Source organism: Hippopotamus amphibius, chromosome 1, assembly GCF_030028045.1.
Source record: "Hippopotamus amphibius kiboko isolate mHipAmp2 chromosome 1, mHipAmp2.hap2, whole genome shotgun sequence".
In the NCBI taxonomy this organism is placed as follows: Eukaryota; Metazoa; Chordata; class Mammalia; order Artiodactyla; family Hippopotamidae; genus Hippopotamus; species Hippopotamus amphibius.
In genome coordinates this window covers 18,607,165-18,748,553 of record NC_080186.1, presented here as the reverse complement: position 1 = coordinate 18,748,553, position 141,389 = coordinate 18,607,165, and the positions used below count along the sequence as shown (strand labels likewise).

The window sequence follows — 141,389 nt, the reverse complement described above, 5'->3', positions numbered from 1 at the left end:
CTGTATTTGCTTTGCCAAACTGGAAAGCTTTTCTGAAATACAGCAGCCTCGGAGGCCCAGGGCTGTTTGCCAAGGGAGCGGGGCCAGGGAAGGCGGGGAAAGTGGAGGGCAGGGCTCTGTGTTGCCCCAGAGGCCCACCTCGGCTGCCTGCTCCTGGAAGGATCTTCCAGGGAGCAAGAAAGGGCCAGACAGAGAGAAAAACGTGGAGAGAGCACTGGACCAGGAGGCAGGAGGCAGGTGACCTGCCTGGTTCCATTTCTAAGCTGATGATTCCCAAGTGTATACCTCCCCGGACCCCCGCCGCAGTCTGGGTCCATACGAACACCTGTCCACTCACTGGGCCACTTGGATGTTTCATTAGCATCTCAAACCTAACATGTTCCCAAACCAAACTCTGGTCCTCATCCCATCCCTGCTCGTGGCCCAGGCTCTGCAGCCCAGGAAGGGTGTTCAGGGCAAAAGTCCAGGAGTCATTCTTCTTTCCCTCATGCCCCACATCCTATCCATCAGCACCTCCTGTAGGTCTGCTGTCAAAATGTGCCCCACATCTGACCTAACTTCTTGCCACCCCCACCACCCGGGTCCGAATCGCCAATCATTTCTAATGTGCTAGCCCATCCCCTCTTGCCCTTCCGCAATCCATCGGCACAAGGTGGCCAGAGTGGTATTTTAAGACTATAAATCAGTTTGTATGACTCCACTGCTCAGAGCTTCCCACTGGCTTCCCATCACGCTAGAAATAAAAGCCACTCTTCTCACCACGACCTCAAGATCCTGTCTGATCTGGTCCCTGCTCACCTCTCCTTCTGCCTCAACACCCACCTCCCTCCTGCGTCACCCCTGCTCACTGCGCTAAGCACATGGGCCTGCTGTCTGTGTCTTCTATGTTGTCTCCTCTCCCTGGAATGCTCTCCCTCCAGAACTTCCCATGGCTCCCTCCTTCCCATAATTTATATCTCCTCTACTCAGGAAGACCCTCTACCACCACCATGGTCAATCACTCCCTGTCCCTTTTTTTCTGTAAAAGAAAAATTTATAAAACCTCTCATATTCTGAAGTTATCAGGTTTATTTATTGTCTTTCCCCTGTGCAATATCAGCAACTTGAGATCCATGACTGAGTCTCTCTTGTTCCCTGCCGTGTCCTCAGCCCTGAGGCACAGCAGGTGCTCAGGGTACGTTTGCTCACTAGGGAATGGAGAAGCAGGGGTCACACAGGGCTGTTGTGGGCACTCCCTGCAGCCTGGTTCTGTCATGAGGAAAACGAGGCACCTGAGCATCTCCTGCAAGGCCCCTTCTCCTCTAACACTGGCTGTGACTCTGTTCAGAACCATAAATGGCCAGATGGAAGATCAGCAATAGATACAAAAGAAAAATGATAAAGATGTAATCTTCTGTAGATAGTAAAAGAAGGATTGGGAATCCCAGGAGAGCCAAGGTGTGAGAAGCATCGGTGGGAGAGCTGGGTTTAAGTCCCACATCAGGGCCATTTACCTGCTGAGGGATCTTAGCCAAAGCAGTTTGCTCTTCAAAACCTCAGTTTCCTCCTCCATAAAATGGCTACAATACTCCAAACCCTGCTTACTTTGCAAGGTCATAGGGAGGGTCAAACAAGAATGCATTATATGGGTTAGGGTTTTATGAACAAGTACGTAGTAAAACAAACAAACAAGCAAACAAACAAAAAAATCAAATCTTTACTGAATGTCTGGGAGCCAGACATTGTGCTGGGGCCTGGGGGTGCCATGGGGAGTGGCCCTGGCCTTCAAAGAGGAGGATAATCACATAGACAGATGTGCACTCACCAATAGTGAGGAATGTGCTGAAGTGGGAGAGGGGTGTCCTCTGAGACCCTAGTCTGGGGATGCATCAAGAAGAGCTTCCCTGAGGAAGTGCCATTTGGGCTGGGAGATGAAGGATAACAGGAGTTAAATAGGTGAAAGGGTGAAATGAGGGCTGGAAAGGGTGTTCCAGGCAGAGGATATAGCTCGTGCAAAGGCCCTGAGGTGGGAAGGAACACAGAGAATGCAGAGCACTCAAAGAGAACCCGAGTGGCTGCAGAGACTGACGGAAACATGCACCAGAAGGAGCTGGTGGGGTGGACTGGGGCCAGATCCTGCAGGGCCTTGTAGGGTGTGGGAAGGATTCTGTCTTTAACCCAAGGGCAATGTGACTTCAAAGGGGCTTTTGGGGGGGAGGTGGCAGGGACTCTGGGGACTTCCATGGTGGTCCAGTGGTTAAGAATCCATCTTGCAATGCAGGGGACACCAGTTCGATCCCTGGTCAGGGAACTAAGATCCCACATGCCGCAGCTAAGCCTGCACACTGCAACTACTGAGCCCGTGCACCACAACTAGAGAGAAGCCTGTACACCACAACAAAAGATCCCGAGTGCTGCAACTAAGACATGACTCAGCCAAAAAGTAAATATATAAATAGATATTTGTTAAAATTTTTTTAATTGTAAGAAGAAAGAAAGGGAAGAAGGGAGGGAAGGAAGGAAGGAAGGAAGGAAGGAAGGAAGGAAGGAAGGAAGGAAGGAAGGAAGGAAGGAAGGAAGAAAAAAGAAAGAAAGAAAGAAAAAAGAAAGAGAGAGAAAGAGAGAAAGAAAGAGAAAGAGAGAAAGAAAGAAAGAGGAAGAGAGAAAGAAAGAAAGAAAGAAAGAAAGAAAGAAAGAAAGAAAGAAAGAAAGAAAGAAAAAGAAAGAGAAAGAAAGAAAGAAAGGTAGGTAGGAAGAAAGAAAGGAAGAAGGAAGGAAGGAGAGAAAGAAAGAGAAAGAAAAAGAAAGAAAGAAAGAAAGAAAGAAAGAAAGAAAGAAAGAAAGAAAGAAAGAAAGAAGGAAAGAAAGGAAGGAAGGAAGGAAAGAAAGATAGATAGGAAGGAAAGAAAGATAGATAGGAAGGAAAGAAAGAAAGAAAGGAAGGAAGGAAAGAAAGAAAAAGAAAGAAAAGAGAGAAAGAAAGAAAGAAAGAAAGAAAGAAAGAAAGAAAGAGAAAGAAAGAAAGAAAGAAAGAAAGAAAGAAAGAAAGAAAGAAAGAAAGAAAGAAAGAAAGAAAGAAAGAAAAAGAAAGAAAGAAAAAGAAAGAAAGAAAGAGAGAAAGGAAGGAAGGAAGAAAGAAAAAAAGAAAGAAAGAAAGAGAGAAAGGAAGGAAGAAAGGAAAAGAAAGAAAGAAAGGCAGCTCTGGCTATTGTGAAGAGAAAAACTGGAGGGTAGCAGGGTGAATGTGGGAAGACAGTTGAGAGGCTCTGCACACATCCCAGCAAATGCTGATGACGCTGAGACAAGGGGCAGGAACTTGCACGTGCTGTGTTCAGGAGAGTAGTTTCTGAGGGGCCATTGGCGATCAGAGAAAAATAGTAAATGAATAGACACCTCAGTGAAGTAGCTCTGCTTTGACAAATCAACCCTACAGAAATGTTGGAGCAAAAGTTCAAAGATAGATCGGGTGTACAAGATATTCATTGTATCACTATTAAAAATAGTAAAAATTAGAAGCAACCCAAAGGGACACTAACAGAGGGCTTGTTAAATAACTTGGACACAACCATGCAAAATGGTACTATATAGCTGTAAAAAGAGTGGATTAAGTTCATCTATAATGATGGAGAAAAATAGACACAATACATTGCTAGGTGAGGAAAAACACAGGTTACAGAACAGCATATATAGTATCAACCCATCTATTTTTTTTTATACTCCATTTACAGTTATACAATATTGGCTATATTTTGTGTTGTACAATACGTGTACATCATATACATTCTTGTACAATACATGTAAAATACATCCTTGAGCCTACCTTGTACCCAATAGTTTATACTTCCCACTTCCCCACCCTTACATCCTCCCCACACTGGTAACCACTAGTTTATTCTCCATAGCTGTGAGTCTGCTTCTATTTTCTTATATTCACTAGTTTGTTGTATTTTTTAGATCTCACATATAAGTGATATCATACAGTATTTGTCTTGCTCTGTCTGACTTATTTCACTTAGCATAATGCCCTCCATCCATCCATGCTGCTACAAATTCAAGCCATCAAATTTTTTTTCTTTACAATATATTCTTTTTCATTGAGGTATATTTGATTTACAATATTGTATTAGTTTCAGGTGTACAATACAGTGATTCAGAATTTTTATGGATTTAAAATTTCATTTAAAGTTATTGTAAAATATTGGCTGTATTCCCTGTGGTATACAATATATCCTTGTAGCTTATTTATTTATACATAGTAAATTGTACCTCTTAATCCCCTACCCGTATGTTGTCCCCCCACCCTTCCCTCTCCCCACTGGTATCACTAAGTTTGTTCTATATCTATGAGTCAGTTTCTGTTTTATTATATTCATTAATATGTTTTATGTTTTAGATTCCACATATAAGTGATAACATATAGTATTTGTCTTTTTCTGACTTAATTCACTAAGTGTAATGCCCTCCAGGTTCATCCATGTTGTTGCATTCTTTTTTTTTTTTTTTTCAGGCTCTTTATTGGAATATAATTGCTTTACACTCTTGTACCAGTTTTTGAGGTACACCAAAGTGAATCAGCTGTATTTATACACATATCCCCATATCCCCTCCCTCCCTCGACTCCCCCCCACCCTCCCCATACCGGCCCTCTAAGATATCATCCATCATCGAGTTGATCTTCCTTTGTCATACAGCAACTTCCCACTAGCTATCTATTTTACAGTTGATAGTGTATATATGTCTATGCTACTCTCTCACTTTGTCCCAGCTTCCCCTTAGCCCCCCGCCCCCCCAACCTCGTGTCCTCCAGTCCATTCTCTGCATCTGCATCCTTATTCTTGTCCTGTCACTGGGTTCATCAGTACCTTTTTTTTTTTTTTTAGATTCCGTATATATGAGTTAGCATACAATATTTGTTTTTCTCTTTCTGGCTTACTTCACTCTGTATGACAGACTCTAGGTCTACCCACCTCATTACATATAGCTCCATTTCATTCCTTTTTATGGCTGAGTAATATTCCATTGTATATATATACCACATCTTCTTTATCCATTCATTTGCTGAAGGCCATCAATTTTTTAAGTTTATATCTTCCTCGTGTTTCTGTTCACAGAAAGGCTGGAAGATTGCACCCCATTAAGCCACCGGCAATCTCTGAAGTAAAGATACAGAGGGAGATTTTCACCCTGTTTGAATTATTTTTTACAATGGGTATGTATTTTTAAGAAAAATAGGTGTTTCTTTTAAAATATTAGACGCTATAAGTGAAATGGCTTCATCCATCACTACCCCACTATCACCTCTATCCCACTGTCACTACCTCCTCCACCACCATCGCCATGACCACCAGCACCAGCACCACCATCAGCACCACCACCATTGCCACCACTACCACCACCACTGCCACCACTACCATTACCACCATCACCATCACCATCACCACCACCACTGCTGCCACCAATACCACCACCACCGCTGCCACCACTACCATCACCACCGCCATCCTCACTACCACCACCACCACCACCATCACCACCACCACCATCACTGCCACCATCACCATTGCCACCACCACCATCACCATCGCCACCACCATCACCATCACCACTACCACCATCACCACCACTACCATCACCACCACCATCCTCACCACCACCACCACCATCACTGCCACCACCACCATCACCACCACCACCATTACCACCACCATCATCACCACCATCACCACCACCACCATCACCATCATCACCACCATCACCATCACCACCACTACCATCACCACTGCCACCATCACCATCACCACCACCACCACTGCCACCATCACCACCACTACCATCACCATCACCACCACCATCATCACCATCACCACCACTACCATCACCATCACCACCACCATCGTCACCATCACCACCACCATCACCACTATCACCACTTTCATCACCTGCCCCAACCCCTTCGCCCAAGAAGCAGACAGTTCAACACAGTGCTTCTGAGCACAGATTTTAGAGCAGCACTGCCCAATAGAAATATAATAGGAGTCACATATATAATTTTAAATTTTCGAGCAGTCACATCAAGAAGTAACAAGAAAAGGAAAATAATTTGTGATTTATTTTATCTAACTCAGTATGTCTAAAATACCATTTCTCTGTGTAATCAGTGCAAAAAAATATTGTGATATTTTGCATCCTTTGTGTCATACCATGCCTTCAAAACCTGATGTGCATTAGATGCTTACAGCACATCTCAGTTCAGACTAAACATATTTCCAGGCCTCAATAGCCACATGTAGCTGGAGGCTCCCCTACTGGACAGCACAGCCCTACAGCCACACTGTCTAGGTTTGTATCCCAGCTTCAACACATACTGGCTGTGTGTCTGTGGGCAGGTTACTGAACCACTCTGGACTCACTTTTCCCAACTGTAAATTGGGAATAAGAGCAGAGGAGCTGTCGTGAAGATTAGATGAATTAACATCCAAATGATGTTTACGCTGGTACCAGGCACATAAGCAGTGCTGTATTGTATTAGCTGTTGTTAATCTTCCAGGAACCGGGAGAAAGTTCAGAGACTCTGGCTCCACAAGTGGGAACCACTGGCGAGAGCAAGATACATAAAGGCTGGTATAGCCAGAGGCACTTTACACTTCTTGGAGGAGAAGGGAGTTTAATCAGATCTTGCAGCTTAGGTAGCATTTTACTGGGAGAAGGAAAGTGGAGAGGGCTTCGTGGCGAGGAGAGAGGAGCCTGGTCAGGATAGACACAGGCAAGGGTCTGGTTAAGAGAGAGGATATTGGCTGAGGAGCAGAGGGAGGAATTGGGCAGTGCTTGACAATACGGGCAGGGCCAAAAAGCAGGCTGAGGGAGCCCGGCAATCACGGCTCCAGCACTCCCATAGGACAGATGGGAACCCCAAGGCTAGAGAGGAAAAGTGACTTATCCAGGGAGACTTGCAGGCCCAGCCAGGGCTCAGCCACACGTGCTGCCTGTCGTGCACTTCCTGGAGCACCCAGGCCATCCACACCTCTGCCTCTGAAGCCGGGTGACACCTCAAGTCAACTGAGTTGGGCAGGTGTTGCTTCTCTTCTCAGCCATGCAGAATAAAACCCTGTGGCTCCCAGGGCTCCCATCCCAAGGTCTCAACACCCAGTGAATTGAAACAATTCTCTCTTGCCAGACTTAACAGTGACTGCACCTCTTCTCAGGGGGGGTGAATAAACTGGCCTCCAGGCTGCAAAGACCCCTGGACTGTCGAGGGGCAGGAGTGTATGCCAAGGATTCAGTCACCTCCATCCTCTGGTCAGTAATCGGCCAGGCCTCATCTGGACAGGGATAAGCATGCAGGGCCCATTAGCCGGGAGCATGCTGTGTGTACCACTCCTCTGAGGATCGCCTCCAACTGTTTGCTCCTGGAAGTGGGTGGCAAGCCTGGCCAGCCCAGCCTCCATCTCCAGGTGGCTGGCCTTGAGGTGGTGCTGCTCTGGACAGGAGACCCAGGCCTCCCCTGGACTGACTGGTGGGCAGTGGGCTCATTCACAGTGGCCTAGGCCATTCCTACCGAGAAGGTACTGGCCAAGGCCGCCCAGGGGGCAGAGGCCCAGGGGGCAGAGGTGGTTCCTGGTTGGTGCAGCCCTCTGCAAAAGTCATCCATGAAGAGTGTTACCTGCTTTTGTCCTTTGAAATCATCTGTTTCCAGTTTTCTATTCTGTGCATGTTCTTTCCAGAAACCTCACATAGGCATAGCCATTTTTAAAATAGTTTTTGTTGATGAAATAATAAAACAAATATTTGTTATAAACAACACAAATAATTTTATTAATTTTAATTTCTTTTTAATTTGATTATGATTTACCCTTTCAGATGGTCTATGAATATTTTTTTAATGGTTAGGTTATTTTATTTTTTTAATATGTATTTATTTGACTACGTCGGGTCTTAGCTGCGGCATGTGGAATCTTCATTGTGGCACGCAGGATCTTTCATTGCGGCTTGTGGGCTTCTCTAGTTGTAGCGCGCAGGCTTCTCTCTACTTGTGGCGTGGCGGCTCCAGAGTGTGGGGGCTCAGTTGCAGCGCGCGGGCTTAGCTGCTCTGTGGCATGAGGGATCCCATTCCCCTGACCAGGGATTGAACCCGCATCCCCTGCATTGGACAGTGGATTCTTTTTTTTTCTTTTTTTTAAATTTTATTTATTTATTTATTTATTTGTTGGCTGTGTTGGGTCTTCATTGCTGCACTCAGGCTTTCTTTTAGTTGTGGTCTGGGGGGAGGCTACTCTTTGTTGTGGTGCATGCGCTCCTCATTGCCGTGGCTTCTCTTTTTGTGGAGCACGGGCTCTAGGCCTGTGGGCTTCAGTAGTTGCAGCACATGGGCTCAATAGTTGTGGCTCACAGGCTCTAAAGCGCAGGCTCAATAGTTGTGGCACACAGGCTTAGTTGCCCCACTGTATGTGGGATCTTCCTGGAGCTTGGCTCAAATCCGTGTCCCCTGCATTGGCAGGTGGATTCTTAACCACTTTGCCACCAGGGGAGCCCCTGGAAGGTGGATTCTTAACCACTGGACCACCAGGGAACTCCCTGGTCTATGAGTCTTTAAAGGGCTCTCTTAACTCACCATAATGATTCAGCTCTGATAGAGATCAAACCAACAGCTCTATATATGTAACTGACCACCTTGAGAAAGATCCAAGTTCTTGTTGGGCAGCCAGCACAAGACAGAATATTGCTGAGTTCTAATTGGATAAAGACCTAGAGATCTGGCTATTGACAAGTTCCAATTGGGCAATAGCTAAGGATTAGGTAATTGTTGATTGGTTGATAAGGAGACATCGGGACATTGCTAACTTTAATTGGATGACCTGGACAGGAACAGTCCATTGCTAAATTCTGATTGGCTGAATGTACTTCTGTCCAGATATTCCAGTATGAGTTGATGAAGCACCTGCACAGGGTGGCATATTGCAGAAACCAATCGGACGGTGATTTAAAGCTGCTCACACTTACATTTCTCGTGATATGTTCCAGTTTCATTGTTCTAATTAACATCTGACAGTGTCTAGAAAAATGGATTTTGTATTGCCTTCCTCAAAGGAAGGCTGAAAATAGTCCACAGTTTTGTTCATAATAAACACCACTGCCTTTATTGATAAAGGCTCCCGTTAACGGGGCACTGACCATTAGGACAGGGGCTGTACTTGACATGCGTTATCTCATTTAATCCTCATAACAACTCTATGAATGAGCAATATGGTTATCCCCATTTTACAGATGAGGAAACTGAGGTTCAGAGGGGGTGAGAGGCTTACGCAAAGGCACATGGCTAGTAAGAATCAGAGCTGGGATCTATACTCCAAGTCCATGTTCTGATCTTTACCCTAGGCTGTTTCTCAGTTTGCAGAGGAAACCAAAACGAGCAGTAGCAGTGTTCTCCCTCCTCCCAGTGGGCAGGAATGATGCCTGTTGTGGTCCAGTCAGGGCCTATACTCACAGTGAGCAAATCCACAAAGTTGTCAAAATAGTGAAACACTTCCAATGTAGCTGGTAAACAGCTGCTGTCCCCAGCCCCCCAAGGGCCTCTCACCACCCTCCTCAACATGCCAGAGATCCTAGCTCCTACCCTCAAATCTTCCACGTCTCCCCACAATCCAAAGAGTAAAGGGCTGATGCTTAGTCCACCCAGGGATCTCCATAGGTATATTGAGATCTCCAGTAAATGGTCAGTGCTGTGTAGGTTGATAAATATTTTGAATATCACTCCGGGTAATGCAGAATCCACAGCTCAGGAGACTGTCATGAATTAACCCACCAAATGACTCAGATATGCCTTTTTGCTCCCAGAATAATATCCCTCTCACCAGTTGTTTTGAGAATTTGCTGAGATCGATCACATCAAGGCTTAGCACAGAGCCTGACGTAGACTAAGCCCTCAGTCTGTGGAAGTATGTTGTATTGTTGATACAAGTGATTGCTCAGCTGGGTCTGCCCTTTCTAGAATATTCAATATCCCAGCATTTCCCAAAGGGTGCTCAGCAGCACTCAAGGCCCGTGAGATGCTCCACTATAAAAAAAATTCTAAGGTCAAGTAAATTTGGGAAACTGCAGATACTTGGAGATTCACAATGTGCATTAACTGTGAAAGGATCTGAGAAGCGCTGCAGTATAGAAATTGGATTAGCATTGTTTAACCCCTAAATCTCTGGGTCCCAAATCTATCTAACCACAGGACTCTCTTGTTCCGGTGGAAGCGTCAGGTGTGTGGGTTAACATCAATGGGCATCGTCCAAAATTCACTTTGGAAACAGTTACTGCTCCTGGCCAAAAACAAGATAGGACGATCAAGTAATGGTAGATAATAGACGTACTTGTGTGCCTGTATATGTGTGTGTTTCACCTGCAAACTGGTTCTGAGGGTCATTTTCAAAGAGGGAGCCAACATTTGTGCATGAGATGGAAGGCGGGCCAAGCCTCCTGAGATGTGTAAGCTCCTGGCTGGACTGTGAGCTTACACCATGCTCGTCTTAGTCTCACCTCCTTCCCTCACAGAAGATGCAAAATCAGGCCCAGGCAGTGTGAGGTGGTGTCAATCCAGGAAGGCTTCCTGGAGGAAGGGAGTGTTGAGTCAGCTCTTTAGGAGGGGTGAGGCCTGGATGGGCAGGGAGGAGGGTGGAGGTGAAAATGCACTGCTCTTGAACACTTGGCACCTTCCACGCCATGCGGAGCCCTGTCAAAGCCCAGCTGTTGGCATTCTGCCCTGGCTTCCAGCCCTCCTTCCTTCCCCTGCTCCCCTCCCAGGTCTCCTGAGTCAGCTCTGGGCTTCCTGCTAAGGGGGTGGAATCAGACCCCTTCCTGCTCCGGGAAGGAAGGGTTCGCTTCAGGACTCCAGGGTCCCCTCCTCCCCTCCTCTGGGGCAGGGACAATGCAAAGCCCAAAAGGAATGGCTCTGTGTGTCATCTTCTCCACCAGAGAAGCATGACATTGGCCCTGGGGTCAAACCCGAGGCTCAACCCTCTCACCACGATCTTTTCCCCAAGGGAAAGTACAGGCTGAGGAGGGAGCCACCGGAGTGGGACCCCGACCCCGGTTGGGGGTAGGACCAGAGAGGACTTGGGCCTCACCCGAGGCCCCAGAGCTGGCCTGGGAGTGAGAGGCGAGCAGGGAGTGGCCGGGGTGGGAGAGGCCCGCTGAGCACAGGCGCCGGCAGGGCTCCTCCAGCCCAAGCCCAGGGGAGCGGTCTGGATCCCTCCCTCCCTCCCTTTCGGCTGACAGGGCAGGGCCAGCGAGCTAGCGTGCAGGGACCTGGAACCGAAACTCAGCAGACAGTACGCACCCCAGGGACCCTAGCCCAGGCAGAACCCCAGCAAGCCCCAAACTACCCTGGAGCCAGCCCTGCCCTGGGCCGTGCTTCCCAGAAAGGGGGCTAAGGCAGAAAACAGAGCCCTGGCAGAGGGTCAGGGCTCTGGGGCCAGCCAGAGGGACACACTCTCTGAGCATCTGTTAGGTTTCAGGCCCTGAGCTTGGTCCCGGGAAAACAGTGGGGACGCAAACCAGGCCTGACTTCTTACGGGCTGTGTGGCCTTGGCCAAGTCACTAAACCTCTCTGAGCCTCAGTTGCATCAACTCTAACAAGGGGTCCCTAACCTCCCCGCAACCGGCTGCCAGGGTTGCTGAGAAGTTTAACTGACCTAAACCTTATGCTGTAAGGTATGTGACACCCTGCAAAGAGCAGGTGCACCATAGAGGTGCCGTGTTGACTGGCCCATATCTGCCCTCAACCTGTCTCTACCTGGGAATCCCAGTGCTCTCTGGGTGCCCCCAGCAGGACATGCCCTACTCCTCCCTGGTCCTCAGTTCCCTCCCCTCTGAAATAGGGTTGCTGCGCTTGTGCTACTTCCTAAGATCAAATGAGAAAGACCTTGAACCCATTAAAAAGGCCTCCCCTGAGGCAGAGAAGGAACAGCATAAGCAATGATTTTCAAACTACAGGTTACAACTTATCTTGAGCCTAATGTAGCAGCTGAGACCAGGGTTTGGGGGTTTTCTTAGTGGACTAGAAAAAACAATATTGAGAGCATCTCGCATAGTACAGATATGTTTTTAGCTCATGAAATCTGTATTCCACTTAAATTTTGATATCACGTGTGTTTACTGAGTTAGGATGTAAAGTGTCTGTCTTACTGTGGGTGAGGAAGCATTGGAAAGCTACTGGGGATGATTGAGAACACGGGTCTGGAAATAGATGAACCTGGGTTTGAAGCTTGACACTGCCCTTTACCCACGGAATGACATTGGGCAAGTTACTCTCTGTGCCTCAGTTTCCTCACCTGTAAGGGGGTGGGGAATAAAAAATAACCTGGACCTTTTTAAAAAGGACTGTTGGGAAAATTAAATGAAGTGCTTAGAATGGCCTGGCACACGGCTCAGTGAATATCAGCGATTGCAGTCAGCCTCAGGATGAAGAGATGAAGTAAGGCCTCGGAGGAGGTGGACTCTATAAGTGGGGAAGGCGTCTGCAGCCCCCTCTCCCCTGGGGACAGTCTTTCTAGCCCTACTCTCCCATTGCTCAGATGAGAAGACTGAGGCCCTGAACCGGGGAGATGGTGAGCTGGAATCTCGCCTCCTGCCTCCCAGGCCAGGACTCTGCCTGTCTCGTAACTGCCTCTTAAGGTCGAAAGAGCACTTGACTCTGACTTTCCGATCTGTAAAATGGGGACACTAAATAATCAACCTCACAGGGTGAACTAAATGAAATTCCACATGCAAAGCACTTCCACAGCGCCTGACACAGAGTTAGTCTCAGAAAAGTGTTAGCTATTTTCACTCACCATATAGTGCTCAATTTTTTTTAAAGTCTGGTTCTAAAACAATATCTACAGTAAGAGTTCATTGTGTAAAAGAAAGAAAAAGGAAAGGTGTGTGGTCTGTGTGTAATCCCCAGAAATCCATCGTTTCTACATAATGGAATGACCCATATACACTTGCTTTTTGTTTGTTGTATCTAAAATGTCTAGTTCCTAATTTTTCTAACAGCTAATGTGTTCTCTTTTTTTGTGAAGGCATAAAAAAATTATTTTTATTCACCTATAGAATAACAACTACCCACCTCAGCGGACTCATGTGGCATGCCGCCTTCTACCGAAAACCACCAGGTATGTCATCATGGTTTGGGGACCAGAGCCCCGAGAAGCAGCCCACTGTTTTTTTTTCTCGTTTGTTTGTCATGACAGCTGATGACCTGCTGGTGGCATTCTGTGTAACAAGCACATGCCAAAGATTGCAGATTTCATATACAGGAGGGAGGGAAGGAGGCAGGAAGGGCGGGGAGGCAGCAGAGACAGGCTGCAGTTCATCTGGCCATAAGTCCTGGCATCTCCTGTGCAAACTGGGGTTGCTAGTGGAGAGCGATAAAGGTTGGGGACAGATACTCTCCAGGCCTTGGATGCCAAACCGAGGAGGGGACCCATGGGAGGGGGTGGTGTGCAGTGAAGCAGGAGGGGTGGGAAAAAAGCAGTGGGGGTTCAGAGGCTGCTTCCCAGCTAAGTGGCCCTCTTCCAGGGCCTTCGCATGAGGTCATCTTACTCTAAGCAGCTGTGTGTGTGTGTGTCTGTATGTGTGTGTGTCTGTGTCTGTGCATGTGTTGAGGGTGCTGAAGGCAGCCGGGAGGAGGTGATATTTGGCCAAGAAAGGGATACGGAGTCTGAGGAGGAGTCCATTTTGGCCACCGAGTGTGGGGAAAGGTGGACCCAAGATGGACCCTTTAAAACAGCCCTGTGCTTCAGTGAGGCTGTGGTTTGGAGGGTTAGCACAGGCATCCAGAAATTACCCCCTGCCCAGCACCCTTGGGGGCCGTCCTTCCAGTCGAGCACATTTGCTCTGCACTGCCATGACCCACTGGAGTCCCCCCCCCAGGGCCGTGCCCCTTGAGGCCTGGCACAGGGTCTTCCTCCATCTCGGGCTGGCCCAGCGCCGAGCACGTGGCCTGGCAAGTCACAGGTGCTCAACACAAGCCGAGTGAGAGCCTGAGTCTGAAGATGAATGCAGTCTGGGTGGCGAGTGACTCACTCATGCCTGAGGCTGGGGAGACCCGGGTTCTGGTTTCTCCTTGAGCTCGCCCATGACCCGAGCCTGGGCAGTTCGTGGAACACATGTCTGGATTCTGTTCCCTCTGCACAGTGGGGTTAGCAAAACCCACCTCCATCTCTTTTCTGCTTGGAAAAGGAGGAAAATGGTTCCTACAGAGCTGAGGGGAAGAGAGAGGACACAGGACACATTCCAAATGGACACAACATGCAAAGGGAAGGCCACGGGGCCTGGTCACCTTGGGCAGCAGCTGGGAGGTCGGACAGTTAAGACAGGCTGGCTGGGGCCTGGGATGCCAGGTTCAGCATCCTTGGCTTGAGTCCATAAGCAGGAAGAAGTCAGGAACGGTATCTGAGAAAATAGGACCAGACCTAACAGTCTGAGACACTGTTATTTGGGAGGAACCAAGAGCTCGGTTTATTGTACCAGGAAAAGGGGGTCTTGGTAGCTGCCAGGAAAGTCCTCGAAGGACACTCCTCCAGAGAAAATTTCTCCCCATTTCCTGAATCTCTGCGGGCATTAGAGAAGTAAATGTCAACAGTGCCTCCTGCTGGAAAGCCCCAACATTGCAACATCTCTGTCCTGGAGGTCAGAAACAGCAAGGAAGGGAGGTGTGTTCTAGAATGTTCGAGCTAGAATAATATAGGTCAACAACTATTACTGCTGCTGCTGCTCTTCTAGGTTAAAAGCTGATTGTGTCCCAGGTGCTGTGCAAGTACGTCTCTTGTATTATCTCATTTAACCTTCACAACAAACCTATGAAATTGGAACTACTATTCACCCTATTTTTCAAATGAAGAAACTGAGGCAGAAAGGATAAATTATTTTTTCTGAGGTCTCAAGTTAGTTTGTAGCAAGATTAGTTTTCCAGCCTAGGTCTCTCTGGCTCAAAAACCAATGGTTGGGGGTTCCCTGGTGGCTCAGTGGTTAAGAACCCACCTTCCAGTGCTGGGGACATGGGTTCAAGCCCTGGCCCAAGAAGATGCTGCAGAGCAACTAAGCCCATCAGCCACAACTACTGAGCCTGTGCTCTAGAGCCTGTGAGCCACAACTACTGAAGCCCGCATGCCTAGAGCCCATGCTCCGCAACAAGAGAAGCCACTGCAATAAGCCTGTGCACCACAACAAAGAGTAGCCCCCACTTGCTGCAACTAGAGAAAGCCCATGTGCAGCAACCCAACACAACCAAAAATAAAAAATAATAAATAACTAAATTTAAGTGTAAAAAAAAAAACTATGGTTTTATCTACCATCTCAGGCCCCTACCCCATCAAGTCCAAGGATGATGGAGAGCTTTCCCCTTTGTATTACCTCCACTTGGCTGGTAAAACCCTGGGTTGGGAAGGATTCTGAGTGCCGTGATGAATCAGTGATGTCTGCCGGGATGTTGCAAGGGAAGTGGCAGAGTATATGTCAGGTATGTTTTCACCTCTGATATAGTCTAAACTACTAGGTAGTATGATTTTTTTCAGTATCCCCAAGAAAGGGATCAGGGCTCAATCTTCTGACTTCTATCTTCGCTCATTCACTCAGTGACCTGAAAGGCATCTCAAACTTATCATGTACAAATATGAACACGATGTACACCTCCAAGCCATCCTCCCACCATCTTCCCCATCTAAGTACCCGGCATCACCGGTCTCTGTTTGCTCAAGCCAGAAGCTCTGGTATCGCCTTTGACCCTCGCTTCTTCTCACACCCCATATCCATTAGCAAATCCCATTGGTTCTACCTTTGAAATACATCCAGAATCCAACTGCTGCTCATCACCTCCACAGCTCCCAGCACCATCATCTTCCCTGGACCAGAGTAGCAGCCACCTAACCAGTCTTGCTACACACGCCCTTACCCTCTATGCTCTAGTCCACGCTACAGAGTCTGTATGCCTTGGTTTTCAAAGTACTTTTAGATGTCACACACACACACACACACACACACACACACAGAGTAAAAAAAGGGCAGGGAATTGTCACTCCCACTTGACAGGTGAGAAAAACTGAGGCTCAGATCAGTGATGTAATTGGCCCAAAGACACACAAGGGAGAAGCTGCAGACCAGGGCTCCTCCCACGATCCTGTACACTGCCTTGGCGCTCCCAGACATGCCCCTCCAACTCCCAGAGCTTCCTATGGGCACATCTGAGGGTAACCCGCCCCAGAGGCTGCAGGAGGTCCAGTAAGGAGGATGTCAAGGAAGTCAAGAGAGATGGCCTTCTCTCTGCCTTGTTGTGCCTCCAGAAAGCTCTTGGTCCAGCACAACGTCTCAGTCAAGGTCACCTTCCTTTGGTCTGTGGTGCCCCCTGGTGCTCACTTTTGTGAAATACAGTTGATTTTCTAAGAAGGCTTTTGGGGGATCAGTGCGCTTGAAGGGTGGAAGGGGTACCTGGGGCTCTTCTGACCACACTCTCAGAGGAGCTCCCTCCCAGTTAGAGTCTTCCATTCCTTAGAGACCAGAGTGTGTGTCCAAATGGGTGAGGGGTGTGCTGCTCCTTTCAAAGCTTGCCCACCACACCTTCTCATGGGAACCCAAATTGGTACAACTTTTCTGAAAGCAGTTGTAAAAAAAAAAATAATCAAGATTTAAAGAAAGGTTTTAAATGACATGTTGATCATATAATGCTAAGTGAAAAATCAGTAGCAAAATGTGTATAAAAATAACTATGTACCCATAAATCAAAGACACACAAGGGCAGCAATGTGTCTCTTTCGGGAGTGGGATTATGTTTTTTTTAATTTTCTTTATAATTTTCTACACTGAGCACATTTTATTTTTCTTTAGTAAAGTTTTACAAAATAAATAAATAAATAAAGCATTTTCTATATGGCATCCTGCCCCTGTTGCCTGCTGCAGGCTGGTCAGAATTCAGTGAGCAATGGGCAAGCTGGAGATCTGTCCACTGGTGGGCACATATATGCATGCTAACCAGAGCTTCTGTACACCGTGCCTTTCCCATGCATTTCAGAGTCCTGGCAAGGAGAGGAGAGGGAGGAAGGGACTCCTTGCGGACCAAGAAATCTTAGATCCCAGGCAGCAAGAGAGGTTGCAGAGAGATCGTGTATATGAACATGTCCTATATCAGAGAGGTAACTGGTATGCTCAAGGTCACATAGCAGATGGTCACAGAGTGGGTCTAGCATTCAGGACACCTAATCCCAATTCCTGGGTTCTTTCCCAACACCAGCAACCTGGAACTTTCAGAAAACTCCCATGCAAATGCAAATTAGCACAACAGTAAGAAAACACTATGGGCAAAAAAATTTACGTTTGACGAGATCAAAGGTTGACAAAGATGCTGGGGAGAGGAGAATCTCATGGATACTACAGTCAGAAAATAGAGCAATTTGCAGTACCTGTTAAATTATGAAATGTACACACCCTGTGACCCAGCAGATCTACATCTCTGTTATCTACCCCAGGGAACACTTGCCCAAGCATGCATGGTGTACAAAGGTGATCATGGAGGCAATTTGTCGTCGTGAAAAATTAAAAACATCCTTAATATCCATCAATTGGAGATCAGTTAAATAAAATACGGCATATCCAGACTGTGAAATACTTGGAGCAGTGAGGGAAAAAAATGGTCTCTACGTACCAACGTGGAAAGTTCTCCGTGAAGTTCTGTTGAGTGAAAAATGCCAGAAGCAGGTTGCAAAATGATCGAGTAGGACAATTTACAGAAAACAATGTACATAGAAACCACACACAAAGACATGCAATACCATATTTTCTTTGGGTTCATGGAAAATCACCCCCAAACTGATCATAAGAGTTACTTTGGGGGGAGGGAGAAGTGGAGGAGAAAGGACAGAGGATTATGTATTAAAAGGAAAACATATTCATCTATTGCGTGTGTAATTAAAAAGTCATTGTTAGAGGACTTCCCTGGCGGTCCAATGGTTAAGACTCTGCACTTCCAATGCAGGGGAAGTGGGTTCCATCCCTGGCTAGGGAACTAAGATCCCACATACTGTGAGGTGCCGCCGAAAAATAAAATACAATGACACATTCTTTATTTGATTTTTTAAAAATTCATTGTTAGGAAGAAAGAGATACGAGAAGGAAAGAATAAAAGGGAGGAAAGGAGAAATTAAGGAAGAGAGGGAGGGCGGGAGGAGACCCCAGGAGGATGTAGCACATAGTAGGCCGGCAACGACAGGCGGACAGGAAAGGGGGCGATGGAAGAAGCGGGTGCTAGCGGAGGCTCAGGCGCCGAGAAGCGCGGACCTGGGGCGGCAGGTGCCTGCCTGGCCGCCTCCACTTTCCCAGAAGGAGCGGGCGAGCCGCTGGGTCTTGGCAGGAACAGCCTCGGTCTCTGCACGTCAGCCGGGCGGCACATCTGGCAACCGCTACAGAGTGCCTGGGGGCTTTCCCAGGCCGGAAAGGAGCGATAAACGCAGGTTTGGAAGGAGCCTGGCTGTTCTTACAGCAAAGGGACGGGGCTCTCTGCTGAGGGCGGTGCTGCCCTCCGTCCACCACTCCCGCCGCGCCCCCCGCCTGGGCCCACCCAATGCGGCAGCTCCACACTAGGAGTGCTTTCACCTCACGGCCAGAATGGTCCAACACCCCCCTCATCCCAAACCAGGGGAGGCAGAGGTCAGAAAGGAAGGAGGAGGGGCCTTGCCAAAGATTAAGGGTTGAGCCGAGATGGGTAACCATGGGCTCTTTCCAGGCTGCCATAAACTCCTGGGTTCAAATCCCAGCTCCACCTCTCTCCACCTGTGTACCCTTAAGAACGCTTACCCCCTCTTTATTTGAGATACAATTTACCTACCATAAAACTCACTCTTTCAAAGTGTACAATGTTTAATATAGTCACAAAGTCTTTGCAACCGTCACCACTAATTTCAGAATATTTTCATCACCTGAAAAAAAACCCATACCCTCTAGCAGTCACTCCCCCATTCTCCTGCCTTCCCCCAGCCCCTGGCAACCTCTAGTACATTTAATGTCTCTATAGATTTGCCTATTATGGACATTTCATATAAATGGGATATACATGTGGAATACAACATATGGCCTTTTGTGTCTGGCTTCTTTCACTTAGCATGTTTTCAAAGTTCACCCATGTTGTAGTACATATCAATATGTAATCCCATTTATTACTGGATAGTATTCTGTTGTATGAATAACCACATTTTGTTCACCCTTTCATCAGCTGATGGAAAGTTGGGCTGCTATGTATAATGCTGTTCTGAACATTCATGTACAGGTTTTGAGTGGCAAGATTTTCAGTTCCCTTGGGTATTTACCTAAGAATGGAATTGCTGAGTCATATCATAACTCGATGATATAACCTTTTGAGGAACCACCAGAATGTGTTCTACAGCAGCTGTACCTTATTATATTTCCATTAGCTCAGCTTCTTAACCTTTCTGAACCTCAGTTTTCCATTAGCAAAGCATCAGTACTGATCTCTACCCTATAGACTGGCTGCAAGAATTAGTTGAGATAAAGTAGCAAAAGCAGTTCGTACATAGTAGGTGCTCAATACGTGGAATTATTAGAATTAGAGAACCTATAAGATCCTGAGCCTGTTCCTTTTGATTCCTTTCAAATCTGACTGAGCATCTACTCCACATAATCCCCATTTACTTACCTACTTCTTGAATTTCCCTTCATTTAAACTTACTGTGGAGCAAAATTCCTACTGCCTGCTCACGCTCGTTCGCTCTCTTTCTCCCTCTCTCTCTCACACACACACACACACACAGCATTTAGTAAAGGACTAAGCCAAGCTAAATGGAAAGGTAAAAATTTTTCCCACCCTGCAACCTGTATGTTAGAGCTGGAATCAGTTACTGTGGTGGTTCTTCAAGTGTGCAACCCGGACTGGCAGCACCTGGGAACTTGCTAAAATGCAAATCCTCAGTCCCCACCCCAGAAACACTGAATCCGGGACTCTAAGGACGATCCCCAGCCATCTGTGATTTAACAAACCCTCCAGCTGATTCCAATGCACATGAAAACTCCCAAATCACAGATGAGAAAACCGAGGCCCAGAGGAAGGATGTAACTTGCTTAAGGCCATAGAGTGATAAAAACTGGAAGCTTTGGAATCATGTGGTGCTGGCTGCAAATTCCAGCTTCCCCATTTCCAGTTGTGTGACCTTTGGCATGCCCTTTAGCCTCCCTTTACTTCAGTATCTGTCTTAGTCAGTTCAGGCTGCTATAACAGAATACCATATATTGGATGGCTTAAACATCATTTATTTCTCACAGTTCTGGAGGGTGGGAAATCCAAGATCAAGGTGTCAGCCAATTCTGTTCCTGCTAAGAGCACTCTTTGTGGTTTGCAGATGGCAGAAGTTTTCTTATATCCCCACATGGTCGAGAGAAAAATGATCTCTCTTGTCTCTTCTTCTAAGGGTGCTAATCCCATTCATGAAGGCTCCACCCTGGTGACCTTACTACCTCCCAAAGTCCCCATCTCAAAATTCCATCACGTTGGGGGTTAGGATTTCAATTATGAATTTTGGGTATAATCATCTGTAAAATGGGAACAGTGCACACCTGCTCCCAGGGTGGCCACTATTCTGCATTAAAGGCCACCTCCAGATTTCCAGGTTGGTGCTTTTACCCCCATGAAACGGGCTGTCACCCCTACACCATCTAATAAGAAGATTCCAGAGACCTTAACATTTGAAAGGTTGAGATGCAAAGGAGGGCTTTGTTTTGTTTTGGAAGGCCTCAAAAGGAAGAGCCAGATGACTGGCGAAAATTACAAGGAGGTGGATCAATTTAAGGGAGAATTTCCTAACTGGAACTGTTCAGAAACAGAATTGGCAGCCCCAAAGCCTGGTGAGAGTTCATCACTGGAGGATTCCAAGGAGCATCTAGATGCCTATCTTTCCAGGGTAGGAAGTTGGTGTGGATGATCTCTGACGTCTCTGCATATTAACCCTCAGGAGCGGTTACGTGCTGTTTGTCTCCTTCACCTCCATTCTTTAGGTAACTGCCCATCCCCCACGCCACGTGGTTGGCGAGGCTGTCAATCAGGGTGTTCCACTCATCCTTCATACCCCCAGGGGAGGGCACACTACCCAGACTACCCAGTTAGACGATCCCATCCTCCCTGACTACATGGATCGGTTCAGGGAATGGCGCGTGACCCAAGTCAAGCCAATCAGAACCTTTTTACGCCACATCCGTCCCAAAGCCACATTCATTCTTGAATTTCCCAATCTGGTGAGCCTGCAGAATTCCTTTCTGGCTTTTAAGCCAGTTTGGGGTTTCTGTCCCTACCACTAATAAAGTCTCCAGTAATACTACCATATAAAAATGGGCTTTCCTGTTCTTGTTTTGGGGGCTGTCTGCCCCCAGCATTGCATTAAAACAGCAAGAGCAAGAAAACCAACAGTCAAAACAACAATAGTTTCAAACAATTTAAAATCTTTAGTCTCTTGGAAAAAAAAAAAAAAAAGCCAAAACAGATTCCAATCCTAATACAAAACAAAAAGTTTTACCATCCATGTTCTCCATCTCTCTTCATCTCATAGTCACGGCAGCTGGCTCCTAAACTTGCTTCTTTCTTCTCCAAATGCCTAAGCCCCAGCTGGCTCTTAGCTTTTTTCTCCTCACCTACCTTTTCCAATGTCTACTAATCCAACCTTGCTGGACCCTTCACCGGCCCAGGAGGGAAAGAAGGAAGCTGTAACTCCTCATACAGTAATGTGGTTTTATACATGTTATTCTCGGGTTCGGTGGAAAAGGTGTGATTGTAAAACCCCATCTATGGAGTGAAGTCATACTTTCAGAAGAGATAGTGCGGTCTTTCAATTTTGAGTCATACGTCAAGTTCAGCTTAGTAAACATTTACAGAGTGACTACCATGTACCAGCTAAGAGCCGGGAATGGGGCTGAGCTGTCTTGGGCATCTGGAAACTTGTCGACTGAGCCCCAGACATTAAAAGTCTGTTACTCACTCATTTTGGAATACCTACTATGTGCCTGGCCCTGAGGATATATCAGGAGGAGAGATATTAAAGGCACAAAAATGATTTCTATGAAATGGTGATTACGTACCACCAAAGGAGACATATGTGGGGCTTGGGAACGAATCAGTGTCAAGGATTAAGGAAGCTTCCCTGAGAAAATGACTCATGAGCTGAGACAGGAAGCAAGAATAGGAGTCGGCTAAAAGACTAGAAGCCTAGGGGACGATAAGCCTGGGAAGGGAATCCTGGGCACAGTGTTTGAAAGGTGAGAGAGAGAGAGAAAGATCAAGAGAGCAAGAGTGAGACCAAGAGAGAGACCGAGAGAGACAGACCGAGAAAGACTGAGAGAGAGAGAGACTCCAGGGGGACTCTCTGTGTGGGTGGAACACCGACAACTGGAGGGAGGTTCAAAAGGCAGGTGGAGGCCCTGTTGTAAAAGCCGTTCTCTCTTGCTCTGGACCAGAGACTTCAACATGAGACCCATATATCACTTCGGGCTTGGGATGTGGTTTGTTCTAAACATGGAAAAGCTCAGTTCTGGTTCTCCCACCCTGTGTGGTGTTGAAGCAGGCTCCTGCAGACTCAGAAGAGCCCACTGTGTGCATTTCTTCCCAACTTGTGTTCAGTGACCTCACGTTGAAATTGACCATGGTGGAGGTATTTATACCATCGAAATTGTCAGATGTTACCAAGCAGTGCTTTCCCCTGCCCTCCAAGATGCAGTTGTTAGACATTTATCAGCACCACTGCTTCCACCAAAGAGGAAGCTGGCACTCCGGCACTGGTGAGAGTTTAATGCTTTGATCTTTGCAAATCAGGAAGTGATCAGGACAGGGGCATTTTATTTTTGTCTGCCCTTAACCATCAAGAGGCTGAGTAGCAGAAGTTTTAAACCCACAGGCTTTGAGGACAACCAGACTAAGGTCCAAATCACAGCCCTGTCACCAACTAGCTGTGTGACCTTGGGCAAGCAATGTTACCTCTCAGAGTTTCTTCTGTTAAAAGAGATATTAATACACACCTCATGGGGTTGTTGTGTGTACTAAATACTATAATATATGTAAACTGTAGTGCCTGCTGCATAACAAGGACTCAAATAAACATTAATGCTATTGAATGCTGTTTTACACAATGAGATCTCAATAGAGATATACCCATTTTATTCCAGAATGGACTTATTATCAGTACTTGAGATACCGGAAAGAAACTGAAGCAGCACACTGAGAGCCTGCCTAGAGGCTAGGTCATGAGGTAACTGGCTGAGATTTTTCTCTTTCATCTTTCTTTCATTTTTCAAGATGACATCTTTTAAGATTTTCAGAAATGCAACTTACCCAGCCTTTGGGGTCACAAAAATGTCCTTTGGTATTGATGCAGCAAGGTATCCAGACACAATACCCTAACTTGAAATTATGGGGTCGGGGGAAGGGAGCAAGGGAGAGCAAGCACTTGGCAGATTTTGTCAAAAAGAACAGGTGCCAGATTCAGATGAACAAGTGTGTGGAGCAGGTGGCAAAGGAAGACCCTTCTGTGCCCCTTGCCAAACCGCTCCCAGTTCAGTGGGATTCCAGGTCTGAAAGAACTGCAGCTGGTCAAATGAAGTCACAGTTTCAGGGGAGATTCAAAGATACTTTGTGTGCTCCCATGTGAGACCTCCCATGTGAGACCTCTTTCATCTTCCTTGGCTTGTCTGGACATGGCCTCTGTGAGCCCCTTTTAAGATGTACTGATTGAGCTGAAAGCCTGATGCAAATCCCAGAAGTATCCTGAAATTTCTGGATGTCTGTACCCAGGGCCAAACACAGGGCAACCAAGTCCTGTGAAAATGCATTCCTGCTCCCCAAAACTGCTGGGGTCCAATCTGAGAGCCAGCATCCAACCAGAGATGAACCCCAGGATTCTCTCTGCAACGTGACTGGTCCTAGATCATGAGCTCAGTCACAATTGACCAACGGTCACCAGGCCCGTCACTGAGACCCAGAGAATGAATGAACAAAGCAGTTACCCAGAGGCAGTATGGCCATAGAGTCAGACAGGCCTGGGGCTGAATCCAGAATCTAGCACTTGCATGAAGTCTCTGGGGTCTCAGAACGGCAGTTTCCTCATCTGAAAGAGGAAGCAATACCTCCTTTGAGAGTTGTGGGAGGACAGAAAACCACATATTTAATAACATATTAATAAAGAAGAGCTATGATTATTTTTAGAATAAAGTAATTTTCTTGTTGGAAAAGCAATACATATTAACTAGAAATTAATTTGTGATTAATTTAATTTAGGATTAATTACTTAAATTTAGAAATTAAACATGAACAGAAGGGAGAAAACTTTTTTTTTAATCCTTATTGGAGTATAATTGCTTTACACTATTGTGTCAGTTTCTGCTGTACAACAAAGTGAAAGAGCCACATTTTTACATATATCCCCATATCCCCTCCCTCATGAGCCTCCCTCCCAACCTCCCTATCCCACCCACTTAAGTCTTCACAAAGCACCAAGCTGGTCTCCCTGTGCTCTGTATTAGCTTTCCACTAGCCATCTATTTTACATTTGGTGGTGTGTATATGTCGATGCTACTCTCTCACTACATCTCAGCTTCCCCTCCCCCCGGTGTCCTCAAATCTCACTATATCCCAGCTTCCCCTCCCCACAGTGTCCTCAGGTCTGCTCTCCACGTCTGCATCTCTATTCCTACCCTGCCACTAGGTTCATCAGTACCATTTTTCTAGATTCTGTAAATATGTGTTAGCATACGGTATTTGTTTTTCTCTTTCTGGCTTACTTCGCTCTGTATGACAGACTCTAGGTCCACCTCACTACAAATACTTCAATTTCATCCCTTTTTATAGCTGAGTAATATTCCTTTGTATATATGTGCCACATCTTCTTTATCCATCCATCTATCGATGGACATTTAGGTTGCTTCCATGTCCTGGCTATTGTAAATAGGGGTGCAATGAACATTGTGGTACATGTATCTTTTTGAATTATGGTTTCCTCTGGGTATATGCCCAGGAGTGGGATTGCTGGATCATACAGTAGTTCTATTTTTAGTTTTTTAAGGAAACTCCATACTGTTCTCCATAGTGGCTGTATCAATTTACATTCCCACCAACAGTGCAGGAGGGTTCCCTTTTCTCAGAAAGGAGAAAAAATTTAAAAAATATCCTCATCACTGGAAGATGACAACCTCTAACATATTGACGTATATCCTTCCAAATCTATCCATGCCTATAGGCACACATTTTTTTAAGGGGCCCATATTTTGGTACTTGCTCTTCTGCTACTGAGTGTGTAATAAACATCCTCGAGTCACTACATATGCCTTGGCAACATCTTTTTTAATGACTGTAGACTATTCTGTGGGGAGGCTGGTTCCATTAATTGATAGCGCTTACTGTTCAGGTGACTGGTAACACGCCACAGGCTTTGGCACCAGAAGGACCAGCTTTCACCGGAACAAGCCCATGAAGCTCTGGAGGCGCTCGTGCCCCGCATGAAGGATGTTGAGAATAACAGGACAGACCCACCGGATTCTCGCGGGGATTAAAGTAGATAATGTGGGAACGTGCTTGGATTTGAACCTGGCACTTAGAACGCTCTCGGATACAGCCAAGGGTGTCTGCGACTGTGTTCTTAAACTGGCCCTGAACTCGTCTGTCCTGTAAAAAGTCCTGTATTGGAATTCCTAACTGTGATTATTAATAATAAACAGTTTTCCTCTTCTCCCCTCCCTCCATACACGGATTTACTGATTCCCCCCACCTCCCACCCCTGGGATCGGGCAGAACAAAACGAAGTAGAGGCACTGGGGAGCTGCTGGAGGGTTTGCGCGGGGCTGCCCCAGGGGAAGCCCCAGAAGAGTCCCAGTCCCTGCCCCGGAGGGGCGGGCCCGCGGCCCGGCCTCCCATTGGCTGCCGGTCGCGTCACCTGTGGTAGGTGGGCCTGGAGGAGGGAGGCGGGAGGCGGGACCTGGTCCCACCCGGGGCCGCGGGAGGGCCGGCATGACGGGGGCCCGGCGGTGGGCCCCGCTGCTCCTGTGCTTGCTGCAGTCCGCTCCAGGTAAGGGCGCGGGGTCGCAGGGGGTGGGCGGGGGGCCGCAGGGCGCTTCATCCGGTCCGCACCCACCTTCGGACCAGAGCTCCGGGGAGGGAGTGCCTTGGGCAGCAGTCTGTGCGCCGCTACCCCTGCGAACGAGCAGAGCCCATCCTCCACCAGTTTTCTTCTTCCGAGGACTAACCAGACCCGGGTCTTTGAAATTCCTTTCCGGGAAGGAGCTGATCCAGTTTCCTAATGCCAGTTCAGCTTCAGGCGAACACGGAAAAAAGAGAGTGGCAGTTCAAAAGGCAGCTGCATTTGTTTATAAAGTGCTTTTTAAGGTTTCCTAAAAGTCCCGTCCGCTGCATTAATACCACACTTGACTCGCTAGTAGGGGAAATCAGACAGAACCCGCTCCCCTTCCTCCCCACTCGGGGTGTCGGAAGTTACACCCAGGCCCAGGGGAAGGAGTGCCAGCTTAGCCGGTGCTGTGTTTTTCTAACAAACCACCTTTTTTTCTGAGCCCTCACTGGTAATTAAGGTGACAGGGTACAAAATACCTTGAGATAGGACCCAGCCACCAAACCCAACCGATCCGGGGAGAAGGACCCCAAGTTGCCCCCAGGATATCTCCCTAGTCTTAGACTAACAATTTAAGAGCTGGAAGGGCCCTTGGACCTCATCTAGCACTAATGTTAAAAGCTAACATTTGTTTGAACAACTTCTTTGTGCTAGGCACCACATTATTCTAGTTCAGCATCACAACCTAACCATCCTACAAGGTAGGTATTATTTTCTCCCTTTTCAGGTGGGGAAATTGAGGTTCAGAGAAAATAAGGGGAATTACCCAAAAAGAAAGGCATTGGGGAGACACACAGAACAGAGAAGACAGGCCGAAGTGAGCATGGCCAGCTTTGACCGTGGGGTGGGCAGCTGGCCCAGGGCAGTCCATCCACCCAGGTCAGCTCAGGGATGCTCCAGCCCCTGGAACCTTTGCATCAGTGTTACTGCAACTGATGAGGGACAGTGTGCCTTTGTGGGGAGGAGAGGAGGAGGTCCTCTGTACCCCCTTTTCACCATCAAACTAAGTAGTTTTGCTGTCTAGACCTAGCTATCCTCATACCCAAGGAATATTTAACGTACATAACACAGACTGTGTTGTGAAGGTTTAGGGTGAAGTGCAGCTGGATCTAGGTTCTAATCCTGGCTCCCACACATACTGGCTGTGTGGTCTGTCTCTGAGTCTAGTGCCTCCATGGAAGGGGAATGATGCCTGCCCCACAAGGTGGTTTGTCCTGAGGATTGAATGAGATTTTGTGTATAAAGTTTCACGCCGGTGCCTGGCACCCTTTGAAGGCTCAATAGGGAATAACGACTCTAGCTGCTATTTCTCTACTGTGGCCAAGCTCAGATTTGAGGCCTGTCCTCAAATAAGAGGCTCATAGACAGATTTTGGCCTCCTGCCAGCCACCTGCTAGAAAGTGCAGAAGCTGGGAGTGCTGTCAGCATCAGCATCCTGATGATCCAGTTCCAGCTGGAGGACACGGGATGCGGTGGAAGCAGGCACCCATATTCAGGTCTAAAAGGCCAGGGGTGTGGAGCGGAACTGAGAGCCATCAACAGAAGGGGCCCCTCCCTTCCTGGTGCCCTTCTGTAACCTGTGTGGATTTCCATCATGGCCCACGTGAGCCTTCAAGGCACTGAATTCTCCATGGGACCATGAGCTCCTAAAAGGCAGGAGTGGAGATGTAGTCCTCCTTGAAGCCCCTGGCACACAGTGATCAGGATATGTCCTTGACCAATAGTGATCCATAGATGTTGGAAGAATAAGACTGAACAGGCCCCATTAGAACCTAGGGGAGGAAGTGTGATCAAGAACTCAGACTTTGGGTTTGGCTAGGCCTGAATTTGAATTCTGTTTCTACAGCTCATTAGCTGAGAGGGCCTCAGTTTCCTCATCTGTAATGTGATGACCATAATTAGTACCTACCTCCTAGGGATGTGGGGCGGACTGAAGGAGAAAATACAGGTAATGTGCTTAGCATAGCACCTGGCACATAGTTAGGACACACGATGCACATTAGCTGCCATGATTCTCATCAGCAGCATCACCACTGCTTCTGAAAGATGTCAGGAAGACTCCCTGGAGGAAGTGACATTTGAATCAAGTCTTTAAAAGATTAGACGGTGAATACTATGCTGTCAAAGACACCTGGGTTCAAAGACACACAAAAGAATACAGTGGTTTCAGGGAGGGTGGGGGGGACTCAAGGGGGGGGAGTCAAGGAAGGGAGGGAATACGGGGATATGTGTATAAAAACAGATGATTGAACCTGGTGTACCCCCCAAAAAATAAAATAAAATAAAATAAAATAAAATAAAATAAAAAAATTAAAAAAAATAAAAAATAAAAAAAAATGAAATGGGGATAAAAAAAAAAAAAGAATACAGTGGTTTGAGAAGGGCAGGAAGGAAGATTGGCTGCAGCTTGGTGAGGTATGTAGGTGAGCAGCCTGGTGAGGTGTGTAGGTGAGCTGTTAGGAAGAGGTTAACGTGATGGCCTGGCCAGGCCAAGCTGGGCGGGGCCTCACATACCCTGATAAGGAGCATGGACTTTATTCTGAGGACAAGGGAAGGGCAGGAACTGGGCAGCTGTGTAATCAGATTCATATTTCAGAAGATGAGGGTTAGCAGTGAGAAGGAAGAGGTGCCAAGGAGGAAAGTAGGGGCCAGTTAGAGGTGATCGGGGAAAGAGTCGCTGGGACAGTGACATCTGAGCAGAGATGAGAAGGAAGCAGAGGAGTGAGCCAGATGGTTCCCCCGGGGGAGAACAGTCTAGGCAGAGGGAACAGTTTGTGAAAAGGCCTAGAGGTGGGAGCGTGCCCTGCATGCTCTAGGAACAGGAGAGGGCCAGCGTGGCTGGAGAGGATGGAGCAAGCAGAGTCATGGGTTGGATTGGGTAGGGTCTTGTGGGTGATCCTAAAGACCCTGGATTTTACCTTGAGTGAAACAGAAGCCATTGGGGGTTTAAAGCAAAAGAGTGACATGATCTGACTTTCATTTTAACCCTTGCTGCTATGTGGAGATTGGATTGACGGGAAAAGGTTGGAAGCAGGGAGACCAGTCAGGCCTTAGGAATAATCCAGGTCATCACAATAGTCATTCATTCACTCAACAGATTTTTATTGTGCACTTACTACATGCCAGGGACCCTTGCATGCAGGCTCTAGGGACATGGCTGAGAACAAGACAGAGCCTCTGCTCCTTGAGACCCTCAGGGCTGTTCCCTCCTCAAGTCCAGAAATGTATTAAGTGGTCCTGCTCTGTGTTGTTTTGCTGGAACCCTCAGGTGCCAGAGTGGGCTTCCTGTCACAGCACAGATAAGCTGCTGAGGTCTAAAGGGGGGAAAGGTCTGCATTGCAGTCAGTCGGTGGCACGCCTATGACTGGAATCCCACCCCACCCCCCGGGCTCCCAGCCTACATCCCGTCCCCTATGCTCCAGCCCCCCCCCCCCCCCCCCCCCCAGATAACGCCTCGTTCTTAAACTCAGCAAGCACCTGACTGCCCGCATTCTTCAGCTCAGAATGGCTTCAGGCTTCATGACCTCTTCCTCCCCCACAGGGAGGCCCCTCCTGGCCCCTCCCCAGAACGTGATGCTGCTCTCCCGGGACTTCAGTGTGTACCTGACGTGGCTCCCGGGGCCTGGCAACGCCCAGAACGTGACCTATTTTGTGGCCTATCAAAGGTGGAGGGGTGCCTCTGGGCTGGTGGGGTGGTGGGGGGAGACCGAGGAGGTGGGCAGGGGCTGGAGGGGCTTGGTTCTCTGTGTCCCGCAGGCGATGGCGTGCAGCAGGTATTGGGAGAGGGCCTTTGACAAAGCTCTGGAGGTGGGGATGATCCTGAATGGAGGACAGTGCCCAGGTGATGGACCTGCCAGGGGCGGGGGTAGATCTTTGAGAAAAGTCAGACCAGGGCACGGGTGGAGCTGTGAGGGCCCAGTGATGGAATTCTTGAGGGCCTGGATGAGGGGCTTGGCATTGCATCAGATGAGGGAGGCAGGTGTACCTCTTGCGGAGCTGTGTTAGGCATCGCTAGATGATCACCCTTTTCCCCACGGAGCCTGCACAGAGTCTTGGGGTCCTTAACTTGGCAGCCCAGGCAGCCACTGCTGAAGCAGGGAAATCTGCAAGTGAAAATAGATTTGCCATCTTCACACATAGGTGGAAATCGTCTGAAGTCCTTTCGTAAGAGAGTAAGCTAATAAAAGCAGATACTCGGGAGGATTAATCTAAAATTGGTGACAAGGAGGAAGCAGGAAGGAGAAGGAACTGCCACATACCCAGGACCCACCCAGTGCCGGGCCGAGTGCTAGGAGCCTTGCATGAGTAAAATTTCCCTTCTTCCTTCCATCATCCTCAGACAGGGCCTGCATTTCCCCTGTGCTAGAGGTGAGGAAACAACTCAGAGGTGCCATGACTTGCCCAAGGAAGCCAGTGATGGAACCAGAAGACAAACCCAAGTCTGTCTGACCCCAAAGCCTGTGTTCTTCCTCTTCTATCACGGCCTCTCCATCTGTAGCATCCAGATGTGAGTGATGGGGTCTGGCTTGGGAAAGGACAGACTGTGAGAGAGCTTTCAAAAGAAAGAACGGTGGAGAACTGTATCAGGAGGCAGAAACTATCAGTACCTAACGTGTCCTGTGTATTTGCTTTGTGTCTGTACTGTGTCCATACATGAAACGTATTTAATCTCACTCCACCCTACGAGGAAGGATTCAGTGACTCTGCTCTACAGTGGAGGGAATTGAAGCACTGAGAGTGTATTTTACTCAAAGCCACACAGCTGGGCATAATGGAAGCAGGATAAATTGATGAAAGAATTGAAAGCCTAACCTCTGGATGTTTATGATATTTTCCTTTCCTTTTACACTTTTGAAACACCTTCAAAGATTCCAAAACCATGATATTCTAATGGTATTATTTTTTCATTTATTAGCTGGAACTATTTTGTAAAGAGATGCTTCCTCTCATGTAGTGTTTGATATTCATTGGTACTATTCATATAGGCAAGATGGAATAAATGCTTGAATTTTTTTTCCTTTAATTTACCAGTTTTCAAGATAGTGAACTGGTTCCCTATCATGTCCCAAAGGTGACTGACTTATTTTTTATTATCATTACGAACTCAAGTAGTTAAACATATTTGATGGTTTCAATTCTTTGCAATTAATGGTACTCATTGAAGCTTGAATTATCTCATCTTTGGCCCATGAAAGTCTCTTCAGGCTGGCTCCAGAGTCCTTTGAACTCAACCCTAGTAAGTCTTGATATCTTTATTGTTTTCTGTTGCGAAAAGATGTTCCAGACTCATTTGCACAATTCCTGACCTAAAATCTGAAATCAGCTATGTCTCCATTTGGTAAGAAATGGTTTTAAAGAACACAGTCTGTGAGGCTGTCTGATCGCTACTGAACTATTGCTTTGAAGTCTTTTCAGTGAACAGAATTAGGGTGAGATATATAATAATCCCATCTCTATTCCTGGCTTCTGCTGAGGTGGCTGAGTAAATCCATGAGTCACACCCGTGATCTCTTTATCATGATTTATCAGCCACAACCTTGGTGTTCTCTCCAGAACATGCTTTCTCATTTTTTGCAATATGCATAGGCTGAGAATTTTCCAAAATTTCAAGTTCTGGTTCCTTTTTGCTTAAGAGTTCCTTCTCTCTCTCTCTCTCCTCTCTCATTTTAGTCTAAACAGTAAGGAGAAACCAGGTTACATCTTTAACACATTACTTAGAAATCTCCTCAGCTGGGACTTCCCTGGCTGTCCAGTGGCTAAGACTCCAAGCTCTCAATGCAGGGGGCATGGGTTCGATCCCTGGTTGGGGAACTGAGATCTTCCATACCACATGGCACAGCCCACAAGAAAAAAGAAAGAAAGAAATCTCCTCAACTAAGTATCCAAGTTCATCACTTTCCACTTCTGATTTTCCATAGAACACTAGGATGTAATTCAGCCAGGTTCTTTGCCACTTTATAACAAGGATCAATTTTCTTCCATTTTCCAATTAGACGTTCCTCCTTTCCATCTGAGTTCACCCCAGAATCACCTTTAACCTCTGTATTCCTACCAACAGTCTTTTCAAGGCAATGGAGGCTTTTTCTCACATGAACCTGAAAACTCTTTCAGCCTCTACCTACTACCCAGCTGCAAAGCCGCTAACACATTTCTAGATATTTGTTACATTAGCATCCCACTTATGGTCCCAAAATCTGTTCATTTCCTAGGGCTGCCATAACAAAATATCACAGACTGGGGGCTTAAACCACAGAAATTTCTCTCTCACAGTTCTGGAGGCTGGAAGTCCAAGATCAAGCTGTCAGCAGGTTTGCTTTCTCCTGAGGCTTCTCTCTGTGTCCTCACCTGGCCTTTTCTCTGCGTGAGAGCAGCCCTGGTGTCCCTTCCTCTTCTCATAAAGGCACTAGTCCTATTGGATTAGGGCCTCACCCTTATGGCTGCATTTAATCTTAATTACCTCTTTAAAAGCCCCATCTTCAAATACAGTTGCATTGGGGCTTTAGGGCTTCAACATATAAATGGGGGGATGCACAATTTAATCAATAATACTGAGAAACTGGATTTCATCAAATTTAAAACTTTTGTTCTTTAAAAGAAGCCCAAAGAAAGTGAAAAAGCCAGCCACTGAGAAAAATATATTCACAGTATATACACTGACAAAGAACTTATATTCAAAATAAAGAACTCCTATATCTCAAAAATAAGACAAATCACCCCCCAAATATTTGAATAGTCACTTCACAAAAGAAGATATATAAATGGCCAATAAGCACATGAAAAGATGTTCAACACCATTAGTCATTGGGGAAATGCTAATTAAGGCTATAGGAAATACTACCACACACTCTCTAGAATGGTTAAAATTAAAAGGTCTGCTGATACTAAGTGTGGACAAGCATGTGGAGTAATTCTCATGCAGATGGCTCTCCATATTGAGGGGTTTTGCAGCCACAGATTCAACCAACCATGGATCAAAAGTTTGTTTTTTTTTTAAATCCAGAAAGAAAAAAAATTCCAGAAAGTTCCAAAAGCCAAACTTGAATTTGCCACACACTAGCAACTATTTACATAGCATTTACATTGTGTTAAGTATCATAAGTAATCTAGAGATAATTTAAAGTACATGGGAGGAGGGACTTTCCTGGTGGTCCAGTGGTAAAGAATCCATCCTGCAATGCAGGGGATGCGGGTTCAATCCTTGGTCAGGGAACTGAGATCCCACATTCTGCAGGGCAACTAAGCCGGTGCGCCAGAACTACTGAGCCCCATGCCTCAGCTAGAGAGAGCCTGTGAGCCACAACTACAGAGCCCACCTGCCCAGGAGACCGCACACTGCAATGAAAGATCCTGCATGCCACAACGAAGATCCTGTGTGCCTCATCTAAGACCTGATGCAGCCAAAAATTAAAAAATATTTAAAGTACATGGGACCATCTGGAGACAGACATGTTGTAGGCAGTTGACCCAGAGAGAATGTGATGGGGCCTGGCTTCTCACACGAGGGCACAGACTAACCAGAGTCCCGGGGCTTCTTCCTGCCACGCTCAGGTCTGTGCTCAGCTATGAGCTCACCTCCGAGTGGTGTGATGATCCCGGCCTCCTCACAGAGCCCTTTTTCCTTCCCCTCCCCAGTCCCATCCCACCAGAGGTCATCCCCACGCTGGGGCATCTCCTGGGCACAGATCCACATACTTTAAGCCATCTCACCTGGGGAGAGTGCATGTCCTGTCCACCTCACCTTGGCGTACTGGTTGCTCACTTTGGTTTAGGATCTGTGTAAGTGTGCATGTTCTGTTGTGCCATCTGTGTACCCCTCAGTCCCTGGAGCACACTCGTGGGCACACGACAGTGGGGACGTCAAGAATGCAATATTTACAGACTGGTGCGTAATTCTTAAACATGAATAAAACTGTTTACAAGGAAAAAAAATAAAGTACATGGGGGGATTGCATACATTATATGCACATACAATGCCCTTTTTTATATAAGGAACCTTAACATCCGCAGATTTCTGTATCTGCGAGGGGGTCCTAGAACCAATCTCCTATGGATACTAACTATATATTGTTATTGGGAACTATAGTGGTACAATCACTTTGGAAAACAGCTTGACAGTTTTTTGTAAAGTTACACATTCAGTTACCAAGTTTCTCAGATTCTACTCCTAGATCTTTATCCAAGAGACGTGAAAACATACAAAGACTTGTACATGAACTTTCATAGCAGCTTAATTCATAATTCACTATTATGGACTGAATTGTGTTCCCCTCCCTTAGTCACTCATATGTTAAAGCTCTAACGCCCATGTGACTGTATTTGGAGATGGAGCCTTTAAAGAGGTAATTAAGATTAAATGTGCTCCTAAGAGTAAGGCCCTGATCCAATAGGACTAGTGCCTTTGTGAGAAGAGGGACACCAGGACTGCTCTCACACAGAGAAGAGGCCAGGTGAGGACACAGAGAAGGTGACCATCTCCTGACAGAGACTTCAGGAGAGAGCAAACCTGCTGACACCTTGATCTTGGGCTTCTAGCCTCCAGAACCGTGAGAGGTTCTGTTGTTTAAGCCTCTTAGTCTGGCATTTTGTCACGGCAGCCCTGGCAGACTAGCGCATCAGGTTTCTTTTCTTCTTGTGGTGAAGGCTTTTGGTGTCCTAGGAAACATTTGCCTGACTCAAGGTCACGAAGATCCTCTTCTGTGCTTTCTTCTAGGAGTTTTATAACTTCAGCATTCACATTTCAGTTCTCTTTTATTTTTAAAACTTTCTCTCTTTTCACTTTCTGAAAAGTGAAAGGCATTATCTGCTGCATTAATTTGCTCATATTTCTTCTAATTTATTCTTCATTTATGAAATATTGTTTTTTATCTGACTCCTGTGTTCTGTTATCTTCTTTCTGAGTTTTTCTCATTCTGTTTTGTGCTGTTCTTCCATGTCTTGTATCATTTTAAAATGTCTTTTATAGCCCATTTTGAAGTAGTAGTTTACAGTTTTGATCTGTTCCTGGATATGTTTTTAGTGTGCATTTTCTGACTCATTCAGTTGATTGCTTAGCTTATTAATTTCTATCCTTTCTTGTTTTCTAAGTATTTAAAACTATGTTTCCCTCTAAGTATTTGCTTAGCTGCATCTCATAAATTTTTATTTTTATTATTTTTGTGATCATTCAGTTTTAGAGATTTACTAACTTCCATCATAATTTCTTTCTTTGATCCATGAGTCTTTTCTTTTCTTTTTTTTTTTTTTTTTTTTTTTTGTCTGTGTTGGGTCTTCACTGCTGCATGCAGGCTTTTTCTAGTTGTGGCGAGCAGAGTCTACTCTTAGTTGCAGTGTGCAGGCTTCTCAGTGCAGTGGCTTCTCTTGTTATGGAGCACAGGCTCTAGGTGAGTGGGCTTCAGTAGTTGCGGCACACGGGCCCTAGAGAGCACGGGCTTCAGTAGTTGTGGCTCTCAGGCTCTAGAATGCAGTCTTGGTAGTTGTGGCACACGGGCTTAGTTGCTCTTTGGCACGTGGCATCTTCCTGGACCGGGGATCAAACCCATGTCCCCTGCATTGGAAGGTGGATTCTTAACCACTGTGCTACCAGGGAGTCATTTTATTTTATTTTATTTTATTTTATATTTTATTTTATTTTCCAATGTGTGATTTTTGTCTCCTGTCTTTTTTTTTTTTTTTTTTTGAAGTATAGTTGATTTACTATACTAAATCATGTGTTAGTTTCAGGTGTACAGCACAGTGGTTCAGTTATACGTATACACATTCTTTTTCAGGTTCTTTTCCATTATAAGTTATTACAAGATATAGAATATAGTTCCCTGTGCCATATAGTAGGTCCTTACTGTTTATCTATTTTATATATGGTAGTGTGTATATACTAATCCCAAACTTCTAATTTGTCCCTCCCCAGTCCCCTTTCCCCTTTGGTAACCATAAATTTGTTTTCTGTGTCTGTGAGTCTATTTCTGTTCTATAAATAAGTTTGTTTGCATCATTTTTTAAGATTCCACATGTAAGCGATATCGTTTGATATTTGTCTGTCTGTCTGACAATTCACTTGGTATGATAATCTCACCCTTGTTCCTGCAGATGGCATTATTTCATTCTTTTTTTATGGCTGAGTAGTATTCCAATATATATATATATATATATGCCACATCTTCTTTATCCATTCATATGTTGATGGACACTTCCATGTCTTGACTATTGTAAATAGTACTGCTATGAACATTGGAGTGCATGTGTCTTTTCAAATTAGAGTTTTGGTCTTTTTCAGATATATGCCCAGGAGTGGGATTACTGGATCATATGGTCACTTTTTTTTAGTTTTTTTAAGGAACCTCCATATTGTTCTCCATAGTGGCTGCACCAATTTACATCCCCATCAACAGTGCAGGAGGGTTCCCTTTGCTCTACACCCTCTCCAGCATTTATTGTTTGTAGATTTTTTGATGATGGCCATTCTGACCGATGTGAGGTGACACCTCACTGTAGTTTTGATTAGCATCTCTCTAATAATTAGCGATGTTGAGCATCTCTTCAAATGCCTGTTGGCCATCTGTATATCTTCTTTGGAGAAATGTCTATGTTGGCCTTCTGCCCATTTTTAATTGGGTCATTTGTTTTTTTGATATTGAGCTGTATGAGCTATTTGTATATTTTGGAAGTTAATCCCTTGTCGGTCACATCGTTTGCAAATATTTGATCCATGCGTCATTTTAAAACATTTTAAAATGTTGACTCTTTAGTTCTCCTTTTGTTCATGATTTTTAATTGGATTATTTGCAGTCAGAGGAAATAGTTTGAGAGATACCTATTCTTCGAAATTTCTTGAGAGTTGCTTTAATTTTGTTAATAGTTTGGATAACATTTTGTTTATGGTTCATGTGTGGCTCAAGCAGTCTCTTGCTTGTTCTGTATATATTCATTAGACCAGCTTTGATCCTTATGTCGCTCATGTTTTTAGCATATATACTAATTATTTTTCTCTATTCAGTTGTTGGTTACTGAGTGAGATGTATTAAAAATTTCTCATTATAATTTGGATTTTCTTTTCCTTTCTGTAGTTTTGTCTATTTCTGCTGAATATAGTTGGGAGCTATTTAATAGGCACACGTAAGTTAGCACTTTATATCTTCCTGATAAGTGGAAACATTCAGTATTGTGTAGTGATTCTTTTCATCTTTACTAATGCTTTGGACTTTGAAGTTTCTGTTTTGTTTCATATTAACATACCTATATCAGTTCCTTTTTCCCTTGAGGTTTACATTGTATAACTTCACCAAGAAAGAAAACAGGGGAATTCTTCCCCCAAATCTGTTCCCTTTGCCTACCCACATCTCAGCCTTTTCTATTCACTTGTTGCTCAGTTTCCAAACTCAGGAATAGTCCTCAATTCTGCTTTTCCTCACGTTCCACATCCAATCCATGTGCAAGACTCACCAACTTTACCTCCAAAATGCATCCTACATCCAGCCTCTTGCCATCTCCACCACCATCCTCTCTTGGACTACTGCTGCTCCTCCTAGCTGGTTTTATAAGAGTGATAGTTTAAAAACATAAATTAGATCACCTCAGTTCCCCTGTTCACAACCTTGCAGTGGCTTCCTATGACACTTGGAATAAAATCCAAACTCCTTACCAAGATGGTGAGACCCTACCTCCCCTGCCACTCCCCTCCACCCTCATCTCCAGTCTGTCCACCCACTCCCTCACTTGTCCACTGGGCTTTGGCCATCCTGGCCTTTTTTTTTCTGAACAGATCAAGCCCCTACCCATCACAACGTCTTTGCTTTTGGAATTCCGTCCCCCAGGCCTTCTCCTGGCTCCTTTCTCAGCATCCCAGGCTCGACTTCAGCACTGTCTTCCTGGCCTTTCCCAAGCCACCTTTGGAGAGCAGTCACCCCACACTACCCTATTATCACTGCACTTACCAGCTTCTGGATTTCTCTTGTTGATATGATAATGGTCTCCCATCCCCTCCCTCCAGAGTATAAGTTCCCGAGGGCAGGACCTCGTTTGTCATGAATTGCTGATTGCCCAAGAATAATGCCCAGCAAGCAGGTGCCTCCTTTGGACCTCAGTGTTCTCAGGAGGTTGGAGTCATGGATCTATGTGTTCCCCTCTGACACCCACACAGCACCCAGCATGGTGCCTGGCACAAAGTAGGGGATCCACAATGCCTGAATGAAAAAACACGTGGAAAATGGTTACTAGCACAACGGCCCTGTAGGGGAGACATGACAGATGAGGAGACTGAGGCTTAGGGGCAGTGGCCTGCGTTAAGGTCCCAGAGCTAGTGAGGGGCAGAGCCCAGGTTCCTATGCCCATCTGTCATTCCAGAGCCCGAGCTCCTAACTGGACTGTTCTCCTTCTGTCTCAGCCGATGGCTGGCTGGCTGGACAGATGCATGGATGGATGGATGATCAGGTGGGACGGAGGGACGAGTGAACACGTGTTCTCTGTTTCCTCACCCCAAGAGGCTGAATCCATGACCCACACTCTCCTGTCTCCTCCCTCAGCTCTGCAACCCCCAGACGGTGGCGGAGAGTGAAAAAGTGTGCAGGAACCAAAGAGCTAGTGTGTTCTCTGATGTGCCTGGAGAAACAAGACCTTTGCAACAAGTTCAAGGGGCGCGTGCAAGCAGTTTCTCCCAGTGCCAGGTCCCCCTGGGTGGAGTCCAAGTCCATGGATTACTTTTTTGAAGGTAGGTGAGGGACCTGTGAGAGGGAGGCTGTCTGCTCAGGAGCTGGGCTCAGTGGTGCTGCTGTCCTAGCCATCTGTCTCCCACTTCCCCAAAGCAGTGGGCAGCTTTCCAGAGCCACCCACCATGGGCCCCGACCCATGTCCAAGCAGCCTGACTTTTTGGCAGGGAGTGAGGGGAGTTCGCCAGTCCCAGCAGTTCAGTTTGTACCTCCTAATAATGAGGTTCATGATCTTCTATTGAGCACAGCCTTGGTCATCAACTACACAAGGCATTTTATATACTTATTCCTATTTTTGTAAATGTTCAATCTCTCTCTTTAGGAAACAATTTTTTAAAATTCTGGTTGCAAAAATAATTTCTGTACACTGTAGAACTTTTGAGGGAAAGGGAAATTAAAATAGAGAGGAAAACATTCCCCATGCTTACAGCCTTCAGAAATCACTGGTGTTACCAATGTAAAATAGATAGCTAGTGGGAAGCAACTGCATAACGCAGGGAGATCAACTTGATGATTGGTGATGACCTAGAGGGGTGGGATAGGGAGGGGAGGTGGGAGGCTCAAGAGGGAGGGGATATAGGGATATATGTATAAATACAGTTGATTCACTTTGTTGTACAGCAGAAACTAGCACGACAGTGTAAAGCAATTATACTCCAATAAAGATCTGGGAAGGAAAAAAAAAAAAAGAAAGAAATCACCAGTGTTAACATTGAGTGAGGAGAGCAGTTTTTATCCCCAATATATTTTATGTCTAATCCTCACAACAGACCTGTGAGGTTCATTTTCATCACTCCATTTTTAAAAAATAAGTAAAGCAACACTCACAGACGTTAAGGAACTTACCAACTAGTAAGTGATGGAGATGGGATGTGAAATGGCTGTTTCTGATCTTGGACTAGGTGCTGGATTGGGTCAAGAGTAAGAGGGGGAGGATAAATACTCAGACAATAGCCTCATGGAGCTGAGATCTGTAACTTATTGCCCAGGCTTCTCAAAATGTTTGCGGACAAAATAGGGCTTGAAGGGAGGGGAGGAAGGGACTGAATGAAGGCAGGAAGGAATGTCAGAGAAGGAAGAAGAGATGATTTGGATGGGAGGAAGCTGGCTGGGTGGATGGACAAAAGGAAGAAAAGGATGGATGGGTAAGAAGAAAAGAAGTATGGAGAGGATGGGGAGGAAGTGATGGATGAGGGGGGAGGAAGAGGCTACATGGATGGGTAAATGCTTACTATGAAGGAGCTAGTATGGATGGAGAGGTGGCAGATTGGAATGAAAGGCAGATGGAGGCATCAGTGGGTAGAGGGGCTGCCTGGGAAGGGAAGGAAGGGTAAAAGGGAAGGAGAGGCAAAGGAGAAAGGAAAAACAGGAAGGAAAGATGTATGGGAAAAAAAAGAATGGATGGCTAGGAACGATGGAGAAGTAGAAAAGTAGGCTGGCTAGATGCAATGAAGGAAGAAAGTATAAATGAATAGGAAGACAGGATGGATAGGAAGGAAGAAATATCAGTTGGAAAGGAAGGAAGACAGGATGCTTAAGAAGGAAGGATAGTTGAGAAGGATGTGTGCAAGGGAAGGAAAAGAAGCATAGTTGGGAAGGATGGATAGATGGATGGAAAGTAAAAGAAAGACGGGAAGGCAGGCAGAAAGGTTGTCTGGCTAGAAGAATGAGGGATGAACCACTGCAGAGGCTGGATGAATAGGAATAAGAATTAGAACAATAGAGGGAAAGATGCACAGAGGAGGTTACTTTTTTTTTTGCCTCCTCCTCCCTGAAGTTCTTCTGATTCTCCTGCAGCCCACCTCAAGCTTGAATGACTCTTCCTGCCTTTTTCTGCCCTCAGCTGTGGCCCTGATCACTTTCTCTCTTAAGTTTCGATAGTTTCCATATTTTGTTCCCCCTAATTTCCTCCAACTCCTTGAGTTCAAGATTTATAGGGGCCTCATCTCCCCATTCCCCTCAGCTCCCTGCCCAGGGCTTAACATATATAAGTGTCCAGTGGATATTTCCTGAACACACAGGTAGTGGCATCTCGTGGAAGCCACATATTTTCCCTGAGCACAAACACAGGGCAGGGATGACCAGTGTGGCCAGAGCTCCTGCTGGGTGGCACTCAGGGAAGGCTGCATGGAAAAAGTGGCATTTCAGCTAGACTTTGAACAATGGTGTATTATTTTCTCTTGTTGCTTTATTCCATGTCACTGCCCCCTACATTTTCAAACCATCAATCAAACCTAGATGACCTTGAACAGACTGTCAATAGAAGTGGACATTAGGGACTCTGCCAGAGAGGGTTCAGAAGGAAGCAAGGAGCATCATAGAGAAAGCCTAAATCTCCTTCACGGATTCTTAAATCATCATGAACAGACTGTTAGTAGAAATATGAATATTAAAGGCACTGCTTCACAGAAGGAAGTGAGGAATATGTTATTGAAAATTTCAGAAAGGTGGATACCCCTTATATACTGGCAAAAAGATTAACAAAATTGTGTCCTGGAGGTGTGTGGAAAGCAGAACTTGTAAATGATGAATCTGGACATTTGTCAAGCAGATTTGATAAATGTTGTGTTGAAGGCATGGCCTGTTCTATTCTTGGTGATCATAGCAAAGTGCAAGGAGGAGAAAGAAACATTGAGGAAAGAGCCTACACAAAAAGGAACCAGGACTTGAAGACTTGGAAAACTCTCAACGTATCCAGATGGCAAAAGATACCAAAATTAAGAAATTTCTTCCAAGAGTATGATATAGAAAAATAGCCAAGTGTATGGTTGTACAATCATTTACCAAAATCTCAGGAAGATCAAAGTGTTTAGTCAAGAAGAAGGCTCTTTGAAGAGATTTAAGGGTACTGACACACAGTTCCTCTCAATCAAATCAAGGGGCCTCCAGAAAGCTGAACTGTTTTCCCTTAGTCAGTTCAGCTAAAGCCAAAGCAGAGAAGGGCTTATCTCAAAAAGATTTGTGGAACTGGCTTCTGTCTAATGGAGTGGATCCCCATGACATCCACAGGCGACCCATGAAATTCTTGGGAATTTTATATCAGCAGAAACACTGCCAGCTTGGACAAAAAGGGACAGAGAGAACATGAAATGAAAGAAGGCTACTGGTCCCCCAATTTCTACTGGAAGGAGGCAGACTGGTAAAACTACAAGGGTGACTCAGAAATTATCCACACTGTGGCTGTAGAATTTATTTTAATTAACTTTTAGAAAAGACAAATACATCATTTTTTGACATAATCTCCTTGCTCTTCAATGCACTTTGTCCATCTGTCAACAAGCTTTCATATTCCCTCATTAAAAAAAGTTTTAGCCTGAGCTACAAGCCAGGAATGCACCACTGTCTTCACTTCTTCATCAGAAGTGAATCCTCATTCTTGTAGAGCTACTTTCAGGCAACCAAACAGGTGAAAGTCCAATGGAGCAAGATCAGGACTCTAGGGAGGATGCTTTGATACCTCAAAACAAAGTTTTTGCTGAGTGTCGACAGTGTGGGCAGAAGTGTGTGGACGTGTACTGTCATGCAAGATCACAACGCCCTGAGATAGCAGTCCTCTTCTTTCATGCAGATCACAAGTGGGGCATCCATTTTTGCTTGCACTGCAGTTACAAATGAACTGATGTAACGCATTCACACCTGCACAGCAGTGACCGTGGAGACAGTAGCCTTGAACGGAAAGCACTGATAAGACAGTGAGGCCAACAGAAGTTTTAATAGGAGTGCAGATAATTTTTGACTCACCCTTTACTTAGTTGCAAATACTTGTTACCTTTCATGAAAAGGAAGGATGATTCAGAGGATGGAACCAAGAGCCCAGAGAGCAGTGCTGAAAGGCAAGGAGAAGTAGTTCCCAGGCCTTAAAACCCAGTACAGTTTGTGTAGCTAGATTTCAAAACTGCTTTGGCCCAGTGACTCCTTTTACCTCCTATTTCTCCCTGTTTGAACAAAAATGTCCATAACTATTATCCACCAGCTTATATTGGGAGCAGAAAGCTTATACTTTATTTTCACTGGTCTACAAAAGGACAGGAATTGTGCTTCAGAAGTCATACTGGATGGATTATACACAGAGTCTCACCTGAACTTGATTTAGATGCTTCAGATGATGAGATTTTGGAATTTGAGTTGATGCTGTAAGGGGATGAAATCTTGGGGGACCTTGGAATGGGGTGAATGTATGTTGCACTTGAGAGGGACATGAATTTCAAGGAGTCAGAGGAAGGCCCATGATAGGCAGAATGACTCCCCCAAAGATGTTCATGCTCTAATCCCTGAACCTCTGAGTTTGTTAGCTGTTACTATTACACGGCAAAAGGGATTTTGAGTTTATGGGTGTTAAAACAGTAAGATTATCTTGGATTATCCAAACGGGTCCAATCTAATCCCATGAGCCCTTAAAAGCAGAGAACTTGCCCCAGCTGGAGGCAGAAGAGGTGTAGAAGAAGGAAAAATCAGAGAGAGTTGAAGTGTGAGAAGGATTCAACATGGTGTTTCTGTTTTGAAGATGAAGGGGCAACATGATTAGAAATGCAGGTGTCAGGACTTCCCTGGTGCTTAAGACTCCATGCTTCAACTTCAGGGGGTGCTGGTTCAATCCCTGGTTGGGGAACAAAGGTCCTACATGCCACATGGTGTGGCCAAAAATTAAAAAAATAAAAACAAAAACACAGGTGCCTTCAGGAGCTGAGAGAGGCTCCCAGCTACCAACAGCATGGAAATCAACCTCAGCCTCACAATCACAAGAAACTGAATTCTGCCAACAACTTGAATGAGTGTGGAGGTGAATTCTCCCTCAGTGGTTCCAGATAAGAGCCCAGGCCAAGTGACACCTTGATTTCCACCCAGAGTTGAGGACCCCATCAAGCCTACCCGGACTGTGACCTACAGAACTGTGAGATAATAAATCTGTGTTGATTTAAGCCACTAGGGTCGTGGTAATGTGTTGTGGCAGCAACAGAAAACTAAATGGGCAGGATGCTGACAGACCAGTGATATGTGAAGGGCACCCAGGTGGATGGCACAACACAAGTAAAGGCAGGTTAACTGTCTCTGGGCTGGGTAAGGAGCAGGCCTGCCTGGAGGCCGGGGGATGAATTTTCTGTGGCCCCCAGAAGGTCCTGATGGGTCCTGTTCTGTTTCTGCTAGTGGAGCCGGCCCCACCTGTCCTAGTATTCAACCGGACAGAGGAGATCCTGAGCATCAGTGCCACGTACCAGCTGCCCCACTGCATGCCCCAACCAAATCTGAACTATGAGGTGGATTTCTGGAAGGAGGGGACCAGGAACAAGGTGAGAAGCCCCTTTCATTACCCCAGGCTGGGTCCCCTTCCTCACTCTCCCACCAAACCCCAGTGCTCTTCACCCTCTGAGCCTACTCCCTGAATGCCTCCTCCAGGAAGCCTTCCCTGCATACCCCTCACTCCTGCAATCACCCCTTGACTCTGCACAGTGTGATTGGCCTGTGGTCCACCTCTGCCTCCCTCCCACTAAAAGGCCAAGTTCATGACACATCCTTCCCTTGCATTTACAGCTAGTAACAACACAGCAGTTTGCTACTTATTTTTTTTTTAATTATGAAAGCTTTCTTTAAAATAAAAATCTGATTGAAGTATGATGGGCTGTGGGAGGCCTACTTGCCAAGCCACCCAATTCATTAGGAAAAAAACTAGAAAATACAGATAAGTTCTAGGAAGAAAACCAAAAGGATCCAGAGATGATCGCAAATAACTCCTTGGTGTATGAGGGTGAGTCAAAAATTTTCCGTACTCTGGCTGTAGAATTTATTTTAATTAACTTTTAGAAAAGGCAAATACACCACTTTTCCACATAATCTCCTTGCTTTTCAATACACTTTGTCCATCTGTCAACAAGCTTTCATTTTCCCTCATTAAAAAATGTTTTAGGCTTTGGGCTTCCTAGGTGGCACAGTGGTTAAGAATCTGCCTGCCAATGCAGGGGACATGGGTTCGATCCCTGCCTTCAGGAAGATCCCACATGCCACAGAGCAACTAAGTCCATGCACCACAACTATTGAGCCTGTGTTCTAGAGCCCGTGAGCCACAACTGTTGAGCCCATGTGCCGCAACTACTGAAGCCCATGCACCTAGAGCCCATGCTCTGCAACAAGAGAATCCACGGCAATGAGGAGCCCACACACCACAACGAAGAATAACCCCCACTCACCGCAACTAAAGAAACCCCGTGCACAGCAACGAAGACCCAATACAGCCAATAAATAAAATAAAATTTGGACTGATACGCTAAGGAAGGTGAAAGTTTCTTAAAGAGAATCATTACTGGTAACAAGACATAGATTCATCACTACGAGCCTGAGAATAAATGGCAGAGTATGGAATGGAAACATCCTCAATCACTGACCAAGAAAAAGTTCAAAAGTCAACTATCAGCTGGAAAATTGATGCTTACCATTTTCTGGGACTCTCAGGGGCCAGTACTAGAACATTATCAGGAAAAACGTTCAACAATCAACAGTGCTGGGCTTCCTAGGTGGCGCAGTGGTTGAAAATCCACCTGCCAATGCAGGGGACATGGGTTCAATCCCTGCTCCAGGAAGATCCCACATGCTGCGGAACAACTAAGCCTGTACGCCACAACTATTGAGCCCACGTGCTGCAACTACTGAAGCCCACGTGCCTAGAGCCCGTGCTCCGCAACAAGAAAAGCCACAGCAATGAGGAGCCCGCACACCACAATGAAGAGTAGCCCCCACTCACCGCAACTAAAAACAAAAAAAAAGCCCGCGCACAGCAAAAAAGACCCAACACAGCCAATTAAATAAAATAAATAAATAAATTTATTAAAAAAAAAAACAATCCACAGTGCTCGTTACAGTGAGATGCTTAGTAAAGAGCTGAAGCCTAAATTTCGGATTAAATGCAGAGAACTGATATCCAAGGGCGCTGTGATCTTGCATGACAATGCACATCTGCACATTTCTGCCCACACTGTCGACACTATGCAAAAACTTCATTTTGAGGTGTTAAAGCATCCTCCCTATGGTCCTGACCTTGCTCCATCAGACTTTCACCTATTTGGTCCCCTGAAAGCAGCCCTACAAGGATGAAGATTCACTTCTGAGGAAGAAGTGAAGACAGCAGTGCATTCGTGGCTTGCAGCTCAGCATAAAACATTTCTTAATGAGGGAATACGAAAGCTTGTTGACAGATGGACAAAGTGTATTAAAAAGCAAGGAGATTATGTCAAAAAGTGATGTATTTGTCTTTTCTAAAAGTTAATTAAAATAAATTTTACAGCCAGAGTGCGGATAATTTTTGACTCACCCTCTTATATCCAATTTCAGACTTGTTTCTGTCTGTGCATGTGTCTGTACATATTTATTTACGGCAGGGGTTGGCAAACTTTTTCTGTAACTGACTAGATAGTAAATATTTTTGGCTTTGCAGGCCATATCATCTGTCACATCTATTCAACACCATCTGTAACACAAAAGAAGCCATAAGTAAATAGGTAAATGAACAGGCATAGGTGTGTTCCAGGAAAACTCTATTTTCAAAAAAGGGTGGGGCTGTAGTCTACGGACCACTGTTCTTGTTCATTCTGTCTTTTACTGAACCAACACGCACACTCCTAACCTCCTGCACACTCTGGATCCCAGAGATGTATTGATAGATCTTCATCTGATGTGGTCCTTGCCTTCAAGAACCTCACAGATATTCTCAACTAGCACTGTCCAGTAGAAACATAATGCAAGCCACAGTGTGTCATTTAAATGTCCCACATTAAATTAAGTAAAAAGAAATAAGTGAATTTAAATTTCATAGTAGATTTTATTTCATCCAATAGAATGTTATCTTCTCAACATGTAGTTAATATAAAAATTACTGAGATGTTTTATGTTCTTTTTTCATGAAAGCTGGTGTGTATTTTATACTTAGAGTACATCTCGGTTGGTACCAGGCACAGTTCAAGTGCTCAGTAGCCACGTGTGGCCAGTGGCTACTGTGTTGGACAGGCAGCCCCAGAGTTTTCTACGTCTGTAATGGCTGAGTGACCACCACCACCACCCCCCACCCTAATTGATTTACACACCCTGAGGGTAGGAAGCCTGAAGTGTCTGCCCCTAGAAGTGAGGACCGGTGGGCCCTGGTGGGGTGTACATAGGAGTGACCTGCAGTGGCAGGGCTGCTTTTGAACCCAGACCATCCCTACCTCGAGACTCAGTAGAAGAGAAACCAGAGAGTGTTGGGACGTGCTCCCTGAATGCTTGAGCCTTAATGCAAGAAGTGATGTGGGAATCACAGCTGTGTCCTGCCTGCCAACCCCACCCCGTCCTGGCTGCACAGAGCCAGTCCCTCCAGCAGGTCTGCCCACCTCTGCTTCTCTCTCCAAACAGACCCGATTTCCAGCCACTCCGCATGGTCAGCCAGTCCAGATTCCTCTCCAGCCAGACACCAGAGGACACCACTGCCTCAGCGCCAGAACCATCTACACCTTTGGCTACCCTAAATATAGCAAGTTCTCCGAGCCCACCTGCTTCTTCCTGGAGGCCCCAGGTGGGTGCAAAGTGGTACAGAAGTGGGGACTTTTCCCTTGGGCCTTAAGATCTTCATAATATGGTGGTTAAGAGCACAAGTCTAGAGACAGGCTCACCTCGATTAAAATCCCAGCTCCGCCCCACTCGCTGTGTGTCTTTGGGCAACTTATATAACCTCTCTGAACCTTACTTTCCACAGTCTGTAGGATGGGTTTATTCTTATGAGGATTAAATAGGATAATGTATGCGAAGCCCTCAGCACAGATGCAGTTGATAGACAGGAGCCCCTGTTTCTGTAGTCATTGTTATTTTTTTCTTCCTAGGATTCAACTGGGCACTCCTGGTGTTGCTACCCCTTCTGCTGCCACTGCTGTTGGTCATTGCCATAGGACATGTGATCTGGAAGAGCTTCAGGGAGAACCCCGGGTTTCAGCTGACAAAAATGCCACAGGCCCTGGTATGGCAAATCTGGGGGTGTGCAACAGAGTGGAAGGGTTGTTGAAGAGTAAGGAAGTGAAGCTAGACTTAGAGGTAATTCAGATAGAATCAGGATGGCCCAGACTGCAAAACATCTATCTTCCTGTCTAAATTTTCACCATTAGTAATTCATTCCTTTGGCACCAAATTAAAATAACAAATATGCCTGGGAGGGACAAGTGCCTTAAGTCCCTTTTTAAAATAATTTCATCTCTGCTAAGGATTTTTCAGGTGCCTAGAGCAGAGCCCCCAGCCTTGGGACTCAGCAGAGATGCCCAGAGGGGAGGCAGGGAGGGTGGCACTAAAAGGGGACATCTTAAAAGGGTCCCAGCACTTCATTCACAGTCTAACAGAGGGTCAGTCTTGCCCAGGCAGACCCTGGAATTTCCCCCACCGATCTGCTAGTTCACTTGCTTAGAACCTGGGGCCAGCTGGAACAGGGGAAGCCTGGAGAGGTCAGACTTGTTCAGATGAAGGCCTGGAAAGGAGGGCTGAGTCATAGGTGAGGCTCCATGGGTGCTCGGGTTGGCTGGGGGCTTTGAGGATGGATTCTGAGAGTCCCTGCCACATGGGAGTGTTTCAGCATTCCTGGATCTGGGACCTGCGTGGAATTCCCACTAACCACAGGGCTACCTCTGTGTCAGATGGGTCTGCACCTTGCCCTATCCCTCCGCCTTCCCGTTACGTGGTAAGTTACCAGCTCGACCTCCTGCAGCCAGCACCTGCAACCTGGAGGCTTTCTCTGGCCTCTGGTGGCCACTGTGCCCATGCATGTCACCGGCTGCATACACCAGGGAATTCACGCCACTACCACCCCTCCATCCCTCACCCAGACGGTGCTGTGAGGCCCGTGTCCCCAGCAGGGCTAAGTTCCAGCTGCCCTCGGGGTAACTTGCCTGATAGCACCCCGCTATTGGCTGCTGTGCCTTGCTGACACTTGCTGGGATCACTTCCCAAAGAAACTACTTACATTTGAATCCTTGTCTCAGGGTCTGTTTCCAGGGGAACCCAAATGAGAACAGTCATGCTTCTGGAAAGGCTGAATTTTCTATTCTTCTCTCCTCTCCCCAAATCAGGACTTCTCTGGACACAGACACCCTAGGGCAACCTTTGAGCCCCGTGGTCCAGAGTGCCTGCATGACTTGATGCTCTGTCCCCAAAAGGAACTGACCAGAAGGGTCAGGCTGACCCCTAGAGTCAGGGTCCCAGCCACCGTCCAGGCAGGATCAGAGAAGCACAGTGCTGAGGAGGAGAAGGACGGCGAGGAGAACATAGATGTGGACACGGACGACGGTGTCAGCTTCCAGCCCTACATTGAACCACCCCCCTTCCTGGGGCAGGAGCACCAGAGCCCAGGGCACGCTGAGGCAGGAGGGCCTTGGACTCCTCTGGTCCAGGTCGAAGGCTCCTCTGCTTTCGATTCTTCAGACAGAAGCTGGGCCAGCACAACGGGCTCCTCCCCCTGGGACGAGGCTGGATCATCTGGCTATTTGGTCAAGAAGGGGCCAGGCCGAGGACCAGGCAGGGAGGAGATCCAGAAGCCTCTCCCACCACCTGAATTCTCCGAGGACTCAAGTTCCCTGGAAGAGCCCCCAAAAGACGACCTGTCCTCCTGGGTCAGCTGGGGCTTATCATCACCAGGGCTGAATCTGGTCCCCGGGGAGCCCCCAGTTTCTCTTCGGACACTGACCTTCTGCTGGGACAGCAGCCCCGAGGAAGAGGAGGAGGAGGAGGAGGAGGAAGAGGACGGTAGGAGGGAATCAGAAAGTGAGGACAGTGGTGCCGGCAGCTGGGGGGCTAAGAGCCTCCCGAGGACCGAGGTCAGAGGAAGGACACTGCGGCATTACTTGGCCAGGTGAGCTATCCCTCCGAGTCTGGTGCCGCCGAGCTTTCCGGGGACCCCTGATGCCTCGAAGACTTGAGATCCTGGGAACATCATTGCCGGAGTGGCCAAGGGTTCTTACAGCACCCGGGGAACCCCAGCTGGAGGCTGTCCACCAGGTTGAGCAGTCAGGAGCCACGTCGTCCTGTCACCTGCCAGCTTTGGGCCGAGTGCCAAGAGAGGCGGAGACAAGGATGGGCAGAGGTCAGAGGTTGGCTGGGTGTCAGATCACCCCACTCTCCCTGGGGTGACAGGTCAGCTGGAAAAATCATCCTTGGACAACATGAAACAGGAGAGGTCAGGTCACAGGGGACACTGAAGGCTGACAGCACAAGGGCCTGTCTGGATTTGGGAAGGGAGGAAATCTGGAGGCACACCTGGTGTAGCAGAGACTCACCTGGTGTAGCAGAGACTCACTCGTTTCTCCAGCACCCGCTGGGCTCCCTCCTCCCTGAGGCTCAGTGTCCTGATTTATGAATCCCCTACTGCAGGCCCCAGTGAAGAACAATCCAGTTGGCTGAGGCTGTTGGAGAGGAAGGGGAAGGACATCGTCATTCAGATCCCAGTCTCTGAGTCACCGTTTCCGATATCAGAGAGAACTGGGTCCAAATTCCACTTACCAGTTGTGTGGCCTTAGGGGAGACACCTTCCTTCTCTATACTCGAGGCTCCTCTCTGCAGCTACCACCTGGGGCATGGTAAGGGTTCCAGCAGAGACGTGTGGTGCCTGCCACACCGTTGGCTCTCACCTCGTGGTGGCTGGTGGGATTCTCCATCCACCCAGGCTCTGAGGGGACCACTGGGCATCTCCCACCTGTGATCCTAAACCCAGAGCGACTGGAGTTCTCACCTCTAGTCTCCCCCCTGCCCTCACTGCCCCCCACCTCCTAATCAGGAAACTGGGTTCTCAGAAGCCAGAGTCCAGCCAAGAGGGACCCTGGTCCCTCTCCCTCGTCCGAGCAAAGAAAGAACCAAGTGGTCCACCTTCTAGGGGGTCTGGTTAATTGGTGGTGGAGTAGCAACCCAGCGGGGAATTGGACCCCTGGGCCTGTGATCCCTGTCTTAGCACATCAGACCCTTTAGTTGACCATTGTGGTTGTAAAGATGTCCCATTTCCCCTTCCAGTGTTGAGAAACTACTGTCTTCTAGAAACAGGTGCCTATCCTTACCTGGGGGTAGTGATGGATGTTCTCAAACAACCGCTTTGTTAACCTACACCCGCTGGTATCTGGGTGAGCAGAGCTGAGTCTTCACCCGTTAGACCAAGCTTTTTGTCGATTTTGTGGCCCTGCAAGGACCACAGGGATTGGAACAATCCCTGGCTGCCAGGGATTCGTTTTTCCATTTGTGTGAAAAGCATCTTTGTAAGCATTTTATCCACAGGGCTGTGTTGTTTTGAAGCCAACACAAGGGTATAGCACTAAGTGAAAGATCTGGAAAAGCTTCTCAAGGGCATCTGGTCCCGGGGTTCTCAAACGGTTCCCAAAAGGCCTCAGGCTTCACAGGAGGAGACTCCATCTCAGGGGGAGCCGTGGGCTGTAGGATCCCCCCAGTTCAACCAGAGAAGCCTCCGTGGGCCCTGATTTGCTCCAGCGGCCCTCCACGTGAGATTGTGCTTAGGAGTTTCCCCTGCTAAAGAAAAAATTAGCAACCCCCTTTTTAAGTTGAACACCTGTCTTTTGTTTCAAACAGGGAAGCTGAAATGTTGACTACTGTGTACGTCCCTGAGGGGGAGGCCATCAGCCTCGGGGCAGCTGGGCCAACCCCTGTCCCCTTGGCCGTGTAAACAGTGCCGAGATCGCGGCAAGGGTTTCCCAGGGGCACGAGGCTGGCAGGGGGCCTTCGCCACTGCGGGGACTCACCACATACCTGCACACGCGCAGCCACACACGTGCATTTCTGCAGGGGTTTCCCTGCAGTAAGGCTTGTCTGCATCCATCATTGAGCACAGAGGAGGAAGAACAAACTGCAACCATGGAGCTGGGGAAGGCTGTGACTCAGAGCCAGTTCCCAGGAAAATACCCAGACCATGCCCACTGTCCTTTCTGGAACCAGTCGAGCCGCCGTGGAGGTTAATTCCAAATAACTAAAAGCTATCATCACTGTTATCTTAGGCTTATGTGAAGGAGCCACTTTATCTCTATTCTGAAACCTGGTGTGTTTTTTAAACATTTGTTTTTTCAGAGTTTAATTTCTGACGGAGGCTGAGCTTTCTATTAATTCTAAACTCCGGCTCCGTTATGGCCATTAAGTCATAACAAAAAGCTGTGGACGGCATCAGGAAAGAGCATGCTAATCAATATTATCCTTTGTCAGGTGTGCTCAGCACTGAACTCTTTACAAAGCCCTTTCATGAACCTAGGGGCCAGGACCTGCACAGCACAAGCTCCAGGGCCACGCATGAGGGACCTCAGGGGCAGAGCAGGTGATGCCCTAGGTGAAAGCAGCATTCCCCTTCTTTAGGGTGCTGAGAAGAGTATCTATTGTTCTTAGATATTTGTATTTATTTCTAATATTATGTTTATGTCATATATAAATAATTTCCTAATGCTTGTTGGGTTCTACCTGAAACTGTTTTAAATAAAGAGCTCTATTTTTAGAAAAAAAGGTAAGATCGAATGGAAAAGTGCATGCTCTTATTTCTCAAAGGCTCCTCACCACTCTTCTTGCTGTTAAGACTACAGGGTCGGGACTTCCCTGGTGGTCCAGTGGTAAAGAATCCATCCTGCAATGCAGGGGCCACAGGTTCAATCCCTGGTCAGGAAACTAAGATCCCACATGCCACAGGGCAACTAAGCCGGTGCGCCACAACTAGAGAGCCCATGTGCAGCAAGACTACAGAGCCCACGCACCCTGGAGCCCGAGTGCCACAACTGGAGAGAGAAAACCCGCATGCCACAACTAGAGAGAAGCCCACAAGCCACAACAAAGAGTCCGCACGCCACAACGAGACATCCCACGTGCCTCAGCGAAGATCCTGCATGCCACAACTAAGATCCGGAGCAGCCAAAAATAAAAAATAAAAAAAGACTACAGGATCTTGGGTTGGGTCCCCAGCAGCAGACCTAGAGACGAGGGCTGGGGGGTATAAAGCCATGCAGCGATTCCAGAAAGCATCAATAGGAGAGCGAGAAGAGAGGGAGGGGAGGCAGCCAGTCCAGGTGCATAATCAAATAAGTCATGGCTCTGGGCAACTGGGGCTCAGTCCTCCTAGAGAGCTTTGGGAGCCCAGTGTTGGGCCCTCCAGATTCGCTCCCCTGCCAGGGACAGGAGCTGGGAAGTTTATCCACCAGCTCCCATCAGTCCTGTGTAGAGGGCCACTTCCTCCCAGGGAGCTGCAGGTACTTGCAGTTGGAACGCATCAAGCTGAGTGCACTAGAAGGGTGCTACAGTGAGGCCAGGGCTGTGCCTACCACCCTGGCAGCTCACCCTATTGCAACAATGGTCCATGGAAGGATACAGAATATCCTATGTGGCCACCTTGGAACCCCAAACTCATTCCAGGAGATCTCTCCCAGTTCCCAACATTCCCCCACAGGGTAACAGCTGAAGACTTAAAAAAATAAAACAGCCTGTTATTGCACCAGCAAAATGGGTTTATTCAGGAACAGCAGAGAATTGCAATTGGAGACACACATTCTGTGGTGAACCACAGGTAAGTCCAGAGAACAAAGAGAGGAATGTTCCTTAACAGAGAAAAGAGGTTAGTTGGGAGGAACCATAGTAAGCAGAGAGTCTATTGGAGGAAACTGGGAGTTGGAAGTGTAGGGGCTTTTCATTGGCTGAGTTACAACAGTCTCTTATTGGCTAGGCTGTTGCCAGGCAAAAAGAAATTCCTCCTCCTACTGGGTAGTAAAGTAGTCACCCTCTTCCTGTTGGAGATGCAAAGGTATGTCTCTTTCTGTTGAATCTGCAATTGACAGTGAGAAGTACAGCATAAGAGTTCTCCCTTCTGTCCTCCCAACTCCAACTTAACGTTTCTGTTTATTAATTTCCACACTGCCCAGCACCGTGCTTGCATCGTCATCATTTACTGGTGCCAGGGCAGGCTCTAGACCCTAGACACGCTGATCCGACAAGTCTCTTTTCCCTGGAATTCAGACATCTTCCTGGCTGGGCCTGGAACAAGGAAGTTGCAACCAGCTCTGATACTATTTCCCATTCCAAGGAACAGGAAAGCCCTAAAGGGTACAGACAAGACAAGAATGGGCCCTCCACATAAGCTGCCGGGATGAGAAATGGTTGGATCCAGCCCGTTCCTTAAGCCTAACTGCAGCCCTAGTTTTAAGCCAACTTCCAGGGCTTTCTATTACTCATAACCAAATATCCTTGCTAATCCACATTTCATGCATATTGCAGCTTGTGCTCAGGTTGGGGCATTTGCACCCTTGAATGGGTGTGCAGTAGGGTCTTTCCAGAAACCAGGGCAGAACTTCCTCTCCAGGTGATCCCCAACCGCCTTCCATCCTGCCCTCCTCCCCTTTTGAGCTCCTCTCGGCCTTTTTGCTGCCACCTTCTGCACAGTGGTGGGATGGCAGGGCTGCTAATTGCACAGGTTCTTAGAAAAACAGTGCTCAGGGCAGCTGAGAATCAATCGGCAGCGTTGGGGTAATGGATGTTACATCTTGAGAACTCCTTTAGGGAAGGGACTCTTTTCCTCCCGGTACCAGCACTCGGCACAGGGTGGAAGCTTGGTATTAAATAAGTGAACAAAGGAATGGATGGATGGATGAATGGATGGATGAGTGAATTGGTGTATGAATTGGAGTCAGTAAGGGGCTGGCTGTGGCTGACTTACATATAAAGTGGCCAGACAACATCCTAGATCCCAAATCCTGTCACTTGTGGATAACTGTTCTCCCTCAACCCAGCATCTGTTCTGAGCGGGTATCAGTGCTTCTCAGTGAGTGAATTGGCCAGGGAGGGGGCAGAAGTGGGAGACAAAACCAAGCCTTAATCTCTTACCCGTAACATTATTTCCTGCATGACTTAGCACCTGATCAACAGCTGTTTGCTTACAGCTTCCTTGAGTTCATTCCTGTGTGCACAAAGTTGGGCTAAAGTGATGGGAGTTTGGGGAGGTTAAAAGAAAACACTAGAAGTTATACTCTATCTAAATGAATGTCAGTTCCATGAATCAATTACTCAAGAGATACTGGTTGGCACCAAGACTTATTCCAGTCCAGTGAGCCCCACCCCTTGGCATGTGATGATATAGGATGCACGGGTGTGACTGCATTTTATAAATTATCAAGTCTGTTTTTCCTCTTGCTGCCTCTTTAAGGGGGTTAGGAGAAAAAGATGAGGATCCCAAGGTAAGAATGCCTCAGAGTACACTGTCCTGGTGGGAAAAACCATCAGCAAGGGGCGGGAGTCCCCTGTCCAGGAGCCAATGCCTCCAGGTGATTCCCACCCATTCTTGCGCATGGCTGGGCACATCACCCCCTACTCCAAGCCATGGCTTCTCTGGGCACTAAATGGATGCCTTGGAAGCCAGATTCCAACTCAGAATCCCCCACTCCAACTCCCACCTCTGCGTTCCAGGCCCTTTCATAGGATGTGCCTCCTCTAACTCGCTCTAATCCAGCCTCAAAGCCTAAACTGCAGGATGCAATGCCCTTACTTCCCCCACCTCTGGAATTTGGCCTCAGAAACTACTGCCAACTCAAACTTCTGAGGAGACATTTATGACTGTCCTCATTGCCACCTCCTGCCATCCCCACACCTACATACGTAGGAGGCCGGGTTTTTGCAATGGTTTTTAAGGGACTTCACTTGGTCCTTGGTTCCTCATTTTGTAACAGAGGAGACTCACCACAGGAGGTTTTCTCCTCTAAAACTGTCCAGAGACATCAGTTTGTTTAATCCTCCCAGCATCACTGAGTAGAGACTGTTCTTTCCCTTTGGTAGATGAGAAAGCTTGAGGGTGGGAGATTAAGCCACCTACACGCTGCAGGCAGGTGGCAGAGCTAGGATTTGAAGCCAGGACTGTCTACCCAAAGCCCATATTCTGTTCACTTCCTGGGTCCCAGGGTACATATAAAACTGTTCCCCCAATCCTGGTATGAGAGGCAGGGTCTTCTTAATGTTTTTATGAGGAACCATGATCTTGTTAACATGTGATAAGCTTCCAGAACTCCTTACCCTGAGAGAGAGAGCTGAAATTCTAAGCAGAGTCAATGACACAAGCTGAATTTGTGCTTGTGTCACCGACAACAACCGTGCAGGGGATTCCAGGATGTCAGGAGAGGTTTCCAACCCCCAAATGACATAGAAGCAGAGGCCATTCAAGCTCCAAGGGCCCTTAGAGGGTCTCCTTTGCAGCCAGAGGCCCAGAGAGAAACAAAAACCTACTCAAGGTCACCTGGAGTCAGGTGCAGGGTTGGGACCAGACCCAGGCTCCCAACCTGGAACATCTAAGTCAATTGTCCCTGACTGACACAGCCAAGCTTGGAGTCAGATGGACTCCAAAGTGAATCTGATGCTCAGGCTTTTCTTTAAGAAAAGGCTCTGGGGTGAGTTGTCAAAGCTTCATCCCTTGCTCCTCCCATCCTAAATGAGCAGTGACCCCTTTCAAGCTCTCCCACTGCTGAGTCACCAGCATGGAAACAGCACTCCCCCTCCCCCAAAGCACACCCCCACTGCCTTCTGATGTTCTTGCTTCTGTAGAACAGGTTCTGGCATCCCTGAGTGTTCAGAGAAGGGACAGGAGCAGGTCACATTCCTGAGTATTTGTCATTTTAGGAAATGCTTTTTCTGCAGCTTAGGAATGTTCCACAGCCAGTATTGAAGCCCTGGCCAGCTCCACATGCACCTCCAGCACCCTCATTCATTCAGCAAATACTCCCGGGTACCCACTCTGTGCCAGCTCGTGCTGAATGCAAGTTACATGCTTTGTCCCCCAAAGAGGGGAACAAATAACGTGGTGAGATACACGCTAGGATGGAGGAGAGACAGGGGGCCACGGGAGCACAGAGCTGGGTCTCTAACCCACCCAGGTGCGCTGCTCACAAAGGGAAGGCTCCTGGAGGAAGTGAGTGAGAAGCGGTCTGAAGAATGAACAGGAATTAGACAGGAAAAAAGCAGGGTGGAAATGGTGTTCTGGGCAGTGGGTAGAGTTTGTATTTACAAAGGCTCAGAGGCAAGACAATGCAATGTGCGTTGGAAAAATTTATGAGAGAGAAAACAAGTGCATTTTCCTGCAGTCTGAGCCAGAGAATTAGCAAGGTCAATCTGCTGCTATAACGGTCAGCTCTGTAAGTCAATATTGGGCAGTTGCCCAGTTGCCCTGTAGTCACCCATGTGGAGGGTACACAGAAATACAAGGGGTGCTCTTTGCACTCAGGACATTTCCTCCCTCACTGGAGAGACAAAAGCCACTGAATTTTAGAGATCGGAGAACAAGGTTATCTGGGGAACATCTACCAGTGGCCACAGCTTCTCACTGAATACCCCCAGCGACCAAGAGCCTCCCATCCTAAAGGCAACCACACCTTTGTGGGGAGAGCTATTTCCTTAAATCAAAAGACATTTGCCTCCTTAATATGTCCCCTTACTGCCCACCCTGGTTTCCCTGTTTGGAGGTATTTACACAAAAGGGCTCAACCCTTCTCCACGCAACAGTCCCTCCGATACATCCAGATGGAGCTGGCACCTCACCTCACCCCCACCTGAGTCTCTTCTTTCCAGTTATAAACATGAGCACAACTGAAGAATAATATTGGACAATGCCAAGTGCACAGCAGACCAGAGCTCTAGAAGGATTTTTTAAAGTTTTATTTTATATTGGAGTATAGTTAATTTACAGTGTTGTGGTAGTTTCAGGTGCACAGCAAAGTGATTTAGCTATATGTATACATATATCTATTCTTCTTCGGACTCCCCTCCCATACAGGCTCACTACAGAGTACTGAGCAGAGTTCACTGTGCTGTACAGTAGGTCCCCACTGATCGTCTATTTTACACACAGTGGTTTTTATATGCCAATCCCAAACACCTGATTTATCCCACACCCCACCTTTCCCCTTTGGTAACCATAAGTTTGTTTTCTAGGTCTGTGAGTCTGTTTCTGTTTTGTAAATAAATTTATTTGTATCACTTTTTCCATTCCACATATAAATGATATCATATGGTATTTGTCTTTCTCTGTCTGACCTCACTTAGTATGTAAACTCTAGGTCCATCCATGTTGCTGCAAATGGTATTATTTCATTCTTTTTTATGGCTGAGTAATAGTCCATTATGTACACACACACACACACACACACACACACACACACACACACACACACACTGGGTTGGCCAATAAGTTCATTCGGATTTTTCCATAAGATCTTATAGAAACACTGGAATGAACTTTTTTGGCCAACCCTATATATATATACACCACATCTTCTAGGAGAGTTTTTTAGAGTGAGTCTGTGGTGGGCTGGAGTTGTCACAAACATCTTGCAGGAGGGGAAACCATCCCAGCTGGCTTTGAAGAAGAGGGATTCCGGCTGAGGGAGAAGAAATGGCATCCCCAGAGACGGGTCCAGCCCAGACAAAGGCACCTCTTCAGTGTCTACTTGTTTTGTGCAGCCCCTTTCCTTTTCCTTAGTATAAAATCATACATTTCCTATAAGAACTTTACAAAATGCAGATGAGCAAAGGAAGAAAAACAAAAATACCCTCAATTCTACTACCATCCAGAGATAAGTCCATGAATATTTTCACATATAGCCTTCAGACTTTTTTCTCTACATGTGTATGTGTTTTCATGAGCCTTACACTGTACATAGTTTGTGCCATGCTTCTTAGTTCACCGGCCAGGGATTGAACCTGCGCCCTTGGCAGTGAAAGCACGGAGTCCTAACAAAACATGGTGACTCTTTACCAGGGCACAAAACAGTTTTCTTCAGCGTTATTTTGAAGGCTGCATTCCTCGTGCGTTGGATGGACTTACCATTATGCATTTAAGCAAACCCCTACTGTCAGACATGGATGCTATTCTCTTTTATTTTATTTATTTATTTATTTATTTTACTATTAGAAATGATGTCTGGGTGTTCCCAAGTTATTTAACAATCCAGGTGTCAATCTTCCTTGTTATTAATAGTCCCATAATCATAGTTCCTCATAACTATGAGGGGTCTAGTTCTTTCGTAGATTCCTTCCTCCAGGGGCTTCTGAGAGTCTCCAAGGAAGCCCTCACGTTCCACAGGCCTGCAGGGTTGCAGCTTGTCCTCTCGGCCAGCCAGCCCAGCTTGCTCCAGTGACTGCTCCTCTCCCGATGGGCCCTTCTTGGCATTTTGTAACCTGTTTTTCTGGCCATGATCTCCCCACACCTCCTTGTCCCCAAAGTCATCAAAGGCCCCCCATCCATCATAGCTCATTCAGGAGCACAGAAACCTCTTGAGTCTTTCAAACCAAGAGACTTTCATGCAAGGGAATTGGTTACCCAGGTGATGGAAAAGCTGAGAATCAATCCAATCAGGGACGGGGAAGCAACCCAGAGGTTCACCACGGCAGGAAGCTTCTCCATCCTTTGAGCTAAAGGGAGACATGGAAGGAGATGTTATCAGAGCCCAGGCCACCTGACAGAAAGATGGTGGCGGCTGCCTGGCTGGAGGCAGCTGGAGCTCCAGAAGGGACACGGCCATTGTGGGGGATGCCAGTCAGAGCAGAGGAAGAGGGGGAGAAATACCCTGACTTCTCTCCTGCAGCTCACCAGTCTTCCTCCAGTGCTTCCCATTGGCCGGACCTGACAGGAAGCCATTGACAAAGGAGTCTGGGAAATGTAGTTTCCTGAAATTAATAGGAAAGGTCTGGCACAATATCATACCTTAATTCCCCCAAAGCCCAGCTCAAATGTGGCTGTTTTGTCAAATAAACTTTACCAAAGACTCAGAGATGACGGAAAACAATTACAAGACAGAAAAGAAAAACTTACATACGGACCGCTGGATATCACCTCCTACTACATCTTAAAGCCAAGCCCTCTATAGCCTCCCTTAGAATCCAGCTGTCCTGCTATAGGACTCAGCCTGCTCTTGTGTGACTGTGGCCAGCCAAACTCTCCCCAGAGGCAGAGATCTCTGATCATGTCCACCCTAAGCAGAGTCCAGCCCCTTCAACCTTCTCTTGAGGCCTAGCAAGAAGGGGAAAATCATTTCCTAAACACCCATCCCAGTGGATTTCCTGTTATCCCTACAGATACAGCTACACATGGTGGGACAGCTTGGGCGAGCAGTTGCCATCTTCATTGTCCCAAACGAAAGGCCCATTCCTGAATTTTGCCTCCATCCCTAGCACAGTAGAAAGAGTCACTGAAATCTCAGATCCACTTTTTTTTTTTTCTAATGTTTTGCAGGTCCCAGACCCCAAAGGCTCAAGGTAGGAGTGCCTGAGCTTCTCAGCCCCGGCAGTCTCTCTAGCAGGACTGCTATTCCCAAGCCCAGCATCCAGCATGGCAGACCTGCTTCAGTACAAGGCGTAAAGAGAGGCAGCAGACACCCTATATCTCCTCCTGCCAGAACAAAGCCAAGGAGGCTAGCTTTTCCTCTGCCACAAGGAACATTCCGGAACATATTTTCTGCTCCTTCATCTGCCCCAGTTGTTTTCCTCAGGGTGAATCTCTGAGAATGGAGTCATTGGGGCAAAAGTTATTTGTAAGTTGCAGGCTTTTGACACTCAGTGCTAAGCTGCTCTCTAATAAGGCTGTACGTCGTAGATTATTTTTACGTTTTCTGCCTCTCAGTTCCCTAATACAGCTTTAAAGAGTCTTGGGATGAATCAGCCACTGGACCAGATAAACAAGCCAGTCTGTCACTGTTGCTGTTTTCTGCAGCTAAGAAGGGAACTCCCTTGGATCCCGCCCAGGACCTGGAATTCCGAAGCACACCAGGCACCTTTGTACCCAGCTCCCCACAGCTCAGGTCCCACCCTTCCCTCCTTTCCCCACCCTCGCACCTGGGTGGAGCCAGCTGCCAAGGCGCCAAAGCTTCCCAGCCCTCACTCTGTGCTCAGTCCAGAGTGGAGACCAAAAGAGGGCTCTGTGTCCGGTCCCGATGAGGATGCTACTGACCATCCTGGCGGTGGGATCCCTGGTCGGTGAGTGTCCATCACCCTGTGGTCAGAACTGCCCCCCATCCAGGAGCCAATGATCAGGGTCGTCTCCCCGGAACTCCATCCAGCCCCAGCACAACCAGTTTCAGTTTCTTCTCTGCTGGGCTAAACTGGGTGCCGAATTTCCCTGGAGAAATAGAGGCCAGCTCAGGTTGCCGGGGAGGATGAGAGGGTCCCTCAGACCCTGGGTCCTTCCAGAAATTCAGCTGACCCTCAAGACTCTGGGGATGCAGCCACCTGCCTGAACTGGGGGTGTAGATTCCCCAACCCCAGCGGATGGAGAATTAGCTTAAGGGAGATGGACATCCTCGGACCCCTGAAATCTTTCTGGTGGAAGTTGTGCCTCTGTTCCTCCGCTTTTGGCCAGCACTGGCCTGACGTGGGGAGGTGACGGAGCGTCAAGATGGACAAAGCTTGAGTCAAGCCATTGCCTCCTTCCACGCCCCTAAGGGGGGCCTCTTCCAGCCCCTCATGCCAGACCTGAAAAAGCACCTTCTCCCAGAGTGCCCGGGTCTGTTGCATTAATAGGTCTTAAAACACCAGAGCTCTTTTGAAAACGGGACTAAAGGGCATAGTTTTCACATTCAATAAAGTGGACTTTTTGATGTATGATTATGCAGAACTTCCAGACTGATCGATGCACGAGATCCTAGATTGTCTCTCTGCTCCCTGAGATGTTTAACAAAACTCAGGGAACTTTCTGGAAAAGTGAAAGCGTAGTTCTGACTGAAGAAGGGGGAGGGCTGGCCTCTGCAAGTCCCCTTCTAGCTCAAGTGCAGGATGAAGACCACAAAGGGCCGGAGCTTCCAGCCCCTCTGCCGCTGAGCCCTGCGGGTGCTGACCACATCCACAGCGCTTCCAGCTGCCACCCGGGCCCTCCAGTCTGTCCTCCCCTGGCATCAAACAGGGCATCCCCAGCACGCTGGACTCATGATGAGCTAGGGAGACTAGATGCATCCCCCAGGAGACCCCAAACATGTCCCTCCAGACCCCCACCCACTCTGGTTGGAAGCCTTTGAGGCTCTCGGCCCTTTGTGATGTGGGACCTGGGGGAAACAGCCCTTAGGAGGTTGTTAGGAGTCAGTAAGGTCACTCTGGAGACCCAGGTGCCCTCACCCCCGGCATCCTTAGGCTGATTCCAGAGCATGTTGAATTGTTTTTGTTTATTTGTTTGTCCTTAGCTTCCCAACTGGTTGACATAGACTTGTTTTTAAAAGCAAATGAGAAAACTTCTTTTGATCAAGTCTCCCAGGCTGTCAGTCTCTAGACAATACACATCTCCCCACGATTTCACAATGCAGACTTTCACCCAGGAAGTGCAGAAACGACGTGGGCTGAGGAACTGGTGATGGATTTGAGGAGGAAAAGGAATGAGTGCGTGGGAGGAAGGGGAGATCTTGTGAGCCCTCAACACCCCCTAAAAGAGGGGGGCCAGCCAAGGTTCACCCACATGACTTCAGGAAGCCAACTTTTCAGTTCCCTCTTGAAAAGTGGTGCCAACCTCCACCCAACCTGGACCCCCACCTCCCGAGCATGTCCCAGCCTCAGCCACCTGCCTCCTCCAAACCCACATGGCCCACCCAGGATACTGACCCCAACCAGCAACTGTCCCACTGCAGAGCCTAGCCAAGCCCACCCCCAGACACACCCTGGCCTTCTCCCAAATCCCACCCGCTCCCTTGCCTGTGCTTGACCTCACCACCTTGCCCAAAGCTACCATTGAGCTCTGACCTCAAGTGGACTCCCTCCCTCAACTTAAGACCCAACCCGGAATCCAGGAACCCTCCCTCCGGAACAGACCCTAATTCTGCCCAGACTCAGATCCAAACAAGATACCAGCCACACCTTGGGGCTCAGCAGCACATCTATCACATTGGTTAGAGGCAGTAAGAACCCCCCAGTTCCCTAGGCCCCATTCTAGGGGCTCCAGGAAGCCTGGAACACAAAGTTCTGCAGCTGCTGGGCCTGAGCAACCCAGATTCAAAGAGGAACGTGGCCTTAGATTTAGCAAGCTGATTCACAGCAGGGTTGGGCTGTCCTAATATACTTCCCCTTCCCCACAAATGCTGCGCAAGCCCATGGACCCCTCTTGCAGAAATACTGTATGTAGACTTGGAGTGGAGGAATAAATAACTCTCCACGGCCTCACACTCTGGACCTGCTGGTGGTCATGGTCACGGTGCGGGGGGTGCGAGAAGAAGTGCACACACTTCGTATCAAAGACACGTGTACACACAGACCTCAAGGCCTTGACTCAACCGGGTTTGCACCTGTTTATTTCCCACCCCAGCCAGCCAGGCCCTCTGAGTGCGCACAGAGCCAGCTCCCAGCTCTGGCCACCATTTTGCTATTCTGTCTTCCTTTCCACAGACCGAGCTGGGGGGGGCTGAGGAAAGAGATTTGTAAGTCAAGGGCTCTCGTTTACAGTGAAGATTGCTTCAGGGGCTGTTCCCCCTCCCAGGTCCTCTTCTTGGGGCTCTGGCCTTTGCTGCCCTTTCCTTGCCCCCTTGTATCCACTCCACAAGCAGCCTAGCACTGTGACGAGTATTTCAGGCTGCCTCTCTGAGCCTCAGTTTTTCTCATCCATAACATGGGCATAATGATAGTACCTCCCTCATCAGGTTGTCAGGAGGATTTGAGGAGGAGATTTAGCCCAGTGCCTGGCACTTGATGTGCATTTCAGACATGTCAGCTGCTGCTGTGGTCATTATTGTTTATCTTTAGGTAAGTCCAATTATTCCCATTTTAGAGCTGAAGAAATTGAAGTTATAGTTGCTTAAACAGCTTCCCCAAGGTCACGTTGCCCTTATGTGGCCTCAGGCAGCATCTACCTCCTATGAAATCCATGTGGCTGGGGAAGGCGCCTTTGCCCTCCTCAGAAGGCATGTGGTGGGTGGGCAGGGATTGGTTAGACCAACAGAGAGGCAGGAATTCACAAACATCTTCTCCACCCTTGTTTGAAATTACTGACTCTGGGCAAGTTTCTTGTTAGACAGTCAACGTTTAGTTGAATAGCTCTAAAATATTCAACATTTAGTTGAATAGCTCTAAAATAGTGGTGAGGACACTAACTTCAGACGGTGCTGAGAAATGAATGAACACAAGAGCATGTATTGGCAAGGATGTGGAATAATTGCTCCCCTCAAGCATCACTGTGGGAGATGGGAGATGGTGCAGCCACCACTTGGGAAACAGTTTGGCAGGTCTTCAAAAAGTTCAGCATAGACTCACCATATGACCCAGCAACCCCACTCCTAGCTATATACCAAAGAACTGAAAACATATGTCCATTTAAAAACGTGCACAAATGTTCACAGCAGCGTTATTCAAAATAGCCAAAAAATGGAAACAACCTAAGTGTCCATCAACCGATAAGATAAGCAGAAGTCTATCCATAAAATGGACTATGATTCAGACATAAGAAGGAAATAAGCACCGATTCATGCTGTAAGATGGATACGCCTTGAAGACATGATGCTAAGTGAAGGAAACCAGACACGAAAGGCCACATGTTGGATGACTCTATTTATAGGAAATGTTCAAATAGGCACATCCATCGAGGAAACAGATTATTGGTTGCCAGGACTGGGAAGAGGGAAGAGATAGGAGTGACTGCTCATGGATACAAGTTTTCTTCGGGGGTGATGAACACATCCTGGGACTAGATTAGTGGCAATGGTTGCACAACTTTGTGACTATATTAGGAAACCACGGAATTGTATGCTTTAAAGTGATGAATTTCATGGAATGAGAATCATAGCTTAATACAAAGGGAAAAAAAAGGAAGTGAAAGGGAGCAGGGCTGATCTGTTAGCACAGTCTCCACTGAGTGGGTGCTGGGTCACCCCCTCGGTGGGCAGCTTGTTAGAGGGCTGGGGCGGGGTCTCTGTGCCCATCTGCTCACCCTGCCCCCACTTCCTGCAGCTCACATCGCTGAGGACACCTCCGATCTTCTTCAGCACGTGAAATTCCAGTCCAGCAACTTCGAAAACATCCTGACGTGGGACAGCAGGCTGGAGAACGCCCCAGACACTGTCTACAGTGTCCAGTATAAGACGTAGGCTTCCCACCAACACGACCCCTTTTGACTCTGCTCTAACATCAACCCCTCCAAGAAAAGCCTTCCTTCTTCCCATGTCCCCATGCCCCCCACCCGGACTGTAACCCTCCCCCAGACATAGATTTTCTCCTTTATGTTTCTTCTGCAGAGGGAGGTTAGAATAATGGTTACAGGTACAGGCTCTGGAGGCAGCTGTCAGCTCTCTCCTTACAGCCCTGCACAGTTGGGTAACGTCACCAAGCCTCCGTTTCTCCATCCATGAAGTAAAGTTAGCAACAGTACCTTCCTTATAGGATTGTTAGGTGGGTTAAATGAGATAGTCATTAGCACGTGTGCCTGGCACAAAACAAGCTCCCAATCATTGCTTTATTATTTTGGTGAGACAGGGTCAACAAAAAGTCGTACCCAACCCGTCCTGGGACCCCACCCCGCCCTGTTCCTGCTTGTCTCCTCTCCCAGGCAGGGGAGGTCACGTGAGCTCAGGCGTCTGCAAACCTGGATTCCATTCTGGTCCTGCCACTTCATCCTGTGGCAAGTCACTTGCCCTCTCCGAGGCCCAGGTCCCTCATCTGTAAGTGAGGCTAACAGTGCCCAGAACATTCATTTCCTGGCTCCCTGCGTGCATGCTTCAAACACCTGGGCAAATTTTACCTCCTTAAGCCCAAGCTCCCCGACTTGAAAAGGAGAGAATAATGTATGACCCTCATGGCACCATTGTGAGGACTAACAGATCATCAGCATGAAGGGCCTGGGACACACGTGCTAAGTAAATATTCGATATCACTGTCATTATTAATAAACCACAGGCTTGGTGCCAAGCCTGTTCATGAAAGGTGTGCTCCAGCCCCTCCCTTGCCCACAGGTATGGAGAGAGAGAGTGGCTGCCAAAGGAGGGCTGCCAGCGGATCACCCGGAAATCCTGCAACCTTACCATGGAGACTGGCAACCTCACGGAGCTCTACTACGCCCGGGTCACCGCCATCGACCCGGGAGGCCGGGCTGCCACCAAGATAACCGACCGATTCAGCTCACTGCAGCACAGTGAGTGGGAGCCCCTCGTTGCACGGGGCGCGGGAGGGGAGGAAGACGGCCTCTTCCCCTCTGAAGTAGGTGGAGGGCCCGGAAGGCCTCTGCCTCCCAGGGTCAGGCAGGCATGTGGCTTTTAGGGAAGGTGCTCTAGACTGGACAGCATCCCCAGTGTGGCCATTCATCTTTCTCCATCTCCATCCCAACCTCCCTAGTTCAGACCACCTTCTTCTCATCACTTGACTGCAGCCAAGGCCTCCTAACTCGTCCCCCCACTCCTCCCTTGACTCTTTTCCAATCTATAGTCTTGGTCTTGGCTTCACCATCACCTCCTAAGTGAGCATCCCCACTCCCAGCCCCAACAACCCCATTTCACTGGGTCGTCGCCTGCCATTCTCCATCACCATAAACTGTTCACTGTCTTCAGAGCTCAGCTCACAATCAGCAATTACTGTGTTTGCTGACACTTATATCATCTGCCTCCCTTAGTGAAATGTGAGCTCCATGAGGGTGTGTGTGGGCATGGAATCCACTGTACTCCCAGCCCTTAGCATAGCGCCTGGCATATAGGAGATGCTCGATATGTAATTGATGAAGGATTTGATGGGTGGATGGATGGCTGGATGGCTGGATGGATGGATGAGTTGCCAGACTCCTCACACAAGTTAAGCAGGTGATGTTCACTAACTGATTTGCAAGCCACATGGTTTTTTAAGAAAATAAAAAATAAAATTAAAGTTATTTTATATAGTTTCTCTGCTTGTTCCATTAATGCATACTTCTTGTAGAAAAGTTGGAAAATATAGAAATACACAAAGAAAAAGAGAAGTAGGTCTAAATAATCTGAACACCGAAACATAACTGCAGTTACCATCAACTGTATCTACTCTTTTGTGATCTGGTTGGTTGATTGTTTTTCCTATCGTGAACATTTGCCCATGTTGTTAAATATTTTTCCACAACATGATATTTCACAGCTGCAAAAACAATCCATTCTATGGAGGTACTCTAATCAACTTCCCTAATTCCTTTTTGGAGGACACTTAGTTTTTTCAACTTTATGAACAACACTGAAGTGAACAGTCTTCTAGCTCAGATGTTTTTAATCTTGGAGGTCAATGGACCCTTGAGGACTTTTTTTTTTTTGACTGCATTGAGTCTTTGTTGCTGTGCGCGGGCTTTCTCTAGCTGTGGCCAGCAGGGGTGATTCTTCATTGCAGTGCTCGGGCTTCTCATTGCGGTGGCTTCTCTTGTTGCAAAGCATGGGCTTTAGGCGAGTGGGCTTCAGTAGTTGTGGCATGCAGGCTCAGTAGTTGTGGTGCATGGGCTTAGTTGCTCCGTGGCATGTGGGATCTTCCTGGACCAGGACTCGAACCGGTGTCCCCTGCGTGGGCAGGCAGATTTTTAACCACTGTGCCACCAAGGAAGTCCTTGAGGACTTTTTATAAATTAGCTTCAGGGGGAGTGAGGTTCATGAAATCCCAAAAATTGAGTGCAAGGTTTTTGTACATTTTAAGGGAGAGAACAACAATAGCATTCATCAAATTCCCAAAGGGGTCTATAAACCAGTCAAGGTCCTTTGGTTATTTGGAAAATTCCATCTTGAGAGAGACTGAAGTCTTAGGTCTGGCCTTTGAGGCTGAATCAATAATTTTGGGCACCACAAACGTTGTTGGATATGTAATTGAACCATCAGTCCCCAAAGCTGTCATTGCCAGTAGACTAGGGGGCAGGTGCTCAGGGAAGACTCAAGGTGGGGATGTGTGGAGGCTGGGGCAAGGGTATGATCAGCCTAGGGGGACAGGGCCCTTCTCGCTGGGCACTTCCCACTCACCCTTGGTCATCCCTTTGCCAGTCTTACGCCCAAACACCAGTTGCTTCTCTTCTCACCTGTTCATTTAGCTGGTGCTTTCAGAAACATAGCTGGGGTTGGTGTGGGAGGGGGTGGGAAGCAGTGATTTCCCAAGGTCCAAGGCAGCCTCTCAGACACTCCTGGCTGATTCCAACTTTTTCATTTCTTTTTTTTCTCTCCCTTTTTCCAGCTAGCATCAAACCTCCTGATGTGACCTGCATCCCCAAGGTGAGATCCATCCAGGTGATTGTCCATCCCATCTACACGCCCATCCGCGCAGGGAATGGCCACCAGCTGACCCTGGAGGACATCTTTCAGGACCTGTTCTATCGTTTAGAGCTGCACATCAACCACACCTACCAAATGGTAAATGAGGGGTAAATATAAGTGCCACCGTTGTCCTTCCCTGCCTCAGAAACCCACTTCCCTCTCTGCCTTGCTTCAAGTAGAAAGGAGATGTGTTATATAAATCAGTGTTTCCCAAAACACATCTACAGCCTACCTCTTGTAGATTCACACACACAATAGCATGCTAAAGTCTCTGACAAGTCCTGCAAAGTCAAGATTCCAGTTTTAATTTGTTTAATACTTCTCACATGTATTTGATCAGAGAAACTCCTTTTATTTTGCATTACATGTATTTCTTTTTCTTGCCTAATGCCTTCTAACATCTAGAGGAACTACTTCTATTAATATCCTCAGGTGTCCACTTTGGAAAATGCTGGAATCAATTTCTACGGCTGCAATTCTTTCTGCTAGTTCTACACTATTTGTGGGAACTGGATACAGGCAGTGTCTTAAGATCAGTAATTCAGAAGGGTGGAAGGCCAAGGCATAAATTGTCAAATGTTATACATTTCTTTTTGTATTCAGAAAATAAAATATGTAGTGTTTCCCCCGGCAGCGTGTGCCACTAATGCGTAATTCTATTGAAAGTCTATTCCTGCACTCAAGGAGCTTATAATCTAATGGGCAGGGAGACAGTTAAAACAAGAATTCAAACAGCTATAGGTAGAGGGAAATAAGAGTGTTGTGTAGGGCAGAGTGGAGGCCGGGAAGGGAGAGACGAGAGATCAGCTCAGAGAGATCTGGAAAGACCTCTAGAACAGAAAACTTTCTGGTGCTGATACCAATTTCTGAGGTGTACCAGGTGACCTATGCTTATTGTGTCATTTAATCTTCATCCCAAAACCTATGAGGTAGGTGCCATTATCTCCATTTTCTGAATGAGAAAACAGAGGTTCAGAGAGGTTAAGTCACATGCTCAAGATGGTTCAACAAATAATAGCATAGTCAAGATGCAAATCCAGGTTTGTTCTAAGCCCACATTCCTCCCCTTCCCCTCTACTGGCCTGCACGGTCCCACCACGATCAGAGAGAAAAGCAGGAACACTTAGGATATTGTTGGAAAGCACAAAACTGCCCATTTGGGCTGAAGCATAGGGACATGTAGAATAGTTTCTCAAAATGTGGTCCCAAACCAACGGCATCAGAATCTCTGGCAGCCTTTATTTAAAATGCAAGTTCTTGGGCCCCCTTATCGTCTGCTTCATCAGATTCTAGAATTGCACCCCTGGGATCTGAATTTTAGGGCTTCTTACCCACTCTGAAGTTTGAGAACCACTGCTGGAGAGGAACAATGCTAACCCTAAGAAGACGGGCTGGGGCTGCAGAGGTCCGGAGGGCGGATGGGGGAAACTTTATTTATTTCAGTAGTCAGGGGGAGTGATTAGAGATTACTGAGCTGAGAGAGTCTTTATCACAACTAATTTTTGGCAAATATTTGGGGTTTGACTGAATATATTATTGTTATTGATTTACAACTTAAGTCAGTGTGTGATCAGAGAACATTCTGTATGGTTTCAGTCCTTCATGGAGACCTGTTTTATGGTCCAGCATATGGGCTATCTTGGTGAATGTTCCACGTGCACTTGAAAAGAATATGTATTTTGCAGGTGTTTCGTGAAGTGCTCTATAAATATCAATTAGATGAAGGTGGCTAATAGTGTTATTCATATCATCTATGTCTTTCCTGATTTGGGGGAGGGCTATTGCTCTCTTAATCGCTGAGAGTATTACAGTCTCCAGCTTTGATTGTGGGTTTGTCTATTTTCCCCTTTAATTCTGGGCCTATTTGAAGCTTGATTATCAGACACATACACATTTATAATTGTTACAGCTCCCTGGTGAATTGGCCCTTTTATCATTATGAAATGTCCTTTTTTATCACTAGTAATACTCTTTTTATTGAACTCTACCTTATCTGCTGTTAATATAGTGGCTCTAGGTCTTCTTGTAGTTATAATTTGCATGGTATATCTTTTTACATCCATCTGTTTTCAACCTCTCTGTGCCTTTATATTTAAAGTGTATCTCTCTCTTTTCTATGTTTATTTATTTATTTATTTATTTATTTATTCGTTTATTTATTTACTGGCTGTGTTGGGTCTTTGTTGCTGCACATGGGCTTTCTCTAGTTGCAGTGAGAGGGAGCTACTCTTTGTTGCAGTGTGAAGGCTTCTCATTGCAGTGGCTTCTCTTGTTGCAGAGCACAGGCTCTAGGTACATGGGCTTCAGTAGTTGTGGCACATGAGCTCAATAGTTGTGGCCCTCGGGCTCTACAGCACAGGCTCGGTAGTTGTAATGCATGGGCTTAGTTGCTCCACTGCACGTGGAATCTTCCTGGACCAGAGATCAAACCCATGTCCCCTGCATCGGCAGGCAGATTCTTAACCACTGCACCACCAGGGAAGTCCTAAAGTGTATCTCTTGTAGACAGCATTCCGACAGTCTTTCCCTTTTGAAAATTTGAGATATAATTCACATACCATAAAGTTCACCCTTTAAAGTGTAGGATTCAGTGGGTTTTAGTATATTCAAGAAGTTGTCCAACCATCACCATTATCTAATTCTCTCTATTCTATTTTCAAGTTCTCTGACTCTCCTGTCATCTCCAATCTGTTGTTAAGACCATTCAGTGGGGATTTTATTTTAGATATTGTATTTTTCAGTTTTAAAGTCTCTAAGTTTTATAGTTTCTGTATGCTACTGAAAATGCCTAGTCATTCTTTCATTATGAGCACATTTTCCTTCACTTCCTTGAGCATAGTTATACTAGCCACTTTAAAATCATTGTCTGCTAATTCCAACATTTTGGTCATCTTGGGGTAAGTCACCATGAACTGTCTTTTCTCCTGAATATGGATTACATTTTCTCTTTCTCTATATGTCTAAAAATTTTGGAATGCATCCTGGACATTGTAAATAATATGTTGAAAGGACTCTGGATTCTGTTATATTCCTCCAAAGACTACTGATTTTTGTTTGTTTGTTTGTCTTCATAGGAGTGAATTTGGCTGAGCTTCAAACTCTGATATCTCAGTTTGGTAAAGTTCAGTTGAGACTTTACCTGGCCTGCTTGGGGTCTACCCCCCTCATGCATATTTTAGGCACCAGGCAGGGATGTGGGCAAAGTTTATACACAGAATTCAGGCCTCCCTCTCTATGAACCTCTCCTATCTGTGGTTTCTCCCCTCACTTTCCAACTTATGTGATTGCTCTGAACTCTTTCTTCTGTCTTCTCAAACCAGTAAGATTACAGGGTTTTTATCTAGGTTTTACCCACCCCACATGGTACAAATGAGGACCTGCCTTCAGACTAAAATACATTAAAAAGAGAGAGAGAAATTCATTCAGTGCCATTCCCTTCCTCCTTTCTCCAGTATCTGCCTGTTTTTACTTACTTTCCAATGCCTGTGGGTGGTTTTTATTTTGGCCAGAGTTTATAGTTGTTATTTTAGGGAAGCTTGATTCAATAGAGGCTATAAATTACTGGGAACAGGAAGAAGAGAGATCAAGTGTAGAAATGAAATAGTGATTAGTGTGGGAAGTCAGGAGGGCTATCGCAACGCTATAGGCTGGAAACGATAAGGCCTGAACCAGGATGGAGGCAGTGAAAAACTGGGGAAAGGAGGACTCTTGGGGCCTTGACAGCTCTACTGGGGTTAATTTCAACCATATGAGTTCCACAAAACAATAAGTTGTTAAATCTATTCATACACTTCTTCACCCACTTTCACCCCCTTCCAAAGAAAAACAACAAATAACTCTAAACTTTGGCCCCCATGTGCCTGGAAAAGAGAAGGCATAGCTGAAATGCAAAGGATCAAAGAAGAAAATTCTTAGCTTTTACACTCCCAAGAACATAGCTCCTGGCCCTTTAGTGAAAAGTTTATGGATTACTTCAGGGCAACTAGATACAAAGGATATGAGAGGGGATTTGTCAAAATGGCTTTAAGGTTTGAGACTTGGATGTTAGGACAAGAGAAACATTGTTAACAGAACTAGGGAAGCAAATAGAGGTGCGGGTTTGGGGTTGGAGATGGGGCAGGATCCAGAGAGAGGAGATCAGGATGTTTGGACACGTCGAGTTAGAGATGCCCACAGACTGCTGTCCAGCAGGGAGCTGGCAGTGTGCGCCAGGAACTCCACAGCTCTTACTGAGATCAGTTTGGGGGTTATCCACACATTGGTGATCACTGGAGCCATGGGTCCAGAAAAGATCACTAAGTGAGAAAATATGTGGAAGGAGAAGAAAAAATGGATGAAGAGTGAAACTTGCAGAACAACACTGAGGGACTGAAACCAGTAAAAGAGCAATTGGAGAGGTGGGAGGAGAACCAGAATGATGGAACTAGGCAGCCAAGGAAGGAGTTCAAGGTCAGAGAGGTTCAAGACATACAAGAGGGCAAGAACTGAAAAGCAGCTCCAGCAGAAAGATGGGCAGATGCAAAGGAGCAAGGGCTTACTTCAGAAGCAAAATGTTTGCAGGAGTAACAGGCATTCAACATTGCCAGAGCCTAAAGGACCAAGTTGGCTGTAGGGAGAGATGAGTGAACAAGGAGGGCAGTGACAGGGGTTTTATCCTGTAATATGACCTGGGCCATCAAAGGATTTTGAACAGAGGAGCTTTGTAATTATATTAATTATTTAGAAAGATCACTGTGGCACCAGGATAAATTTGGAAGTGGACAGGGACAAAACTGGAGACTGGTGCCCAGTAAGGAGGCCACTGCAAGAGTCCAGGTCAAAGATATTGAGGCCCAGTTAAAGCAGAAGCGATGAGGAGGAGAAAGAGGGATGGATATTCAAAGGGTTTTTGATATTTTATAAAGAAAAGGAGGGAAAAGGAAAACTAGAAGAAGGAAGAATGGTGGTGGTGTTGGTGGTGGTGATGGCAGCGATGGTGGTGGTGATGGTCGTGATGGTGGTAGTGATGCTGGCTGTGGTGGTAGTGCCGCCGATGATGGTGATAATAACAGCAGCTGGTATGTAGAGAGTACATACTACATGCCAGACACTGTTCCAAGTGAAAGTACACAGAGCGTGCAACTGAGTGGATTTGGGGAGAAAGCAGAAGGTAGGGGAATGGGAATGGAGCACTGCAAACTGACCTACCAGTTTATGGTTTAGGTAGCTCACAGTACCATTTTACTAATGGTAAAGCCAGTAACCCAGTGCAGTAACCCAGGCAGAGGGTGAAGCAGGCTCCACATGGAGGTTGGTGTATAACAGATGTTGCTCTGTGTTCTCTGTCAAATTCAGCACCTTGAAGGGAAGCAGAGAGAATTTGAGTTCTTTGGCCTGACCCCTGACACGGAGTTCCTTGGAACCATCATGATTTTTGTTCCAACCTGGTCCAAGGAGAGCGCTCCCTACCTGTGCCGAGTGAAGACGCTGCCTGGTAAGTTCAGCTGCAGCCAGCAGGAAGTGGGACTCCTGAATTCAAACCTTGACTCTGAGCTTTCCCCTCTGTAACCAAGGTGAGGCTTGGCAGTGCTCTAAAAAACCACAGAAGGATACTACTGTGTTATTAAAGTCAATCTTTGTTTATCCATAAATGAGTTAGCTGACGGGTTATCATAGCAAATATTTAATCTCCACCCTTCAGCCCACGTCTGAATTTCCTCTCTCTGGCAAGCTGCGTGTGTATCCTGGCAAAGCAAATTCACCTTGATATTAACTCAAGTGAGATATCCTGGGAAACAGTCTGCAGATGGGAGAGCAGAGAAGATAAAAGGATCCCTCAATACCTTCCAAAGTCAAATAAAAAATAACCTTGATTATAATAGCATTTCTGCAGTGCCAACCAGGGACCAGATACTACAAGAAACAGTTCTTGTGCTTCTATGAAGCATCTTTGTTCCACGGAGAAAGCTGAGGTTCAGAGTGGTTAGGTAACTTGCCCAAGATTGCACAGGTGGTGAGGGATAGCACGAGGCCTAATTCCAGAGAACGCATTCTCACCGCTGCACTGCTATAGAAATAGTTTTGAGTCATTGGCTCAGTTGGGATGGCATTCCATGCTCCCTTCCTCTAGCACGTTGAAACTCGACTCTCATCATAAGCATCATGATATTTTTATTAGTGTTTATTTTCATAGAGATAGAAATGTAATGCTGCGAGTTTAGAGGATGAAAGCAATAGCATGGGATGGGATGAATTTGGAAAACAGTCTCCACCTTAATCATCAAGTTTAGATTAATGATGTCAGTAGGTGATTTCTGTTCTGATGAACAGAGGCGAGGCAGCTGCTAGAGGCTGGGCCCGAGGGTATAACTGCAGCTTGGTAGCATCATCATCGGTGCGTTCTGGTCCTCCGCTTTGTTCAGAAACTCGGCTCATCAGTTTCCCCAAAAGCCCACAAGAGACTGAGTTCTCCACCTGAGTCCCAGTTTCCATGGGAAGATATGCCTGTTGGAACGGCCAGCACTGGCCACTTGCACAGGGCATGCATGCCCTTCCCGGGGAAAGGGCCTCATGAAGACCAGAATAGAACTCGGCAATAGGAGAACTAGAAAAAGGAAACCAACTTCACAGGCACCGAGTTGGGAGTATATATGTGATTTGTGGCTCTCTTTCCTGGACCCTACTAGATAAATCTCACCCATTCCTGGCCCGCCCTGCCCCCCACTCCCCACCCGCACTTACTGACAACATGTGGACCATTCTATCCATATCCTTCTGATGGTTTGTCCTTACGTGATCTAGCTCATGACATGATATCACTGTTTCTAAGACTGTAGCTGCTTTTATATGAGTCATACTTCTTGGTGGCTATTTCTTAATGACATATAGAAGGAACCTTAACCTTTTCAATCAAGTATATTAATAACAATTCCTACCATTTATTAAGTACCTACTCTATTGCCAAACACTTGTTAAATGCTTTACGTATATTGTCCCATTGAATCCTTATAACAATTCTGCAAGTTGGGTAGCATTATCCCCATTTTACAGAGGAGGAACTCTGGCTCAGAGAGGTTAAGCAACTTGCCGGTGACCACACAGCTGATCAGTGAACCCAGTTAGGTTCATCTGATCTTGAAGCCTGGGCTCTAACCACCGCTTTGCAATTTTGTTTAGAGCCAGTCCCCTCTACTGCACATTTATTCCTCTTACTTCCATTTCAGAATGAAATGCCCCACCCTTGACCCTGTATCCTGGGGTCTGCCTTATTCCCAGAGCCCAGAATCCCTCCTTTATCCACCTCTCAGAATGTCTTGGACCATCATCCCAGTATCTTGAAGCTAGAAAGGGCTCTAAGGGTCGGCTCACCCCATATCCTAATTTTACAGATGAGGAAACGGAGACATCATTTGTAGTGGCTGTGAGAATGAGCTTTGGAATTATACATGTCAATCCCAGCTTCTCCACTGAGTAGCTGTGTGACCTTGTTCAAGTCACTTAACCTCTCTGAGACTCAGCTTCATTATCTGTAGGGAAGGAGCATCCGTGGCCATGTGTTTGGCGGGATAATATTGGTAGAGCACCCCGCACAGTGCATGGCATGTAGTAATAGTTCAATCATCGCTGGCTACTGTTACTAATAAATGGTAGACCAGAGAGGGTCATGCAGAAGAAAAAAGGCTCAGCACATCAGTGGCCGAGCTAGACCTCTAATACCCCACATTCCAGTGTTGTTTCTATTACTTCTTCCTACTTCCCCATGAGTGAAATGGCAGAAATGTTCCAAGTCCCTGTCCTGTCCTGGTACAAGGAGCAGCAGTTTTCCAGTTACATTAGGCAGGTCATGTAGAGACACTTGGGTCCTGTCTTCTCCCTGGGACAGTGATGAGAGTTCATGCGACAGGTGACAGGGTATCACTGAAGTGGGAAGCCAATCCAGAGAGGCCCAAGCCATAGGGGCTGGGGAAGGAGCAAGGAGGAGGCTAGAAGTAAAGGCTCCAGCAATTCTCAGGGTTCACAGCCATTGCCAAGGTCATTGGCAACTGATGATCAACTCCCCAAGCTGAAGCCACACAGGGGCCAAGAACAGAAGGAGGGTGACGCGGAGCGTCAAGACCCCTGGGTAATACAAATCACTAGTTTTAATGAAAACTCCAGCTACCTCTTCCTTAACAAGCCACTCGCCAGTCCCACTGAGTTGGTGACAGGAAGTGTGCCATGCCAAGAACTGGCTGCACCCACCCATCCCAAACATTCAGGGCCATAGGAAGGAGGCTCAGCATAGAGTTCTGAGCCGTCCTCCCCTTCTGCTTTAGAAAGGGTGGTGCCTCTCCAGGCTCCCTCCTGAGTGAGGGCTTTCCAGGGCCCAGCTCAGATCTTGGTAGAGAGGTGGGGAGGACCAGGCCCCTCCTCTTGTCACGTGTCCCCTCCCTCTGCCTCTTTCCCCTGCCCCCACTAGGAAGGCAGAACTGTCCTTAGACCCAGGCAAGAGGGGCCCTGTCTGAGCCCTGCAATTTAGAAGTCCCCACTCTGGCCCTGTTCTGGCCATGGCCTGCCCCACAAGATGAAGAGTCCTTAGGTCCAGGTGGGCAGATCCCCCTGGAACCTGTGAGCCCCAAAATTCCCTGTACAAATGGCTAGAGCCTGTGTCCAGTTTCAGCAGGTCTCCTCCTTGGCTCTTTCTTCCAGGGGGCAGACACTCTGGTGATGCGCAGGCCCTCGGCCCAAAGGGTGGCCAGAGGATGGGTATTTGTAGGGGGCATGGATGAGCTTGGCTGTGAGCCCGTATCCCTGCGTGTGAGGCCCCTGGCAGTGTGGGCCAGAGCCAGGCTTGGCCTGCGGGAGCTCGCCCTGCACCACTACCTCTCCACACAGCACCCCGAGGAGTCCAAGAATCAAAATTCAAGCCTTCTACATTGTTCTGAAAAGTGTATTTGTCAAGGTGGGAACACAGAACATATTTTACTTAACAATGTAAAAACATGATTTAGAAATTCTGAATATTTAGACATATGGTGTGGGGCCCTCCATTCGTGCCCTCGCCCCGGCCCTGTAATTATTGGGGGTAGGGAAGGCCTTCCCAAGCCTGGCCCGAGCGGCGGGAGAGGAAGAGGCCCGACTTGGCAGCACCCACACTGGCATCTTCTGCCTTCCTGCTCTGGCCTCTTTCTCACCTAGATCGGACCTGGACCTACTCCTTTTCCGGCGCCTTCCTGTTCTCCATGGGCTTCCTGGTCGCAGGGCTCTGCTACCTGAGCTACAGATACATCACCAAGCCGCCTCTGCCTCCCAGCTCCCTGGTGAGCAGGGGCCCCGGGGAGGCTGGACAGGCCCAGGGGAGGGCACGGGCCCGGGGACCCCGACCTAAAGATGTGGCCAGCAGCTCCCAGGGTGTACTGAAGAGAGCTAGAGGATCAGGAAAAGAAGGTGTGGAATGGAAAACCCATGTGGCTTTCAAGGGCGCACACGCCTGTCTGAACGGGCAGCCCAGGTACTGCCACCTGGGATTGAGGACCCGTATTGCCACATCTTCACATTTTTCCCAGCGAAGTCAGAATTTCAGATTGTAATGTGAAATCTCCCATGTTTCAAATCTTGGCAACTAATTTTTTTTTAAATTAAGCCCTTGCAAACCATACATGTCACATCGGCAGCCCGAGTCTGGCTTTGCTAAAGCTGCTGTGCCCAATGCAGAACCTGCAGTGTGGGGTTCGCGGAGCTGGCTCGCACCTAACCTCCCCTCCAAGCCAAAGCCCAAATGAGCCATTTCCTGTAAAACTCTCCAGGCCTCCCCTGCCCCCCATTCTCCCTCACCTTTCTTCCTACATGAGGCCCTTAGGGACTCAGTGCTGCGGAGCAATTGAACCACCACCCCGAGAGCATCTCCCAAGGCCACCCCAAATCTGAATCAACCACTTCCAGAGTACCCACCTCCTAGAAAAACCACAGCCTACCCGCGCTCCCTAGACAACCCAGACTCTGGAAGTGGCCCTCAGCTAACGGGCTGGGAGTCCTGTCCCTTCACAGAGGCCCCAGCACTTAGAGAAATCCCTGGGAAGGGATGTAGGGCTTCGGCATCTTGGAAAAGCCCCCAGATGGTCTACCCCTTCCCTTCCACCCCCCACCCCTGTGGAGGACCATGGAGCCCATGGCACCCTCGGGGAGCTTAGAACACGCCCTAACAGGTGGGCTGTTCTCCCTGCACAGAACGTCCAGCACGTACTGACCTTCCAGCCTCTGCGGTTCATCCAGGAGCACATCTTGATCCCCGTCTTCGACCTCAGCGGCCCCAGCGGTCTGGCACAGCCTGTCCAGTCCTCCCGAGTCAAGGTCTCCGGCCCCAGAGAGCCCCCAGGAGCCCTGCGGCGGCACAGCCTGTCTGAGATCGTCTACCTCGGGCAGCCAGACCTCTCCATCTTCCAGCCCTCTGCAGGGCCACCTCACCAGACACTGCCCCCACTGTCCTATGCCCCCCAGGCTGCCCCCGAGGGCAGGCCCCCGTCCTATGCACCTCAGGTAACCCCCAAAACTAAATCCTCCTTCTACGCTCCCCAGGCCATCTCGGAGGTCCAGCTTCCTTCCTACACCCCTCAGGCCACTCCAGATAGCTGGCCTCCTTCCTATGGGATGTGCGGGGAAAGCTCTGGCAGAGACACCCCACCTATGACACTCTCTGGTCCCGAACACCTCAGAACTAAAGGTCAGCTCCAGAAAGAGGCACCAGCTGGAAGCTGCAGCCCAGATGGCCTTTCTCTGCAGAAGGTGACCTCCTTGGCTATGGAGGACCCCCAAGAAGTAAAATCCTTCCACCAGCATCTGGGGGTTCATACGGACGGAACACTTGACTCTGATGGCATATGCAGAGGGGAGCCAAGGACACGAAGCTGCCTAAAGGGCCAGCTGCCCCTCCTCTCCTCTGTCCAGATTGAGGGCCACCCCGTGTCCCTCGCTTTGCAGACTCCTTCCCTTCCATGTTCCCCCACAGACGAGGGCCCAAGTCCCTGGGGCCTGCTGGAGTCCCTCGTGTGTCCCGATGATGAGAGTCCAGCATTCGAGACTGAGGCCAAGAACCCAGGCCCTCGGGCCCCAGACCTGGAGTCACCCGTGGAGCTGGACTCTCTGTTCAGAGGCCTGGCGCTGACCGTGCAGTGGGAGTCCTGAGCGGAGAACAGGGTGGGCCTGGGACTTCCTCCTGTCCCCACCCCCACCTCACATCCTTGGCGGTCACTCCCGCACCCAGCGGCGCTGCACACTCTGCAGCCCAGCCCCGGGTGGGTGCCCTTGAGGAGCCAGCAGGAGGATGCTGGGCCCCTGCCATGGCTGAGCTCCCTTTGGAGCAAAGAGGCATGAGAAGGGCTCCAGCCAGAGAAGTTACAGAAGTGCATCGTGTGCAAATGAGCGTGTGCACGCCGAGCTCTGCAGGGCAGGACGGACAGTCAGAGTGCAAGAGTTAATGCGGGGGGACCTCCTGGAGGTCCAGGACCCCGGCTCCTAACACGCTGGACACAAAGTTCTCCAGGAGCCTACCTCTCTTCCCTGCGCTCCTAGCCAGTTTCATAACCTAGTTCAGCAGAGTGAGGTCTCTGCCTCCTCTGTGGTTCCCCAAAGATGAAAACAGGAGCCTGAAAAAGGATGCCTCATGGCAGGCTGGGCAGAACCAGAACAACCTGCATTTCTGCCAAGTCCAGAGGCAGCCCGATGGCAAGACTCCAGGAGAGGTGCAGCCCCAACCAGGGCTACTGCCTGAAATTGCACCATTTCAATTTCATTCCTCTGCTAGAGGCTGCCCCAAGTGAAAGCAGGTCCACCAGGGAGGGAGAACACAGAAGCCTTTCCTGTCAGCAGGAGTTTCAGACCCTATCCTGGGAGCAGGGTTTGAGAGGAACATGGGGCCATGGGGCACCTGAAGGAGACGCAACTACAAACTGTACTTACTTCACAACTTTGGAAACTCAGCCTTGGGTTCAGCACTCCTGGGTTCAAATTCCAGCCTTAGTACTTACCAGCCGTGTGACACAAGCAAATGAATCACGGCTCAAAATCTCAGTTTCCTCATCTGTGTAATGGGGATAATAACACCTGGGCAGTGCCCAACAAACAGTAATTCTTTCTTGTTGTGATTTTTTAAAAATAGGACACTACAGGAGTGACCCACTCCCCCAGTTCAGGTTGATTTTGGATCAGGAATTTTCTCATGGGTTTAAATTATCCTGATTTCTTCAGAATTTCTCCAGGCCAAGACAGAGGGGCTGGACTGTGTAGGAGGGGGTGAGGCAAGGGCTTGCAGAGAACAGGGTCTACCTTCTGCCTGAGCTCACAGGTGGAAGCTGTTTCGGGGGTGGCCGCGGCGCTCTCAGAGGACCCGCCTCCCCCCACCAGAGACAACGCAGGGCTACCCCGCCCTCCTGCCCCTGCACGGGGCCCTTGTCTGAGCTTTCAGCATGCTGTCACATCCTTTATATCACTGCATCTCATGTGACCCCTAGGAGGAGGAAACCGAGACCCAGAGAGGAGAAGGGGCTCCCCCACAGGGCCCCACTGAGGCCGTGACACAGTTGGAGCTCAGACCTAGCACTTTTTGTCTTCATCAAGAGAAGGAACTTTCCACACAAGTTTGGATTCTTGGAGGATGAGACTCCTGGGGCATAAGGTGGGGAGGACCCAATGAGGTCCCTGAGGGGCAAGCACCCCCATTCCCCTCCTGTCCCAAAGCCCGGGCTGAACATTTCTGAGAAACAGGATCAAAGCCCCATTGCCCCAGTGCGACCCTTTCCGGAGCATGCAAGCCCTCCCTCCTCTGCACCCAGGACGACTCCCCTCTTCTTCCTCACCCCTCCTGTTCCTGCAACACAGCCCCAGGAAGCGCTGTCCTTCTGTTTGTAATTAATATTTAACATCTCTTCAGGGTCACTGGCGTACACCCAATATCTCCATAGCAGAAGGGTGGGCCGCCCTCTCCAGAACCCCTGGCCCATTCTTCTCCCGGCAGCTACTACCTTGGCCCTAATGATTGCTCCCTGCCCCCACACTGCAAACAAGTCTGCTTCCTGTCACTCGGGGTGAACTTGGCCAAAGGTTGGCTGTCTCACCTTGTTGGTCATAAAAAACAACTTAACAGCTGGTCTGTTCTCCCCAGGTGAGTGGGCCGGGGTGTCCGAGGGTTTTTTTTATTAAAAGCCATAAACATCTCTTCCAACTCACAAGACCACAAGGCTCTCTAAGCTTCTTGGGGTGACAGTCATTCCAACAGTCTATGACTCTCTGAGTCCAATGTCCCCCCCTCAGGTCTCCGGCCTCCCAGGCAGGCAGCTCAGGCAACCAGCGAGAGGACAGAGGGTCCAAGGCCCCGGAGCTGGGCTGGGGCGTTGGCATTCCTGAGTGTCCTAGGCCTTGACCCCACCAGGTCTCTCCAACAGCCCAGCCCCACCCAGTCCAGAGAAAGGTGAGTCTTCGAGGTGTCACCTGCCTCCAAGACATGCAGAGCCCAGCCCAGGAGTAAACGAAGAGCCGTACCAGGCAGTGGCCGTAGTAGGAGTAGTACGAGCAGGAGGAGCTCAGCCGCGCTGCTGGGAAGTTCCTGCCTGTGACGGCTCATTCTTCCGTGAACCTGCCCCGATGCGACGCGTTACTGGTGTTTTGCAAAGGAGGAAAATGTGGCTCGGAGTGGTTACTTGCCCAAGGTAGTTTCCTAAACGTGCCTCACCATGAGAATCCGCTGAGGAGCTTGCTAAAAATACAGCTTCCTCAGCCCCAGCCCAGACCTGCTGAATCCAGAGCTCCTGGGGAATCGGATTTTTAATCAGTTCCTTTAGTGAGTCCCCTCAGGCAAGTGGAGGAAACTGTGCTCTTATACCCATAGTTTTCCTATCCTTTGGCCTCAAATCATCTGGCCCTCTGGATGGAGGTGGGGGAGCTGTGAGAAGGGGCGGTATTTCAATCTGGGATGGCTGCAGACCCCTGGCCCCAGGAACACACAGGGGTTGCCTGAGTTTCCACCCAGAGAATAGGGCCATCAGGGATGAGGGCTCTTCCAGGGTCCCAGAGGGCAGGGCCGGATCCCTCTGTGTCCCTCCCCAGTCTGAGCGTCAGCCTGGACAGAGGGACACAGCTCTGAGACCCCAATCCACACCCCCCTCACCCCCCGACCTAAACCCCCCCACCCCCACCCCACCCCACCGCATCCCATCCCATCCCGCTCAGCCCCCCGGCTGCTTGAGCCAGTTTTCCCTTCCCACTCTAATGAGGCAGGGGCATAAGGAAGATTCTATTTGACCTGCTAGTATGAGAAGAACAGTGACTGGAATTAACTGAAGTATGAGAGCAACAGAGGGAGAGGAGGCAGACTAAAGCAGGGAGAAAGGAGAAAGTGGGAGAAAGCACTGGACCAGACAGTTCTCCGCTTGGCCACCAGGTGAAGCCATCAGCCAACGACAGTTCGGTTACTGTCAGAAAATGGTGTGGAGGTTCAGGGTGGTTGGCGGGTGAAATAGGGTTCAAATGACTGTCCTTAATATTCGTAAGCCCAGGGAGGGCAATGAAAGGGAAAAGGAGGAGAGAAAGAATGAAGTATGTAAGGAGTGCTAGCCATGAGTTAAGTACTATACTAGGCATTTCACACATTTGAACCTCATTTGAATCTCAAACATTCTGCAAGATAGGTATTCATTCATTCATTTTTGACAAGGATATGCGGGGAATTCCCTGGTGGTCCAGTGGTTAGGACTCCACACTTCCACTAGAGGGTGCACAAGTTCGATCCCTTGTCAGGGCACTAAGGTCCCTCATGACGTGGCAAAAAAAAAAAAAAAAAAGGCATATATGGAGGACCAGTTGTATGCCAGGCACTGTTCTTGGGGCCAGGGATACAGTGACCAAGACAGGCGGGCAAGTTCCCTGTCATCGTAGAGCTTGTATACAATTTGCAGGTAAAGAAACCGACCAGAAAGGAGGCTGAAATCCCCCCATTAGTGAGTACAGTTGCCAGAGGTTGGGATTTTTTTTACTATTTATTTATTTATTCATTTATTTATTTGGGTGCACCAGGTCTTAGTTGCGGCATGCAGGATCTTTTAGTTGCGGCATATGGGATCTAGTTTCCCAACCAGGGATCAAATCTGGGCCCCCTGCATTGGGAACATGGAGTCTTAACCACTGGACCACCAGGGAAGTCCCAAGGTTGGGCTTTAAACCAAGGTTCGTATAGCTCCAAGCCTGATTTCTGTTCAGCCTCATGGCCTGAGAGTTGGCTGTGCTCACTTGAAGGCACATCAGGAGGAGTGAGGGCATCACTAGGTTAGGGTACATGGAGTACATGGGAATCCCACACCCAGAAGGAGGGGGAGAGAAAGCTCTCAGCCTTCCTAGAGCCATGCAGTGATTGGTGGAGTCCTCATTTAGCAAATGTTATTGGGTGCCAGACATTGTGCCACAAGCTCCACATTTCCTAACTGAATCTTTTCAATCAGACTGCAAGGCAGGCATCATTGACCCCACTATACAGGTGATAAAACCAAAATGGCTAAGTGACTTGCCCAAGGTCATAGAGCTAGTAAACGGTGGCACCTCCATCAGGCTGCTTTTGGGAGGAATACATTATAGAACCAGTTTAAATGTCTGTCTCCTGCTGGACTGGAAGTCCACGCCTCTTGGCTGTAGCACAGATTCACACTCACTCCTCGCAGTGAATGCATAAATGTGGGTCTTGGAAATCCCTTCTTAGGTTGGGTCAGAATAAAATGGGAGACAGCCCTCAGCAGTTCTCCCCCCCAAAGATGCTCTTAATGCTGCAGCCGGGGAGGAAGGGAGATGCTTAGGAGGGGGTTTTCAAACAAGGCAGGAGACTGAGGTTTTTTTTTTAATTGTAATTTTTTTTATTGAGACATATTTGATGTACAATATTACATGTTTCAGGTGTACAACATAGTGATTCACAACTTTAATGGTTATATTCCATTTATAGTTATAAAATATTGTATGTTCCCTGTGTTATACAATATACCCTTGTAGCTTATTTATTTTATACACAGTAGTTTGTACCTCTTAATCCCCTACTATTATCTCCCCTGCCTTCCCTCTTCCTACTGGTAACCACTAGTTTGTTCTCTATATCTGTGAGTCTGCTTCTTCTTTGTTTTATTCACTAGTTTGTTTTATTTTTTAGATTCCACACATAAGTGATATCATACAGTATTTTTCTTTGTCTGTCTGACTTATTTCACTTCGCATAATACCCTCCAAGTCCACCCATGTTGTTGCAAATGGCAAAATTTCATTCTCTGTTATGGCTGAGGAATATTCCATTGTATATATACACCACATCTTTATCCAGTCATCTGCTGGTGACACTTAGGTTGCTCCCATAACTCGGCAATTGGAAATAATGCTGCTGGGAACACTGGGCTGCACATATCTTTTTGAACTAGTGTTTTCACTTCTAAAATATATTCCCAGGAGTGGAATTGCTGGATCATATGGTAGTTCTATTTAATTTTTCAAGAAACCTCCATACTGTTTTCCATGGTGGCTGCACCGATTTACATTTACAGCAGTGTGTGAGGGGCCCTTTCAGGAGACTGAGATATTGGCTGAGGAGCTCATTTGTGTATTCTCTCTCTCTCTCTCTCTCCGCCCCCCTCTCCTGAGGAGTCCCCAGGGCACTGGGAAGAATGACAGGCACAATACTGCTGGGTGTCCGGAGGAGGCCCGGAGGGAAGCTGTGTCTCTGGACTGGAGCTGGCACAGCCTCCCCAAACCTGTTCATCCCCTGGCACCTGGCTCAGGTGTACTTTCCTGATCATGTCCTGTTGTAACTGCCTGTCTCTCCATCTAGATTAGGCCTTAGTTCCTAATGTCAAGTGTCTTATCCTTTCCCTTTTGCATCCTCGGTGCCCACCAGGCCTAGGTATGAATGACTGTGAAGGGAAAGGATTCACACGGGAGGCAGGGAGCAAAGGTCGGGAAGAAAGTTCCCTCAGTGGCCATTCCGGAAGCCTGAGAACTTTGGACGGTGAAGAAGGAAATGGCTTCCTCTCCTCTCCTGTCTGTTTCATCCCACACATACCCTCGCACACACCCTACTGTGGCCAAGCAGGGCTGGTCAGTAGCTACTGGAGGGGGCTGTGTAGAGAGATGAGAAGAAACCCACTTCCATTTTTAGCCAGTGATAACTTAGGAGCACTAAAGCCTCATTGTTAGGTCACATCCCTTCCATGCCTTCATGACGTCTGGAGGCCCAGCCTCGCGTCTCCATTTTCAGAAGGGGAATCAGATCACAGAAGCTGAGTGTCTTCCCCAAAGCACCTGTCACTGGGGGAAGAATTCAGATCAGAGCTCCCAGCAGCTGAGAAAACCACCCTGATCTGTTTTCCATGCAAGCCGGCCTGAGCTATGAGCTTCTTTCCACTGCAGTGGGGGCTCGCGTTGGGCAGAAGGGATGGAGCCGGGGTGGGGGGGGGGGGGGGGGAGGAGCTCTCCGTGGGAGGGGGAGGGGGTGGGGGTGGGGACAGCTCCACCTGTTGCTGCCGCCTCAGCCGTGCTGGACCCAGGGAATGGCCCCTCCCTCCGTTCCCCCCCCCCCCATAGTTCTCATCCATTGTCATCACACTGTCTCAGCACTGCTATATTTAAGGCCCGTGCAGGCTCCAAGATCACATTCTTCTCCCGGTCCCTGCCGAGCCCAGGGCAAGAAGAAATCAAGAACCCTCTCATCCTCTGGAAACTTCTCCCCAGAGATACCTAAGTGGGCACGGCTGCTTCTGTGAGTCACCTCCAGGGATCAGGAGTGGGGAGGGAGACCTCCAGATAGTGAGACCCTCAGCTTTCCATTGGGATGTGGGGTGTGTGTGTGTGTGTGTGTGTGTGTGTGTGTGTTGGGAGAGGACCCTGGGAGATTTAGGAAGAAAAAGTAGACATGTGCTTAGGTATCACCCCAAGCGGAAATGAGGGGATTCTAGGAGAAAATCCCTGCTCCATCTCATTGTTCTGTGTGGCCCCGGATCGTCTGAGCTGAGCCTTCTGTGATGTGAAAGCTACAAGACACACACACACACACACACACACATATCATTTGGGGATGCCCTGGGAAGTGGAGGCTTTCCTGCAGGAATCAGGGATCAGCAGGGACCGGGGCGGGCTGGCAGGTCCAGCAAACCTAGAGCAGTCCTGGCGGAGCCCGGCTTGGCCGGCCCGGCAGGCAGGGGATGAGAGCAAGCCCACGGGGCCTGCATGGCAGGGCAGGGAGGGTGCTTAGCCAGCCTGGGCTCACTGGCACGGAACCGAGGCTGGCACTCCAGCCTCAGAAGCTTGTGGGGAGCACTAAGGGTACATCCCAGCCTGCCCAGACCCCCTGGCAAGGATGTCTCCGCTCCCGCCCACGGGACCCAGCTTTCTGCCGTCAGGGCTCAGAGTCAGTGTGTCTTGGTGTGCTTTTCTTACCCTCCTGAGGAATAGGAGAGGACTCCTTGCCCCTTCTCACTGGGAGATGCTGTCAGGGGGCCGGAGCAGAGGCAGGGCAGCGGGGAGGCGGTGGACAGATGGAGGCGTGGGAGGAAAGTGGAATGGGTGGGGAAGGCCACACGGCAGGACCCCTGGCCCGTGGCTTTGCACCCTCAGGGAAGGGCAAGGGCGGGAATTGCCTCTCCTGGCCCACCACACTCCGCTGACCCCTCCCCGCAGGCACACACAGCGCTCTGGACGGGGGACTGGGAAGCTGCAATCCCCTCGCTGCCTAATCCCAAGCCTCAGTCAGTGCTTTAAAAAGAACCGATGGCTCATCCTCTAAAGCCAGGGGTCTGGTTGCAGGCGGCCCAGGAGGTCAGGGAAAAGCGCCAGGCCCACCCCACTGTGCTAATCAGGAACAGAGCATCCGGGGAAGGACGCCAGCAGCTGATGCCAGGGAACGTTAACCCTCAGCTGCTGGGGCCGGGGCCACATGCCCCAGGAAAGCCAGGGGCCTCCCCCACCCAGGGTGGTACCCAGCGGCTCTCTTCTTGGGCTGTGAGGAGGAAGGAGCAGAAAGCAGGCCAGCCGTTCTCTGGGAGCAGGCAGACCTTCCTCGGGAGGAACCGGATGGGGAGCCCAAGGAGTGAGTGTCCCATTGTGTTCAGCCGAGGTCACTGCAGGAGGCCGAAGAAGCCTCACGGGCAGCCCTTGGCCCCGGCTAACACTTCAGTAACCCAGTCCCTCTTGGGTGTCCTTTGTGGATGCCCAAAGGGAGCAAACTTTTAGGAACCAAAAGGAGAAAATTCCCGCTAGGACTGACCCTTGGCAGCTTGAGCCCCTGACACTCCAAAACAGGCCCTTCCAGGCCAAGGATCTCTGATGAGGTCAGCGGGCCAACCTTCCACATCACGCACTTAGGCCCCGTGGGAGAAGCAGGGACAGGGCAGAGCCTGACCTCGTAGAAGCAGACAGGAGAGGGCTGAGCTGGTGGTCTCCTCTTCTGCTTCCTCCTTCATGCCCAGGGTCTACATCAGGACCCCCCAGGTCAGAGGCCTGCCCCCGAATTCCCACCTGGAGGAGGCATGGAAGCCATTCCAGGGGTTCCACCAGGCATCCTAGAGCTCCAGCATCAGAGGGGCCTCAGAGGCCTGGTGGTGACACTGCACCCCAGATCTGGGAAAGAACTTAGTGCAAGAACCCAGAGCCAGCTAGCTGGGGGCCCCCACTCTCCTGCCTGTTTCTCCATGTCCCGGACATCACAGCGCTCAATCCCTCACCATCTGGGAAGCTGAGGCCCGAAAAAGGGAAGGCCTTGCCCAGGTCACGTAGAGGGGCAAGGGCGGGGTACAGCTGGAAGCTGGGGGCCGCTCCCCAGTGTGGGCAGTTCAGGGGGTGGTGGACAAGCCAGGCTGAGAGCGCGAAGCCTGCCTCTGCCACCTGGGGCAGGTCCCTCCCGCCGTCAGGCCTGATCTCCCCTGTTCACCCACGGGAGAGAGAAGCCCCACCGGCAAACCTCCCAGAGATGCTGGCGGGCCCCCACGGGGAAGCCGTGTGGAGCGACCGTGCATCATGTCTTGGCAGGTTGTCGTTTTCGCAGCCATGACTCTGCCTCACAGCCCAGGAGGTGTGGGGGAGCCCCGGCCCCCCCAGTCCGTGCAGGTGCACAGGCTGGAACACCGCCGGGAGGAAGAGCACAGGGAGGAGCGGCAGCACAGCCTGCAGATGGGCTCCTCCACGCGGAAACACGCCTTCCACAGCAGGTGGGAGCATCGGGGACCCACCCCAGCCACTGCCCTTCCCCCAGGGACCCCAGTCCGAGGGGGGAGGCACAGCCCTGCTCTCTGAAGGCCCCAGTCCGAGGAGGGAGGCACAGACCTGCTCTCCAGAGGCCCCAGTCTGAGGGGGGAGGGACAGACCTGCTCTCCGGAGGCCCCAGTCCGAGGGGGGAGGCACGGCCCTGCTCTCCGGAGGCCCCAGTCCGAGGGGGGAGGCACAGCCCTGCTCTCTGGAGGCCCCAGTCCGAGGAGGGAGGCACAGACCTGCTCTCCAGAGGCCCCAGTCTGAGGGGGGAGGCACAGTTGTGCCTGCTAGTACCCTGAGGTAGGAAGATGGACCCCCCCAGCCAGATCCCCAGCCAAACCCTCAGGAGCCGTGAACTCTCTTTTCCCGGGCGCAGCGAGGAAGAGTATCAGTTCAGCGCCGCAGACTACGCCCTCGCAGCAGCCCTGGCTCTGACGGCCTCCTCAGAGACATCGTGGTAAGTCAGGCGACCTTTCCAGAGAGCCCCGGGCTGGGAAGTGGTCACCCTGTCCAGTCCCCTGCCTCCCTCCTGGGCTCCCGCACTCACCTTCAAGAACCTGCCCGAAGCTCCACATCTAGAGGAAGCGGCTCGTCAGAGGTCTAAGCCCAGGGCTCACTGACCACAAAGCCCACTGCGCCACACTCTGCGTGCGTCCCCAGGCAGCAGTGAGGGACCACCCCCAAGGGAGAGGCGGGAGGGTCCGCACTTCACCCCCCGGCTTCCACGGCGGGGACTGAGGCTGGGGACGGGGAGAGGGGGAGAAGGAAACCCGCCCAAATTGTGGACACGAGTCCCGGGATGGGAAGGCCTCCGAGCTGGAGAGCGTCAGGAGGCCTGGGTCCTGGTCCTGGCTGGTCTGGAGCAGGTCACCTAGCCTCAGGTCCCCACCCTGTTAACCAGGGAGACGAAGGCCTGTCCTCCTGGTTGCCGTGAAACAAGAGGCACAATGGTTTGTGAAAGAGCCCCACGAACTGTATCAATAATATTCATTACACACACCTTCTAAAAGCCGGACCCACTCAGGGTGTTTTGGAGGCAAGAGAGGATGAAAGTTGCCCTTGTCCTCAAGAAGCTTCGAGTACAGCTGGCAACGCTGGGCGTGGGGAAGGCAGGGCCGGGACGCCCCCCACAGCACCACCCCCAGGCTCTCCACCCCTGATGGCCTCCATCACCGCAGGGAGGCCCAGCTGAGGCGCCAGACCAGCACCGTGGAGCTGGAGGAGCGAGGGCAGAAGCGGGTGGGCTTCGGCAACGAGTGGGAGAGGACGGAGGTCGCCTTCCTACGCACCCAGTGGCTACTGCGCCAGAGGCGAGACCGGAAGGCGCTGAGGCGGCGGGTGAGGGGGCCCCGGGGGCCTGGGACCTGCGGCCCTTCACGGCCACCCCCCTCAGCCTGCCCCCTTCTCAAGAAGAGCTGGACATCCCAATGCCCCCACCTTCTAGCTGCGTGACCCCGGGGAAGCAGTGAGTCTCACTGAGCCTCGGTTTTCTCATCTGTAAAATGGGTGTATGTGATACCAATGCTCAGTGTCGAGGTGGGAAGTAAATGAGGTTGGGCTGGTAAAATCACTTTCCCAGTGCCTAGAACACAGAACACTCACAGGGAATGCTACTCCTGACCAATGTCAGGGATCTGAAGCCACCTCTGTAATCCCCTCCCTGGGCAGGACAGCAATAGCTGTAATGCTTACATGGACGTTACCAGTGCCTGTGTTTTTCACATATTAACTCATTTAATCCTCACTGCAACCCCACGGGAGGGTGGGGCAATGTTATTATCATCCCCATTTTACAGATAAGGAAATGGAGGACTGGCCTATGGTCTCACAGCTAGTAAGTAGCAGCATTTGGCCTTGACCCCAGGCCGGTTCCAAAGCCCACGGCCTGCCCTCTGTGCTGCCTCTCAGTCGCTGGTGGGAGGGGCTCCAGACCACATGGGCCCGACTCCAGAACCTGGGTATCAGGGGAAAGGTACCAGCAAAGATGGGGGAGCAGTGGCGCCCCGGGTCACAGGAGTCACAGGCCCCTCCCGCCTCCAGACAGAGCAGAAGGTCCGGGAGGCCAAGGAGCTGAGGGAGCTGTGTTCCGGCCGCGGGCCCTGGTTCTGGATCCCGCTGCGCTCCCACGCCGTCTGGGAGCACACCACGGTGCTGCTGACCTGCACGGTCAAGGCCTCGCCTCCGCCCCAGATCACCTGGTAAGCCCCCGGGGGCGGGAGGGAAGGGGTCCTCGCCCTGCCCCCACTCGCTGGGCCTCAGGGGTTCCTTGCGTGTGAGTTCCTTATACCCAATGCCCCTTCCAGGGGCCCGGTCCCTCCCCTAGACGTTCCTGCTGCCTTGGAGGAGCTGCAGACCCACAGACCCTGAGCCCTGCCCACCCCCAAACCGAGCAGCAGCTGCTGAGGAGGCTCAGGGGGGGTTATTCTTAGCCGCCTCCCAGCCAGCCTGGGGCTAGGAGTCTGGGCCGCCCGGGGAGTCGCACTTGTAAAAATATGATTCTGGTGGCATGAGAAGGCAGCTGCTCCGAGCCGGGCATCTCCGGGGTTGCAGGAAGATCGGGGGAGGCGGGGCAGAGAGGAGGCAAGGAGGGCGGGGGCCCTGCACTGAGAAGGATTCCAGACCTTGCGGCGATCTCTCTCTCTCTCTGTTAACTCGGTATGTGGTCTCAACTGTGGCTCATGACCTCTTTGGTCCTGCCTTGGTTTCCTGTCCTGTAAAATGGGTTGAAGACCACCTGTGCAGCTTCCGTGTGGTGAGGATTTAATGCCACGGCAACGTGGAAGCCCTCAGAACCTGAAAGGTGCTGGGAAAGCAGGAGGTGCCATTCCTGGGAATGCACCCAAAACGGAACCACGGAGTTGAGGCCTCACCGGTGGAGGCGAGCAGAGGCAGGAGTCTCCTAAATGGGCCTGATGGAGGTGGGGTGGGCGTGGCCGAGTCTGGGCTCTCGCTTCTCCCACAGAGGGAGGTGTGTCATTCACACAGCTGAGCCCACTGTTTACAGAGTCCCCCTCGGTTCTAAGCCCTGTTGTCAGGCACGTGGGGAGACAAGGGAGAGATTTCAACAAATATTTACCAGGAGTGTCATCTGTCCCAAGCCCTAGCTCGGGCGCTGAGACACAAAAATGACCCAGACACAATCTTGTCTCAAGGAACTCTCAGCCCAGAAGAGAAACATCAACACAAAGAGAAGCACGTCCGTGGGTGAAATTTGAGATAAAAGAGTGGAGGTGAAGAGGAGGCAGTAGCTGCCTCCTGCCAGGAGAATCCAGGAAGGCTTCTCAGAGGAGGTGACATAAGCTGGATCTCGAGGGGAAACAGACCAAGGTCTGGTAGGAAAGAGAAGATAAGCACACGAATAACTGAGGTCACAAAAAGCAACATCTTACACTCGAATCACCCTCACGCTGACCCAGCACTTTCCTCTCGTTTGAGCCTCAGGGCCATTCATGAGGTAGGGACTATATCCCCATTTCACGGGTGAGGATGTCAAGGCTCAGAGAGGTAGTGTGACTTGTCTAAGATCACACAGACAGCATGAGCCAGGCTTCAAACTCAGGTCTCTTGCGTCCCAGCCCAGAGATCTGCCGGCCAAGAGAGTAGGAAACTGATCATCACAGTTGTTTTTTTCCAGAAAGCTCACATAATGCCTCAGAAGTAGGCCAGGAGCAATCAAGAAAAGCGTCCTGAGGGAAGTGGCATTGGGGCTGGTCATTGCCAGATGGCACTCATTCAAATTCCATGGGGACCAAGGCAGTCCTGTAGGAGGACCACTCCCAACAGCCAACCTGGGCTAAGTGGGAGTCAGCGGCACAGCTGGCCTGGCCTGCACGCCAAGCCCTGCCCTGCCCTGCCCTGCCCTGGCACCGAGGCCCACATCTAAGGCATTCCGTGGAAGCCTCTTGAGACAGAGGCTTGTTTCCACCCCTGCCAGCAAGGTTACCACAACAAGGAGCTGAGCATTCCTTGTAAGTGGTGGAGGCCCAGGGCAGGCCCACCTCTAGCCAGAGGGACTCAGGTGGCCCCTGGGGCTCCTGGCTTTGGGGATCTGGTTTCCCATCTTCAATCACCTCCAGCAGGGCCACATTTCATCCCGAGATTGGCCTCTGGAGCTCTGCCCAGGCCCTGGTAGAGACCCAGCCCCCAGGTCAGGAGGAAGATCCTGGCTCCCCAGGCTTGTCAAGCGAGTGCATTTATTCAGCAGTTATTGAGTGCTTCCTGAATGCAGGGGCAATAACAGGACCAGTTAGGCAAGGCCCAAGCTGGAGAAGAAGTGGGCCCTGGCCACAGTTCATTAGCGTCAAAATCACTCTCCCAGGCCAAGCAGCCTTCAAAAGTAAAATCTAACACCAAAATATGGGGTATTCCCTGGCAGTCCAGTGGTTAGGACTTGGCGCTTTCACTGCCAGGGACATAGGTTCGATCCCTGGTCAGGGAACTCAGGTCCCGTAAGCCACATGGCCAAAAAATAAAAAATTAAAGGGAGGGGAGGAAAGGGGGGAGAAAAACACACCAGACTATGTAAGGGAAAAATAAACCTGGATAAATAATACAAATCTCACACTCTTGTACGTGGGCCTCTCCGAACCAGGCTCTGGGCCGGGCGCCTCTCCTCAGCTCTCTTATTTAATGCTGTTTTATGATTGGCCGCCGCTCAGCTTGGCCCACACAGTCATGCCTTCAGGCGCCTGCCGTACAGGCAGGAGAATGAAGCCCAGAGGCGGGCAAAATGAGAGCTGAGATCTCTGACTGTTCAGGTCGTGCCCAGAGCCGCAGCTGCTGCTTTTTCTGGGAAAGGCAGAAAGCTGGCCAGGCTTAGGTGTCTGGAATGTTCCTGACAGCTGGGGGTTGGGGAAGCTGAACTTGGCCCCCAGGCCTGGGAGAGGTAGAAAAATTGGGCGCCCAGATTAGGTACTACCCTCCCCGCAGGAGACTTAGTTGGGCTCCTTTCAGAAGAGGGCACAACCTGCGGGCTGTTGTAGTGGGGCATGGGCACAGCTCTGTTTGGTTGCCATGGAGACAAAAGGGCATGGGGGGTGGGGCGGGTCAAAGGAAGGTGATGTACTGAGGCTGGGGTGCCCTCTCTTGGCCAAGGCCTCCTCTTTGACCTCAATCACCACTGGGACTGACTCTTCATGCAAAGGTCTCATGGACACAGAGGCCCAGAGAGGTGGACTGATTTGCCCAAGGTCACACAGCAAGCTCTGTCAAAAGCCCAGGCCTCCTAGCTTTCATAGATGTTCACTCGCCAGCCCCAACTCCTCAGGCCTCCAGGACATATTCCAGTGGGCTGTGGACAGAAACAAGACCACCTCATTGTCCAGTGCCTGCGGCAGAGAGAACAAGACCCCAGAGTTCACAGAAAACAAAAGGAAGTATCCAGGGCACAGTGGGGCGGGGCCATCTGCCGGCAATGCTTGGGAATCACCTGGGAAATTTTAAAATTACTGGTACCCAGGTCCCACACCCAGAAACTCTGATTTCATTGATCTGGGCTATAGCCTGGGCAGGAAGATTTTTTTAATGGCTTAAATAAGGTAAATTTTTTTTCTTGCATGCAAATGTCTGATGTAGACAGGATAGGGCTGCTATGACAACTCCACCACACAAATTGCTCAGGAACTTAGGCCCGTTCCCACACATTTCTGGAGGGCACAGGTCTTCCTGGTTTGAGATGCAGCCTTCATGGCCATATTCTTGCTGCAGGATGGTGGGAAAGATGATTGGAAAAGGGGTGAAGGATGTCATCAGTAGCTTACTTTCTGTTGACAAGCTTAGTTTAGTCACATGGGCACACCTAGCAGAAACAGAGGCTAAGAAACATGTTATATTTGCTTTAGAATAAGAGGAAGAATGGCTATTGGAGAACGATGAGCAGTTTCTGATGCAAATTCTCAGAGTCTTATGTTCAAACTCTGAGCATGGAGATTTTTAAACTTCCTCTGGTGATTTTAACAAGAACTAAGATCAAGAACTGCTGTCCTGGGGGTTGACAAGAAGGTAGGGATGGGAAACTTTCCTTGGTACCCCCTTCACAGAGGAAGGAAAAGCCGGGGCCTAGTCCTTGGGGGAGACCCCTGATAGGAGGAGGGGCAGATACCCCTAATTACGGCTCCCTCTTCTCTGCTCCCCAGAAGGAAATAAACCCTTCAAACTTTACATATCTTATTCCACATAATCATCACAACAACCCTACAAGATCAGTGCAATTATTATTCCCATTTCACAGATGAGGAAAGCTGAGGTTCAGAGCAGAAAGTGCTGCCCTGGGTCACACAAGTAAGCAGCACAAAGCTGAGGTTGGAATCCAGGTCTGAGAGGCTTAGGATCCTTCCCACTCAGAACCACACTGCCTGCCACAGACCACTATGTCTCCACAGGTACAAAAATGACATGCGAATTGATCCCCGCCTCTTCCCTGCCGGAAAGTACCGAATCACCAACAACTACGGGCTGTTGACACTGGAGATTAGGAGGTGAGACCATGAGCCCCAGAGAGACACATGGCCCCCAGCCCCAGCACTACTGAGGCCAGAGCAGGGGTCCAAACCCTTCCTCAGGGCTGTGAACGATGTCAGCCTCATCTTCAGAAGTATCTGGAGTGCCTGTTAAAATATTGATTTGTGGGATGGACCTTCCTTTTGCCCCCAGAGAGTCAGATTAAACAGATCTGCAGTGGGGCCCAGGAACTGGTATTTAACGGGCACCCCCATGTGATTCCAAAGCCTTTGAATACACGTTGAGAAACTGGGACTCAGAGGCTAGCAGCAAGGACTGAATGAGTGCTGAGCTGGGCATGTGGGGAGAGCTCCTTGCTGAGGGAGAGAAAACACACACGCACGCACGCACACACACACACACGCATGCACGCACACACGCACGCATGCACGCAAGGGGAAGCGTTTGAACGGGAGAGAGTTAGGAAGGCCTTGCAGGAGGAGCTGAGTCAAGCGCAGCTTTGAAGGAGGAGGCAGGATGCGTGGCGGGAGGGTACGAGCAGTCTTCCCCAGAGCGTGCATGATTCCTGTGAGCTGCCAGGGGTTGAATTCCTCCAGGTGCCAAGCCCCGTGCTCGCCACTTCATGCACACGGTTGATGAAACCCACCACCATTCTCTCAGGGAAACGTTGTTCTGTCCACGTCACAGACAAGAAAACTGAGTCTCTGAAAGATTAAGGGTCTTGCACAGCCTGTACAGGGCAGGGCCTGGGTTTGAGCAGGGCCTGGGTTTGAGTCAGTTCTCTCCATCTGGGTTCTTTTCAATACACCAAACCCTCCACTCAGCCATCTCGGGCTTCAGAGACACAAATGTGAACGGGGCGCTCCAGAAGCAGAGTGGGGTTACGTGGACACACATACCTAACCATCCACGCCTACAAAGGGAGGTGCCCCATGGGCTGCACAGTCAGGGAGAGCGTGCAAGGCCGGGGCAGCCGGGAGGGGCAGGTAGGACTGGCCCTTGAAACAAGAGGGATTCTTGCCCCGAGCAGCCAAGGGAGGGGGTGGCGCTCCAAGGGGCCTCTCTGCTTGCCGATGGGACCGGATGTGCCACGTCCTACCACCTACCCTCTGCCACTGCGGTGCCTCTGGGATGGAGCTGGCCCAGGCCTCCACTGGGAACAAGACAGGGTGGGCCTGGCTGGGGGTGAGACCCAGGCCTGAGATTGAGAACAAACTGGGCATCTGGCCCCGTTCTGGCTCACACTGGCAGTGTGCCTGGGGCAACTCCTGCTCCAGGGTTCTCTCTGGAGGTGTTGATAGGGCGGGAGGCCCTGCCTGGGAGAGGGCTTGTCACCTTGAAGCTGGGTTGAATTCCACTTTCTCTGTGACTCTGGACAAGTCACTTAGCTTAAGTGTTCTAACAACAATCATATTTTCCAAGCACTCTCACCTGAGGTGGTTTAGGCTGGCATTATGTCCCACGTTTTTCAAAGGAGGACATGGAGGCGTGGAGAGGGACCCTGAAAGCACCCGGCTTCTCAGAGGCAGGCCCTGACCTAGGGCCTAAAGTCCTCCCCCAGACCTTCCTGCTAAACCCCGCCGTCCCCCCACACCACCCCCTCTGCCTGCACAGAGCCCAGCAGTCCCGGGGTGGAGGGGGGAGGGAGTGGGGGAGGGCAGGGACATCGGCCTCCCTCCTTTTCAGATGCACCATTGAAGATGCAGGCACCTACACAGTGATGGTCAAGAACGCCTATGGCCAGGCCTCCTCCTTCGCCAAAGTCCTTGTCCGCAGTGAGTCCTCCCATCCCCTACAGGCCAGGCAGCCCACAGCAGACCCTGGATGAGCAGATGAGGACACCAGTCTGCGTCAGACTCGGGGAGGGACACCCAGCCCAAGGGGATTTGTTCTGGGGTCAGGTGACCAGGGCAGCCCCCGGACTCCCACTTCACCAGGGCCTTCAGAGCAAGTGAGAATCTCTGCCCTCAGACGGTACAACCTACATCCCTGTTCAAGGGGACCGCACCTACTTGTCCCCAAACATCGAGCTCATCCCATCTGGTTGGGCTTGGGCCCAGATCCAGCTCAGGGCCTCTGGGAGGGCAGCCTGGCCACCAGTGGTCCTCAGGGGCAAAGGCTGAGTCCTACCCACCCTCCCCCGACACCCACTGCTCCACTTGGCTTCTGGTGCATATTTCCCAGTTGGCTCAGGTCCCCCCTGGAGGTTCCCCAGGGGTATTTGAAATCACGACATAAAGCAGGGGAGACACTCAGGAGTCCACCAGACCCCAGTCCACATGCTGCCTCTGGCGCCAACAGGCTGTGTGAGCCTGGGTGCAACCTCACTTCCTGGACCTCCCCATCTGCAAAGGGGCAATCCTACTGCCACCCTCAGATGCTCCTGTAGATTGAGATGGTTTACGTAAAGCTTGGTTGGAGCAGGCTCTTGGGGGACAGCTAACCCTCCCTCCCCCGCCCCATGGCCAGCGAAGAGCCCAGCCCGGGAGGCCACACCTCTGAGCCCAAGGCCTTGCCCTTGGGGCCCCGAAAGAGAAGCTGCACATGTAGGGGCTCGTGCACACACACACACACACACACACACACACACACACAGGGCGGCAGACAGGCTGGAGTCTAGCCCTGTCCCCAAGCCCCACCACCTCTCATCGGACCTTGTTAAACTGTCCTTCACAGCCTCTCCACGCCTCTGCCCTGTTCCCCAAATAGCTCTTGGGAGGCAGCTGTCCCTGCTGCCAGCCCAGGCTCTCTGGGTGGAATCTGAGCCATCCCTATAGGCAATGCCCAGAGTCAAGCGCAAGGTCAGGCATCAGGGCCTCGGGCCCTGCCTCCCTCTGTCTGCCCTTCCTTCCCATCACTTCATCCACATCCCCATCACTTCTCCATCAAGGCCCTCCCATGTGTCATGTCCTGGCTTCAGGCCGCTGGGGTGCTCGTTGAGTGATTATGCCTCTGTTTCCTCATCGGTATGAGAGGAGACTAATGACACCAAAAGACAAGGCTGCTGTGAGGATTAAACGAGTTAACAAGCAGCACGTGGTACACGCTATGTGGATAAAAACTGTTCTTACTAACCCCTGGTGGTCTGTGTCCACACCACCTTGAACTTCACCCTGAAGCCTCTAGGAGGCTCTCTTATCGCTGCCCTGGACCCACCAGAAACCCCAGTCTGAACAGGCTTAACCTCTAACACTGTGTGATCCTGGCAGTGGGTCTGGGTAAAGGAAGGAAACCACCATTTATTGAGCACCGACGGTATGCCAGGCTCCCGCTGAGGGCTTTGTTCACATGAACTCAAATATTCAGAACCCCACCACCGCCAGGTAGGAATCAGGAAGGGACGGAGGCACAGAAAGGCTCAGGAACTTTCCCCAAGCCCAAGGGGGAGCCACTGCCAGATCAGGACCTGAACCCACACCCAAGTGCTGTGTCTTCCCAGTCCAGTAGGAAAGTGGGCTCTGAGCCTTCTCCAACTCCATCTGCTCTGGCTTTTCAGCTTACCTGGGGAAGGATGCTGGCTTCGATTCAGAGATCTTTAAAAGTAAGGAGACTGGGGGTGGGACAGGCCTTTGGGGAGGAGGGTGTTGGGCTCCTCGTCAGGCCCCCCAACAGCCCCCTTTAGAATACAGCCATCCATTGGCCACAAAGGGATGTCCACATGTGGTTTGCCTATAAACTGTTAATACCTGTAGACCGGCTTCTGGGGGTCCCTAGGCACCCCAGAGCTGCCTCCAAGCTGCTGAGCTGTCCAGTGGCCAAAATGAATGAGAAGGGCAATGCCAAAAAGACAAACAAATATTTGCCATTTCAGCTCATGTGGTCCCACCTAGAGAAATCGCTTCCCCACCACTGGCCCCCAGGATCAGGCCCCTCTTCTTGTTAACACCACCTGAAGAACTGTGAATCCTGACTCAGAGGAGTGCGGACACCCCAGAAGGCTCCTCACTCCCATCGAAGCCCCAGGCTAGGCTGGCAGCCTTGGAAGAATTCTGCCCTAAGTTTCTGTTCCCACCCAGGACTGATGTTTGGCCCCAGCGTGGAATTCACATCGGTGTTGAAGCCAGTATTCGCCCGTGAGAAGGAACCCTTCTCCCTGTCCTGCCTGTTTTCGGAAGATGTATTAGACGCCGAGCAGAACATCCAGTGGTTCCGAGATGGTGAGGACCCCCCGTCCTGGCCCCTAACCTGCAGAGGCAGAGGTGGAAGCCAGAGAGGGACTAGAGCCCTGGCTCCGTCCCAAACTTGGGACCCTAGTGGAGAGAGGAACTCAGCTAGGCCCCTCCCCCAATCGGTACAAGCTGGGCAATGGGTGCCGATGAGGCAGAGGGAAGCAGGTGGGTTCACCCAGGTGGGTTCAGATCATATCACCCTGCAAAGGGTCAGAAGCACCCACGGTGCCAGGCCCTGTGCTGGGTGCCAGGGCAGGGCTTGGCAGAGACATGCTTGAGCTCAGGAGGCTCTCCATCTGGGAGGGGGCAGGAAGCCAAAACAATTGCAGCCACTGCCCTTTGAGAGCCTGCGGTTGGCCAGGCACCAGCCCAGCCCTTTACATCTCTGGGCTCGCCATCAGTACCCTGCGGGTGAGTGATGACATTGAAGCAACAGGAACAGAGGCCAAGGCCAGGAGCAGGTCAGCCTGAGGAGGGTCAGGACAGGCTGTGACAATTGCCTCTGGCTTTTCAGAGTCAGGGTTGTGGGTGCAGGTGAATAACTGCTACTCGTGACCTGGACGATGCTGGGGAGTCATGGGCCAGGACTAGGGAAGGCCGGTCAGCTAAGTCAGGAAGAGGTGGCCCAGCCAGGGAGGACAGGGACAGCCGGACCTCCTGCCCGGTTCATGACCAGGCCTTCAGCCAAAGGCCAGGAGTACAGCGCCCCCAGCACCGCAGAGCTGATCCCAGGGAGGCTGCCCCTGCTAGGGAGTGGGGAAGACACGAGCCCTGAGAAACAGCTGCAGTAATAGACCGAGGTGTTTCCCAAACCTGGAGATCTTCCGGGACAGAGGTGCTGACAGGAGGAGGGGCCTTTGCGTGGGACGAAGAGCAGGATGCTCCACAGAAGGACCTCAGGGCGAGGCCTAGAGCCCCAGAGCCCCTTCCCTGAGTCCCCACCACTCGCTAAGGTACCACCTGCCCAGTCCCCTCTCTCCTCACTGACCCCGACCTTCCTCACCAACACCCCACCTCTCAATAAGTCCCTGGCCCCTTTCCTGAGTCCCTACCCCCTAACCAAGCCCCCCCCCCTTCATGAAGCTCACAGTCCGCATCCACTGAGCCCCATCCCCTTCCTCGAACACCCAACCTCCCAAAGAGTCCCTGACCCTCACACAGGGCCCCATCTCTGTTGTTCCCACTTCCTCACAGAACCTCCAGCTCCTCACCGAGCCACTGACAACCTCCCTGAATCCTCACTCCCTCGTTGAGCCCCCAGCCTCTTCCCTGGGCCCTGCCCTACTCCCCCCCCCCCCCCACCCTCAAGCCTTCTGCAGAGAAGAGTTCAGAGGCCCACCTTGGCAGGTCACCGCCCCCTCCTCAACTCCCCAGCTGAGCCTCAGGCTCTAGCTGGGCCAACCCCACCTCTGCCTAGACCCCCCAGAGCATCTACAGGTTCTCAGGTAAGGCCCTGATCCTCCACGAGCTCACCCCGGACCCCTCCCTCTGCAGGGAGGCTGCTCAGGTCCTCCAGCCGCCGGCAGATGCTCTACGCAGACCGCCAGGCGTCCCTGAAGGTGTCCTGCGCCTACAAGGAGGACGAGGGGCTCTACACGGTCCAGGTGCCTTCGCCCCTTGGGCTGCGGGAGCAGAGCACCTATGTGTTTGTGAGAGGTGAGCGTGGGTGGGGGCAGGGGGCTCAGCCGGAGCCCAGGGACGGGGGCTCTGCCTTGACTGATTTGCTGTGGGACATGTGGGCCAGTCCCCTGCTCCTTGAGGCCTCAGTTTCCCTGCCATATATACATGGGGGTGTGGGGGTAGAGTCTCTAAGAGTACCTGTGGCATGCCATGACCCTCCAAAGGGACACACCCTGAGAATCGCAGACTCGGAGGCAGCTGGGGAGGGAGGGCCGCGTGTGGGCTGGGATCGTCCCAGTCCCCGTTGATTTCTGCCTCCTGGCTTTGCCGCTTCCCTACCTGGGTGACCTTGGGCAATTCACTTTTCCTCTGTGAGACTCAGTTTTTCCACTTGCAAAATGGAGGGTCGCTCCGGGACTCAGAGTTCAATCGTGCCAATCGTTCAGGTGTGTGGTGTAGAACGGGCCCCTAAAAAACAGTACTCCCACCGCCCCAACCCTAGATGCTGTCATTTAAAAGGAAGAGGCTAGTATTCAGGTCCCGGTCTTCAGGATCAAACCGAGCCCCTGGGAGGTTAATGAGAAGAGGATGATGGGTGGGAATGGGAAGGGGTTTGTTGCCAAGTGGACATTGACTGGAAGAGCCTCTCCCACTCTCTTCCTGGCCCCCACCCCGGGCTTCAGATGCTGCAGCCGAGAAGCCAGGGGCCCCAGGCTCCCCACTGAATGTTCGATGCCTGAATGTGAACAGAGACTGCCTCATCCTCACGTGGACCCCGCCCAGCGACACCCGGGGCAACCCCATTACCGCCTACTCCATCGAGCTGTGAGTTGGTCTCTTGAGTAGCGGAGCCCATGGGGGTACATGGCTCTGTGAGAATAAGAGTGGAGGCCACAGGAAAAACAGACCCCGTGCCTCTCCGTGGAACAGGGCAGGAGGTAGGTGTGTTATTTAGGGGCAGCAGACTGGTGTCCACCACTGGAGTCAGCTGCTGCCCTCTGGACCCTTTACAGCACAAGCTGACTCTGGGAGGGGCAAACATCAGTGCTTGAAACCTGAGCACACGTGGATTTGTTGGCTACTTCCCTCCCTGAGTGACAGAGATGGAGTAGCACTGACCTGGCAGGGAGGGGGCACACCAGGCAAGGGAGGGCCTAGGACATCCCACCTCCTTCCCCTGCCCCCAACTCCAAGGCTCTAGCCGGAGGTAACACCTAATCCCGACACTTGAATCCTTACAACAATCCCTATCTAAGGGGGAGGGGGACTCTCTAGTGCCCCCATTCTACAGATGAGGAAACTGAGGTACACTGCCCCATCCAGCCAGTACTGAGGACAGTGGTACCCAGGGGGCTCAGAGACCCCAGACTCTGAAGGTCACTCTGGAATGCACACAGACAGGGAGCCCCCGGGGAGTATGCTCACTCACCCATTCACGAGCCACGTGACCTTGGACAAGTCATCTCCCTCTCTAACCACGGATCCCACTTGTAGAGTGAAGGTAATCACACCAAACCACAAAGACCGTCAGGATTAAACGAGATAATGGTGTGAAGGGCACAGCGCAGCTCCAGGCAGGCAGGGAAGCCCCATGAAAGGCACTGGCTATTTTGATTAGCATGATGCTTGGTGGAGGACTGTGAGAAGGCCTCCAGGCACCCGATGTGGGAGCCCGGCTTTTAAATGGAGAGCAGGACTTTGACTGGCCGAGAGAGGCTGGGCCGGCAGCCCAGGCTGGGGGAATGGCCCCGGCAGAGGCTTCAACTGGGCCGATGTGAGTCACGGGCAGGGGCTGAAGCCGAGGCCTCTCTCCCGCAGGTGCCAGGGCGAGTCCGAGCAATGGGTGCCCTGCCACCAGGCCCCCGGCGGGAGCTGTCGGTGCCCAATCCAAGGCCTCACCGAAGGCCAGAGCTATCGGTTCCGGGTGAGAGCCACCAGCAGAGCAGGCAGCAGCGTCCCCTCCAAGGCTTCGGAGCCGGTCGTCACGGGCGACCCTGATGAAGCCCGGAGGAAGACAGGTGGGTACAGAGGGGACTTTCTAGAGCATCAGTCAGGCGCACTCAGGACTGCCTCACACAAGACTCAGGCGCACAGCCCCCATTCCAAGCCCTGTTCCAGGAGGGAAACACAGCCCAGCCCTCAGGAGCCCCCAGTCTGATGGAGGAGATACAGTGCTGTCCTTAGCAACCCCTTACCTGAAGGGGAACAGCTCATCGGATGGAAGAAACACAAATCTTAGCATCCACACAAGATGCCAATCTGGGGTAAAACCACAGCATCCTCTTCAGATGCCCTGAATCTGTAGGAGGAAAACAGCCCTGCCTCAGGAGCCCCCAGCCTGGAGGGCGGGGGGACGGGGGCGGGGAACACAGCCCTCTCAGCCCTGAGGCGTCCGCCTGACTTGGGTTTGCTGTGCCCTAGGGATCCGACCCCATCACGTCTCCTTTCTGTCCCCCTTTGTCCTGAGAGAACAGAGCATCTCTGGGGTCTGAGAGCAGCCATGTTGCACTTTGGACCCCTGAGAATACGGAGGCCCAGATGGACGTGCCTGAGGACACGCAGTGAGGGGCCGGAAGGGCAGGACCAGGAGTAGGCGAGGAGTCAGCCCTCAGAGCGGGGCAGGCCCTGCCCTGTCCCCTGCTTGCCCAGCCCACCACACACAGCCTGTGCCCCTTAGAGCTCCCCTGACGTGTTCCCTTCTCCACCCTAGAGATCCCCTTTGATATGGGAAAAACGATCACAGTCAGCACAGATGATGTTGAAGGTAGGTGTGAACCTGTGACACTTTGCCTCAAGACCCCAGCCCCCTCTGTGGTTCTGGAAACTCTGGGACACAAACTGGCCCAGAGGCAGAAGCTGTGGGTGGGATCCAGCCTGAAGTGACCAGGCTCTTGGGTGGGTGACCGTGCCCCGTGGAGGAGGTAGACATTGGGGAAAGTCCCCGGCAGGACACGGGGTGACCTGGGTTCGGGCCCTGGCCCTGCCCAGCCTTGCTGGGTGACTGGAGCAAGTTCCTGCCCCTCTCTGGGCCCCAGTTCCCTCTTCTGTGAAGAGAGGGGCTGAGATTCGGGGTGTCTGAAGGCCCGTGCATCTCTGCCCCTGGACAGCTCTGATTCCAGACTTCGTGACCATCCCCTCACCCCCGACCAATGTCCACGGCAGCGAGATCCGCGAGGCCTACGTGGTTCTGGGTTGGGAGGAGCCGAGACCCCGGGGAAAAGCCCCACTGACATACTTCCTGGAGAAGGTATGGAGACCTCAAGGGCCCCAGCCACAGGCCAGCCTGAGAAAGAGGCACACTGTGGGACCAGGGTGTGTGGTTGGGGAGGAGGTTCAGGGAGTAGCGCTGGGAGACCCTGGCAGTGTCCCCTGGGGTGGCCTGAAGAAAAGAGAATTTCCTGCCTGGAAGGCCTGAGCACAGCCCTACACAGAGGCAGGGGATGGATTAAATGACCTTTTGAAGTTACCTCCAGCCCCAAGAGGCCAGTTACTGATGGCAGTTTCTGAAGCTGTTCATGGAAATACACAAAATTAAGAGACACAGACAGTAACCTCAATAAGACCCACCATTTCCTGGGTGAACCCCTACCCCAAGTCTGGCTGGCATCTGGTCACCCATTGGGCCAAACACCTAATCTTGGCCAAGGCCAGGGTGGGAGGGAAGCCAGGCTGGTGCCCACCTGCCAGGTCACTGACCGGCAGCACATACAGGGCATGCTGGGGGGAGAGGCGGTTCTCAGTGGGGGCAGAGTGGGGACAGGAGTGTGGCGATGGGGGCAGCTCACGTGAGATGGATTTCACAGTGGAGGGAACACAGCACGGCAGAGTGAAAAACAATGTGGTGTTAAGATCCCTTCCAATCCTGACTTCTGCTATGTGAGCTGCCTTGCTAAGTTCTCTGAGCCTCAGTTTACTCCAGCATAGGATAGAGATCCTACCCTGTGGGGATGAAATAAGAGCACCACACAACCAGGGCCAGTAGCCCTGGGACTGTAAACCCTTCCCAAGGAGATGTTCTTGCCTCTGAGCCCCTCAAGGAAGACACCAGGTTTACCTTCTCATTAGTCGCTGGCTCCAGCACGGTGTCTGGCACGTGGCAGGTGGACAGTACAGGTTTAGTGAATTAAGGAATAAAAAGGGAAGAGTCTCTGGCTCTGGTTGTCCAAATGGGCCTCTCTGCACACTCACAGGTAATCCTATTTCTCTAACACTGGAAAGCGGTGGATAATTGAGGATTTGTTTTGTGAGGCTATAGAGTATAATGGTTAAGACCTCGGAGTCGGACTGCCTGGGTTCTAATCTTGTCTCTGCTACTTAACTAGCTGTGTGACCTTGGGCAAGATATTTAATCTCTCTATGCCTCAGTTTCTTCTTCCATAAAATAGACATAATAATCGTACATCTTATAGGGTTGATGTGAGGATCAAATTAGCTAAAGCACTTCAAGACTTAGAACAGAACCTTGGATGCAGTGAGTGTTCAGCAATGTTTCTGGGTTTTTATAGCAATTTCTTAGCCTTGCTGGGTTCTAGGCTACTGACAGCCGGGTGGACCTTGGGAGGGGAAAGCACAGAGAGGGCAGGGGCAGTGGGTCTCCCCGGGACTTCTAGGTTTTAACTCTCACACCCCAACTCAGCAGAAGTGGCCTCTGGGTGCCCCATTCACCTGTGTCACCCACAGCTCGTCACCCTCTATCTACCCAGAGACACAGCATTTACGGCTGCCTTTGGGGCCCCTGGTGCTGGGTAGAGCAAGCAGGTTTGGGGGCACCCACACCTGAGCTTAAACACCAAATATGCCAGCTATTAGTTGCATGACTTTTAACCAAGTTATTAAAACTCCCTGAACCTGAGTCTCCTCATCAGCGGGGAAATGAACCCCTACCGTGCAAGGTAATTGTGAGAATTCACCCTCTCACTCATGTATTCCTCCCACAAACATAGACTGAGCACCTCTCACAAGTCAGCACTGTTCTCAGTGGTGGATAAAATGGACAAACACCTGCCTCCGGAGCTGAGATTCGAGTAGGGGGTGGGGGACGGATGACGAAGAAGATGAATCAGTAAAGTAAATATTTGGCACCTTTGCTAATGGTAGGTGCTTAGGAGAAAGACAAAAAGCATGGAGGGGATTTGAAGTGTTGAGGGGAGCGGCTGCTGACATTTCATATGGAGGAGCTGGAGAGGCCTCCCTGAGAAGGTGAGCTTTGAGTAAAGGCCTAAAGGAAATGAGGAGCCAACCAGAGATTTCTGGGGGAAGAACATTCCAGGAAAAGGGACCAGCAAGTGCAAAGGCCCAGAGGCAGGAATTGGGCCTGGCACCATCAAGGAACAGCAGGGGGAGCACAGAGCCTGGTGGGCTGACAACGTGGGTGTGGAATGTGGCCAGACCGGTGGCGGGTGGCATGGAGAATTTCGTTCTGAGGGAGATGGAGGGCTTGGGAGGGTTCTGGGCAGACATGGATGTCATCTGAATTGTGTTGTAAAAGGATCCCTCTGCCTGTCATTTGGAGAAAAGACTGAGGGAGTTAAAGGTAGAAACAGGCAGACCGGTGAGGAGGCTATTGAGATAACTCGGGGGAGAGACGATGGTGGCTTGGATCAAGGGTGTGGAGGGGAGCATGAGGACGGGAAGCCACGATTGGATTCTGGGTAAATCTTGAAGGTAGAGCCAGCTGGGTTTGTTGATGGAGCATATTTGGAGGGTGAGAAATGAGAGAGGGCGTCCAGGACGGCTCTGGCCTGAGCAGCTGGAAGGATGGGTGCCACTAACTCGCTGTGGGCAGCACTGGCACTGGGGCAAGTTCCAGGTCAGTTCTGTTGGATGTGAGATGTTCAGTGGGCGTCCAGGTAGAGACATCGTGGAGGCAGGTGGATCCAGAGCTCAGGGGTCGAGGTACAGCCGGGGCTGGGGATAGAAGTTAATGAGAGCACGTGTGGGAAGGCGACCACTTAACCACCGGCAAGTTTCTCTCCTTTGTCACAGTCGGTCATAGGTAGCGGCACCTGGGAGGCCATCAACTCAGAAACGCCTGTGAAATCCCCGAGATTCGCCCTTTTGGATCTGGAGAAAGGGAAGTCGTATGTCTTCAGGGTGCGAGCGATAAACCAGTACGGCATGAGTGATCCCTCGGAGCCCAGCGAGCCCATCGCCTTGAGGGGGATGCCAGGTACCCAGGGGATGCAGGAGAGGGGGCCAGGCCAGGCCAGGCTGTCCGTATCCAGCATTCGGAACCCCATGGCTGCAGGGACAGAGGCGTGCCCATTTTTCTGTCCCTGACCACGTCTACCTATCACAGAGCTGAAATACAACATGATCACAGGCCTGTAAAGTTTTAGACCATCAAGAATTACATCTCTCTGGGCAGGAGCCTCTTGGAAGTGCATTTTTCCTAGATCAACAATTCACAGGTTGCAGAATCCAGCTGGGTCCAGCACAGGAGCTGAGTGGTCCCAAGCAGTCCCTCTAACCAGAGCCTGAACCCACCTCCTGCAGCCAGGAATGAGCCCCTGGACAGGACTCCTGTCCTCTCCCTGGTCCCACCCCAAGCCCTGCCTCACCAGCATATCTCATCTGCATCTGCAGAACAGCGTGGGCTGGGGCAGGTCATTTCCGAACTGCAAACCTTGATGTCCTCACCTACCAAACCCATTGTTCTGAAGGCCTGGTTTTCCCCCCACCTCTGGCTCCTTCCTGAGTCTCCCAGTGGCAGCTCCATCCTGGTCCTGACTCCCAGGGCTTCCTCTCTCCTCTGGCCTCTGGATTCTGGGGCTCTTCCCTTTTTGATAAGATCAGAAAGTTCCCTGCAGCTGCCATCACCAACTAGTCCTTTAAGGAAACCAGCTATAGCACTGCCCATCAGAGAAGAGCCTGATATGCTGCAGGGCCTGTTTGGGGAAGATTTCAAAGTCCTAGATTTGTACCATTTTGATAATGTAGAAAAAATATATATGTATATATGTATATGTGTATATATATATATGTATATATATTCATAGTAAGTATAAATAGGTTGGTGAGCAAATGGAGTTTTTCTTTAATTCTGGTCTAGTTAACATTTAGGCTTGACTCAGGGGCATGGACACTGAGGAGTTTGTGATTGGATGTGGGCAGTCTCTGGACCGCAAGGCAGCCTTCGGGCAAGGTTCTGGTGCAGTTCAGAGAAGGAAAAGAGAGGAAAAGGAGAGGAGGGGAGGGGAGGAAAAAAGAAAAGGTATTTACTTGTATTACAAAACTGAAATTATTATACAAAAATAGGAAATACAAAAGAAGCAGGAGAGAGGAAGGAAGGGAGGGAGGGAGAGAGGGAAGAGAATTTCCCCCACACCAGGATTCCACTGGCCAAGAGTAACCACTGTGAGCATCTCGGTGCCTGGGCTTCTGGCCTTTTGACTGCATGCATACCAATGCATTTTTTTGAAAGTCCAATCAAACCACATGTAGAGCTTTGCATTCTACTTTTTAAAATTAACACTATATTACAAACATATCCTCAGGTCTTGAAATCATGATTTTAGTGTGTGAGGACTACTCCATACATGGATACCCTCAGCTCAAGTTCTAGCCCACGGATAGAATCAGGTCTCTTGGACACATGGGGTCCCCAAGTGGCCTCTTTCTAGCCTCTCCCTGCCACCCAGCCTTCATCCACGGCCACGCTGTCATAAACCTGAGAGGCTGAAGTTGCCAACAGGACCTTCCGGAGTCCAGGACCCCAAAGTCTATTTCTCAGTACCTCTCCTGGGCCAGGTGCAGAGCCTGGCTCAGAGTAGGCACTCATAGATACTGGATTTACGTTGGATGGATGCTGAGTTCAGCTTTTGCCTGTTAACTTTGAGGCACCACCAGCTCACAAGGAGGGGGAAATGGAAGATGAGGCTCTAGAATTCAGGAGAGAGAGCAGGGCAGCAGGTAAAGCCTGGGGAGTCACCTGCAGAGAGGTGAGAGTTGAAGGCACGGGAATAGATGGACCCTCGAGATGAGAAAAGAGGTGAAAAATGGAGCAAGTCAAGGAACAGAAGCTTGGATCAGTCCCACATTTGGGGACAAAAGGAAGAGCAGGAGCCACAAAAGGATGTGAAAGGAGTTTGAGAAGTACAAAGGGAACTAGGTCCTGTATCTGCCATCCATCCATCCATCCACCCATCCATCCATCCATCCATCCATCCATCCGTCCATCCATCCACCTATCCATCCATTAGTCTATGGATCCATCCATCCACCCATCCATCCATCCATCCATCCATCCATCCATCCATCCATCCATCCATCCATCTATCCATTCTTCCATCCATCCATCCATCCATCCAGATCCGTCAGTTTAACAAATCATGGCAGACCCTACCTCATGGAGCATAGTCTCAGGGAGCCATAAAAGTTACAGTTCCAAGGGAAAAAAAGTGAAGTTTCCTAGAGATCGAAGATAAAGGTTGAGGAACATTGTCAGATCTGGTGACTTCTGAGAGAGAGAGTGATAGTAAGGATGAATGAATGGGGATTTTAGGGAGGAAGCAGAGAGCTTCGGAGGTAAGAGAAGAGAGGACTTTCATAATACAGGAGCCTGGAGCACACTTCTGGGACCAGGAAAGGGCCGCCCAAAGCCCCAGGGCATGCCTGGCACGCACATCCCCGCACGCCCGTTACTATGTGTGCTCCCCACCGACCCCTGCCTCTCCCGCACCCCTCCCCCTCCCCAGCCATGTAACTCAGCATCTTCACTCAGCCCACATTTCTGTTTTTTAGCCACACTCCCTCCTCCAACTCAAGTTCAGGCTTTCCGAGACACGCAGACCTCTGTCTCCCTGACCTGGGATCCTGTGAAAGACAGCCCAGAGCTCCTGGGTTATTACATCTACTCCCGGGAGGCAGGATCATCAGAGTGGCAAACAGTTAACAACAAACCCATCCAGGGCAACAGGTGAGTTTGCCTTCCCACTTCCTGCACCAGGGCAGGACCGTAATAATTGTGAAGGCTGCCATTCACAGCCTGGTTGGGCACTGGGCACTGTTCTAAGTTCTTTTCATGTATTAGGTCCTTTAATTCTGGCTGCAATCCTATGAACTTAGGACTATTATTTTTACTTATTTTTTTTAATTTATTTAGTTATTTAGTTAGTTATTGCTTGGCTGAGTTGGGTCTTCGTTGCTGTGTAAGGGCTTTCTCTAGTTGTGGCGAGCAGGGGCTATTCATTGCAGTACACGGGCTTCTCATTGCAGTGGCTTCTCTTGTTGCAGAGCACAGGCTCTAGGCATGCAGGCTTCAGTAGTTGCAGCACACGGGCTCAATAGTTGCGGCACACGGGCTTAGTTGCTCTGCAGCATGTGGGATCTTCCCAGACCAGGGATCCGACCTGTGTCCCCTGCATTGGCAGGCGGATGTCTAACCACTGCCCCACCAGGGAAGTCCCAGGGCTATAATTTTTATTATCATTGCACAGCTGAAGAAACTGAGGCAGAGAGCAGTTAAGGAGTTTGCCAAAGCTCCCTTAGCTAATAAGTGGAGGAACCAGGACTTGACCCAGACGGCCTCTTTTCCGGCAAGCACTCACTAAGGGCATGCTATTTGCAGGGAGCCGTGACTGGCTAGTTCTCGTCTTCCAGGAGGTCAGAGACAGAGAGGCAGAGGGTGCAGCCAGGGAGGCTGGGGTGCAGGCTCTGCACCCAGCCCTCACTCACCAGGCAGACCTGCACAGAGACTCGCCCTCTCTGAACCTCGGCTTAGACTCCTGTGACCTTGCCTGTCCCACTCCACTCCCTCTGTGTCTCCCTCCTCACCCGGGGGTCCTGGTCCTTGCAAGCAGAAGCCTCGTGGCTTCTGGATTCATGACTTCTCTCCGTTTTGAGGCTCTGTGGGGTCAGGGGCTCAGATGGTGACACACCACCCCTCTTTCCACCAGACAACTGGCCAGGCCCTGACCACACCTGTAGGCTCCCCTCACCCTGGGCTGCAAGCCCCAAGACTATCTCACCCAGAAAAGGGGACAGGACCTGGTGCCCCTCTGGCACACGGTGCCTCACAGTCACTCGTGCTTTGTCACCGATAAAGTTCTCCAGTTGGAGAATTATCAGGTTTTGGACAAATGAGCTCAGAGTCCAGGTTATCCTGAGAATGACATCTGTCCCCTGAACTTGCATTCAGATGTGCGTCCCTGAGGGTGAGGACAGGGGCTGAGGGAGAGTCACGTGATGAAAGTGGCATGTTGGGAAAATGTGTCACATGTGGGGCGTGTCGTGGTCCTCTGCTATGTCCAGAGAACTCATCACGTGTGCATGTCATCGATTACATGTGTCAGGGCTGGAAAGAGGATAAACACTGCTGCCCAGGAGTGCTGCCTGGGGTGATGGCGTGAAGGGAGCTCAGCTGGGCAGCGGGGTCTGGTCCACCACCATTCCACAAGCTCCTCAGTATCTGGCTCACAGGAGATGCTCAAAAAAGACCTGAATGCATGAATAATGAGTGGACAGGTGCTGCGCAGGGATTCAGGAGACCCGGGCTTGGTCCAGGTTGTTCCTAATTGGCTGTGTGCTCTCGGCTCACCTCATTCCTTCTGGGGGAGCCCTTGCCTGCCTGTAAAATGAAGAAACTGGACAGCTTGATCCATAAGGGCCTCTCCAACATCCCAACATTCAACTCCCCAGGGTCAGCTGGCCAAGGGAAGCTCCCTGTAGAACAAGATTTGCTACATGAAAATGTTGATACGTGAAAAGGGAATGGAGGTTCACAATTTGGGAACAGGAGGGACTTCCTAGGTGGCACGTGGTTAAGAACCCGCCTGCCAATGCAGGCAACTCGGGTTCGATCCCTGGTTGGGGAAGATCCCACATGCTGCCGAGCAACTAAGCCCATGCACCACAACTACTGACCCTGTGCTCTGGAGCCCATGAGCCACAACTATTGAGCCTGTGTCCCGCAACTACTGAAGCCCGCTGATTAGAACCCGTGCTCCACAGCAAGAGAAGCCACCAAAATTAGGAGCCCGGCACCACAATGAAGAGTAACCTCCGCTCGCCACAACTAGAGAAAGCCCGTGTGCAGCAATGAAGACCCAGTGCAGCCAATAAATAAATAAATAAATTTATTTAAAAAAAGAGAGAGAGACGGAATGGGAGGATATTGTTCCCTAAGCCAGAGTGTCCTTGTATGTCTCTGGCTGACAATTCTCTTTGGGGGTCTTTAAAAGGACTCTGTGTTTTAGAGTCACAGCATCCATGCAGATAAGAAGAGCCATTTGTTGTGTTTCCAGGATGAGGCCCAAAGTCCTAGAGATCTACCAGATTGCTCAGTTCAAAGGTTGGCTACCTGGGCCTTCAGTTGGTACCTTTCCCAGCATATTTGCGTCTTAATGATGGGCTCTAGGAGCCACATCCTTTAAAACCTTAAGGACCTCATGCTCCAGGGGACAGGCATCACTTTGGGTGCAGGGGCAAGGTCTTTAGGTAAGAACTGAGGCCTCAAATCCTACCACGCTGGTGGCCACTTATCCCCGCAAGATTGTTCTAGAAAGTTCAGGTATGTCTCCAAGCTGTTGGTTTGGCCATTCCTGAAGGCTGTGCATTTCTCTCGCAGGTTTACGATTCCTGGGCTGAAGACAGGGAAGGAGTATGAGTTTTGTATCAGGTCAGTCAGTGAGGCTGGAGTTGGGGAGAGCTCAGCCGCCACGGAACCCATCAGGGTCAAGCAGGCTCTAGGTAAGTCCAAGGGGCAGTGGCAGCCTGCAAGCCCCTGGGGGCAGCCCCAGGCTGGGCAGAGAGTGGCGGAGCTGATCGACCACCTCTTGGAGGGCCCAATCCCAAAGACCAGAGGGTAGACGCCTTCTCAGGGGATCTGGCGCTGGCCCTGACCACCCCTTCTTTTGGGGAAGAAGGAACAACGGCCTGAGACCAGCTCGGAGGCCCAGGTGCCCTCCACATAGCAGAGTTAGCGTTACCTGTGGATGCCACTGGCTAAGTCAGTGCCCCCAGAGCAGGGTGGGCACCCACTGGGAGAGGCTTGTTGCCTCCCTCAAGCCCCACTGCCAGTCTGGCCGCCCCTCGGGAACAGTGGCCCTCACCCCCTTGCCTCCCCTAGCTATACCATCTGCTCCGTATGACTTCGCCCTCCTGAACTGTGGGAAAAATGAAATGGTCATTGGATGGAAACCCCCTAAGCGGCGAGGAGGCGGCAAGATCCTGGGCTACTTCCTGGACCAGCACGACTCGGAGGAGCTGGACTGGCACGCGGTCAACCAGCAGCCTGTTCCCACCCAGGTTTGCAAGGTGAGGCTGGAATGCGGCACTGGCCTGGTGTCCTGACTTGTGCAGGCAGAAACCAGAGGTCAGGGTTGGAGGTTCTGAGGCTGAGAGTGGCCTCAGGTTCCCTTGCCTCGATAATCCAGCTAATCGTCAAGTGGAGACCAATCTTGTTTAAAGCTCCTATAGACCTCCTGCTGTGAACCTTGCCCCCTGCCTCCCCAGCCTTGGCCTTCACAGTCTGTGTTTTTGCTCTTCAAGATCAGCAACCTTCAAGAAGGCCACTTCTATGAGTTCCGTGCCCGGGCAGTAAATTGGGCAGGTGTTGGCGAGCTGTCGGCGCCCAGCAGCCTGTTTGAGTGTAAAGAGTGGACGATGCCCCAGCCAGGTAAGCAGCTGGGAGGTGCCGAAGCCCAGCACCTGCCCTCCCCCACCTCCCCAAAACTAACCAATGAGATGACCACTACTGCTGGCTCACTGTGCATTCAAGCTTGTTCTGTTGGTCCGAAACCCCAGACCCTGCCCCCTGTAACCTCTGACACAGTCTTAACCCTGTCAAGTCAAGAGCTCCGACCTCGGCCATTGACTGGCCCTGTACCCCCATCCAAATTACCCTCTAGCTCAACACCGCATCTGAGCTCTGATTCTCACTACAGACAAATCTCACACCCCAAAGGCACACTTCTAGGTGACCAACTCATCTCAGTTTGCCCAGGACTTTCCCGGTATTACCACCGAAAGCCCCGTCCCAATCCTGGACAAACAGGGCATCTTGGACACCCTATGCACCACTCCCACAGCCCCATCAGCTTTCTCACAAATTAGCCCTTCATCTCCCCTGTAGGAAGGAAGGATGACAGCCTTCCATCATTCTGTTCAACTCAGTTCTGTTTTCTGCACAAAACCTTTACCTGAATGGCGGATAATCACTACGTGTGATGCTTTAGACAACAACAGTTCTAAACAACTGATATTTATTGGGTACTTACTATGTATTGACACGTTCCATAAATTATGTCATTAATGCGCACAACAGCACTGATTTATAAGAACTATTATTATCCCCATTTTACAGATGAGGAGACAGGAACATTGAGGCTAAGTAACTTGCCCAGAGTTCCCATAGCCTGAAAGGGTGGAGCTGGGACATGAACCCCAGTGGTCTGACTCTGGAGGCCACACCCTGAGCTTCTACATTAAACACTGAAACGGCAAAGAGATTAGAAGGATGACTGCTGTCTGGGACGGGTGCGGAGGATCAAGGTTGTTTCCCAGAGGAAGTGATGCTGAGCACACTCTGAAGAGTTAACTCTATTTCAGACCAAACCAAGCTTTGCCACGAAGCCAAGGCCAGCAGTTCCCCACTATGCCCAGAGCAGGCACTTCCAGGCCTGCCTGGCTGGGACTGAAAGATCGACAGCCTGGCTGACTTGCCACCCGCCCACTGCCTGAGTGTCTGGCTGGTTGCCTGGCTCCCATCTCCTTCTCTACCCCATCTTCCCACAGGGCCCCCATATGATGTGCGGGTGTCTGAGGTGCGGGCCACCTCCCTGATGCTGACGTGGGAGCCCCCACTGTACCAAGGGGCTGGACCGATCACAGGCTACCGCATCAGTGTCCAGGAGGAAGGCTCTGAGCAATGGAAGCCGGTCACTCCAGACCCCATCTCTGGCACCCACCTGAGGGTGAGTCCCTGCCCCTTCATCCTCTGACCCACCCTGAGCTTTCCCTGCCACAGGATGTGGCAGGACTGTAGAACATCAAAGCTGGAACGACCCTCAGAGATCACTGCCCTCACCTAATGACAGCAGAGGACCAGAGAGGGGGAGTGGCTTAGCCAGGGTCACACAGCAAGTTAATAGTAGGTCTGGCTGGCAGGTTGGTCTTAACCTGTTGCATGAGGCGCAGATTCCTCCCTAAAAACTCACTTATAATCAGCAAGGTACATCAGCATTTAGATATGCACATCCCTTGAGCTGGGCATTCTGCTTCTAGGATTGAACTGCAGAGAAATCATTAGTCAAGTGTGCAAAGACCTGAGGACTGTGATGCTCATTGTAGCGTTGTTTACAAAGGCCAAAGTTAGAAACAACTTAAACGTCCATCAGTAGGGCATTTTCTTAAATAAATCACAGTGTATCCTTAATGTGGACTCAGTGCCAGGGAGTGTAAAGTCGATGATAGTTTCAGGAGTGGCAATGGTGTGAAGAACGGAGTAGAACTACACATATGTTTTGACATAAAAATATATCCACCATATGTGGCTAAGAAAAAGAAAAGCACCCATACAGATCAGGATATTTATATGTTAGATAACATTTAATATATGTGTGTCATATTGTATATTAATGAACACATAGGCATATATATGTTTCTTAATTTAAATGAGAAGCAAACTCTAAACTCTTTGGATGAATAAGAAATCTAGCAGAATCACTGGTTTTATGCACCTGCAGTGGCTGTTTTCCCTTCCACACGAGTAGAAGGGAAAGTACAAACCATACTCTCCTGGCATAACATAGACAAACTCACGTGTATTTGTCATGTCAGAAAACAAAGGTGTCCATTGAAGCATTCCTGGCAGACGCAAATTACGAACAGACAATCCACCAGGACCTCAGACTTCACAGCATCCATCTCTGAAGCCAGCATGTCTCACAGGCCTTCTTTGTTTAGGGAAAGTTTGCAAGGAAAGTTCCATGATGTGTATTTGATTTTACCTTCTGCAGCTCTAGGGAGAGAGGGAATATTTTCTCCAGTTCATTTTCCTGAGGCATCTTTCACCATCAGGCAAGAGGGCGTGTGGGTGTCAAGACCACATGTTAGCACTCTGTTAGCATCAAGAGGAAAGAAAGCAGGCTTGAGAAGCTCAAAACAATGTGGGAAGAAGATGCTAACATGCAGAATATGGCACACGTCATGTTTCTGCACGGTTTATGGGTACTTACAAGTCTAAATGGATTTTTACAAAATTGTCAATTCTTGTCATCTCTTGGGATGGGACTGCCAGGAGACCCTTACTCCTTCATTTTATATTCTTCTCTATTGCTTTAATAGTTCCTCCAACAGGCATGAATTTCTTTCCTAAGGAAAAAAATTAGAATATTTCATTTTGAAACAGTAATATTAAGGCTCTCTAAGACCTAATGAAGGAGGGCAAGCTTCAGCCTGTGGAATGCTCTGAGATGCAGCAGTTTCTACCCCCATGGGGCCCCGCTCCCTGAAGTACAGCTGGCCAGCACTGGACAGCTGGCCCATGGGAGCCATGAGAGATGGATGGTCCCTCTGCTTCCCACACAGGCTGGCCCAGGGCAGGGGGGCCTCAGTGACTCGGCACCATTTCTGCATGTGGATGTCTGGCCAGGATTCACACACTCAGTCATTCACGCAACACTTCTGGACATCTCCTTGGTGCCAGTTCTGGAACTGAATCCTAGACATAAAAAACTGAAGTCACAGTCCTTGGGGAACAGGCAATTACAATGCTATGTGTCATATAATCAAGGAGGGTCCGAGGGATTCCGGGAGCTCCAAGGAGGAAGGTAATAGACCCCTCCTGGACCCGTCCCAACTGTCCAAGCTGAGTGGCCAAGGGTGAGTTGGAGTTGCCAGACCAGGAGAAAGGGAGGGCGTTCCAGGCAGAGGGCTCAGCAAGGGCGAAGGCAGGGAGGCATGAAGCAATGTGAAGAACGGAGGGCCCTGAAGAGTCAGGTCGTGAAGGGCGTGCAGAGGAGGGGACAGAAGGCTGAGAAAGGCTTTAGGTACCCAGCCTCGAAATCTGAACTTTACCCTGAAGGCCACTGAAAGAGTTCAGCGTACTCAGACTGGCATCTTGGAAACATTGACAGAGGGCAGGATCGACTGGAAAGAAGGGTCCAGAGGCAGAGGCACAAGTCAGGAAACTGCTGGACTCATCCGGGTGAGAAGAAATAAAGCTGCGGTCACAGGCATGGCTGGGACACAGAGAGGCCACGTTCAAGAATATTAACGAAATAAAATAGGAACTTTGGATGAGTAGAGCTCAAGAAAAAGATGTCAAAGATGATCCCTAACCTTCTTTCTGAGATGACAGATGGAGGAGAGGCCAGGGGCGCAGGAAGAGAAAGGGTTTTCTTGTTAGGAGGCTGAGGATGAGTTAGGCTCCCAGCAGGTGGAGTTCCAGGTGTCACCGGCGTGGGAGGTAATCTCAGTGGAGAGGCTCGCCTGAGGCTGGAACTCGGGAGAGCACTGTGCCCCTAGCCTGCCCCCCACCCTCAGGGCAGCCGGGCCCTCCTGGGGGTCCACGAGGAGCAGGACGATCAGTGCCCTGCAGCCCGTGGCCAGAGCTGCGGGAAGGGCAGGTCTTGGCCATCCTCGGTGCTCACTCTTGCCCCCTCCCTTCCCCCAGATTTCTGACTTGCAGCCGGGGAAGACCTACATGTTCCAGGTACAGGCTGTGAACTCAGCGGGCCCAGGGCAGCCTTCCATGCCCACCGACCCCGTACTCCTGGAGGACAAGCCAGGTAGGGGCAGGGAGGAGGGAGCAGATCTGCAGCAGAAAGACAGGACCTGCTGGGCCCGCCCCGCGCCGCCCCCACCTTCCTGCCCCTCATTTCTTCCTGCCTGTTTCTCTCCCAACACCCCCTCTCATTTATTTCTGTGGAATCCCAAGATAGGAACATATGGTTTCCTTCTATGCGAAGGGCCTTCCATTCTTTATATGCCACGTTCCTAAACTCATACACCTCTTCGTGGATATTTAAAAGAATAACCAGCTTCATTTCGGATACGCCGGGTGGCTTTGCCTGCCTTGCAGTCACAGCTGCCGAGGTCCCCTCCTACCACACACACCAGATGCTGCGCTGGGTCCTTACACTGTCTGGCCCTCCCAACAAGCCCCTGAGGGAGCCGTCATCGTCCCCACTTTAGAACTGATTTTATTGTAGCTCAGAGAATTTAAGTGACCAGGTCACGCAGGTAGTGTACAACGGAATCACTCAGCTCTCCTCACTATAAAGTGTGTTCTTTTTCCATTCTTTTAATTATTCACTCATTCAGCAAGTATTTGGTGACACCCACACTGTACCGGGGACACAGCAGTGATGAAAAAGCAAGGTCCCTGCTCTAGTGGGGAGAGGGGCAGGACAAATGGACAGTAAACAAGTAAATGATGAAAAGGCGATACGTGCTGTAAAGGAAATGAAACAGGGTGACGGGGTGGGGCGGGCATTACTTTCACCAGAGTGGTCAGGGAGGGCCTCTCGGAGGAGGTGACATTTGAACTGAGAAGGAGCCTGATCGAGCAAGGCACTGGAGGCCACAGCAAGGAGTCTGGGGTTTATTATCTTATTCAAGTGCAAATGGCAGCCACTGGAGGGGTCAAGCGGGGAGGAGCCTAACCCGGTTTATTATTTCTAAATGTCCGGTGCCCTCCACTGGATCCTGCCCGCAGATGCCCGAGAGATCGAGGTCGGTGTGGATGACGAGGGCTTTATCTACATGGCTTTCGAAGCCCCCGAGGCCCCTGACTCCGCGGAGTTTCAGTGGTCCAAGGACTACAAGGGCCCGCCGGACCCAGAGAGGGTCAAGGTCGAGGAGGAAGTTAACAAGTAAGTAAGGGGAGGGGCAACACGACCAGTCCACAGGCCCCAGATGTTGGCGGAGGAGTGGGCAGAAGCTCCTGGGTAAGACCACCCGGCAGGACCCCCGGATAATGAGCGTGAGAGGGCTGCTTGGTCTCTCATGAAGGATGCTGACGGCCACCTCGGGGAGAAGTGAGGGAGGGTGCACTGGAGGGGCTGAAATGGGGACATCCACTTGGAGATCCTTTTTCTGTAAGGAGTACGTGTGCCTCTGCGTGGGTGCCTCCAAGGAGATACTCAGGACTTGGTTTCTAGCCTGGGTACCAGCGACTTGCTCTTGCAAGTTCTCTGCGCACAGCTTCCTCATCGGTAGAAGAGGAGTTAGGATGTCAAGTGCCCCCAGGCCTCCCTCCTCCACCCCCAGTAGCTCTGGCCTCGGACTGTTCAGCAGGAGACAAAGCTGATGACTCGTGCCCTGGGGGGAGAGGCAGACCTGGGGGGTGTGGCCAGTATGAAGACTGTTCCAGAGAGCCTGGCTAGTGAGAGCCATTGAGGGGTGGCAGGCCAGACTTGCCCTGGGCAGAGAACCCCAAGGAGGTGTCAGGAAGCAGCCGCCCCTGCTTGCTGGCATGGCCAGAGTCTGGGGCTGGGATGCAAGGCTTCCAAAGCCGACCGAGACACCCCAGCTCCCAGGTCTCCAGGGCACAAGGCCCCTCTCACAGCCTCTGCTCTCCTGTCTCTGCAGGTCCAAGATCATCCTGAAAGAACCCGGCCTGGAGGATTTGGGCACCTACTCGGTGGTGGTCACTGATGCTGACGAAGATATCTCAGCAAGCCACACGCTGACGGAGGAAGGTGATGCCCCTGTCCCACTGCCACCTCCCCAGAGAGGCAGACCCAGACCCAGAGTCCCAGACGCAAATACCCCAGAGGCCAGCAAGAAACAACGAAAATGAGTAAAGCCAAGATTTCCAGAGAAGTAGGCCCTCACCCACCCATTCAGTCAACCAGCCAATGAATAAGTATCTGTTGAGCACCTACCATATGCCAGAGACTGTCCTAGGCATTGGATTACATCAGTGAACTCAGCACACAGAAATCCCTGCCTGATGGAGTTCACACTCTTCTTGTTTCTCTCTTTCCTTTTTCTACTTTTGATAAAAGCAAAGATGCCAGTGAATTATTTCACTTCCTTCCGTAGCCTAAGAAAAACAACCGTGTAAGTGGAATGATAAACTGCAAATGGCAGGTGGTCTGAGGAATGAGGATGGCCATAGAGAGCAGTGGGGACTGTGGCAAACCAGAGAGGGGATGCCAGGCCTAAACAGTCATCCCTGACACTCACCCTCTGCTGTCTCCATAGCAACTGGGACAGCCCATTGTCCTCCCTGCTGATTACACTGGAGGCCCTTTGATTTTGCTAAGAAGCAGAAGCCGGGCAGGTCCCGATTCCAATTCCAGTGCCACAATTTCCTGGCTGCCTGACCTTGGGCAACTTATGACACCCCAGTTTCCTGGGCCTCAGTTTCCTCATCTGTAAAAGGGGATTATAATCCCTGCTGCCCCAAGTGAGACAATGTTGTCATACGGATAGACTTAGGTGATTTCATGCAAACTAGAGCCATCCACCAAAGCACTGGATGGCTTTGTTTCTAGACTGGATGTTTGCCATGTGTCTAGATTCATCATACTAAGGGCTCTGGAGCTTATGAGGGGAAATGAGATATGAGGCCTGCCCCTGCCAGTCCATTCATGCAACGTGTATTTATTGAGCACCTGCTGTGTGCCAGACACTCATGTAGGTCAGCTTAGCAGGAGAGACAAACCCAACACAAAGAAGCAGTCAGCAGTGAGACCGCACTCTGCCGACCTGCCCTAGGCAAGTGTAGACTGAAGTGTTCATTGGCGGGGGGTGGTGTGGCGCAGACCCTCAGACACTAGGGCAGCGTGGCGCAGTGGATTAACAAGGGGGCTTGGGTGGCAGATAATAACGTTCACCCCACAGCCTGGTGTGAGGACTGCTGAGATCACGCAGAGCCTGGCACACAGTAGATGCTTCTCTGGGGAGGTGGCACTTGATAGGGCTTTTTAAAAAAAAAATTGATTTATTTACTTATTTATTTGGTTGTGCCATGTCTTAGTTGTGGCAGGCAGGCTCCTTAGTTGTGGCACATGGGCTCCTTACTTGTGGCATGTGAACTCTTAGTTGCAGCATGCACACGGGATCTAATTCCCTGACCAGGGATGGAACACGGGCCCCCTGCATTGGGAGTGTGGAGTCCTAACCACTGCACCACCAGGAAAGTCCCTTGATCAGGCCTTGAAGGACAAGGAGAATAAGCAATCCCAGGGTGGCCTGCGGCAGCCCCTGCGGCCCCCTCAGTGCCCCAGAGCCATGGCCCCCAGTGGTCATCATCAACCCCTCAGTAGCCAAGCGACCCTAAGCTGAGCCTCCTGGGACTTTCACCCAGTATGGACGCTAGGACGGCTCCCACGGACCCCACTGACCCCGGTATCTCATTCTTTTTGGTTTCTTCCTTACTCCCCCCTTTCCCAGAGCTGAACAAGCTGAAGAAGTTGAGCCATGAGATCAGAAACCCAGGTAAGCAGTCCAAGCCGCCAGCTTCAGGCAGTCCCGCCGGGCACACCGCGCTGTCCTGAGCAGAGCTGAGTCAGCCAAGAGCCAGAAACTAGCCTGGGGGGGCAGAGGATGGGAGCACCACGGGGCTGGAGGGTCAGAGACCCAGGGAGTCCTCAGTCTGAGAAGGGAAAGGAGTGGCCAGCTGGGAGCACATGGGGTGAAAGGCAGGGCAGAGTGGGTGGTTTCTTCTTCTTCTTCTTCTTCTTGGATTTTGGATCATCTAAACTCCTGTTTCCCTCTGCTGGCCAGGAGTAGTGTGCAGTCCCTGGGGCAGGGGTCACAAACTTGGGTGCATGTTGGAATCACCCCAGGGGCTTTCCAAAACCCCGATGCCCAGGCCACACCTGAGACAAATCAGAACCTCTGGGGCTGCAGCCAGACCTGCTGGTGTTTTTGAAAGTCCTTGGAAATCCAGTGTCCAGCCAGGATGAAAAGCACAGTCTCAAAGCTGTGGGAGGAGGATGAATTCCCTGAGAAGAATTCAATCCAGGGTGACTGAATGCACCCCAGACCCTCACCCCAGTTGTGTCTCCGTCAGACTCTGAAGCCCTTTGCACATTAAATGCCCATAGTGTGTTCAAGGTGGGGCTGTCAGGAGTGGGGAAGGGAGAAGTGTTCCCTACCCACCCCTTCCTGTCCTCTGCCTCCCAGTGATCAAGCTGATCTCCGGCTGGAACGTTGACATCCTCGAGCAAGGAGAGGTGCGGCTTTGGCTGGAAGTAGAAAAGCTGTCTCCGGCCGCTGAGCTGCATCTAATCTTCAATGAGAAGGAAATCTTCAGCTCACCGGTAACTGGGGGCTCAGAATCCCTAAGTGAGGTTCCTGGCCCAGGAGGTGGCCTCGCAGGCAGTGGTGTCCACTGGCCGCACCTCCCCTTCACAGACATTTCAGAAATGGCCACCTGATTTGGCTGTCAGAGTGATGGGGTAGGAGTGGGTGCAGCTGGATTTTAGTACCTGGGGGACGGGTGGCAGGGATGCTAGACACTTTTGCCAATGCAAGGGACACTCCCACAAAGAATTTCCCATGCCGCCCACAATTTTTGAGTGTCCCACCAAATATTCGTAAGATGAAAAACCTACATTCGTGCTTATAATTTTCCAAGCCTAGACCCTAACTCTGAGATATAAACAAAATTTTTTTCCAGTGTTAATATACACCGAATAGAAATTTTTTATTCTAGTAGCCACGTTACCTATGCTCTTTCATTCATTTTCCTGTTCTTCTTGTACAGAAGAGTTTTGTTTGTTTGCTTTTTGGCTTGTGGGATCTCAGTTCCCCAACTAGGGATTGAACCTGGGCTATGGCAGTGAAAGCCTGGACTCTTAACCACTATGCCACCGGGAACTTCCCTGTACAGGATAGTTTTAATCTTTTTGCTTTTCTTACTTAAGTTCAAACCAATTCATTGTAAATCATGCAACACCAGTGAGAGTATCTGAGCACCTGCATATTGAAAAACATTTATTTCCTTTCTATTAGTTGTAGTATTACATTGCTTTTTAAAAAATCATATGTGAAGATAAGTTGTATTAGTTGAACCATATGAGTTGCCCCTACTCAACTGTTTTTATTTACAAACATGCCAATTTCAATCTCATGAGCGATTCAATCATGAGATGATCTTATTTGTGAACTTCACCTCCAGATGGCCAAGTCGCCGTCATTGAATATGTGTTATAAAGAGGGGAGCTGGTTCTGACAGAGGAGAGAGAGCTCAGGGCTAGATGTCAGAAGACTCATATTCATCTCCTGTGGGTTGCGTGCAGGTTGTGTGCCCTTGGGCAGGTCTCTTCACCTCTCTGTGCCTCAGTTGCTGCATCTGTACAATGGGGCTGGTTGCCCTAGGCTCAGGAGGAGCATCTGAAAAAAAATAGGTCTGAAAGTTGTGCAAAGATTAAGCATGACCTTGGCTCATGGTAGAGGAAGTATAACAAAGTCTGGACTCTTGGTACACCACGCTGAGACCATCAGATGCCCCTATAGATAAATAAAATAAAACTAGACTGTTCTCTCAAATCATGCATACAAGTAAAGCCAGAGGGAATAAGGTCCTAATTGTGGAAAATCAAACATTTGAAAACTGTTAGAATGTGACAAAATGTAAATGTGTTAATTCTGGGTAGCAGGTGCACAGGCTTTTTTTGTATTATCCTTTACACTTTTATGGGGGATTTTTTTCTATTACATTGCAAAAGTAGAAAATAACCAAAAAACATGGCGCAGTAGGAGGTTGGGGGATTATTGTTAATTGCAGCTGATTCAAGCACGCAAGACTCTTTCCAGGGTCTGCCAGGCCCCCGTGTGTTCTCAAGGGCCGCGTGTGGAGACAGCCCAGTCTCCACACAGGAGAGGGGTACCCAGGGCCCTCTCCCCGGTCTCTGAAGGCTTCTAACTCTGCATATTATCACCCCCAAGTCCAACTACGCCCCGATTTGCGCCCCACAACACAAACTCCCTGGAGTTGGAAAAGGGCAGAAAAGACTCTCGGGTTTTGTTCTCCCCAGAACCGCAAAATCAATTTTGTCCGAGAGAAGGGCCTGGTGGAAGTTATCATCCAGAATTTGACTGAGGATGACAAAGGGTCGTATACTGCTCAGCTCCAAGACGGAAAAGCCAAGAACCAGATCACCCTGGCTCTGGTGGATGACGGTCAGCCGTGCCCTTCCCCTCCCCCGCCCCGCCCCGCCCCACCGCATGCACCCAGCCTCAGCTCTCAGCCCTCGGGTCTCTGTCCATCCTGACGCCCCACTCTGGACCTGCGCTCCTCCTGGTTCACGCCAGTTCTCCCCTCTGTGTTCACAGAGTTCGACAAACTTCTGAGGCAGGCAGATGCTAAGAGAAGAGACTGGAAGAGAAAACAGGGTAAGAGCTGCTAGGGCGAAGTTCAAAAACCTCGGCCACCAGGCCAGCGGGCAGCGCTGGAGAACCGCTGGGCAAGCGGATTAATAGATCCCTCTGCCCTGCTGGGCCCCCGAGGGAGGGCCACTGCCGTTCCATCCAGTGCTGTCCCCATGCCAGAACGAAACAGCACTTGTCCAACCCTGAGAGTGAGCGCCTCCTTAAATTTTGCACCCGGGGTGCCTCCCTCGCCTCATCCCAGTCCCCTCCCTGGTGGGGGCAGAATCTCAGAATCCGAGGGGCCAGCGGTCATTAGGTGCCCCTCCCCAGCTGCCTTCCCCTGTCTCGCCACCAGATGGCGCCCGGGCCGAGCCTGGGACTCAGACCGCTGGGCGTGTTGCTCTGCCCTCACAGGTCCGTATTTCGAGGAGCCTTTGCAGTGGAAGGTCACGGAGGACTGCCGAGTGCTGCTGACGTGCAAGGCAAAGCCCTGCCCCCAGGCCCAGTGGGGCCAGACCTGTGGTTGTCCCCAAGCCCCGTGGGCTGTCTTGCCCCACTCCCGGAAACTCCATATCCTGCGCTAATCTGATCCGGACCGAGTAGAGGAAGTAGCCACAGGGATTTTGCATTTAACCGGAAAAAAAAAAACCCAGGGAGCAGAGTTAGTGTGAGTTAGTGTGCTCTGGGTCCGCCTTGAGCTACATCTCCCAGCTCCTCTGGGAGGGGTTCTGGGGGCCAGGGGTCTGGGAGCAAGCAGGGCTCTATGTGACTCCCTGTGTCTGTGAGTAGCCTCGCCAGACACTGTGCTCAGCGATTCAGAGCATTATTTTATCTCATCTGGGAGAGAGCCATTATGATCCCCACTGTAGGATGGGGAAGTAGCTCAAGACAGAACGGTAAGAGGCAGAGCCTAGACCCAGGTTTTAACCGAGTGTGTCTGACTCCAAAGCCAGTGCTCCTTCTCAGCACCCTGCAGCCTTTCAGATAAACGGGGGAGGGTGGGGTAGGGGAGGGTGCACTCCCAGAAGCATATCCGTTTAGCAAACTGAAGCACCTGCTCTGTGCTGTACATTCTGCAAGCACTGGGCGTACAAGGATGAAGAACTGGTCTCCTTAGGCTTCTAGGATCCCACAGTCCAAAGCAGGATCATGGGAAAACAGCATACCTCCTGCTGTGATGGAGATGTGCAGGAAATTGATTGCTTATGGTGAAAGGGCACTCTGGGGTGCATAAAGGAAGGCTTCCTGGAGGAGGTGACATAGGTATTGACAAGGGTAGGAAAGGAATCAAGAAGCAGAGAGAATAGCATTAGCAAAAGTCCAGAGTCCAGAAGCCATCAGAGGAGAGCTGTAAGGAAAGGGTTGGCTGAGATTTGGTGGGGGAATGGGGTGGGGGGGAGGAGGGAGAGACGGTGGGGGGGTCATGTTTGTATAAAAAAAGTGTTGCAGAAAAACCGATCCCACGAGAAACCAAGCACCACACTCGGAGAGTTGGAGAACTCAGGTTTATTGAGCCGGCAGACCCAGACGAGCTAACGCTCCAAAATTCTGGGCCCCATTTCAGGGGAGTCTTCTCCTTATATAGGTTAAAACATACAGCTATAATTGGTACAAACTGATTGGCTACAAATTTCTATAGGTCATAGGCAGTTACAGAGTGAGGGGGTTGTCATGGGTTACACACATGGTAGGGGGTCCTAACAGGAACTTGTAGGAGCCGGACATTCCATTCCTATCAGGACTAAGGTCGCAACTTGCATTCTCATATTGGTTGCAGGTTGAAGTTAATGGTCACTTAACAAGTCTATGTGCAAAGGGTTTCAAACAAAGGCTTGAGGGGGTCGCCTGAGAGTGAGAGACATTCTTCTCTTATCTGATCACTCTAGTAATTCATTTTACTGTTTAACTGAAAGTGGTGAGCAGGCCTTTACAAGATAGAGGAGGGTACGAGTATGGAAATTTCAATTTCCTCATCGAAAGTTCTGATGAACTGAGTCTTTACTTAAAAGAGAAAGCCTGAAGGAATCTCCTCATTCCCCACCTTCCTCAGGTGACCAACACCAAGAAAGAAACCCGCTTCCAGTGGTTCTTCCAGAAGAAGGAGCTCCCGGATGGTCAGTACGACTCGCAGACTGGAGCAGGGCTTCTCTGCATCAAAGAGGTAAGTGCAGCTCTGACCTCAGGGCTCACAGCCTCCAGGCAGTGCCAGGAGCACTGGGCAGAGAGTCAGGACCCGGATGAGGCAGGTGAGGCACTGAGCTCACACACAAACTTTAAGAGAACACTAAAAAGCTCAGTAATCAAGATAAATAATATTTCACGTGATATTTTTAATAAAATTAATACCAAAAAAAAAGACCATGGGGGAAAACAATACCAAAATTTTAAATAAAGACAGGCTCAGTAATACTGATTTTTCCTTTTAATTTGGATTCCAGTCCTGGCCCTGCCGTCCGCATGACCTTGGGCTGGTCACTGTCCCTCTCTGACCTCAGTTTTCATCTGTTACACAAGCGGGTCAGAAGAGATGCTCTCTCAGACATTCCTTCCTGCCCCTGCAGCCTGAGATTCAGGACAGGAAGACTGTCTCTGTGTGAGGCAGGTCTGGGCAGAGCAAAGAGGGCCTGGAGCTCACTTCTCCCACCCACGTCCTCCCCATGGCCCTTGGAGGAGTGTGACCTGGTTAAGACAGAAACACAAGGCTTATTCTGAAATATTCAGTGTTTTTCTGCCCTGCCACTGATTTCTGTGGCCTCACTGTGTGCCAAGGAGAACTGCGGGAAACACGGATTTGCTGACTAGGAAGGAAATAATGATTTCAGGGTCCTCTCCCAAATCCTGGCCAAGACGATGCCAAGTTGGCCTTTGTCACCACAGTGCAAATTCTTGGCACAGGGTTTGGCATCAAGGAGGTGTCTAATAGCTACTGAGTCTTGTCATAATCCTCAGGCCTATTGGTGCTGAACTTTCTGGCTTCCGAAGAGTTCTCTCCCTTCATCCTCACAGCAACTACAGCACGTAGCCAGGGCAAGGATTATGCCACCATTTTACAGATGAGTGAACTGAGGCCCAGAGGGTTCAAGTACCAAGATACAAGGCTAGATAGTGGGGTCAGAAGTCTCTCCAGTCACCCTCCCTGGGGTTTGGCTGGGACTTTGCAGCCTTTACTGAGGGGAGGGGGGCATATAGGAGAGGACTGTTGGTGTTTTCAGCCCTTTGATCCTCAGGTTAAAAGACGCTTCTGCCTAAAATCCTGCCTCAAAGCACACTATATAGAGGTGGTTGGGTGCAAGGGGTCCTTTAAGGGGGCAGGAAGGCAGATATTGCCCCCACTCCAGGCCCTGAAGGAGATGCTGTGTAATGAGAGGGCAAGGCTGACCTCTGACCTGGCTTTCAAAGCACAATTTCTTGCTTTGCTGAGTGTTGACCCAGGCTTTGCTTGGGGTTGACAGGCATGTGCCAGTGAGGACCCCCTTGTCCTGAGCAAAAGAATGCACGTTTCCTTCGGAGAGATGCAGAGGGGTCCCTCCATCCAGGGCCCCCAGGAAGCAGGGCAGCTCTGGTGGAAGGTGGGCCCTGCTCAGCCTGACTCTGCAAGGAGGGCTTGCTCTGCTCTGTTCAGAGCAGCTGCCTGAGAATCCCCATGCAGGGCATCTGGTTCTGCCCTCAATTCCCCTTCCCTGCCCCACTTCCAGGTCCAGACAAGCCCTGAGCTTGGGATCAAAGGGCTCTGGAGCTGGAAGGAGGCTTAGAGATCACCCATCGCAGGGGGGTAAACTGTGGCCCAGGGAGGAGGGTTAGGGTCAGGCCTGGAGCCCAGGCCTCCTGATTTGCTGTCCGTTGCTCCTTCTGGAACTCATGCCGACACTGCCTTCTCTCATCCTTCTTTCCAGCTGTCCAAAGAGGACAGGGGCATTTATAGAGCGGAGGTTTCCGACGATCGAGGGGAGGACGACACCATCCTGGACCTCACAGGTGAAGGTAGGAGCCGCCAACGTCAGAGATGGGCCGGGAGGGCCTCGCACTGAACCAAGAGATGCAGTGTGACCTGCAGGGGAGACTGTCTGCGATCCCCATGTCACTTGGGGCAGCCAAGGCCTGGGGGAGTCAAGTGACCTGCGCATGGCTGCACAGCTGGTCAGTAGCAGGGCCTGGTCTGTGTGACGCTGCTGCCTGTGTTCACTGCACTATCCCACAGCGAGCCCAGGCTTCAAGACCCAGAGCCTGGGTTCTCTGCTCTGCCCCACAGGAGGCCCCAGGCTCCTTCCCAGGCTGGTTGGCTCAGCCTGCAGGAAAACTGTCAGGCTGGCCCATTCGTGCTCCATCCGTGTTGCCCCCCTGCCCCATCAGTCACAGAGCCCCTTGGGTCCCCTCCCCACCCCTAAGCCTGTGTCCTGAGAGCTGCTTATAAGCTCCACCAGCATTTTCCAAGGATGGCCCCACCCGGTGCCTCCCTAGGGGAGCCCTATATCAGCTGACCATTCCCTCTGTCTCCCTCCAGCCCTGGATGCCATCTTCACTGAGCTGGGCAGGATTGGTGGTAAGCAAGCCCCTTCTTTGCCCAGCCCCGCCCTGATGCCACAGGGCCTCCAGGGGACCTCCAGCCATCCTTGGCTGCCGGGGGTGGGTTTAGTTTCCAGCCTCAAAGACTGGGGGAGACGTTCCTGCCTCCTCACCACACTGCATTCCCCCACCACACCCCAGAGCAGGGGCGAGCTCGCTGCCCCTGAAATGTGCTGCCCAAAGGGCCTTGGGGAAGACTCACCCTTCTCCTCTGCCTCCCCAGCCCTCTCTGCGACCCCGCTGAAAATCCAGGGGACTGAGGAGGGGATCCGGCTCTTCAGCAGGGTCAAGTACTTCAACGTGAAGTACATGAAAACTACCTGGTTCCACAAGTAGGTTGGCCTTGCCCTGGAGCCCTGGCCAGGCTGGAGGGGGCCAGCACCTGCCCCAGAGCCTGGTCCCAAGCACTTAGCAGAGACAGGGTCTTCCACCAGTTCTGCTGTCCACAGAGGGAGTCTGGGACAGTGAACAGCTGTTAGAGGCACAGAAAGGAGGCTCCCAGGAAAGGTGGGAACCCTGGTGCTAAGATCATTTTCCCAGAATATCCATGGCCACAGAAGGACCATTGTCTTAGAGCAGCGTCAGGGAACTGGGGGAAAAGAGGCCACAGGAATGAGAAAGAACCAGATGGTCAAGTGGGTCATGGTGTCCCTGTGGGTCTTTGCAGCCTTAGCAACCTCAGGCAGCCAGGCTGAGGGAAGAGGTGAAGGCAGTGGGACCTAGGGTGCTGACAACGAACAGGGCCAGGGGTTAAAGGCAGGATCAGGTATCAGAGACTCAGCCAGGGGCTAAGTGACCCCAGAGGGTTTGGGAGTAGATTTTCCCAGTGCTTCTTATTTGCACACTTCAGCCTTGTGGAGCAGACATTGCTACACCCATTCTATGGAGAAGGCTAGACTGACTCAATCACACGTGTCATGTGAGTGAGACCAAGGCCAAGTGAATTTCAGAACAATGAAGCTCCTTCTCTAGAGTTTCTGAGCCCCATAACTAAGCCCAGAGATGTCACTTCTGTAACAAAACACTGGGGGCATGGGCCAGGTGTCTTTAGGAATGAAATTTAAGTAAAGAAGGAAAGGAGTTTATATAGTTTCTAAGAGCTAGGGGAGAGTGATTGTGGGAAGAAATCCTGGGAGATTTTAAGATGAGAAGGATGGGGTGAGGAAGTGGCTCCCATACATGGGGTGGGGGGAGGTGGTCGCTGACTCTGGAGCACCGTTTCCTCAAAGTTCCAGCCTGTGGGATGTGTCACAAATACAGACTCAGCACTGGCACAAGGTTTGATGGATGAATGAATGAATGATGAATGGATGAGTGGATAGATATTTATTGAGTATCTCAGGGATGGTCACTACTTTTAGCCCACATATTGGGGAACAAAGCCCCAGGAGAGGAGTTTGAGGCAGGGGTGCCTGTAGCTGGACAGAGAGACAGCCTGTCTGAGCCATGTTAACCATTTCTTTGCCCTGACGTTCAGAGAGAAACGCCTGGAGAGTGGTGATCGGTTGAGGGCAGGCACCACCCTGGATGAGATCTGGCTCCACATCGTGGACCCCAAAGACTCAGACAAGGGCAAATACACCCTAGAGATAGCGGCCGGGAAGGAGGTCCGGCAGCTCTCAGCCGATCTCTCAGGGCAAGGTGAGCTCTCCGCCTTCTGTCCTCAGTGAAACCTGTTTAGAAAACCCATGGGGGGCTCTCCCATCTCCCTACCCAATGCTAGCACTGCCCCAAGAGAATGCTGGAGCAGAGTGCAGGAACAGTCAGCACTGAGCTCTGTACCTGTGGGTTGCAGGCGAGGGGTGGGGGAGGGGGTGGAGATTGGGGGTAGATGCCCTGACGCACCTTCTCCCCTTTTCCTTCTCGTAGCTTTTGAGGATGCCATGGCTGAGCACCAGAGACTGAAGTAAGTTTCCCCCACGTTTCCCAGTGTGATCAAGGCCCCTGGGGTGCATGAGCACAGGACCCTTCCTGGGAGGCCGATCAGCTCCACCTTTCCCCCATCACCCCCCCCCACACACACACCCGGGCAGGACTGGCCTTTAACAAATGAAACCCCAAACCATTTTCCCGTTTCTGTTTTTCAGAGCCTTGGCCATCATCGAGAAGAGTAAGTCCAGCCATATTTCTGTTGTTTCCATTTCTGCGTTTGGGGCAGCTTCCCAGCAGCTCATGCCTCCTGGCAAGTGGTTGGAATCCCAGTTCCCCATGGGGTCTGTGTGGCTCTGGGCTGTTACGAGCTGCTTGGAGACCTGGGCAGTGGCAGCATGAAGACAGGTGGATAAGGAGTCTGAGGCTACCTGAGACCAGGGGTGTGGATGCGCCCAGCACGGGCCTGGTGCCGAGTAGGCACATGGCTGATGTTGGTGGGACTCCAAAGGCAGCAGTAGACAGGACTAAAGCTGGCCTGGTCTTTCCGAGCAAGGCCTGGGAGGGGATGACTTTAAAGCTGAAGCTGGTTCTGGCTGTCAGGGAACTCATCTAATCCAGGACACAGCCTCTGAGCTGCCCAGGGGGACCACTGGGTCCATATGCTGGAGCTTCACCAGGTCCCCCCAGCCAGTTCTAAACCACCCAGTTCCAGGAAGCTGGCTTTCTGGTCTCACTGACCCAGCAGGTCAATGTAGGACTTGCCATGAGGGAAAGACTCCTGGCAGCAGAGCAAAGCAGCCCCAGACAGCCTGACAACGAGCAGGGGAACTGACCATGTGGGGCCATGCGTGGGAGGGGGGATTAGCCCTATATGACATCTTGTCCCTGAGTGTCCCCACTTGGCAGGAAGTGCAGGCCGTTCAGAACTGACATTTGTAAGGGGGCCATCTGGGGTCTGAGGACAGTGAGGAGCCCTCGCAGGGGCCGGCCACCTTGGTGGGAGGAGCGCAGCCGGGAGACCCTACTCAGCCCATCACACCTCCGTCTAATCACTTGCCCCCCCACCCCCATCCTGGAATGCTGAGTCACTGGACAGGATGCCACTTCCAGGACCCTAACAGAGGGGGCCTGAACTCACCATCTGTGGTTGCTGGGGCTTGTAGAGTCGAGTCAAGGGAAGTGGATCGTTGCAGCCTGCCGTGATGGGACTGGTGAACATTCCTGCCTACAACAGTGTCCCTCTCTGGGGCCATCCTCCCCCTCCCCACGAACCCTGATTCAGCATCCTTCTCCCCTACATCCGTTGCACAGACTCCAGCCACTTCAGGCTCTTTGCACTTGCCTGATCGTGGTCTAGGGTCCGTTCCCACAGCCTCAATTGTGACATGGCTTTCTGCTTAGTGATTTACAACTATTCTCTTCCTGCCCAACAGCCATGACCACCAGGTCCCCTCCCTTGACCAGAGTCAAGCTTCCTTCCTATTCACTCCCTGAGCTGGTTCGTCACATCTGTTGTGTGCATTTTGCCAGTTTAAGGCTCAGAGCAATCTTGTTCACCTTCTCTCCCAGTCCTCGATGGGAGGGGCACCTGACTATCACCTCCAGGTACCACCAGTCATGACAGTTACCTCAAGTCAATGACCGAAACACATTATGTCCCCATCTTCTGTTTATAAAGGCAAGGAAATAGTATAATACAAGTTGTCCACCCAAAATGATGCAAATAAGAAGCATCACTTCAAAATAAACCTGAACTCAGTGGAACCTGCTTCTCGGAAGCAGAGAGCAGGAAAACATTTATCACTGGAGGTCTCGTTTTTCCCTTCCAGATCGTGCCAAAGTGGTGAGGGGCCTGCCGGACGTGGCCACGATCATGGAAGATAAGGTACTGATCTTATCTCCAACCCACAGCCAGCAGTCCCACCCGGGGTTCCCTCTGGTATCCATCAAAGACCATGAAACAACGAAGCCCTGCGGATTCCAGAGCCAAAGGGGCTGCATCCGCCAGAGTCTGGCTGAGTGACCACGCTTCACTGGTCACACGCAGTATAAAGGAAAGGCACTGAGTCTGGTGTCAGGCCCGTGGGGGAGGGTGGTGACAGGCCCATGCTCACCCCGGCTCTACCCCATCTCTCCAAGTGGCCCTGGGTGTCACAGACTTCTCTCTGTAAATTTCAGTTTCCATAGGAGTTCAACTGGATGTTACCTAAAAAGCCCTTTCAGGACTGAAATTACGCAAGTCTAATATTCTAGAAAAATGATAGCTAATGTTTGCATGTTGCTTACTTTGTGCCAAGTCCTATTCCATTATTTAACCATCAAGGCAATCACATGAAATAGTGTGTTATTACTAGTCACACTTTATAGCCGAGGAAACTGAGGCCCAGAGAGGTTAAGGGACTTACCTAAGGTCACACAGCTTAAAGGAGCAGAGCTGAGATTCACACCCAGGTAGCCCAGCTCCAGAGTATTTGCCCCTCACACTAGAGTGCTCCACAGAGAATTACTCTGTTGAGAAGTTTCAAACTCAATTCTTAAATCTTTATATTAAAGCAATCTAGGCTTATTTGCATGGTAAAATCATAATAAAATATACAACAAAAAGCAATAAAGCAAAGTCCAGGCCATTCTGGGGCAGATAATTGCTAAAGCAATAATGGCCTGACATTCTAACTAGTAAGTATTCCCGTAGAAATGTCGAGAGCGGAGGATGTGAGGTTATAGTAAAATGTCTCCCTTTACTCTTATTACTTTATGGGTTACGATAAAACACACATAATGAACTTATCACAAGGAGCAACTTGTACTGGGAGCTTCCTGGGAGCGTGAAGGTGATGCCAAGGGTTATTCCAAGGGGGTGAGACTGAGCGTTCCCTTCCTGTCCTTTCAAACAGACCCTGTGCCTGACCTGCGTCGTCTCAGGAGATCCTGCCCCTGAAATCTCTTGGCTGAAAAATGACCAGCCCGTCACCTTCCTTGACCGCTACCACATGGAGGTGAAGGGGTCGGAGGTCACCATCACCATCGAGAGGGTCAAAAGTGAGGACAGTGGGCGCTACGGTGTCTTCGTCAAGAACAAGTATGGCTCTGAGACGGGCCAGGTCACCATCAGCGTGTTCAAGCACGGGGAGGAGGAAAAGGTGCTGAGGGTGTGACAGTCAGAATCAGGCACAGCCTGAGGTCTAGTCTGCGAGGACGAGGAGGGTCAACCAGTGGATCACAGTCTGGCATGGGCCACGGGGCAGGGCAGGGGGGATTGGACAGGGTGGAACCCAGGACATGAGAGTGGGGTGGGTGGACGCACCAGAGTGGAGAAGCAAAGACCTCACTGGGGTCCCAGGAGGCCTCCAGGAAAACGGGATCAGCAGTGGACTTGGAATGGGAGACCTACATGCCAAACTGTTTCAACTCTAAACTCTCTGTGAGCCTTGCCTTCCTCATCTGTCAAATGGGAGTTTCTATTCCTAGGGATTGTTTTTGAAAACCCCTTGAAACCATACACCAGTGATTCTCAACAGGAGGCAGTTTTGTTCCCCAGGAGACATTTGGCAGTGTCCAAATTTTGGGGTGTTACACCTGGGGGTGTCCACTGGTGTCTAGTAGGTAGAAGCCAGGGATGCTGCCAAACATCACAGCTCCCCACCACAGACAATTCAACCCTAAATGACAGCAGTGCTGAGGCTGATGCGCTCCGCCATAGACGGACGTATCACAATACCCCTCTCTTAGGATACTGTATTTTCAGTTCACTTAAGTTCAACAAACATTCATTTGAAGTCTAGCGTGTGCCAGGTTGCAGATGGCCTTGGGAGCACAGAGATACACAATATGCAGGTCCTACCCTCGAGGACACCTTAGCCCAGGAGGAGAGTCAGACCTGAGTGCAAATGACTCCAGGACAAGTCAGATGGTCAGGATTATAAAGCAGGTGCAAATAAAGTTCTACTGGTAGGTCAGAGGAGGGAGACAGGTGTTCATCCCAACTGTCGAAGGTGAGCTTTAAAACACCTTCATGGAATTAGCAGAATTAGTTGTTGGGCCCTGAAAAATGAGTTGGATTTGGTGATGGTCACGGGAAGAGATTTCAGGAGCAGGGGATGGTGAGGCGTGGGGGTGGCACTGCCTAGGTGGCCTCGGATGCCAGGCTGGAGAGTTGGATGACCTTCAGGACTTCCAGCTCAGGGCCTCTGCCTGGCAGGACAGATACTGGTTGGCCTTGCTTGGTGGACCTCAATACAGAGCTGGGCCTTTCACCACACTCCAGTTTCCTTCTTTTTAAAAAGCAGATTGGGAGGGGTGGGGTTTATAAAGTTAGAGATGTTTGTTGTAAAATTTTGGAAAATCTTAAAAATGATGGAGAAAATAAAACTCATCCATACTCCCAACACCAAAACATAACACGCACCTCTGATTTCTGAAATGATTTCTGAATTTGAAGGTAAAATGAATCACTCCTACATTTACCATCTACACGCGCATCTTAGCATGATGGGTAACTTCTACCTACAGCGGCTACAGGTGCTGTCAGGCCAGGTGTTCAGTGAGGAGGGTGGGGGGCAGGGGTCCTGCGGTGTCCTGGCTGGGAAAACTTATGGAGAATCACGCAGGTCTTGTAGGCAAACACACCCAGGCTTGAAGCCAAGCACTCACTGTGTGATCTTGGGCATTTTTTTTTCCTTTGTCCAGGCCTCAGTTTCCCATCTATGAAATAAGAAATCTGAAAGGTTATTTTTGAGGGCCTTTTCAGCTGACACTAAGATTTTTATTGCTTCCCAGAATTTGATTCTCCTTTGCTTTTCTCTTCTTTTGATAATGTGTTGAAGAAAAAGGTCCCATCCTCGCTCGCCTTCCCAGTCTCATACTTGGAATCGTAGAGGAGACACTTGTCTTCTTTCGTGAGTCAGTGAAAAATGTCGCAAATTTCAAAGAAATCAGGAAGCACAGTATCTGTGCACTTTACCCTTAAAACCACAGCAGCCTGAGATGCTTATCAATGTACTTCCTCTTCACACAGAGCACCTCCCCTTCTCCTTCACACAATCAATCGTCACTCCAACACAGGGAGGCAGGCAGAGATTATCATGATGACAATAAATCACGTAGGCACAGCACTTAAAAGTTTATGAATCATCCTCATGTCTCAGTGCTCATCAGATCAAATGGGACAGCATCACTGCCCCATTTTTACAGACGTGACAGCTGAGAACCCAAGCGGGACGTGGCAGAGTCCGGACATGAGCAAGAGTCCCTGGGTCCTGGTTCAGAGGACGTTCTGCTCTGCCACACTGCCCATGATCAATGCAGAGGAGTACACGTAGCCCGGAGGCCAGAGGTGAACTCTGCCTAAGTTCTCAATAAACCCTTGAGAATCGCCAAAGTAATGAATGAGCAAATCAGTGAGCAGGCGGGTAAATAGAGGTGGCTTCTTGGCCCCATTGTCCAGAAGAGTTAAATTTTCTCCAAGGGGCGGGGGGAGGCATTGAAAGGGGAGAACGGTTCACAGCAATTTGTCATGAGTTCTTCCCTGAGAAGCACCGATCCTGCCTGTTGGCCATGATGGCGCATGGTGTGAGCGCCCCCTGTTGGTGGGGGGTGGGTTTTGCTCTCTAAGAAGAAGCTCAGAAGCAGTGCATCATGGGGCTGGAGATGCTGCGAGCTTCTTGATTTGGTGACAGGCCAATATGGGAGCAGGAGTTGGTCCCTGCTGTGCTGCATATGGGCAATTTCTCTTTGTCCAGTCTCCCTGGATGGAGTGCCCTGCATCATGGAGCGGCCTTGCTGAAGACTGGGATTCTCATTGCCCTTTGAGAGGATGCTTTGCTCTCTTTCCCCTGCTCCCACCTCACAGAAGTCAGGCAGTTTTTCCATTGGAGTCCTACCTAGGAGGACTGTGGACAGGGCAGATCAAGGGTGGGGTGGTGGGGATGGACATCCCTGAGACCTTTCATTGTTCTCAGTCTCAGCTCCTCCCACTTAATCCCAAGGAAACAAGTACCATTCAGGTGGGAGAAAGGACCTTGCTAAAGGATATTGTGATAACATTTTTTAAAAATTTGTATCTGTTCTTTGTTCCTGGTTTGGGACACACAGCTCCTAAAACCCTTGGGATCTCCAGGGTGATAAGAGCATCTTTTGTATGCTAATGAGATGACTGGTGACTGGGGGCCCTTAGATAGTTTCAGGATGGGAGCTGGTCACCAGAAAGACCAAGGCAGGACTAGAGGGTTAGAAGTTGCTGCCCACCAGCCACCTCCACTTCCCTCTGGAGAGGGGAGAGAGACTAGGGGTTGACTTAATCACCAATGGCCATTGATTTAATGAATCATGCCTAAGTATTGAAACCTCCATTATAAATTGCTAAACAACAAGATTTGGAGGGCTTCTGGGTTCGTGGACACATTGAGGTGCTGGGAGGGTGGTGCACTTAGGGCGGGGGAGCTCCATCCACACCTCACCCCACTTCTTGCCCTGCGGACCTCTTCCTCTGGTTTTCATCTGTATCCTTTATAAACTGTAAGTAAATTGTTTTCCTGAATTTTGTGAGCCATTTCAGCAAATCATTCACCCTGAGGAGGGAGTCATGGGAACCCTTGATTTTTAGCCAGTTGGTCAGAAGTACAGGTGACAACTCATGACTTGTGACTGGTATCTGACATATGGGCAGCCTTGCGGGACTGAGCCCTTAAACATGTGAAATCTGACTCTATCTCTGGGCCGTTAGTGTCGGAACTGAATTACATCATAGGACACCCAGTTGGTGTCTGGAGATTTGGAGAACTGGTTGTTGTTGGAAAAACCCCACACATTTGGTGTCCGAAGTATTGTGAGTCAAAGCAGCTCAGAGTTATGAATCGACCACCTCCCCGTGGGGGCTTCTCCATCTTCACCCATATTTCCTGAGCCCAGGGTAGGTGGCGATGGCACACCGGCATCCAATGAAGCCAGGCTCCCCAGCTTCACCTCTTTCACACTCTGTAGCAACCACCAACTTTATTCTCCTCTCCTCAACCTGTTCCCAATGGCCTCCGCTCCTGCCCTTGGCCTGGGCTACTTCCAGCATCCCACTTTCTGAACCCCTCCTATTCTTCAGTAGCTACAATTCTTTTACTGGCTCATCCTGGGAAGCATCTCAGTTGGTCCAGCCTGATCCCTGGTACCCTGCATGGGACTCAGAAAGTCAGGAACTTTGTTGCTTATCTGGTGCAGCCCATCAGCAAACACGTGGTCCCAGCGTTCTCCAGGAACCCTCTGTGGATCTCTGGGCATGCTGGACTTCCTGGGAGCCAGGCAGGCCATGCGTGCTGAAGGAAGGACAGCCAGCCAGTGGGCTCCCCCTTTATCACACCGGAGGCCCCCACCCCCACCCACCTTTCACATACCAACCCCGAGTGCAATCCTTGGCCTAAAGCATTGAGAACCATAAACAGGAAGAGCACGGGGAACAGGAACCCTGATGGGAAATGCCTGGCCTGTGTAATAATTAGCCTCTACCCACTCGGCCTCAGCCACCGCTCATCAGATGCTTTCAATACCTTAAAACTTCCAAATCGCTTCAAGCAACTTGGGTGACATTTTCATGCCAAAAATAGTTTCAGAAGCAGCACTTCCCAGATGTCTCTAGCTAGAGGAAGCCAGATAGTTTATTTTCAGCATGCGAGAAAAGTTTCAATTCTGAGGCAGGCGGAGTTTCAGCCAAGAAGTGCCCTGGGGTTGAGAGCAAAACAAATTGCAGAGCCTGCGAGGAATGTGCCCCTCCTCTCCTGGGCCTCCCAGAAACCCTTGCGCCCCTGGGCTGACTTTTACATCACTGCTTCCTGTGCTAGCAGATCTAAAGAAAGAGAAACACGGGGCCATACAAAAGCCTTTTCATTCCAATTACAGAAATGCTTATGGAGAAATGAGCCTTTGGGTTTGCTTGAAAATACTCCAGTCTAAAAAAATTAAAAAGTAAGAGGAAGAGAAATAAATGAAAAAGCTAAACATTGATGATTCTTGAAGCTGGGTGATGGGTACATGGGTACCATGCTGTCTACTTTTGTATATATTTGGAATTTTTTCATAATAAAAATATTTAAAGATGTCCATGGGAAACAAACCCTTGGCCATCTTTTCATCTGGAATCATATGAGTTTTTTATCTAGCAATTAGTCAAGGACATTAGATACAGGCGAGTGAGCACAGCGTTCCTCTCTGGCAGGCAATTTATACAGCCTGCTATTTTTCAATCACACTAATTAAAATTAATGGTAACGTAGATGTCCTACAAGAAATAATTATCGTCATGGCTGTCGTTTAAAAAAAAAATTACACATCCAAATGATTCGTTGACTCTGCATTCAATCAGCACAAGTTGCTGAGCTTACTATGTGGCAGGAATACACAGAATTAAAGCTTGGTGCTATAATCTGAGATCCAGCTTTGCTTTACTTGATGTGTGTGCCTTAATTAAGTAATTTAAAGTTTCTTTATCTTGTCTGTAAAGGAGGGCTGCTGTGAGAATTAAATGAGGGGTGCTTGCCGAGTAACTAGCGTGGTGCCAGAAAGGATTGGAATAAATGACAGATTCCCCACCCACCCATTCCCTGTAGTCACAGCTGCTGGGGAAGACAGACCAGCTAATCCAGCTCCCACAGAATCCAACAGTTCCTTCTGCACTTTTTTAAGTGATGACAGTATGGACAATTCCAGAGACAGGAGCCCACAACCCCACAAGGGAATTTTAAAGTAGCATCTGTTGTATTCTTCCAATGATAGAAATGATAAATGGTTGCTGTAGAAAAACTGGACAAAACAGAAAAGAACCAAGAAGAAAAGTAAAAATATCCATACGCTGAACATACCTGTGGTTGCCAAGTAGGGGAGGGAAGGATTGGGATGCTGAGATTAGCAGAGACAAACTATTATATACAGGGTGGATAAACAGCAAGGTCCTACTGTGTAGCACAGGGAACTATATTCAGCATCCTGTTATAAACCATAATAGAAAAAAATGTGAAAAATAATAAATATGTATAACTGAATCACTTTGCTATACAGCAGAAATTAACACAACATTGTACGTCAACTGTACATCAATAAAAAATTTTAAAATATATCCATAAGCCCACCAACCAGAAATAAGTACAATGGAAGATATTGTTTATTAACTAGCCTAACAGATATTCCCACCCCTTCCCCATTGCCTCCTCCACTCTCGAGACTGGGAAGAAAAATATTCACTTTACCAGGCTCCCTTGTAGCTGGGGGCAGATACAGGACACAGTTCTGGTCGAGGAGACCTAAACAGAAATCTGCTGGGGCTCTTTGGTAGGCTCTTCAAGTTCCTGATAGAAGGGACAGACATTGCAGGAACCACACTACTCCTCTTCCTCCTTCCTGCCTCAAATGTGGACGTGATGCCTGGAGCTGAGGCAGCCATCTTGTCACCATAAAGAAAAGAGGATTGCAGCGATGCCAGCCCAACATCACCAAGCTGCTGATGCCAGGCCCTCAGACCCCCAGCCAAATTATGAGAGAAAAGTAAACCCCTCTATGCTTAAGGCACCGTAAGTCAGGTTTTCTGATCCTTTGAGCTAAAAGCATTCCCAACTCACACACCACTTGTTAACTCCCTGCCCCGGAGTATTTCCTACGGTCTTAACAGAGTTGAGATATCTTACATAAAATTTTACATTCTGAGTTTTTTTCCTATGACATGAAATCATAATTTTCTCACATCACCAAAAAGCATTCCAAAACCCCATGTTAGCATTTGTCTATCACGTAACTATGTATCATTTCCATGTTGCCAGAAATAGTTTCCGATTTTTTGCTAGTAAATAAGACTGGGATGAATATCCTCATATATAAATCTTTGCCTGCATCTCTGAAAAATTCTCTAGGATAGACTCTAGAAGAGGAATTACTGAGGCAAAGGACATGAATTACTAGGTCGAAAGCAGAGTAGCTACATGGCAGGAGTGGAAGCCAGCAACCAATTGATGGTACCCTGGCCTTCCCCTCTGGGATACAAGTCAGAAGTCAGTCAATCATTCAACACATATTTACTGAGTACCTATTTCACTCCAGGCACTATGGTAGATGCTGGCGATACAGTGATGATGAAAACAGACATGGGTCCTGCGCACGTGGGAAATACCAGAAAGATGGTGACTGGTTTTTATTGAACCATGGCCAACTGATGAAAGGAGAGGTTCACTATAAAGCTAAAAAGCAAAAACCAACTGAGAAAATACTCATGATCTATATGGAAAATATAAGACTAATATACTTAGTATACAATTACTATCCAATCATATGATGACTAGTATGCTATCATCAAAAATGATGCAAAAAAATATTTAGAGCCCTGGAAAGAGGTTCGCAATAGGTTTTAAAAATCAAAGGGCAGATTTCAAACAGTATATAGAGTGTGAGCTTATTTACTGAAAATTAAAATTGTATATATTTTGGAAGACTAGAAGAATAAACATCAAAATATTGACAGTGAATTCTCTAGCGGTGGGATTATAAGTGTTTATTTTCTCATCTGCATTTTCAAAATCTCTATAACAAACTTGCCTTACATTTTAAACAGAAGAGAGGAACAAAAACTTTTGAGTGTTTCAAAAGCTCCAGTAGATACGCACCCCATCTCTGCCAAACTAGCCTCTCCTTTTTCTCTGTTTTCCCGGTTCCAGGATCCTGTTTATTTTGCTTTTGTGCCTCACTCATCAGTGTTACCCAGCATCCTCACTTCATGATGCTTTGAGACTTAAGCCTCTCCAGTGCCTTTTTAAATTTCAGATATTGAATTTTACTGTTCTGGAATTTCCATTGGGTTCTTTTTTTATAGTTTCTATTTCCCTATCAAGATTTGCCTATCTTTTCCTTCATTATAAGCACACTTTACAGCAAAAAGCATAGCCATAATAGCTACTTTAAAATCATTGTCCAGTCATCTCAGGGTCAGTCTCTTCTGATTATCTTGTCTCTTGAGAAAAGGATCACATTTTCCTTTTCTTTGTATGTCAAATAACTGGATTTCATTTTGAATATTATGTTATGAAGACCCTGGAATATGTTGTAGTTCCTCTACAGAGTGCTGATTTTTGTGGTGGTTGTTTTGTCAGGTAATTAACCTGGTTGGACTCAAAAGACAAAGATTGCCTTTCAGCAAGCAGCTCAAAAGTCAGTTCACTTCTTTTATCTTTAGCTGATCTGCTTGTAGTCTGTCTTATGTACATGTGATTTAGA

At 49.9% G+C, this 141,389-nt stretch overlaps 3 protein-coding genes across 16 annotated transcripts; all 3 read left to right on the top strand.

Moving 5' to 3' along the window:
• Positions 1–25,933: 25,933 nt before the first annotated feature.
• On the top strand, positions 25,934–53,151 carry IFNLR1 (interferon lambda receptor 1). Of its 10 annotated transcripts, none has more exons than XR_009048099.1 (10): positions 25,968–26,042; positions 29,641–29,764; positions 30,439–30,606; positions 38,436–38,522; positions 38,615–38,799; positions 43,943–44,085; positions 47,171–47,330; positions 47,635–47,768; positions 48,865–50,367; positions 51,362–53,151. XR_009048099.1 is itself a non-coding variant. In XM_057700125.1 (10 exons), exons 3-10 carry the CDS (start codon positions 29,673–29,675, stop codon positions 49,645–49,647), a joined length of 1,752 nt encoding a protein of 583 aa, XP_057556108.1. In that variant the 5' UTR covers positions 25,999–26,042; positions 27,946–28,047; positions 29,641–29,672; the 3' UTR covers positions 49,648–53,149. The 10 variants fall into 10 exon arrangements, 9 of the variants coding, with proteins under 9 accessions (XP_057556073.1, XP_057556124.1, XP_057556141.1 ...); XM_057700125.1 differs by adding an exon at positions 27,946–28,047 and having other exon boundaries at positions 25,999–26,042; positions 48,865–53,149; XM_057700090.1 differs by having other exon boundaries at positions 25,934–26,042; positions 48,865–53,149.
• Positions 53,152–60,628: 7,477 nt separating this feature from the next.
• Positions 60,629–80,542, top strand: IL22RA1 (interleukin 22 receptor subunit alpha 1). 5 transcript variants are annotated; one of them, XM_057700056.1, is made up of 8 exons: positions 60,680–60,760; positions 63,397–63,499; positions 64,700–64,832; positions 65,698–65,876; positions 67,904–68,079; positions 73,318–73,456; positions 77,140–77,261; positions 78,169–80,539. In XM_057700056.1, exons 4-8 carry the CDS (start codon positions 65,768–65,770, stop codon positions 79,120–79,122), a joined length of 1,500 nt encoding a protein of 499 aa, XP_057556039.1. In that variant the 5' UTR covers positions 60,680–60,760; positions 63,397–63,499; positions 64,700–64,832; positions 65,698–65,767; the 3' UTR covers positions 79,123–80,539. The 5 variants fall into 5 exon arrangements, with proteins under 5 accessions (XP_057556031.1, XP_057556062.1, XP_057556039.1 ...); XM_057700048.1 differs by lacking the exon at positions 63,397–63,499 and having other exon boundaries at positions 60,629–60,760; positions 78,169–80,535; XM_057700079.1 differs by lacking the exons at positions 63,397–63,499; positions 64,700–64,832 and having other exon boundaries at positions 60,671–60,760; positions 78,169–80,542.
• Positions 80,543–85,635: 5,093 nt separating this feature from the next.
• MYOM3 (myomesin 3) lies at positions 85,636–134,552 on the top strand. The gene is made up of 37 exons (XM_057700037.1): positions 85,636–85,717; positions 87,982–88,160; positions 88,577–88,657; positions 89,379–89,538; positions 90,241–90,398; positions 94,581–94,676; positions 96,346–96,434; positions 98,156–98,200; positions 98,676–98,816; positions 100,323–100,484; positions 101,132–101,273; positions 102,267–102,466; positions 103,159–103,212; positions 103,556–103,695; positions 106,434–106,617; positions 109,191–109,365; positions 112,015–112,136; positions 112,516–112,703; positions 112,938–113,064; positions 114,183–114,361; positions 117,064–117,178; positions 118,108–118,264; positions 118,983–119,092; positions 120,795–120,839; positions 121,530–121,666; positions 123,386–123,530; positions 123,684–123,743; positions 124,134–124,201; positions 125,770–125,880; positions 127,613–127,700; positions 128,221–128,259; positions 128,506–128,614; positions 129,760–129,923; positions 130,152–130,188; positions 130,370–130,392; positions 131,984–132,039; positions 133,049–134,552. Exons 2-37 carry the CDS (start codon positions 88,000–88,002, stop codon positions 133,307–133,309), a joined length of 4,329 nt encoding a protein of 1,442 aa, XP_057556020.1. The 5' UTR covers positions 85,636–85,717; positions 87,982–87,999; the 3' UTR covers positions 133,310–134,552.
• Positions 134,553–141,389: the final 6,837 nt, after the last annotated feature.

Bases quoted from the DNA above. Each gene is read 5' to 3' on its own strand.
- IFNLR1 (XM_057700090.1), top strand. From the start codon at position 25,985: ATGACGGGGGCCCGGCGGTGGGCCCCGCTGCTCCTGTGCTTGCTGCAG. The intron at 30,607-38,435 runs GTGAGTGATGGG...CTGTCATTCCAG, and splicing joins TCCATCTGTAGCATCCAGAT to AGCCCGAGCTCCTAACTGGA. The intron at 47,769-48,864 runs GTATGGCAAATC...TCCCCAAATCAG, and splicing joins CAAAAATGCCACAGGCCCTG to GACTTCTCTGGACACAGACA.
- IL22RA1 (XM_057700048.1), top strand. From the start codon at position 60,718: ATGAGGATGCTACTGACCATCCTGGCGGTGGGATCCCTGGTCG. The intron at 64,833-65,697 runs GTAGGCTTCCCA...CCTTGCCCACAG, and splicing joins TACAGTGTCCAGTATAAGAC to GTATGGAGAGAGAGAGTGGC. The intron at 77,262-78,168 runs GTGAGCAGGGGC...CTCCCTGCACAG, and splicing joins CTCTGCCTCCCAGCTCCCTG to AACGTCCAGCACGTACTGAC.
- MYOM3 (XM_057700037.1), top strand. From the start codon at position 88,000: ATGACTCTGCCTCACAGCCCAGGAGGTGTGGGGGAGCCCCGGCCCCCC. The intron at 112,137-112,515 runs GTAAGTCCAAGG...TGCCTCCCCTAG, and splicing joins CAGGGTCAAGCAGGCTCTAG to CTATACCATCTGCTCCGTAT. The intron at 127,701-128,220 runs GTAGGAGCCGCC...GTCTCCCTCCAG, and splicing joins CCTGGACCTCACAGGTGAAG to CCCTGGATGCCATCTTCACT.